At 43.8% G+C, this 121,167-nt stretch overlaps 2 protein-coding genes across 9 annotated transcripts; one reads left to right on the forward strand and one right to left on the reverse strand.

The window, feature by feature from the left end:
* Positions 1-2,166: 2,166 nt before the first annotated feature.
* mib1 (MIB E3 ubiquitin protein ligase 1) lies at positions 2,167-91,636 on the reverse strand. 8 transcript variants are annotated; one of them, XM_086130152.1, is made up of 23 exons: positions 91,468-91,630; positions 90,800-91,014; positions 87,406-87,577; positions 85,714-85,843; positions 82,325-82,429; positions 80,074-80,140; positions 79,466-79,670; positions 79,203-79,386; positions 74,634-74,778; positions 74,421-74,554; positions 71,413-71,520; positions 71,136-71,333; positions 70,296-70,447; positions 28,038-28,170; positions 17,175-17,261; positions 16,758-16,916; positions 14,336-14,517; positions 10,068-10,257; positions 6,948-7,026; positions 6,705-6,860; positions 5,821-5,892; positions 4,423-4,523; positions 2,167-3,622 (listed from the first exon to the last, which is right to left on the reverse strand). In XM_086130152.1, the coding sequence occupies exons 2-23, from the start codon at positions 90,999-91,001 to the stop codon at positions 3,482-3,484; spliced, it is 3,102 nt and encodes a 1,033-aa protein (XP_085986278.1). In that variant the 5' UTR covers positions 91,002-91,014; positions 91,468-91,630; the 3' UTR covers positions 2,167-3,481. The 8 variants fall into 8 exon arrangements, with proteins under 8 accessions (XP_085986278.1, XP_085986280.1, XP_085986279.1 ...); XM_086130154.1 differs by having other exon boundaries at positions 5,821-5,889; positions 6,774-6,860; positions 90,800-91,635; XM_086130153.1 differs by having other exon boundaries at positions 6,774-6,860; positions 90,800-91,635.
* Positions 91,637-94,265: 2,629 nt separating this feature from the next.
* abhd3 (abhydrolase domain containing 3, phospholipase) lies at positions 94,266-116,188 on the forward strand. Its single transcript, XM_086129944.1, has 9 exons — positions 94,266-94,521; positions 99,127-99,290; positions 101,870-102,052; positions 104,830-104,875; positions 108,191-108,303; positions 112,443-112,616; positions 113,652-113,700; positions 114,170-114,335; positions 115,390-116,188. Exons 1-9 carry the CDS (start codon positions 94,360-94,362, stop codon positions 115,569-115,571), a joined length of 1,239 nt encoding a protein of 412 aa, XP_085986070.1. The 5' UTR covers positions 94,266-94,359; the 3' UTR covers positions 115,572-116,188.
* The last annotated feature ends 4,979 nt before the right edge of the window (positions 116,189-121,167 follow it).

A 121,167-nucleotide genomic window follows, 5' to 3' on the forward strand; every position in this document is an offset into this window, starting at 1 on the left:
GTGCGGTTTCCAATTCGGTCCCTCGCATTTGAAAATTTAACGTTGGTTTTAAACACCAAAAGTAGTGAGAATTCACTGATACAACATATGCTACTCTTTCTGATTCAGCTTTGCAGGTTGATTAGACACAGGTGCTTTTATGAGTGTTTTAATGACGTTTCCTTTTATGTGCACTTTTTATTAACATCGGTGCTATGTGGCTATGGAGAACACATTTTTCATGCGGCTTAAATAATGATTATAATTATTGTATCGAGAATGCGTCATTAAAAAAATATATCTGATCACATTCCTAAAACAATCCGTTCCTTTTTGAGAAAAAACATACTTTTTGCCTTGTCTTTGAAGTCAAGATGGCGCCCGAGTAGGCAGCCGTCGGCAAGTGCTCTCATGAGCCTTGCTTTTTTTTGTTTGTTTTACAATACAATACAATATAATACATGCAGATTTATATAGCGCTTTCACAACAGCGACAGCTGTAACAAAGCGCTTCACAAAACAGTTAACATAAAGTAAAATAATAAACACAACACATAACATAAAACACGGACAGTCGTGCAGTCCTAACCACTTTTCCGTCACACGCTTTGTTGTTTGAAGCAGTTTCAGATGAAAGAGGAGAGAATCAAAGTGTCCTTTAACCAGTGGATCAGAGACGTCATGTTTTGTCACTTTGTGTTTGTTGTTACGTCGTGTGGACCTGATGTGGACTTTTTTCAGCATTTTTTGGCCACGACATTCATCAAGGAGGAGACTCTGTGCTCGGTGGTTGCGCCTTCTCGGCAGCATGGGTATACCAGCACTGTTTTTGACTGGGAGGAATGTCGGCACCATTTGACTGTCGTTGCTGGACAGCCAGGGTGCTTGTGTCTTGCGCCTGTAATGGGCAGCATTTTTCACAGCCCCGCTTTGTTCAGCGGAGAGATCGGTGCTGTTGAACAGTCTGCGGCTGGATGGATGTAAGGCTTGAGGAGCCGACGAGAAGAAAGGAGCGTTAGCGCGGAGCGCCGATGCGGATTTGGAACTGGGAGTCGCGGCTTGGAGTTTGAAGCGGATTACGTGGGACAGGAGAAGTGAACTCATCTCTTTTCGTCAATGGACGTTACAGCTTCGTGTTTACTTTCAAAACTTAGCTTGTAGCAGACGTGTGCACATTGTCAGCATGACGTCTCTGATCCACTGGTGAAAGGACACTTTGATCCTCTCCTCTTTCATCTATAACTGCTTCAGAGAACAAAGTGTATGCAGAAAAGTGGTGAAGATTGCACGACTGTCTGTGTCCTATGTGTTGTGTTATTTTGACTTCAAAATGGCGCCGCGTGAGTGGCTGCCTTTCCAGCAGCTCCTATATTTTGTTGTTCTACTTCTTCCTTTCGTAACTTTGCTGCTGTGAATCGGGAATTTCTCCATTGCGAGACTAATAAAGGTTTTCTTATCTTGATGCTGGAGATCGTCTCAATCCTCCATTGATCAGGTCATGCGATTCTACGCTTAAAATAATGGAGACATTTTTTTAAATATATATATACACACACACATAAAATTGAGGAAGGTGATGGTATTGTATATTCTGTGTTTTATTGTTTTTGTTCCTGATTGTAAAGTGTCCTTGGGTGTCTTGAAAGGCGCTTATAAATAAAATGTATTATTATTATTACCTAATATCGTACATGGAAAATTGAGGTGCCAATAATCGGGTCAGCTCAAATCAATGGGGAAACATGCAACGATAACTTTTCGGCCCATGTTGAGGTGCATATACAAAATTTGAATGTGGTTAAAAGGAAAATAACTATTTTAAGGTGAGCAGTGTATATGTAATGTTGTATATAGCTTGGCGCATGTAATTTTTTTTACAATTTATTTTTTACAAGATGCAAGGCTACTCTCATCTCTTTTATTATTAGCATTAGCATAGCTGACCCATAGCACTCTGGTGTGGAGTCATTATTGAGGTGTTAGCATTGTCAATTAGCACATACCTCCTCATCTATGACCTGCCGGCTCCTCTGTGAAGGAGACGCTGCACAGCGGGAGAAAAGCAACAACAGGGTAATTTGCCCCCACAATCCCTCTTTACACATCAGAGCTCGACTTGAAAAAACAAAAACAACAAAAATGTCGTTAACAATCCTGCAGAACAAGCTGGAAAAAAACAAATGGTAGTAGCCGTTAATTGGCAAACTTTTATTTGATCTATGTGGTTTGTTTTAAAAGCACTTGTTTGCGATACAGACCGAAGAGTTTTTTTTCACAATATACGTCGTACTGCATATGTCAAACATTCATTCCAAAAAGGAGATGCGACTGACATATTTCCGACATGGACCAACAAATCAAACAGAACATTGGCATTTTGAATAACAAACCAAGACAACACAGCCACAGTTTGGCATCATCGGTGAAAAAAACGTAACATAGTCATAAAAAGTTTCAGTCTTTAACAAACGGTGCTTGTTTGTGGCCTTCTCATTGCAGTAAGGCAAATTCCCTCCCAAAAATGATTAGTTTTTGACGATAACATAAAACACTGATGAGAAGATAACCCCCCCCACACACACACACTTGAAACAGAACACAAATAAAGTTGTTCTTATGCACGATGCAAAAAAAAAAAAAAGTGAAGATTAAAGCAGTTTCTTTACGCTACATATTAGGAAAGGCGGGGACACCTAGATATCCTATTTTTTTCTTTTTGGGCAGAAATAAAAAATAATTTATTTACAGTCCCACCTAGGAGTTCGAATAGATTGTACTGTATTTCAATTAACGCTGTCTTTTTGAGCAGAAATGCACTTAAATTAAAGAGCACCTTATCCCCCACGACCTCCAGGGAAAGGGATGAGTAGATGCTTGGAAGCAAATGGCAGCAAAGCTCATTGCAGAAAAGTGTAAATGATTGAATGTTTGGATGTTTAGTCAACAAGGTGGTATTCAACTTGTGTCCTCACAGAACTGAATGCAGACCCGCTCGTGTTGCTGTTTCAGAACCGCACGGCCTCTCTTCCTGTCTCCTTTAAAAAAAAATAAAAAAAAGCTCATAGAAACATGAAACCTGCCACGCGATTACGAAGCAAACAACTTCAATTTTGTTATTTCATGTCAACTGTTCTGTTAAGCGCTTTGCTACAGCTGCAGCTGTTGTGAAAGCACTATATAAATAAAGATGTAATGTAATGTAATTCCATACAGTACGCTTCCCCATACAAAAAGGGATCAAACTTGGCTTTTGGGGGGGAACAAAACAGGAGAGGGGTCCAACCTCGCGGACCTGTGTGTTGTCATACACAGTCATGCCCAGGGTGAGATTCAAGAGATGTGCCCTTCAAGTTGGCGAAAGGGTCCAGAGGCAGGATAAAGGGGTGTCCATTCAGTATGTTGTTCAGGTTATGCAACTGAGTAAGACGGGATGCGCTTTGGTGGCTGGTGGTGCATTTGTGTGTGTGTGTGTGTGTGGGGGCGGGGAGTCTGACATTAACGTCTAATAGAGGAGGATGCGGCGTTCAATGGCCTTGCGGCAGATGGGACACTCGCTCATGCGGTCGCCGCACAGCTGGCAGGTACCATGGCCGCACATGAAGATCATGTTCTTGAGCCGGTCCAGACACACGGGGCACATAGTCTGGGGACGGAACAGAGTGCACATCTTGGTGAAGGAAGCACGCCCACTTGTTACATCTCCGCAGTTTACAGGTTTACCAATAAACTTTGATGAAAAAATCAAGGTAAATAAAAGCGTTCATGTTACCATTTAAAATTTGAATTGACATGACAATGGGAAATGATGTAAATTGTGGCCACAATGTCGATATAATATGCACACCAAAGCCTAATTTGTGGCCACAAAATACTCAGTTACGGCCACAAAATACTAATTTGTAGCAATGAATGGAATGAGTGCACAAAATGCTGATTTGTGGGTAAAATATCATTCCCATGAGCAACTGGGACATTTGGGAATCAAATTGATCGCACCTTCTATATTGTGCCCCCCGCCCCCCCAAAAAAGTGTGGTTGCCATCCGCAAGGTTTTCTTGTTTACATTTAATATAGACAAAGAAGGTGGATTCATGGAGAAAACCGCAACCGATGGGAAAATTGGGAATTATCTCTGAAGTGCAAGTATTCTTGACCAGCCCCTGTGTAGCAAAGCTCAGTCCTGTAGGCTAAAGCAGGGACGGCAAACACCAGGTTGAAAAGCTTCAGTGGGCAAAGCTTGAATACAACCAGCTGGATTTCAGCAGTAAGAGAAGGCATCTAACTACCTTCCAACTATGCCAGACAAATCATGTGAGTGACATGATGTGGCAACCATTGACAGCACAAGCCGCAGGTTGCAGACGATTATACCAATAATAGTGTTAATTTCGGTCATGATGAAGGTGACATTGCGATTCATTTCTCGTCTGAACACTGGCTCACCTGCTCCTTGATGTCCTGCAGCTGCTGCTGGAGCTTCTGAACATCAGCGTTGACATTGGTGTTGTCCTTGTCCCGCTGCAGGGCGGGGATGTTGCCGCTAGCTGTTTGGACACATCCAAACGACACACACAGACACGTTGAGAGCAAACATCTGAGTCTGCATTTATGACTTGCTCTGCCAGCGCCATTGTACTTCAAGCATAAGGAGCGCACTTGCCTGAGCAGGCCTTTAGCCTTGTGTTGTTGTTTAAGAGATATCATTTAGCACGGGCAAATACATTAGGCATATTGAAGTCTGCAGCAACTGTAAAAACACGAGTGGAACACTGCCATAATGGCTCATCTGTGCTCTCAATGTGGAGATAATCAAGAATTCGATATTTAGCCTCACTGGGGAGGTCATGAGATCCAACACATGAGCTCCCTTCATGGTAATTAATAGCAATAAATCTAATAACTTTGGTCGTAGTTTGCAGTGGTGTACGGTACATGAAACGATAAACCAATAAAATGTGATGAAGGTTCTAGCGGTTAGTAACATTGTTGCATATTTTCATTAGCATTAATATCTTATTTAATGATGCCGCTGTTGGCAACCCAAAAGTGACCAGCAACAAAGTCTGCGACTTTTTCCGATGTTATTAGGAGTTCACCCCTCTGTGTCCAGAGTGCAAGTTCTAATGGTGTCAGTTGATTAACTGCTGCCTCATTGCAAGTGTGGGTGCGCAATGAATAGAAACAATAATAATAATACCAACAGGTAAAACTCAACCAGTCTCTGTCCACTCCCTTCAGTGGAGGGAAAACAGGGAATTAGCCCTGAAGTGCAGGTATCCCTGACTTCAAAAACTAGCCTCCCTGTTGTACAAGTAGATTTTGTTTAGCTTTTTGAATTCATACTCAAGCAGTGTCTAATTCCTTTAGTGCAGCGTATATGATTTTTTGTGTGTGTTCAGTTACTTTTAGGAATATTGTGGTATACCAAGAATCGTGATGTGACATTTTCATATCGTTTCATCTCTACGCCAAATACAATCAAAATGTGGTCTCCTCAAATAAGGAGAGTACATCGTCTACTCCCCCAAAAACAATAAAACTAAACGAACAAATAAATAAAACGGCGCCATACATAATACAAGACACCTTTTCTTCCTATGATGATAACTGCAGCCTACAGTATCAGTATGGTAATAGAAAAAAAATTCACAGTGCTCTTGTAATGGATTATTTTGATTAGATTGAGTCTTTGATTGTGCAAGTGTCTAGTCAGTGTGTCTAACAGCATAGTGTGTGTGTGTGTGTGTGTGTGTTGCTAAAAAGAAAAAAAGGGAGGGGGGGCATAGAGGGGCCAGGGCAGCAGTGTTGACATGGGAGAGGGGACTGTGGAGGCATACTTACACCAACTTAGTGCCAGATTGTTGGGCTGGAGAAGATCCTGCGATCCCCCTGCCATAGAGTTAGAGCTCCCTGCTGGGAATAACCAGTCACATAGTTACAGCAGCTAATCGCTAGAAGCTGGCCCAAAGGACCAGCAGAACTACTTACTACAAGCCTCTAACGTGAGGTTCAGAGAGCGATTTGAAGAAGAAGCCAGCAGGAAACAGGAGGGGGAAACAAAGCCTTTTTAAAGTAGTCATATGATTGACTTGCTAGCAGCTCATGCACCTGATTAAGAGCTGGTGTTGCTGGGATCAGAGAGGGGAATCTAATTTTATTGCTGCCCCTTGCATGGGTGTATGCCTGCTAACCCCCTAGCCAACCCCCCCATTCGGAGACATGACGAAACCATCACCAAACAATCAGTGAGCTTGCACTTGTTTCCCTTTTAACGCAACATAAAACAGAATGGGTGAGATGTACAACAGAACCAGATATGTGAACCATAAAACTAATAAAAGGCTTTGTAGCTCAGAGACAAGATTAGAATGTAACCCGATAAACATATTTACACTGTTTGTTAAACCAGAACTCATATTCAATGTCGGTGAGGCTTTATACATAAAAGTATTTCACCTGAGCTCGTATTATGGAAAATACTGGCCTATTTCTATAGAATCTACATTACTTTCTCCATGAGGTAAAATAACATTCATTAAGAGCAGTTTAACACACACAGCAAATCATAAAGATTGATTATTTAAAATTCATGGAAAAAGATGCAACATAAGCGATGCAAACATAAGAGAGGACATGCTTAAAATGAGGCGGCAGCAGAAGGAGGGAAAAAAAGAAGAAAGAAACGTTCAAGGAATTAAAAGGGAACGTGTGGACGATTCACTCACTAATGTCATCATCATCATCATCATCATCCACATCATCATCATCTGCGGCATCATCATCATCCTCCATACCTTTCCCCCCACAACAAAGCACAAAGGGGGTACGGCGCTCCACAACAGCCCGACACTGTACGCACTTCTTCATGAGGCTGGCACAGTCTGGACGGACAAAGAGCAAAACAGTCAACATCTCATTTCTATCATATGTCATGTGGTCGTGTCAACATTTTGACATGCCCAACTTACTCTCACAAGCGCACATGTGGCCGCAGGGCTGGAACAACACAGCCGCCTTTTTGTCGGAGCACACCACGCACTCCTCAATCTGTAAGTGACACACAGATAAATGCCTCTCTCTACATAGATGTCTCCCATAGGCCTCCCAATAAGAAAACAACATCGAGTGGTAATACGATGCAGGGCTCATGTCTGTATATTCCCACCTACGGACTTCTGTCAAATAGAAATTCCCTCACCTGGAATAAAAACCTATGCATGAAAATTTCGATTATGATATTAAATTAACGATCAATTCATAACAACGGAGGTTCCGTGGCTGGTTTCAAAAGTTCGTTGCACGACATCAACTGAGCAACGCTGTCTTGTGTGGTAATTGAGGGGAGGTCAAGTTAGAGACAGCGAGTGAATGGGAAGAAAAGCCACCAGGACTGTTACTATTAAATAGTTTTGTGACGCATCTTGTTATACTGTATTTTGTTCATATACCTGTACTGCAGTGGTTCTTAACCTTATTAGAGGTACCGAACCCAACCAGTTCATATGCACATTCATCAAATCCTTCGTTACTGAAAAATAAAAATCTGATTCAAGAAGTGTTCCTCAGTTTTGCCGGTATGAGACAAGAGTTGCTCAACTAGGCATGACAAATCATCCAGACAGGATGCTGAGTCCCACCACGTTCCGTGATGCATGTGCATCCATGTGGTACATATTCGTCCGACCACTTAGTTTTTTTTTTTTTGCTCAACATAGCATGTATTAAAACTTTAAAAAAAAACACATGATGTACTATCATGACAGTCACACGTTGACAACTGAGCGAACTAAATTTCCAGCAGCACTGATTGGACAAGCAATGTAACGTGATCATCTGCAGCCAGTGATGGCCAAGTGGGCGTGTCATAACTAATTGACATCTTGAGTCGGATGTGTCTTAACCTCCACGGCAGAGGCTGACTGATTCACCGAACCCCTGGGGTTCGATCGAACTCAGGTTAAGAAACACTGCTGAACTGTATGCTGAAATTTTTGTGTTATAGACAGTTTTTGGACCATATATATTTGCATTTCATTACTTGTGTTGTTACACATGTATTTTTTGTGTTTTAAACTCTTGTAAAGTGTCTTTGAGTACAATGAAAAGCGCCTTCAAATTAAATGTATTATTATTAACATACTTGCATGTTCATAAAGGACATGTACCAGAGTCGTTTCTTCCCACAAAATGTAATTCTGTTATAAGGAAATGTTGGACAACGGAAATATGATTCCTTACTAGAAAATACTTACCTGTATTAGTTGATCGCCTCCCAGATCCCACCCCATCAAGAAACTCAAAGACTGCCGACTGCTGTCAGGCTATTGCATAGACAGTCCTGAAAACCTGGACTCACCCATATTTAATACACTTATATTTACATTTTATATTTATATTTATTTATATACTTTTTGTTTTCTACTTTCTCCCTTTCATAATTTTGCTGCTGTAAATTGCTCCATTGTGAGACAAAGTTTTTCTTATCTTATAGGAATATGTCAAGATGTTTTGTATTGCTGGATTTCCAAATAGTGGCACCCACTTGAATAGATGCCATGCCTCAATAACAGGGGTGCCCAAACGTTTTGGACCAAAGATCTACTTTTCGATCAATTAACCTCCCGGGATCTACTTTTACTGCCGCGCGCACACAGGCACACACACGCACACGCACACGCACACACACACACACACACACACACACACACACACACACACACACACACACACACACACACACACACACACACACACACACACACACGCACGCCATGATGAGAACTTTTGCAGCCTGTTAACTATCGTAGCTCACACGTACCGTTTTAAAGTGCTTCCCTGGGCCCTCCTAGATTCCTGTTCTTTGGCCGTGACCTCGGTGAATTGTACACAAAGCAAACTCTGAATGAGAATAATGACGATAAAAGATAGAGCGCAACAGCTCTGATCACAAGCTGCAATTGCAGACTGCTGAGAACCTCCGGTGACGTAATCACGCGCCACCGTAAATTGAAGATTTACCTGCTTTATTTTATTTTTTAAATTTTTTTTTGTGAAAATGAGACTGATAGGATGATTAGGGTGCAGCATACATTAACACAAAAAAAATATTACTAACATGTACAAAGACACACAAATGGTTGGTTTTTTTTTTTCCTCCTCGGATCTACTTGGGACCTGTCTTAGATCTACCGGTAGATCAGGATCGACGTAATGGGCACCCCTGCTCTATAACACATATGCTGTGTGTGTGTGTGTGTGTGTGAGAGAGAGAGAGAGAGAAAGCGAGAGAGAGAGAGCGAGAGAGAGAGCGAGAGAGAGAGAGAGAGTGAGAGAGAGAGAGAGAGAGTGTGTGTGTGTGTGCGCTCTGTCTGCCAGTGGCTACCCACTACCCGCTGCCTCCCTCTTCACGCAAGATGATTGTCACGTTGGCTTTAGCAGTCGAACAACTTGAAAGGAGAAATGTGGTTGGACAGACTAGAGTTTTTCATGTAACATGAACACGGTACGTTCACGTAACTTATATTGTCTCAATTTCAATGTTAAAATCTTGAATGTTCATATCTTGATTTCGATACAACAATGCTATATTGCCAAGCCTTCATTCTTCCCATATTTCCTCAAATAAATACCTCTACCATACTTGGAGACTCCATGCTTCTATTAGTTGCCATTTGAACAAATAAATGTCTCCCCTTAAACAGTTGCATCTATTTTCTTCATCAGGAAAAAAAAATTAAAAACCCAACTCTATGAGGCAAAGATCAAACTGTTTTTACTGTGTGTCCTCAAGTAATAGCTTCTGTTTGAATAGGCATCCTATGCCAACAAACAGACACGTGTACATCGATGTATTACCTATATACATAGTGTGCATACGGGGCTGTTTATTTGGGGCTCGTAGGCATTTTGCCAAAGTTTAATATGTTTTCAGAAAGGCAAAGTTCAAATGCTCTTATTGGATGACATATGATGGTTCCCTACCAGTAATCTCCATGAGATGGGCATGAGTAAAGTGACACATGGTCTTTGTGTGGATTGGAAGTGAAAGAGATCAATAAAATATTGAGTTGTGTTTATGTTTGAGATACCTTGGTGCGTGATTGGACTTGATCTTTGCAGATGAGACACTTCTTGACACGTGGTGAACAGAGGGAACATGTGGCAATGTGTCCGCAAGGCCCGAAGAGAGTGTCTCTCTTCATGTCCGAGCACACCATGCACTCCTCCAAGGACTCCATGTTGCTGTTCAGAGACGGGCTGCGCGTGCCCACTTGGCCGCTGTGAAATCGCACAATGGGAGGAGGGGAGGAGGTGAGATCAGGAAACTAGAGACTACAATGAAAACATCCCAACGATAAAAAGTCTCAGTCTGCTTGTTGTTCACTTTTTCACTTTGCTCAACAAATTAGTTCTTAAAATATGAGGACACACGTTTTCCAAGCAATGTTTTCTGAATATCAATCAAAAGCTTATGTAAACAATTTTGAGTCCAAACATGGTTGACCCAAGGAACCATTTAAAGCAGCTTCAATTTTTATACTTGCAATACTACATTCAAATTTCAATTGTATCTTCATGATTGTCATTTTTAAAGTGATCAGTTATTAATAAATTACAAAAGTATCTTTGTAAAAGTGATTAGGTATTAATGTAGTTTGCGCAATATAAGATTTAAATTACAACATTTAATTACAGTATTTTCAAATTACTGCATTTTCAGGACTGAAAGCCACACTTCTTTCATAGGTTGGCTGGTCCTGCGACATATACTCAGCTGCAACTTGTGTGTGTGTGTGTGTGTGTGTGTGTGAGACTGTGTATATATATATATATTAGAGCTGTCAGTTTAGCGCTTTTTTATTGGCATTAATTTAAATGAATTTTAACGGGATTTAATTTTTTCTCGCGAGATTAACGCGGCACACGTCACAAGCGGATGTTACGTTGCTCTATAAATAAACCAGAAACAAAACAACAAGCGCGCTGCAGAAGTCCACGCCCATGTCTGTTTTGCCAGCCACGGCAGCGCGAGACACCGAAAACGGATACTTAAAGAGTTTATGAATGGAAAGTTTACTTTTAAAAAGTTGCCAGATTGCTCCACTGACAAGACCAAAGTTACCTGTATCATACAGGTATACGGTGTATGCCACTGACGCGATTGTTACTTGTTTTGGAACTATTTTGTGTGGAAGGTTACAGTCTTCCGTGTCCATATAAATAGAGTGGGTGGAGCTTCTCTGTGTTCGTCTGACAGTGACGTGTAGTTCAGCGGTGCAGTGGTAGCGACCTAGCAAAAATAAAACGTCTTCAGTGTTGTCATCGAACCAAGTGTAGTCATCCGAAATGATGTCTACACAAAACCGTAGAGAGACTTGCGCGCAAGAAGGACCAAAAGAATCAACATAGCCTGACTGCTGTGTTCATAGCAAACTTGAGAAAAACGAAGTATGCAACCATGGTTTAAATGCACTATAGGCTGAGTACTAGTTTCCCTTAGATATGCACTTTATCATGTTATATTGCTCTGTTTTGAGTCCATAAAAAGAGCTGTTCATGCAGCTGTTGTGTGACAAAATATTTTTTTCACTGTTGTTGATGGACAGTAATATTGTGTGAGAGATTATGTGTGAATAACTGCTCCAAGTGAAAAATGTTCATGTAAAATTGAAAATCGAAATTGTTTTCAGTACATATTTGCATTTTGCACATAGAAAACTTTAAAGAGCATTAAAATGGGGGAAAAATAGGACAAAAAATATAAAGGGAAATTCAGAAACGATAAAAAATGCGTGAGTAATCACGATTAATTCTTTAGTTCATTTGAGTTAATTATGACAGTTGCATTTTTAATTTGATTAAATATTTTAATCGTTTGACAACTCTAAAATATACATGTATATATACAGTATATATATTTTTTTGAGCTGTCAGTTTAGCGCGTTTTTATTGGCATTAATTTAAATAAATTTTAACGGGATTAAATTTTTTCCTCGCGAGATTAACGCGGCACACCTCGCAGCGAATGTTACCTTGCTCTATAAATAAACCAAAAACAAAACAACAAGCGCGCTGCATAGGTCCACGCACGTTTGTTTTGCCAGCCACGGCAGCGCGAGACACCGAAAACGGATACTTAAAGTGTTTATGAATGGAAAGTTTACTTTTAAAAAGTTGCCAGATTGCTCCACTGACAAGACCAAAATTACCTGTATGTTTTGCGGTCGTAAACTGAGCTATCATCATAGCACGTCGAGTCTGAAATACCACTTAATGGCCAAGCAAACAGCTGATGTGAGTACTCCGCCACCTCGTCTCAGACAAACAGCTATGGGTCATTTCAAAGTGAAGAAAATGGATAACACGACGAAGAACAAATTTGCTGAAGCCATAGCTAAATGTATGGCTACTGCAGGCAAGCCTGTCAACATTGTCCACAGCTCAACTCAAGCTGAAATTATTCGCATTGCATCTAACGACTCCACTACGGATTGCCAGCGAGAGCCTCCATTACAAGCTGTGTATAGAGATTGTACGTAGTGGAGAAGGCTAAGGTATACCAAGCGGGAGAAGACACTGTTTCGGGAGAGAAATAAGAGACGAGGTTGATGAGCCTCTGGTGAATAAAGAGCAGGCAGCATGTCGAATACGATGTATGCCACTGACGCGATTGTTACTTGTTTGGAACTATTTTGTGTGGAAGGTTACAGTGTTCCGTGTCCATATAAATAAAGCGGGTGGAGCTTCTCTGTGTTCGTCTGACAGTGACGGTGTGCTGAGGCGGTGACATGCCAATGAAAGTTCAGCGGTGCAGTGGTAGCAACCTAGCGAAAATAAAACGTCTCCAGTGTTGTCATCGAACCAAGTGTAGTCATCCGAAATGATGTCTACACAAAACCGTAGAGAGACTTGGGCGCAAGAAGGACTAAGATGTGCACTTTATAATGTTACATTGCTCTGTTTTGATTCCATAAAAAGAGCTGTTAAAGCAGCTGTTGTGTGACAAAATATTTTTTTCACTGTTGTTGATGGACAGTAATATTGTGTGAGAGTTTATGTGTGAATAACTGCTCCAAGTGAAAAATGTTCATGTAAAATTGAAAATCGAAATTGTTATTTCAGTAAATATTTGCATTTTGCACATAGAAAACTGATTCATGATTCCATGTTGATGAGAACATTAAAATGGGGAAAAATAGGACAAAAAATATAAAAGGAAATTCACAAACGATAAAAAATGCGTGAGTAATCATGATTAATTTTTAGTGAATTTGAGTTAATTATGACAGTTGCATTTTTAATTAGATTAAATATTTTAATCATTTAACAACTCTAATACACACACACGCGCACACACACACGCACGCACGCACGCACACGCACACACACACACGCGCACACACACACACACACACACACACACTGTATATATTTACTAAAATTAGGAGCTCCGACCAGTACCCAAAATCCCCCGTCCCAAGTGTGTGGACTTTCTGTGCATTATCGCCACCTTCTTTCCATCGGCGGCAATGCATCAAAAGTATAGGCGAACCGCCAAAGGGAACTCAAAGAAAAGATGACAAACAAATAGAACACAAAGAAGAGATCATCATCATCATGCCGACTAATGTGTGACGAGTGTAAGTGTCATCGCTAGCGTGTGGCCTCGACATTTCCAGCAGCAAAATGCGGTGTCGTGTAGTTGACTTCGGTGAGTGATCGATGAAAGATGGTCAATCTGCTACGCAAGCACACGCAGATCATGCAGGGGCCGCTGCGTGACCCGTTTCTTTGCGAATATCTCATAGGATATCGTGGAAACCCGCGGCTAATAATACGAAGCGGCCGGTATAAGTACACATTGTTTTTTATGGGGAAATTCAGTTGTGGGGGCCTTTTAATGAGATGCGGTCTATTGTCTGGAAATTACACTAATACATAGTAAATTGCGTTGACTGCAATTTTTTAACGATAACTAATCATTAAACGATTAGACTTTTTCCCCATTGTAAAACCTATTCACAGGCATTAATCTAACCATTTAAAAGATACTTTTCATCATTGCAGCCTTTAAAATTACTAACCAATTAATAAAACATTCATTTTAAAAGATGACACTGTTATCAATAGTATTTTAAACTATATTGATATTACACATTCCATCATATGTTGTTCCCAAAAGGGGGATTCCATTTCACTTCAATATTGCAGTCAAAATTATTGGGATTAATGTGACGACGCCAACCATTCTTCAATTTGCTTGAATCCTACGAGAACAAAGTCACAAAAGACTTGGCGAATGAGACCCACTGATACAGTGTTGGGTGGTGCGCTAGTTGGCTCATGGGTCAGTTACCTGCTCTTCTCTTTATGGCATTTGGCCAGCGCCTTGCAGAGGCTGGGATCAGGGCACAGGTCCAGAGGGGACTGGCCCTTCTTGTTACGAATGGTCAGGTCGGCTCCATTGGCGGCCAGGAAACAGGCAATGGATGCCGCGCTCTTCTTCTCCGCCCCCTGGGTGCCTAAGCCCATGATTAACTGCAGAGAGACAGACAGACAAACAAACGGGCGGTGAGCCATTGTAGACAGAACCAGATGATCCATGTCAGAGTGCTGTCAGATCAACAGCAATTATCCACTCAGAAACATGTTTTAAGAAGCCTTGCTGGCACAGGTCGCCACATCGAAAATCTCATGATCTCAACATCCCCTCTTCAGTCAGTGTGGCAGTCGTCAGCATGAAGCCAATGAAGCAAATTCAATTCTCATCTCGAGAAAGGGAGCACCACGTGACAGCGACCAGAGTGCAGGCACCTTGATTCGGCCCCCGTCGTCTTTGACCAAGGGTACTGAGAAGGAGCGTGAGGCGTCACAGAAGAGGAAAAGAAGTAAAACGGGATATACACTATGTGCATACCGAGACCGTTAAAATTGGAGACACTCCATGTGTGCTCTTATTGTGTGTGGCGTACTCAAGATGACCAACATGGCACGCGCTTCCATTTCCTCTTCCATGTTATTAACACACTTTCCCCATCCCTTCCGATCTTTTTCAGAGGCATTACAAACACCACAAAGATAGATGTAAAAAATTACTCACATTTTATTTTTGGAGCTGTCAAACGATTAAAATATTTAATCTAATTAAAAATTAACTCAAATTCACTAAAAATTAATCGTGATTACTCACGCATTTTTTATCGTTTCTGAATTTCCTTTTATATTTTTTGTCCTATTTTTTCCCATTTTAATGCTCTCATCAACATGGAATCATGAATCAGTTTTCTATGTGCAAAATGCAAATATTTACTGAAATAACAATTTCGATTTTCAATTTTACATGAACATTTTTCACTTGGAGCAGTTATTCACACATAATCTCTCACACAATATTACTGTCCATCAACAACAGTGAAAAAATATTTTGTCACATAACAGCTGCTTTAACAGCTCTTTTTATGGAATCAAAACAGAGCAATATAACATTATAAAGTGCACATTTAAGGTAAACTAGTACTCAGCCTATAGTGGATTTAAGCCATGGTTGCATACTTCGTTTTTCTCAAGTTTGCTATGAACACAGCAGTCAGGCTATGTTGATTCTTTTGGTCCTTCTTGCGCGCAAGTCTCTCTACGGTTTTGTGTAGACATCATTTCGGATGACTACACTTGGTTCGATGACAACACTGAAGACAGAGAAGCTCCACCCGCTCTATTTATATGGACACGGAAGACTGTAACCTTCCACACAAAATAGTTCCAAACAAGTAACAATCGCGTCAGTGGCATACACCGTATACCTGTATGATACAGGTAACTTTGGTCTTGTCAGTGGAGCAATCTGGCAACTTTTTAAAAGTAAACTTTCCATTCATAAACTCTTTAAGTATCCGTTTTCGGTGTCTCGCGCTGCCGTGGCTGGCAAAACAAACGTGCGTGGACCTATGCAGCGCGCTTGTTGTTTTGTTTTTGGTTTATTTATAGAGCAACTTAACATCCGCTGTGACGTGTGCTGCGTTAATCTCGCGAGAAAAAATTTAATCCCGTTAAAATTCATTTAAATTAATGCCAATAAAAACGCGCTAAACTGACAGCTCTACTTATTTTGTATAACACTGAATTTTAAATCATTTATTCATACAACATATAAAAGTGGCATTTCGTGTAAAATGGCAATAGGCCATTAATCAATAGATTTTAAGTTTACAAACTAGTATCCTGTCACCCTCCAATAATAATTTTTTTGTCTTTGTAAAGTTCTAGTTGTAAGTAGTCCTCACGACCTTTTTTAGGTGGAACTATACCTGTAACCGGGGCATATGACAGTTTATTCAAAATATATTGCTTTCAATTGGATCTTTGAAAGACCAAGAAATCATTGCCTGTATTTGAGCATGTTGACAAAAAGGATCGAGGAAAACCACTTTTAGGTTCATCTCAGCAAATTAGAATGTCAAAAAGTCTATTTATTTCAGTAGTTCAATTCAAAAAGTTATACTCATATAGTGAATCTATAAACATGGGAAAATAATTTTCAGGTCAATCCGTACCTACTTTACACATTAAAAATCATTTTGACTGTTTTATACAGGATTAAAATTTCTCAAGATGGTGAATCTGGAGTTTTATTGGCTATTAATGTGTATTAAGCAAATGATCCAAAATAAAATCACAAAAAAGTGTATTGAGCGAAAGACCAAATCGTTCCTAAGATTTGAATTTATCGAGGCGAACCTGTAATTAAAAAAAATTAAACAAAAAAACACATGACTCTATACCGTGTTCTTGGAGGGCTCCCAAGGCTCCACTTTGCTGACGTCCTGCATATCCTGGAGTTGCCGCAACTGGGACAGCGTGTGGTGTCGCAGTGCCTCGTGGAGCGGCGTGTCCCCGTCCTTGTCCTGCACATCGAGCTTGGCCTCGGCTCGCACCAGCAGCTTCCGCGCAAGCGTGTCGAAGAACAAACGATACATCGTAAATGCCATAAAGGGGGTTTACACATTGCGCCTGGCACAGTACTGCACATTACTTCTAAATGTCCCTTTTTTATTGAATCCACAAGATGGCAGTGTTGTAAATTGAATGCAAGAAGATATACTGTATACAGTATGTTCTGGCATAGCATTACTGTCGTGTGACTTACTGCATTCGCTATAACACATGAGGAATGAGGAAGAACAAGTGTGCAGTCTTACTCTGACAATCTGGGTGTGCTGACGCTCTACAGCCAGGTGTAAGGCTGTCTGCTGGTTTACGTTCTGGATGTCCAAGCTGGCGTTGCCCTGAGAACCACACAAGAAAAATAACAAGGAACGACACAAATGGATGAATAAATTCCCATGAATATGCAACATATAAATAACAGATATCCATAAATTAGAGATGAAAGTGGACTTTCCTGAAAATCCCGGGAAAAAAAATTGTTGGAGATTAATTTGATAAGAAACTTATATATAGATATATATATCTGGGATAGCAACACAGATTTTGTTTTTCAGCTGAAATGTTATAACGATTGACTTGGGGTGGGGCCAGGGGGGCGCAGCCCCCCTGAAGCTGAGAGGTTTGCAGTGAAATGAAAGTACAATTTAATGCAAAAAAGGACAGAAAAATGAAATTATGGAATAACAATGGCAAATTTAATATAACTAACTCACTTTTTTTCTCCAAAGTTTTCTCACTGTCTTCAGTCACTATTTACACACCAGAGTACACTATTTACACACTATTTACAAGTCAGTTTATCAGTTTTAATTCAACAACTTCCTTCTTTTGGCAGCCAGCTGTGTCAATCTTTGAACAGCTTTCCTCTTCAGTTCCTGTTGGTGAGATTTTCATGCTGCCATGTCCTTGTCTTTCAAGCAATCTCTGGCCTTGACACTTAAGACAGCTGCAGATGCAGCCAGTGAATGCTTCTCCACACGTTTCTTCTTGTCAGCTGCAGCTTTGGCCCAGTCTTCTTTCTGCATCTTGGCAGCCCCTCTCATATTCACACACAGATTTCTGTCAACTGGTGTGTGCAGAACATCCCTTTTCGTGAAGTGTTGCAGGGCAGTTGTACTTCTTGCCTTCAATCCATATTTAACTGACTGGATGGCATTGAAGGTTTTGGTGTCAATTCTTGTGCTCTTGCAATCCACAATATCCCCCATCAAATTGAATGAGCCTTCCACCATTGGACCATGGAAGCATGTCAGCACAGTCAGGACCATCTTGGAGAGAGCAGGATACTTGTTGGACCCCTTGACTGCAGTCCACCACTTGTCAATGGACATCAAGTTTGGACCAGGTAAGGAGCTGTCCACTTGATACCTGTGAACCTCCAAGGAGATCTGTGATGCTTCTTCCTCTGTCAGGAAACTCTTGCAAGCATTCCTCAGGGTTTTCAGGTACCTGGTAGTTCGATGGTGACCCCTGGCACATGGATCCACAGCCGAAACTGATCTCAGGAAGAGGTTATCCAGAGGAAGTCTTTTTTGTAGATGTTGCGCACACTTGATGTACGCATCAGATGCATTGTCCAGAAAGTTCTTGACAGTTGCAGAGTCTCTCTCCTTTTGCAGCATTTCTTCTGCTGCAAGGCCAAGAAACACGTCTTTGAGATCTAACAATGGCTCCTCGCCTTTATCAATCTTGATGGTCTCCACTTGTTCGGATGACAATTTTGCCAGAAATTCAGGCTTCATGAAGCACGCAAGAAAGCTTTTCATGAGTTCTTCTTGTTTGTCATGAAGGATGTGTATTTGGGGGGGCTTACTCTGGAATAGAAGAACATAGTCTTTCAGGAGTCTGAGTACGGCCAGGTAGAAGGAACTGATCAAATCAGTCATTTTGGACTTGACAATGATCTTTTCCACTATCCTCTTTCGTACTTCGACCATCTTGTGTCATATTCTTGTTTGACATTGTCTCCCAAATTTCCTTCACTCTTTCTTTGCCATCTGAAGAGACCCCACGTTCACTCAAAATCTGCATGATAGGACTCTTGTACAAGGCACCATCTTCAAGGCACATGAACCCATAGTACATGACCCTAAATGCATCCATCATGACCATGTTTGGGGCAGTCACATCATAACAGGAGAGCCATTTGTGAGAGAGAAACCTCAAGGGAGTGGTGAAGGGAATTGACATAATTTCACAAATCTCTATCAAGAGTAGTTTCAGATCGGCAGACCATTTGATGTCGTTGTGAAGATCTGTTGCTAAACTCTCAACCCAGCCATCGAATGGTTCACAAAACCTCTGACAAGGATTATGGACATGATGGCAGGAATCTCCATTGATGTCCAGAAGCTGAGGAGCCTTTTCCTTCCTAATCTTCACTTCCAATCCATTCTTGGCACCTCTCATCACAGAACAAGAACCCGAGAGCAAGGAAACAAAGTTTTCCCAAGGTATATTGTTGTCATCGAAGATCTTCTCAATGGCAGAAAACACACTGATCATGTCCACTTTATAGAGCTCAACTGACTGCAGGTGCTCAACCACAATACCACCCTGTTTCATGGATAGATAACTGACCAGAATGGCCAATATCCTCTTGTCAGCATTGCTGGTGCTTTCATCAACATTAAGAGAAAATGGCCCACTACGCATGTTCTGAATTGTCTCATCTGTAAAGGTTTTTCCCAGTCCATGTGTCATTTTGTAGGATGCTGTTTTCCTTACAAGTTTCACATTACTGAGCGCTCTTGGGTCTTTCGCTAGCTCCTTTGCAGTATGGATAATAACAGGCGGCAATGACAAGGGAAGGCTATGCTCAGCAAGAACTCCAAGAACCAGTGCCTGAAAAAATTTAACTCCATTAAAGAAATGTCTTTGCAACAGAATTCATTCACGCATATTATTGAACATTCAGAATTTAAATCAATCATTATATATTCATTGATATATTAGAAATTGGAAAATGAAACACAATATGCAGTAAGATTTTTAGAAAAGATTTAAAAAATTGCATTCGTTGAACTGATCCTCTTTCATATATGTGTATATTTATTTACATACTTCATTTATTGCTGGTAGTATTAAACATTTAATTTACACTGAACCGATTAAAATATTAAAGAGTGATATATAGACAGGGTTGATGACAAGAATTAATCACAATAAATGAAATAAATGTTGAGTAAGATATTAGTTTGTGACAAAAATACAGAGGGGGATTTGTTAATATTTTTACAGTGAGTTATGAAGCAAGACCATAACCATATGCAACTAGAAATCGCCAAGATTTTCTACACAAATTAGAAGTTAGTGCAGGCAGGCAACAAATTGGAAAGCATCTACACATGATACAGTCAACTTGAAAAACACAGTCAAAATACTACATTCAAATATTACAATCATACTCACTTTGTGTTCCTGAAACATGCAGTTAATCATTTTGATGATATCATGCATTCAAATGCAGGAAAAACATCAACATTTTAGCAACATTCCTTAGCTCTCAGATAATACAATTTATTATGCATTAACCGTGCTTTATTATCCAAGGCAAAACGTGAATTATCAATATGAATATAAAACGCAAATAAAAACAAAGAAATGTTATCATGCTGTTGCTACAAATGCATACCAAATAAAATTGCAAATATCATCCTCGTATATTTGAATAAAAAAGTACATACCTCGGAGTGTACCTGTCTATCGGCAAGGGGCGTCAGTGGAGAAAATTCATTGCTTGGTTCAGCCAAAGTACCCCAGTGCGTAACGTCTTTCGTTGTATCCGCTGACGAAGTTTGTTTGGAAAATGCCGATCCCAAATAATAATTGCTCCGTCGAATGGCGATTTTGTCGGCATGTTTTTTAACTTTTGTTGCATGATCTGTCAGTGCCATGCATCCACGGGAGCCATAGTTAATTAAGTCACTACAATACACACAAACTTTGCCCGCTACGTCTGGTTTCTTCAAAAATTGTCCAAGAGCTTCTGTAACTTAGTCGAACTTGGAACCAATTTTAACCTTTACAGTGACTTTTCTCTCAAGCCAGCCCCATCGGAATTTATTCTTGACATTTGAGTCAATTTCTAGGATTGAAGACTCCTGATCTTTCGTCAAAAATCTCATAATTCCGCTCAAAACGATCCCAGAACAATGAATTTGCGAGACGAACAGGTCCCCATGAATCAGGTAAAAAAAAATGTTACATGGAATTTGATTGGTCCAAGCGCTTGCAGTTAACTAATCGCTGGGCCGTATACAATCGAGCTAAGACCTCCGCAACAAATAATGCTTCCAGTGATCTGATTAGTTGAAGCTTTCATACACGTCCAATCGCAGGGCTGTTTACAATCGGAAGATGGAAAGACTGATCGGGAGAGCTCGTGAAGACTCGACGATAAGGTACCTGACCCCCCCTAAAATTTTCTCAACGGATTTAGACAATTCACAAAAATAATCAATTTAAGAAATAAAACGGTGGAAAATTGCCATCCCTGATATATACATATATATATGTATATATACATTTCTCGTCTCACCCCCCCTCGGGTGGTGTCCGTCCCTCATTCAGCTCGGGTCCTCTACCAGAGGCCAGGAAGCTTGAGGGTTCTGCGCAGTATCCTTCCTGTTCCCAGCACTGCACATTTCTGGACTGAGATGTCCGATGTTGTTCCCGGGATCTGTTGCAACCACTCATCTAGTTTGGGGGTCACTGCCCCGAGTGCTCCGACCACCACAAGCACGACTGTCACCTTTACATTCCAGGCTTTCTCCAGCTCATCTCTGAGCCCTTGGTATTTCTCGAGTTTCTCGTGTTCCTTCTTTCTGATGTTTCCATCACTTGGGACCGCTACATCCACTACAACGGCTTTCCTCTTCCCTTTATCTATGATCACGATATCTGGTTGGTTCGCCATTACCATCTTGTCAGTCTGGATCTGGAAGTCCCACAGGATCTTCGCTCTGTCATTCTCCACCACCTTCGGAGGTGTTTCCCATTTTGACCTTGGGGTTTCCAGTCCATACTCCGCACAGATGTTTCGGTAGACTATGCCAGCTACCTGGTTATGGCGTTCCATGTAGGCTTTCCCTGCCAGCATCTTACACCCTGCAGTTATGTGTTGGATCGTCTCAGGTGCCTCTTTGCACAACCTACACCTTGGGTCTTGTCTGGTGTGGTATATCTGGGCCTCAATGGCTCTGGTGCTCAGGGCCTGCTCCTGAGCAGCCAGGATGAGTGCCTCTGTGCTGTCCTTCAGGCCAGCCCTCTCTAGCCACTGATAGGACTTCTTGAGATCGGCCACTTCAGTTATGGTGCGGTGGTACATCCCGTGTAGGGGCTTGTCCTCCCATGATGGTCCCTCTTCCAGCGCCTCATCTTCTGTTCCCCATTGTCTGAGACATTCTCTGAGTACGTCATCCGTTGGAGCCTTCTCCTTGATGTATTCATGGAGCTTGGATGTTTCATCCTGGACAGTGGCTCTCACACTCACTAGTCCCCGGCCTCCTTCCTTTCGGCTTGCGTACAGTCTCAGGGTGCTGGATTTGGGATGGAACCCTCCATGCATGGTTAGGAGCTTTCGGGTCTTAACGTCCGTGGTCTGAATCTCTTCCTTTGGCCACCTTATTATTCCTGCAGGGTATCTGATCACTGGCAGGGCATAGCTGTTTATTGCCCGCCGGGTCTTATTCTTGCCATTGAGCTGGCTTCTTAGGACTTGCCTCACTCGCTGGAGGTATTTGGCCGTAGCCGCTTTCCTTGTTGCCAGTTCGAGGTTGCCATTGGCTTGTGGTATACCGAGGTACTTGTAGCTGTCCTCAATGTCTGCTATTGTTCCTTCAGGGAGTGAGACCCCTTCAGTGCGGACTACCTTTCCTCTCTTAGTCACCATCCGACTACATTTCTCAAGCCCGAATGACATCCCGATGTCGCTGCTGTAGATCCTGGTTGTGTGGATCAGGGAGTCTATGTCCCTTTCGCTCTTAGCATACAGCTTTATGTCATCCATGTAGAGGAGGTGACTGATTGTAGCTCCATTTCTGAGGCGGTATCCATAGCCTGTTTTGGTGATTATTTGGCTTAGGGGGTTCAGTCCTATGCAGAACAGCAGTGGGGAGAGTGCATCACCTTGGTATATGCCACATTTGATGGACACTTGAAGCCAATGGCAAGCCACTTACCCAAGTGTGGTTTTCCACATCCTCATCGAGTTATCAAACGAAGGTTCTTAGGGTCCTGTTCACCTTATACAACTCCAAGCATTCAGTGATCCATGTATGTGGCATCGAGCCATAGGCTTTCTTGTAATCAATCCAGGCTGTGCACAGGTTGGTATGTCGGGACCTGCAGTCTGGTGCGACTGTTCTGTCAACCAGGAGTTGATGTTTGGCTCCTCTGGTATCTGTTGTTGGCTCACCAAACATCAGCATAAGAAGAACACCCTTCTGTGCTTCGCTCATGTATTGATCCATGTGTCCACTTATCTTAGCCGCAGTGATGCCTGACATGAGCTTCCATGTTGTGGAGAGACAGGTTATTGGCCGATAGTTGGATGGGACTGCACCCTTTGAGGGATCCTTCATGATCAGGATCGTTCGCCCTTCGGTTAGCCATCCTGGGTGAGTCCCATCCCTCAGCAGCTGGTTCATTTGTGCTGCTAGGCGCTCATGTGAGTTTCTTTAGCCAGTAGGTGTGGACCATGTCCGGGCCTGGTGCTGTCCAGTTCTTCATATCTGAGACTCTTTCCTGTATGTCTGCCACTGTTATGGTAACTGGGTTCTGTCCCACAGGATCTTCGCTCTGTCATTCTCCACCACCTTCGGAGGTGTTTCCCATTTTGACCTTGGGGTTTCCAGTCCATACTCCGCACAGATGTTTCGGTAGACTATGCCAGCTACCTGGTTATGGCGTTCCATGTAGGCTTTCCCTGCCAGCATCTTACACCCTGCAGTTATGTGTTGGATCGTCTCAGGTGCCTCTTTGCACAACCTACACCTTGGGTCTTGTCTGGTGTGGTATATCTGGGCCTCAATGGCTCTGGTGCTCAGGGCCTGCTCCTGAGCAGCCAGGATGAGTGCCTCTGTGCTGTCCTTCAGGCCAGCCCTCTCTAGCCACTGATAGGACTTCTTGAGATCGGCCACTTCAGTTATGGTGCGGTGGTACATCCCGTGTAGGGGCTTGTCCTCCCATGATGGTCCCTCTTCCAGCGCCTCATCTTCTGTTCCCCATTGTCTGAGACATTCTCTGAGTACGTCATCCGTTGGAGCCTTCTCCTTGATGTATTCATGGAGCTTGGATGTTTCATCCTGGACAGTGGCTCTCACACTCACTAGTCCCCGGCCTCCTTCCTTTCGGCTTGCGTACAGTCTCAGGGTGCTGGATTTGGGATGGAACCCTCCATGCATGGTTAGGAGCTTTCGGGTCTTAACGTCCGTGGTCTGAATCTCTTCCTTTGGCCACCTTATTATTCCTGCAGGGTATCTGATCACTGGCAGGGCATAGCTGTTTATTGCCCGCCGGGTCTTATTCTTGCCATTGAGCTGGCTTCTTAGGACTTGCCTCACTCGCTGGAGGTATTTGGCCGTAGCCGCTTTCCTTGTTGCCAGTTCGAGGTTGCCATTGGCTTGTGGTATACCGAGGTACTTGTAGCTGTCCTCAATGTCTGCTATTGTTCCTTCAGGGAGTGAGACCCCTTCAGTGCGGACTACCTTTCCTCTCTTAGTCACCATCCGACTACATTTCTCAAGCCCGAATGACATCCCGATGTCGCTGCTGTAGATCCTGGTTGTGTGGATCAGGGAGTCTATGTCCCTTTCGCTCTTAGCATACAGCTTTATGTCATCCATGTAGAGGAGGTGACTGATTGTAGCTCCATTTCTGAGGCGGTATCCATAGCCTGTTTTGGTGATTATTTGGCTTAGGGGGTTCAGTCCTATGCAGAACAGCAGTGGGGAGAGTGCATCACCTTGGTATATGCCACATTTGATGGACACTTGAAGCCAATGGCAAGCCACTTACCCAAGTGTGGTTTTCCACATCCTCATCGAGTTATCAAACGAAGGTTCTTAGGGTCCTGTTCACCTTATACAACTCCAAGCATTCAGTGATCCATGTATGTGGCATCGAGCCATAGGCTTTCTTGTAATCAATCCAGGCTGTGCACAGGTTGGTATGTCGGGACCTGCAGTCTGGTGCGACTGTTCTGTCAACCAGGAGTTGATGTTTGGCTCCTCTGGTATCTGTTGATGGCTCACCAAACATCAGCATAAGAAGAACACCCTTCTGTGCTTCGCTCATGTATTGATCCATGTGTCCACTTATCTTAGCCGCAGTGATGCCTGACATGAGCTTCCATGTTGTGGAGAGACAGGTTATTGGCCGATAGTTGGATGGGACTGCACCCTTTGAGGGATCCTTCATGATCAGGATCGTTCGCCCTTCGGTTAGCCATCCTGGGTGAGTCCCATCCCTCAGCAGCTGGTTCATTTGTGCTGCTAGGCGCTCATGTGAGTTTCTTTAGCCAGTAGGTGTGGACCATGTCCGGGCCTGGTGCTGTCCAGTTCTTCATATCTGAGACTCTTTCCTGTATGTCTGCCACTGTTATGGTAACTGGGTTCTGTTCAGGGAGGTTGCTGTGCTCCTCTCTCAGGGTCACCAGCCATTGTGCACTGCTGTTATGTGCAACCTCCTTCTCCCATATGCCTTCCAGTACCTTTCAGTTTCCAGTCTTGGTGGGTCAGCTCTGTTGTTAGGACCCTGCCACTGAGCGTACACTTTCGCAGGTTGTGTTGCGAACAGCCTGTTTATTCGTCTGGCCTCATTCTCTTTCGTGTACCGCTTTAGGCGGCTGGACAAGGCTTGGAGCCTTTGTTTGGCAGTTTCGAGTGCTTCAGGTATGGTCATCTGGATGTACCTCTCGGGTCTCGGCCTTTTCATCACACCTCTCTGGGCCTCCGTCAATTGACTCACATCTTTCCGAGCCGCCTTGATCTTAGCCTCCAACCGTCTTTTCCATGGTGGGTAACGTATCTCATGGCTTCCATGGTTGCTCTTAAAGCCAAGCATCTCAAGGATCACTGATGCTGAAGCGTATATCAGCTCATTGGTTTCCGTGATCGTTACGGTCGGGATCGCCCTCAGTGCTGCATTCACACTTTCCATGAGACTTTCAGGTGGTACTTCACATAGCTGTTGTAATCGGTTTCTAGGTTGCCCAGCTTTCATTCTCGCCATGATCTTAGCTTTCAGGTCAGTTGCTGCCTCGCTCAGCATTTCATTCATTGGGGCTGGCCTCCCGATGTCATCATCTGCATTCATTGGGGCTTGCCTCCCAATCTCTGGTATGACCTCCTCCTCTGATCTGGCAGCCTGGGGCCCTTCACCATGGAACCTGCGTACCTCATCAATCTCAAGTTGTGACAGCAGTTGCCGTTTGTGGATGTTGGAACACTGAGTTACTAGTTGTTTCGTGGTCAACCGTGACTGTGGGTTTCGAAGTAACCATTTAGCCCACATTCTCTGCATGTAACCCCTCTGATTATGGTTGCTTGAGTAGTAGCATTCCAACAGAGCCATGTTATCGCATCTCGCCCATCTCCGCTTTGTTCCAGTCGCCCATTTTTCATCAAGGTGCTCTGGTTCCCCAGCACCTGACGCAGACCTTGTTTGGCCGGGCGACGTCTGAGCCGGCATGTCATTCATTTTATTGTCTCTCATCATTGTATGAGGTAGGCATTAGCGTGAAGGATCTTGCCCAAGGACCCACACTGGATGGTGTTATGTGCTCATTTTTTGCCCCAAGCGGGATTCGAACCACTGTCTCCCGTATGCCAAAACCGATACCTTACCAACTGAGCTATCCAGCTGCCTGGAGATTCAGTTATTTTTATATATATATATATATATATATATATAAATAACTGACTTACCAGGTGTGTCAATCTTTCTAATGTAGTTGGAAAAAACATCTCAGTTCAAGTCCTTTTCCTCAAGCTATGACCACTTGAACGTGTTCCTAACACTTGCGTCTATTGCACGTAATTCAGCTTGCCTGTCTAGATATTTGAACATTGCGGTGGGACCGTACCTGGCCGATCACACATGAATTAGTTTACACAAAACACTGGCTGAACCGGTTGCCAGCCAATCACAGGGCACACAGAGACGAACAACCATCCGCGCTCACACTCACACCTCGGGACAATTTAGTGTGTTCAATCGGCCTGCCATGCATGTTTTTGGAATGTGGGAGGAAACCAGAGTACCCGGAGAAAACCCAAGCAGGCACGGGGAGAACATGCAAACTCCACACAGGAAGGCCGGAGCCAGGATCGAACCCACGGCCTCTGCACTGTGAGGCCGATGCGCCAACCACTGGAACACCGAGCCGCCCAACTATAAACACGCAAAAAATAAATTTTTGATTGATGAAAAATAGCCAAAACACTCATGCTCCATGCACCATAACAGAACCTTCTGTTTCTTTAACCTTGTCTGTCACAAGAAGGGCAAACGGGCTAGGTGTAAAAATAAATAGAACTAAATAAAGAAATAACACAATGTGTGCTTGTTACTCCCAAAATTGCAAACTGCTCAGCTGAGAAGATGTGCTAATGATTGTGATCAGTTTGCTAATTAATTCTGCAAGAAATAAGACTGGCTGGCTGGGTAGCTGGGGGAATCTGCAGTGCGCGCCGCATGAGCGCTAAACAGGAGGCTGAAGCATCGCTGTGAAACAGCCCGTTGCGGAGAATTATGGGGAGGGGGGGGGGGGGTGGTGAAGTTTCCAAGCGCAGGTGGGGTACATTGCAGCTATATTCCTGCTGCACACCTTATCCTAAATAACCCAGTTGCTGCTTCGTCAGGTGACTTTTGCAGCAAACCCCTGTTTGTCTTAAACAAAGGGGGGAAGGAGGCGGTGAAGCTACGATTGCATGCAGAGGAGGGTACATGGCCTTAAAGAACACCCCTGGAGGCCCCACAAACCATATGGATTCAATTAAAAAAAAGAAAAGTGACCTAGTACACGGCGGCTGGCTGCCGAGAGCGCAGTTGCCGCATCTTTCGTCAAGCACTGAAATGAGCAAGAGGCCCAGTGGCTCGCTCATCATTACCTGATGAACTAACAGCTCTGCCACCTCCACATGGTTGTTGAGGGCCGCCAGGTGCAGTGCCGTGTAGCCGTCGTCCTTCTTCTCGTCCACGATCCAGGGCCGAGGCAGTTTGGATAGCAACACGCGCATTGCACTGCAAAGAGACGAGGAAAAAAAAAAAAGGAACGGTGAGCGGACGAGTTAAGGGAAAGCGCTCAAATCAATTGGGCAAAAGGTCTCAATTAATGATCGGAAAAGTCAAAATTAATCCAGCCGTGTCTAAATATTAAACGGCAGGGATCGATTGAGGTGATGTAAACAAAAAGTTTGCAAGTTTCGAACATCAGATACACAGCATGATCCATTTGCACTGCATTCCATTTTCATACATGGCTAAAAGCGCATTTAATCAACTTAAAGGACGTGTGGCTCTCCCAGCAGCGCCCTTATTTACAGCTCGCACGAAGCTTAATCAGGGCCGTCTGATGACAACTGTCACATTTCCATAATAAAAAACTGTTTTCCAGGCAAAGTATTCCATACAAATATGCAGCAAAATGACAGATTTAGTGCAGGAGACATAAATCTATGCTTTCACAGCTCTCACTGGATGCTGTACGCGTACGTTTAATATTTCAAAATGTTTCCACGGATCTGTGTTCCCCGCTTCTTATGACAAACACATTTATGAGCTGCTTATGTTGGAAACGACAACTCGCAATGCCATGAAGCAATGCATTGATATTTTACGCTGAAATCACCATAAGTCACAGTTTAACGGCTTGATTTTGATCCTGGTTCAGCACAAAAACGTACTTTTACTGTCCATAGGATTCAAGGTTGTCGGCGGTCAGTTTATTGTTGCAGGCGGTTTATTATCAAAACAAATAATGGCCATCAGCTCTCGTCTTTAAATTGAGTGAATGGGGAGGGGTGGCGGGGGTGGGGGGTCGGAGGTGAAAGACAGTCCTGGTAGCCAATGAAATCACCACCATATTATTATTGGTCTGATTCTTTAATATCTATTATCTACAAGTGTTTTTCATTCAAATATTGACTGTAACAATTACATTTCGAGTTTTGAAGTGCGGCAAAATTAACTAGTCTGCACAGCAGTGTGAGAATACCTTGTCAGGCCACATAAGACACGTTCAGTTCCGGCCAAACTTACGATTTTCCATTTGTTTTTTTCATACGGTCTTATATGATCTCGAAGTGTTTTCAGTATAAATATTTATAGCATGATGTGTTGAGGTTATGCACGGCGAGTGACAAATTACCTTTTTGTGAACTAACAGGCTATTTTGACAGCTCCATACGAGAGGTCGGCAATGTACAGCTGGTGGGCCACGGACCAGCGAATGTGATCCAGACCGCCATTCAATTGTTAAAATGAATAAAAGCTCAGAGGAGTCTTGTCATCAAAAAATTCAAAATATAGAGTACCAACATTTCGATGTTATGAGGTCATGAATGTTGCACAGTGAACTAGTTAGCACAGCAATACGGAGTCATGTGGGACAAGAAGGCAGACTTGGCTACTTTCATATACTGGATACTTTTCATTTGATTGTTTTATATTTAGGATCTTAAAGTGCTTTGCATGAGAATATTTACTCTAATTATGACTTCGCATCTGACTTAGCATAACTGATGGTGATAGACCAAAATGAATGGTACAAATGTATGCACAAATTCTGCTTAGGCTGACAAATGGATGGAATCTCATTGTAAACAGAAGACACCCCGTACCCGTAAAAAAATGACAACATAAAGCTTGCTTTTATTTATTTTTTTAACAATTAGGATTTTCTTTTTTTTCTTTAAACAAAATGGAGATCCGGAGAGCAGCCCTGTTTCACTCCAGAAAAAAGGGGAAAGCCGTTTGTTGCTTTTTTGTGACCCACCAAAGTATCTCTCATCGGGAGGCAAAATCAATATTGTTTACACGCTGCGCTTTAACTTAAGTGCCCTGATGTGGTATGAAGGGGAGGCGGTTGCTTCTGCTCAACTGAAGGTCATTTGCGTGCACACTGCAAAACTGAGTAAAATGAAGGAAGACGCGCTGTGTTATAAATAAAACCATAGATAGTAAACTTCGAATGACAACAATTTAGTTACAATGCATTGCAGCTTGAAGTCACTCTCTCTACATACCGCCAGACTTTATGTTTGAATCTGAAAACAAATGAACACGAAATAAAAAAGACTCATCCAATGTAGAGGGAAGGGTGTGATTGTGCAATTTGAAGGGCTGTGTATTTTGCCCAAAGAAGGTGTGAAATTGAATTGAAAATAACAAATCTAAGTAAAAGACTGGTAGGATCACACTGATCCCATTTGTGGGTAAGAACACGCTGTACCTTCAATAAGCATTAAAGCGGCCAGGACAGGAGTAACACTTGTGACCTTGATTAGTGCCCAAGAATCATGCAGAGCATATCTTTGAACTGCGGCATTCTTATTCTTTTACTCTTAAATATAGCCAAGTAGCCCATATGTGGGCTGTTTATGATGGAGGGTCCGTACGGAGGGGACACACACGGGTGATGGGGGGGGGGGGGGGCGCACACAGGATAGTCAATGAAAAATGAAAGAAATTCAAGGATGACATGTTTGCCGAGGTAATCAGGATGGTGGGCTTTTGCCTCATCAGCATGACCACTCGAGGGGCCGGCACGAGGAATCTCCGTGCAGACATGTAGCTGCTGTACTGCTGCAGTGATGAACAGTGCAGCATAGCTCTCTCTTTCTCTCTCTCTCCCTCACCCCTATTGCACCTGCATTGCTTGCAGCCATCTTCAACTACTTAATGCAGAGGTGCGCCGCTTAAACGCGATGGCAACCGCGCCCCTCCCGACTCATCATACATTCAACACACATCGCCTTTGTTACAGAGAACTATTTGCTCTCCTACAGTAGATTTAACCTCTCATGTGGAGGAGGGGGACACTTTTGACTAATTCAATCTGTCGAGCTTCCTCCGGAAAGGAGCTTCTTACTCCGGGACTTAGACAAGCAAATTATGCAAGAAAAGGCCTTGTCACGTTAGAGTGTCGCTTGAAGCTAGAACATGAAAGCCATTCTGAGTGCTTGTACGTTACACTTCTTTAGTCAGCTTAGACCGAAAAGACATGATTAAACTGTAAATCCGTACACTCAAATACCAATGGTGAAGGCGACGTTCCGTTTTGCCCAAATTCACCGGTGCCATTCCTTGTGACTTAGTAGTACTTAATGGGGGCTTTTTTGTGAAAGAAATTCATTTTGAAAGGCATGGTGTCTTAGGCCAGCCACACACCGAGTGACACAGCCGAACACAATTGAAGTGGACCATCGACATCCCAGTCAAATCCTCTCCACACAACAAGACATTAAGCTCTGCAAATCTACCATTGCAGGGAAAAAAAACCCCCAACAACATAAACGCAGACGCACAGTAGTCTAAGGATGGCCATTATAAATGCATTGGGAGCTATATTTATTTGAAACCCCCAAATTCCTGAAAAACTGCTCATCAACTGCCAGTCAGTGGTTTCCACATAAAATTAGGGTTTGCCCCACCCCAAAAAGCAAGCAATAAAATAAATCAACAAAGTTATAAAAAAAAAAAATCATAAAGATCAGCAAATAGGTGAAGCCACACACACGCGCGCGCGCGCGCACACACACACGCACACTCTGGACTGGTTGCCCGTCATTCAAAAATGTCACAGAAGAATCATAGTTCATCTGAAAGGACCTCATACAATGAAGAATTCACATCAAGGGGGTATTAAGCGGTTGATGGATTAATGACATGGATATATTTATCCGTGAGTTGTCCATGCAGACCACAAAACCAGGAAGGGTCTCCATGACAGCAGGAGGCCATGTTTGTTTCTAAGGGCAAATTGGAAGACGCTGTGAAAGTGGGTCACCCTGCGAGAGATCTTCACAAGTCCCTCAGGAGCGTGCCACTGAGGAGAACGCTTGTCTCGGGTCTGCAATTTGTCATTGACCGGGACGCCGCTGTTTGTCACCGCATGCCAGACGAGTGAAGCGGCTTTGTGTGCTGGTGTCCCATCCGCCGTCGTGACAACCATCTGTGTGCTCGTCAGTGGCCGATATTAGAAGAGGAAGTGAAGAGTGAAAAATGTGGTCAGGACTGGCACAATCAACATCCCGAGAATAAGGGCGGCATGAAACCATATGGTTACTCTGACATATGAGACGTGGTTGGCATATTTTAAGCCATCAACTATGTCCTCACGCGCAGGAACAATCTCAAAAAATTATTCACAGAGAACTGCCAATCCTGCTTTGAAAAACAAAAGGGTACAATGAGATTTAAATAAATGCAGTCTTGCCATTACGGGGGATTAAGTCTATCAAAACCTTAAACGGAAAAGCACAAGGCCAAGTTTATAGTTGACCTTGTGGGGAGTAAATAAACAATATCCAAGACAAATTGAGATCCTTCACTGAGCTGTGAAGTGGACTTTGGGAGATGGTTATGTCAAAATATTTACATTTGCTGAACTTAATCGGGCCTGCCTTAGCGTGCCAAGTTGGGCTGTCAATATATTTCTTCCAGAGTTCCTTTGAATGGAAATTTCTCCTTTTGATTGCTGTTCAATTAGGTGTCCAAGAGTATGTTTACACAACAACTTCAACTGCTTGGAGATTGAATGGTCGAGGACACAGAGCCAGAATTTACATCTTCCAGCAAAAAAGCATTTCCAATCACATGAGAATGTTTGTGCTGATATGGCCGATACGAATACTAAATGGCACTCTGACCATGACCTCCGATTCCCATGCAGTCTATTCGATCTAGCGCCTCACTTCATCAGGGCCATCCCACATAGCCATTGTCTGCACGGCGGTGGACGGAGTAAATCAAGGCGGGCCGCATTTGAATCACCGGTGCAGCACAGGCGCTGGGAGACAAGAACTTGGCGGGCTCCGCTCTGTAGACTTTTCATTACCAGGCTGTGAAGAGAATAATTTCCCAATACAATGTGACCTTCCCCTGCCGCCGATACCTCAGGCTCCCGGGTTGGTGCGCTTTTATTAGGCATTATTTGCATAAACTGAACGAGTGGTGGTAACGGGGGGCTGATGCGACGAGTGCGTTCCCGGGACATCTTGGTTATCAGTCCATTGTCCGTACCTTGAAGGTTGTTTGCAAGTGGCCAAATAAAACGGCCTGACATCCACGGTACAAGTAGGTGGGGGTATGGAAAGGCTAAGCTTTAATTAGCCTTAAATCACCTGGTGCGTTGGGACGTCCTGATTCATTTATGAAGACGGCAGTGGCAAGTCCGAAAGGGCCGATGGCGCGTTAATATCCCATTGGTTCAGGATGGCCCAATTACTCTCTCATGCTACTGTCTTAGCACACTTCACACTCCACAGCTTCAATTTCATTTCTGCACCAGCAATAATGTATAGTGTAGACTATATGGGTATATGTAATGTATGAAATCATATTTGTGATACGTGAACAATTCAGTTAAATGGGAAATTTAGCTGGAGATTCTAAACATGATGCTATGATCAAGTTTTACGTTTTCATTGGTTGATTGCTATATTTAACAACTGATGCTAGAGAGCACAATTTAGTTTAAGGTAGCCAAATTTACATCTATTTAAAAACTTGGTATCTTGTTTAGATCAAATTTACCAAGGCCCCGCTTCCACCAAATACGACCACCAAGACTAGACAATAAGGGTTCACAATTGCATCATTCAGTTAGCTTGCTAGCTTTGCGTACACCCTTATAAGGCATCTTATTTTTGGATGGGACATTGGAATGGCCACTTTAGAGCACCGTGTTGTTGGCTGTGATTGCATACACGTAAAACAGAGAAAAGGCGGAAGAACCAGGAGAGGGAGATGTTTTTTTAAATTTTTTTAAAGTCTGACTTGGTAGGCGGCGTCTGGACTGTGGCTTTGGAATTTGGACAGCATTTGAGAGTAGGAACAAAAGCTTGATTTTGAGGCTTTATGTATGTGATTTATTTATTTTTTTATCATTTAAATTTGCCAGGCTCGTTACCTATACTCTGGGATGTGTCAAATTTAGAAGTCATTTATTTTCACTTTACAGGCACTATAAAGATTGATTACAGAAGGATGTCATTGGATGGCGATGCTCAATTTAATCCTGAATGCTCCATTGTCCTGAAACTAACCAACTTTTATTCGTGTTTCATATTTTATTTCTTGACATGGGGATGGAGTTAACGAAATACACTTGGAAAAAAAGAAAAGATCAAAGGATACCCTCCCTTGACTTTTATACGAAGAGCTCTTCATAAGATACTGTACTACAACCCACAGCAAGCTAAAGCAAGCTGCTTTCAAGTACCTACTCTTGCTGCAATGAAGAATTTGCATTCATGAAACTGAGTCTCTCTGGTCAATATGCACACATTGTGCTCTCTGTTCCGAGTATCTCTGATGCCACTCAGATGGGCAGCGTGTCAACAGAATATTGTGCTATTGGTGCATATTCCGTGTTCCCAGTTCTGCTTAGAAACCTGAGCTCATTATTGTACGGGAATGAATTTGAAGAGTCGGATGTTACGGCCTGTGCGGATGTGAACATGACAACGAGAGCCCAAACATGCAAGAGTCTCGGGCCACGTGGCAAATGCTGTGCATTTGCATTCCTGTCTCTTAATCATTAAGAGGTGAAAATATGCTTTTGGTGAAAGCTGTACTTCCTTAGCCTCGGGATGACTGATGGAAAATACAGAAATTCCAACACTAAGCCCCATTTTGTCCAGCCAGCATCTCACAGGGGCGGTCGTCAGCATTCTTTGTGGTGTGCCAGCATGAAATTAGGTCTGAGCATATGGTGTGAAAGTCCGAAGTTTCTTTATTCTTATTATTCTTCGGGGGGCTTTTTCATTCTACAAAAAAACTGTGGAGAAAATTTACATAACTTAGAACAAAAGAAAAAATGTTTTTTTGGATGTCTCGGAAAGACTGTCCTGAGCGATCGTGTGGTGTGAGGACTGTTTAGGTGACATTTCCTTCCAACCCGCATTGAAAAGGGACAGGGCAGAGAATCCAGATAAGCTGCGTTAAAGTTGGATGAGGTTCTACATTTTCCTCATCTACTGTGTGGAGTATCTAACATTAAAAAAAAAAAAACAGATGTTGAAAATCAGTATGCGTGCCACGCTTTAGCTAAGTAGCTGTGATTGGCATTTTAGATTGAGTGACTAATTTTTTTGGGGAAAGTAAATAGATCTGCGGAGGAACTTTACATAGCAGTGGTTTATTTGGTCGCTGTCAAGGTCCTTCATTTGACAGCCTGTGACACTGTCACCATATGGCCGGTTATGATCCTAATCTCTGTACCTTGAAATTGATATCAATACTCAATGGTGCCAATTTTCCGAACTTCAGAATTTATAAATGTATTTTATATATATATATATATCCATCCATCCATCCATTTTCCGAACCGCTTGATCCTCACTAGGGTCGCGGGGGGTGCTGGAGCCTATCCCAGCCGTCTTCGGGCAATAGGCGGGGACACCCTGAATCAGTTGCCAGCCAATCGCAGGGCACACAGAGACGAACAACCATTCACGCCCACACTCACACCTAGGGACAATTTAGAGCGTCCAATCAGCCTGCAACACAACCCGCGAAGGTGTACGCTCAGTGGCAGGGTCCTAACAACAGAGCTGACCCACCAAGACTGGAAACTGAAAGGTACCGGAAAGGCATATGGGAGAAGGAGGTTGCATATAACAGCAGTGCACAATGGCTGGTGACCCTGAGAGAGGAGCACAGCAACCTCCCTGAACAGAACCCAGTTACCATAACAGTGGCAGACATACAGAAAAGAGTCTCAGATATGAAGAACTGGACAGCACCAGGTCCACACCTACTGGTTAAAGAAACTCACAGCACTCCATGGGCGCCTAGCAGCACAAATGAACCAGCTGCTGAGGGATGAGACTCACCCAGGATGGCTAACCGAAGGGCGAACTATCCTGATCATGAAGGATCCCTCAAAGGGTGCAGTCCCATCCAACTATCGGCCAATAACCTGTCTCTCCACAACATGGAAGCTCATGTCAGGCATCATTGCGGCTAAGATAAGTGGACACATGGATCAATACATGAGCGAAGCACAGAAGGGCATTGGTAGAGATACCAGAGGAGCCAAACATCAGCTCCTGGTTGACAGAACAGTGGCACAAGACTGCAGGTCCCGACGTACCAACCTGTGCACAGCCTGGATTGATTACAAGAAAGCCTATGACTCGATGCCACATACATGGATCACTGAATGCTTGGAGTTGTATAAGGTGAACAGGACCCTAAGAGCCTTTGTTGCGAACTCGATGAGGATGTGGAAAACCACATTGGAACCCAATGGCAAGCCACTTACCCAAGTGTCCATCAAATGTGGCATATACCAAGGTGATGCACTCTCCCCACTGCTGTTCTGCATAGGACTGAACCCCCTAAGCCAAATAATCACCAAAACAGGCTATGGATACCGCCTCAGAAATGGAGCTACAATCAGTCACCTCCTCTACATGGATGACATAAAGCTGTATGCTAAGAGCGAAAGGGACATAGACTCCCTGATCCACACAACCAGGATCTACAGCAGCGACATCGGGATGTCATTCGGGCTTGAGAAATGTAGTCAGATGGTGACTAAGAGAGGAAAGGTAGTCCGCACTAAAGGGGTCTCACTCCCTGAAGGAACAATAGCAGACATTGAGGACAGCTACAAGTACCTCGGTATACCACAAGCCAATGGCAACCTCGAACTGGCAACAAGGAAAGCGGCTACGGCCAAATACCTCCAGCGAGTGAGGCAAGTCCTAAGAAGCCAGCTCAATGGCAAGAATAAGACCCGGGCAATAAACAGCTATGCCCTGCCAGTGATCAGATACCTTGCAGGAATAATAAGGTGGCCAAAGGAAGAGATTCAGACCACGGACGTTAAGACCCGAAAGCTCCTAACCATGCATGGAGGGTTCCATCCCAAATCCAGCACCCTGAGACTGTACGCAAGCCGAAAGGAAGGAGGCCGGGGACTAGTGAGTGTGAGAGCCACTGTCCAGGATGAAACATCCAAGCTCCATGAATACATCAAGGAGAAGGCTCCAACGGATGACGTACTCAGAGAATGTCTCAGACAATGGGGAACAGAAGATGAGGCGCTGGAAGAGGGACCATCATGGGAGGTCAAGCCCCTACACGGGATGTACCACCGCACCATAACTGAAGTGGCCGATCTCAAGAAGTCCTATCAGTGGCTAGAGAGGGCTGGCCTGAAGGACAGCACAGAGGCACTCATCCTGGCTGCTCAGGAGCAGGCCCTGAGCACCAGAGCCATTGAGGCCCAGATATACCACACCAGACAAGACCCAAGGTGTAGGTTGTGCAAAGAGGCACCTGAGACGATCCAACACATAACTGCAGGGTGTAAGATGCTGGCAGGGAAAGCCTACATGGAACGCCATAACCAGGTGGCTTGCATTGTCTACCGAAACATCTGTGCGGAGTATGGACTGGAAACCCCAAGGTCAAAATGGGAAACACCTCCGAAGGTGGCAGAGAATGACAGAGCGAAGATCCTGTGGGACTTCCAGATCCAGACTGACAAGATGGTAATGGCGAACCAACCAGATATCGTGATCATAGATAAAGGGCAGAAGAAAGCCGTTGTAGTGGATGTAGCGGTCCCAAGTGATGGAAACATCAGAAAGAAGGAACACGACAAACTCGAGAAATACCAAGGGCTCAGAGAGGAGCTGAAGAGAGCCTGGAAGGTAAAAGTGACAGTCGTGCCTGTGGTGGTCGGAGCACTCGGGGCAGTGACTCCCAAACTAGATGAGTGGTTGCAACAGATCCCGGGAACAACATCGGACATCTCAGTCCAGAAATGTGCAGTGCTGGGAACAGCAAGGATACTGCGCAGAACCCTCAAGCTTCCTGGCCTCTGGTAGAGGACCCGAGCTGAATGAGCTGAATTTTTTATATATATATATATATACACATACACACACATATACCGTATAAAGACAAAACATTTTATTAATAAAAAACACGATTTGAGCCTGAAGATGGAGTAAAAATAAAAGGTAATAACATTTTACAAATAACAGAGTATAAATAATAGAAACAATAAATATTAAAAAAGATGAAGTGCGACGCAAATATCTTTCGAATGAACAACTCAAGGAATGAAGTTAAAGTAATACATGAAACACAGATAAATAATTATAATGGTGTTATCTTCAGTCCTTTTGCAGTTATTTATCAAGAATGCAAGGCCAGCCGCACACTGTGTAATGAGTTCAAATCTACCATGGTCTGAAATGGAGCCAAAAATGACAGTTGGAAGTGGACGTGAACAAGAACAGAGGGAATAATTGTTGGGATCTAATTCCTTTTTTTGAATGCCCGCTACATTTTGGCCACAAGCTTTCGTTATTTCACCGCGCTCACTACATTTTGGACACAAGCTTCTCTTATTCCACACATGTGAAATTATACAGGGTCAGGCAAAATGATCTGACACATTTGTAGGTTAAATAAAAGGCAAATAAAGTAAAGAAACAAAAAAGTGTTTTTATTTTCAAAAAGTACATATACTTCCATTTTTTCCCCACATGATTCCATTTTGCTTTGTTTCTTTATAATGCGTATTGTTTTTCATTTCTTTTTCAGTTGCGGCCATGAATTCGACTGGTGAGCATTGCACTTTCATTGTGGAAACGTTTCTCAAAACAAACGAATATGTAACTGCAACACAACAAGTTCCGTTTGCACTTCAATCTTGGTCGACATGATCCCGTACCAGCTTGAAACACGATCTTGTTATAGGTTACCAACTTCAGAGCTACTGAATCTGCATTGAAACGAAAATCAAACGGCCGACCTCGCACTGCCAGAACGCCACTTAATTTTTAAAACATAATGAAACAGAATGCAGCAAGAAGAAACAGCATTATATGTACTTTTTGAAAATAAAAACACTTGTTTGTTTCTTCACTTTATTGGACTTTTATTTCACCTACAAATGTGTGAGATCATTTTGCCTGACCCTGTATGTGAAATATGATCCTGACAAGTATTGTTCAAAAACATATTGTATATACTGTTTCTTGAAACAATGGTAAAGTCGCGCATGTCCAGGATGATGCGATTTGGTGGGACACAGAAGATTGAATGTGCAGTGTAGTCGCCGGGAAGAGGCGGGAGACGCGGCCGGGATTCACGGCAACCTGCTCCCTTTCAGCCCCGCACGCTATGCGGGGACATGGTCAGCACCGAGAGGTCCACCTAACATGCTCAACCAAGCATGCTAGGAAGTGCGAGACTTCCCTATCGCTATAAGAGACTTCATAAGGGTGACGTCATTACTCTGATGTGCGTGCAATGCTGTGCTCAGGTGCGCCATGGAAAATCGACTTTTCTACTCCCACTCAGTCATACGGGCTTCAGAACCGAAACATGTGAATTGGTGCTTGGGAATACCGACACAAATTGGTCCATAGCAAACTTAAATAGCAAACAGTGTTCTTTAGTACCCATCCCTCACATAGAAAGTTATGGCCCTCAAACAAATGAGACTCCCTCGAAAACGATGCAGTCACACATGATGCAACTTTCTCTTTGCGAGCAGAAAAGCAGCTCAAAATTGTAGAAGTGGGAGGTAGCGAACTGGAAGTAGATATCCAAAGTGACACGACAAGTTGCTCCAATTAAGTAAATGGGAAAAATAAGGCTCCTCCTGTTTAAGCAGACGAGGACGCTGTGGCGGAAGCAACTCGGTAATTAGAATCTATTGTTCACAGTGGGAAATAAGAGGGATCAAAGGGTCTTGTATCAGCAGCAACGCTTCCCGCCCCCTCCCAAAAAAAGAAAAACACTGAGGCAGCAGGTCTCATGCACAAAATGTCATGCAGCTAACATGTTAACTGAGAGAGGGAAATGGAAGCAGAATTAATGCATTGTGTAGATAAGGCCACAAAGAAATTTAATACGTACACCTACAGAGAGCGTGATGAAAATTTTTCTCTCGCAAATTCTACCTTAATACCTGCCTGACTGGGACAAATCATGCAAATATTCTCAGCCTGTCTGACCTGTCAGAGTGCATTTAGATGGGACCCGCTCTGACTTTGGCGTCCATACGCGTTACCGAGGTATCGTGGCCTGCATTATTCATCAGTTTAGCTTTTGTTTGGGAGCGCAACGTAGCCATCTCTCTGTGTACATTAGAATTACTAAAAGCCCACATAACTGACGAACATTGAAAATATCACCACACAGGATTTTGCACGTTAATCGAATCCATAAAAAATTAAGAATTGGTCCCTACACACCACACTAGAATACTGTTCAAGTGTTGTTAACAACTTGATGGAATTAGAATATCTAGAGGGAAGAGAAACTGAAATAGCAAACAGTGTTTTTGAAATGTAATCACACAAATACACATTTAAATGAAAACACAAGCGTCGCTCTTAAAGAGAAAATGTCGTCTAACCGAAAGTTGAGCTGAAAAATTTTCAGGTTTGAAAAAATAACAAAAAAACCCCCAAAACAATACCTCATTTTGATGATGTACATCAGTGGTGGCCAAACCGCGTCTCGCGAGCCGCATGCGGCTCTTTGGCTGGTTCAATGCGGCTCCCGGGCTCTCACACGACAAGCCTCGAAAACGCCTCGGCAGTGGCGATGCCATTCAAACAAGGCGCTAACTTCACAGAACGTACTCCGTCAGCCAATCATCAATCCCGTTACTTGACTGACATAGAGAGCAACCAATCAGATGACTGCATCACCGCTCATGCGCAAACAACGGTGCTGAGCGCTAAGCTAGTCAGCCTATCATCAATCCCGTTACTTGATTGACATAGAGGGCAACCAATCAGATGACTGCATCACCGCATGCGCAAACAACGGCGCTAAGCTAGTCAGCGAATTACCTCTGATTTTAAGGCAGGGGTGCGCAATACGTCGATCAGAATCGACCGGGAGCCTGTGAACTGGTCCCAAGTCGACCGCAAGGGGTGGGAGGAGGAAATGGGTGGGAAAAAAAGGATTTGTTTGTTTGTATCTTTAGCTTTCATTCATTTTCGGCCCGTTCCGACTGTTGCTCATCGTGGTGTGCGTGTATATGTGCGCGAGTGCACTGGTGGGCACCCGCGTGAGTGTGTGTGTGTGTGTGTGTGTGTGTGTGTACGTACATGCGCGATGAAGGGTATGATGTGGCTCTTTGCAGTAACTCAGTAAAAAAATTTGGCTCTTCGTCTCTGACTGGTTGGCCACGCCTGATGTACATCGAGGAGAATATAGTTTGTTTTTTTTTAACTGCACATACTGGGTTCGGTATCAATATTTAATACTGGTCCATGGATACTGTACACTTCAGAGAAAGCACGATTGACATTTTGTCCCATTGATATGTCATTACAAGAAATGGGAGTCAAAATGGATGTCAAACCAACATGAGGCAGAACCATGTGATTTCTCCCAGCCCGAAAGGTCACTGATAATAGATAAGTTAAATTCGAAGTATTTTAATATCAATACAGATGATATTCTTCTGTCAAAATTGTGAAATAACACAATGGTTAAAAGGCAAAGCATATGCGCAAATAAATCCAAATAATTATTCCAGTGCATAAAATGAATTCATGAAGAGTTTTTGTTTTTTAACTAGGCAAAAAAATATTAAAGATGTCAGACAGCTTTGCATTCAGGAGTATATCACTCTGCTCTACCGTATTTATGAGCTGCATTGGCTGAGGCCCTTTAAATGGCACAAATAAACACCCATACACAATGGCACCACCTTTCTACGTGTGTTAGTCATTTTCACAATGCCACACACAGTAGCTCCTTGGGTACCCTCTATAATGTAATACACGGACGACTCCCTCTGCCCACATATGCTTCAGCAACGTAGCTGTCAGTGACCTCATGCTTCAGTACGCCACAGGACAGACAGCGCTATGACACCGCTGAGCTCATCTACTGGCTCAGGGCCACTGTTTGCCCAGTCGTGGCCGTTCCGATTCTGTGTGGGTGTTCCGATTGGTCACACAGGCAACGGAGCATTTGTCGGCCTGTCCTGCGGCCCAATCTATCCGTCCGCTCTCATAAATGGATGGAAACCTAGGGTACCTCGAGCAATAGGGGTGGGTGGAGGTTTACAATTAAGTCACAATGCCTGCATGCGGAGGGGGCGAGAAGAGGCACCACACAGTACTTATTTTTTATTTTTTTATTAGTTAGATGCACATACCTGTATTAGGCAAGAAAAGAACGGGTTTCTGGAAGCCAAAGCGTCCTGTGGAAAAGTTTTTTTTTGTGCATGTCTATTGTAATAATGAGATTATTACGGTGGTCTTTACGCGTCGTGGTATCGCAAATCGTGAAATTGGGGAGGACAGTGCCTTGATGTCTTCAGCTGAATAAACTTCGGCGAGTGACAAGGGTTGCATTTTCATTCTAGTATTCCAATTTCAAGTAGATTTTTTTTTGACATTTTTTGCACTAGATAATATAAATCAATGCATTGTCAAAAGAAGCCACACCTGTTTCCCACGTTCTTATTAATTATGTATTCCATTTTTTTCTATTTATGGTCCAGAAGTGCTGGAGGTGGGGCTCGTTGGCGAGCGCCTGGGCCTACACCCATGGGGCCCGGCCGGGCTCAGCCCGAAGAGGCAACGTGGGTCCCCCTTCTCATGGTCTCACCACCCGTGGGAGGGGTCAAAGGGGTCGGGTGCAATGCGAGCTGGGCGGCAGCCAAAGACGGGGACCCTGGCGGTCCGATCCTCGGCTGCAGAAGCTAGCTCTTGGGACATGGAATGTCACCTCTCTGGCAGGGAAGGAGCCCGAGCTGGTGTGTGAGGCAGAGAAGTTCCGACTGGATATAGTCGGACTTGCCTCCACACACAGCCTGGGTTCTGGTACTAGTTCTCTGGAGAGGGGTTGGACTCTCTTCCACTCTGGAGTTGCTCATGGTGAGAGGCGCAGAGCAGGTGTGGGCATGCTCATTGCCCCCCGGCTCAGTGCCTGTACACTGGGGTTCACACCGGTAGACGAGAGGGTTGCTTCCCTCCGCCTTCGGGTGGGGGGACGGGTCCTGACTGTTGTTTGTGCATATGCACCAAACAGCAGCTCAGCATACCCACCCTTTTTGGAGTCCTTGGAGGGTGTGCTGGAGAGTACTCCTGCTGGGGACTCCCTTGTTCTACTGGGGGACTTCAATGCTCACGTGGGCAATGACAGTGAGACCTGGAGGGGCGTGATTGGGAGGAACGGGCCCCCCGATCAGAACTCGAGTGGTGTTTTGTTATTGGACTTCTGTGCTCGTCACGGACTGTCCATAATGAACACCTTGTTCAAACATAAGGGTGTCCATATGTGCACTTGGCACCAGGACACCCTGGACCGTAGTTCGATGATCGACCTTGTGGTTGTATCATCGGATTTGCGGCCGCATGTTTTGGACACTCGGGTGAAGAGAGGGGCGGAGCTGTCAACTGATCACCACCTGGTGGTGAGTAGGCTCCGATGGTGGGGGAAGATGCCGGTCCGTCCTGGCAGACCCAAACGTATTGTGAGGGTTTGTTGGGAGCGTCTGGCGGAATCCCCTGTCAGAAGGAGTTTCAACTCCCACCTCCGATAGAGCTTTTCCCATGTTCCGGGGGAGACGGGGGACATTAAGTCCGAGTGGACCATGTTCCGTGCCTCTATTGTTGAGGCGGCCAATCTGAGTTGTGGCCGTAAGGTGGTTAGTGCCTGTCGTGGCAGCAACCCTCGTACTCGCTGGTGGACACCAGCAGTAAGGGATGCCGTCAAGCTGAAGAAGGAGTCCTATCGAGCCTTTATGGCCTGTGGGACCCTAGAGGCAGCTGACGGGTATCGACTGGCCAAGCGGAACGCAGCTTCGGTGGTCGACGAGGCAAAAACCCGAGCGTGGGAAGAGTTCGGTGAGGCCATGGAAGCCGACTTCCGGACGGCTTCGAGGAAATTCTGGTCCACCATCCGACGTCTCAGGAGGGGGAAGCAGTGCACCACTAACACTGTGTACAGTGGGGATGGGGCACTGCTGACTTCGACTCGGGATGTTGTGAACCGGTGGGCAGAGTACTTCGAAGACCTCCTCAACTCCACCAACACGTCTTCCTTGGAGGAAGCAGAGTCTGAGGACCCTGAGGTGGGCTCTCCTATCTCTGTGGTTGAAGTCACTGATGTGGTTAAAAAGCTCCTCGGTGGCAAGGCCCCAGGGGTGGATGAGATCCGCCCGGAGTGCCTCAAGGCTCTGGATGTTGTGGGGCTGTCCTGGTTGACACGCCTCTGCAACATCGCGTGGTCAACGGGGAGAGTGCCTCTGGATTGGCAGACCGGGGTGGTAGTCCCTCTTTTTAAAAAGGGGGACCGGAGGGTGTGTTCCAACTACAGAGGGATCACACTCCTCAGCCTCCCTGGTAAGGTCTATTCAGGGGTGCTGGAGAGGAGGGTCCGTCAGGAAGTCGAGCCTCAGATTGAGGAGGAGCAGTGTGGTTTTCGTCCCGGCCGTGGAACAGTGGACCAGCTCTACACCCTTAGCAGGGTCCTCGAGGGTATGTGGGAATTCGCCCAACCAGTCTACATGTGTTTTGTGGACTTGGAGAAGGCGTTTGACCGTGTCCCTCGGGGAGTTCTGTGGGGGGTGCTTCGTGGGTATGGGGTACCGAACCCCCTGATACGGGCTATTCGGTCACTTTACCACCGATGTCAGAGTTTGGTTCGCATTGCCGGCAGTAAGTCGGAATCGTTTCCAGTGAGGGTAGGACTCCGCCAAGGCTGCCCTTTGTCGCCGATTCTGTTCATAATCTTTATGGACAGAATTTCTAGGCGCAGCCGAAGCGTTGAGGGGGTCCGTTTTGGTGGCTTCAGTATTGCATCCCTGCTTTTTGCAGATGATGTGGTGCTGTTGGCTCCTTCAAACAGGGCTCTCCAACTCTCACTGGAGCGTTTCGCAGCCGAGTGTGAAGCGGTTGGGATGAAAATCAGCACCTCCAAATCTGAAACCATGGTCCTTAGTCGGAAAAGGGTGGAGTGCCCCCTCCGGGTCGGGGGAGAGATCTTGCCCCAAGTGGAGGAGTTTAAGTATCTTGGGGTCTTGTTCATGAGTGAGGGCAGGAGGGAGCGAGAGATCGACAGGCGGATCGGTGCAGCGTCTGCTGTGATGCGGACGTTGTATCGGTCTGTCGTGGTGAAGAAGGAGCTGAGCCAAAGGGCGAAGCTCTCAATTTACCGGTCGATCTACGTTCCAACCCTCATCTATGGTCACGAGCTATGGGTCGTGACCGAAAGAACGAGATCCCGGATACAAGCGGCCGAAATGAGTTTTCTCCGCAGGGTGTCCGGGCTCTCCCTTAGAGATAGGGTGAGAAGCTCGGTCATCCGGGAGGGGCTCAGAGTCGAGCCGCTTCTCCTCCACATCGAGAGGAGCCAGATGAGGTGGCTTGGGCATCTGATTCGGATGCCTCCTGAACGCCTCCCTGGTGAGGTGTTCCGGGCATGTCCCACCAGGAGGAGACCCAGAGGAAGACCCAGGACACGCTGGAGTGACTATGTCACCCAGCTGGCCTGGGAACGCCTCGGGATCCCCCGGGGAGAGCTGGAAGAAGTAGCTAGGGAGAGGGAAGTCTGGGCTTCCCTGCTAAAGCTGTTGCCCCCGCGACCCGGCCCCGGATAAGCGGTAGAAGATGGATGGATGGATGGTCCAGAAGTGGTTTTCATTCAACTACTTCCCGAGAAAATGACTTTATTACTCCATTGGTGTAGGTTATTATATTACTCCCCCATTCACATCCATGTTTAAAGCTTCATGTCAACTAATCGCTAAATCTGTGGTTTTCAGCCACCTTGTTTTCTTTTTGGTCAATTTCCAGGGGACTTTTTGACTGACCCATCAGCTGCCGTCGCTGGAATAATATGCCCTGTGGCTCAACGACAGGTGCAGCCAACAAGACGACAAAGTCTCCATCAAGATGGCGCATTTTTGTTATTTTGACTTCAAAATGGCGCCGCGAGAGTGGCTGCCTTTCCAGCAGCTCATAACTTTGCTGCTGTGAATTGGGAATTTCTCCATTGCGAGACTAATAAAGGTTTTCTTATCTTTCTTATCTTATAATGCTGCACAGGTATGAGTCTACTAAAAAAATAAACTGGTTGTGGATAAGCATTGCCACAACCAGCAAGTGACCTCACGTCGCTAACTTTGGCTTGTCCGGTTGCCACAAGTCTTAAGAGATTCATGGCAGTGGCAGTGAATGTACGGGAATGGTGGCCAGAAATGAGAACGGCGCCACGGAATGGAGCTCCAACTTCGTTGGCAAAATGTTATGTCCAATAATGTGTGGACTGTTGGCGGGGGAGAACTGTAGACCTCATAGTAAGTATCAACATTATGATGCCTGTGTCACTTTAGGATACTATACTATGCAACCATCAAGTGGAAACATTTTAGCAGAGATAGGACTGGTAGCACGATCACTTGCAAAATATGCTAGCCCATCCTCAAATACAATAAAAGTGCAAGTGCAATAAAAACAATGACACATAAAAATGTTTTTTTTTTAACCTGGTTACGATGTTGCATAGGACACACAAATTAAGATCAACTTGTTGAATTATCCATCCATCCATTTTCCGAACCGCTCGATCGCGGGGGTTGCTGGAGCCTATCCCAGCTGTCTTCGGGCAGTAGGCAGGGGACACCCTGAATCGGTTGCCAGCCAATCGCAGGGCACACAGAGACGAACAACCATCCACGCTCACATTCACACCTAGGGACAATTTAGAGCGTTCAATCAGCCTGCCATGCATGGTTTTGGAATGTGGGAGGAAACCGGAGTACCCGGAGAAAACCCACGCAGGCCCGGGGAGAACATGCAAACTCCACACAGGGAGGCCGGAGCTGGAATTGAACCCGGTACCTCTGCACTGTGAAGTCGACGTGCTAACCACTGGAACATCTATATTCAGCATAAGTGATCTGTGTTGAAAAAATGGTGGGGGGGGGGGGGGGGGGGGGATTTGGGTCAATTTGAGGGAATAACAATACCAACTACACATTCCTTCCAGAAAACATAAAAAGCCACACTGTGACCAAGTGCATTTAAATGAACAGACAGACATCAGCAGCCCGGCACTACACATTGTAGGCATCCGTGCAGTCGGCCAGTCGCTTAACGGCAATAAAGCACGATAAAAAGATCGCAGGAGCGGAAGCAGAGTACCTTCTCTTGCAGTGTGACTGCAGGGGGAACAATGGAATGCTGGATGAGAGAGAGGGGGGTGGAGAGAGAGAGAGAGAGAGAGAGAGAGAGAGAGAGAGAGAGAGAGAGAGAGAGAGAGAGAGAGAGAGAGAGAGATGCGCCGCCACTGGGTTTCCCAGGTAAAGTGTGGCCCATTCATAAATCACTTTTATTCCTCCCCCGCGCTCAGCAGCCTTGCCACTTCAAATGATGCACGGCGGAAAGGGATGAGGAGGGACAGGCGACAGAGTGGAGAGGAGGGGCTTGTGTGAGCTCGGAAGAACGGGAAGGCCGACGGAGGGAGGATGAAGATGCACACATGAAGCACAAACTAGACCTCATAGAAGCACTTGCATGTGATGTTGACAGGTGGGCAGGGTAAAAACAGAAGAAAGCCTTCCACTGAGTTGGAGGTGGACTGCACCAATGAATTGCAATTAAAGTTCAATGATGGAGATGGGCGGGGATGGAATAAAAAAAATGTATAATACAAAGCAGGAACCTAAAATCCTGGGAATAGCTCCAATTTAATTAGCAACAGTTGTAAAAACTGAATGCCTTTTTAAACAATGTTGTGTTCTCACCTAATTTAAAATACTAATTACATCCATCCACGATGCTTTGTTGCATGGAGAAAATGAATCAGTTAATTAAACGTTCTGCGAAGAGACTATTGCTATTTGTTTTCGATTTCAATAAGGGAAAGAACAACCTTGACGGCCCTTTATTCTGCCAAACAAAAGCCCATATTAGATGACCCCTTATTCCGATTGATAGATTACCGTATTTTCACGACTATAAGGCGCCATTAAAAGTCTAAAATTTTCTCCAAAATGGACAGGACGCCTTATGATGCGGAGCGTCTTGTCTATGCGCTGAGTTCCAAAACCTGACTGACAGCCGACACGCTGTTTATATAGAGAAAAGGCGGAAGTGACTGTGGACAGGCATGCGGCAAAGAAGTCGGCCAATCAGTGAAGGGTGGGCGTTCAAAGTAAAGTTGCGAACGGCATGGGAACAATGAATGATCGATGGCAAACACAACTTTACAAAGAGTGAGAGGCAGCGCCAATTTGCGATTGGATTGTGGCTGCTTGGACGAACGTGTCTGCTTGCACTGTTGTTCGAGTTTTTGGCAAAGCCGGCATCATTTCTGTGGAGCCACATGGCAATGAGAGTGACTGACAACGAGAGGGAACACGGCGTTTTTGATGGATTACCGGTACTTGCACAATTGTTCAATTCTGATACAGAGGATGAGGACTTTGATGGATTTCTGGGTGATGATTGATCGAAAAACATGAGTACATTGTACGATGGCTAAATAAAATACAACGGAACTCAGTTTTCCGTTGCCTTTTTAAAAACGTGTTTTTAGCTTGTATCTGTATGTCTTGGCATGCTACCGTATGCTTCAAGCTAACGTGTTTTTAGCGTGCGCGCATGCATGCCGTATGTTTAAGCTGGCGTATGTTTTACCACTTTAAAATTGCGCCCAATAATACAGTGCGTTTTGTCTATGTGTAAAATACAGAAATAGCACCCATTAATGAGACTGCGCCCAACCATACGGTGCGTCGAATGGTCGTGAAAATACGGTAACTGCTCAGCGCAACGTTCGCGAACAGAGGGAATTGATTTTGGTGATGACGTCAGGCCTGCCAAGAGGGATGGACGTTACTACATAACTTCTCCACCGAATCTGTTGTCTGACGTAGTAGAGACTTGACATGTGAGAGGAAGGACAGTGAGAAAGGGCATCCAGATTGTGGGAAAATAGAAAGGGCTATAGAAGAAAAGATAGAAGCCAGGCTAACTGTTAGCTTGGTAACTACAGTGTTGAGGCAAACTTAATTTTTTGGTTGAAAATGAAAGCTGGGAGGGAGGGAGGGATGGGGGGAGGGAGGGGGAGAGGTTCTGGGACACTGTAACTTTAGCCACGTTCTGCATCGTTTTCTGAAGAGTATCTATCGGTGGGTTTTTGGTATCGATAATAATGTGGAGACCCACAGTTAATTAGTCCAACGCAGCTAGTATAAGTATAAATTAGTTTTATGGCTAAATTTAGCTATTGCGGCTTTTATTTAGACGCGGTTTGTCGTTCGGAAATTATGTAATGGTGCAAAGCCAAGGCTTTTCTGCTTGACTCTCGACGAAGGCGAAAGCTTTTTTTTGCTCTGCTCCTGCCCCCCCTTGCTCACCACTCAGTCTATGTGCTGTCCTTGTGCTGTCTTTTCCTAGCCTCCGCCGTATTTTTCATCCTAAAAACAAACCATGGAATTGGTTGGCTGGTCTCTTGATGCAATCGACAAAATTTTCATGACGAGAAGAGCAGGCAGTGGGGAGCCTGCTTGCCCCTCGGGACATTTGCTGCCGGGTACACCCTAGATCCATGGAGGAAGCGGAGAATGGTGTGCCTGTCAATACTGTCCGTTGAGGAGGAGGAAGACATCAACATTAACGGCCTTCTGATAGCAGGTATGCTGCAGTTTGGTGTTAGCAGTTTCCTGTTCTATCGCAAAATCCAACCGACGGGAGCAGCTTTATTGGAAGTGAAGAAGCTGCCGCTCATTCTCGATGGTCTAGTGCGAATGTCCAACACTCAGACTCAAGCGGTGACTGAGCTCAACTGCAATTGCGGTTCTGGAGCGTCTCCGTACGATCGACAATAACATGGAGAAGTTGGAATTCTCGCTTCGAAAATGAATTGAGGATTTGGCTGATCGGCGCCAGTGAAGGGATACAGCCACAGACTCAAGGCCACCTGAAATTGTTGGTGGCCGTCCCTCCAAAACAAACAACGCTATTTGGACCCCTTTCCCCTGGATGGAAGGTATGCACGGAAGCTAGTGCCCCCACCATCACCCCCTCCTTCTCGGCCATGGACTGATAAGCCAGGACTGACTTCATGAGCAGACCATGACGAAGCAGCTGCGGCCTGTTCACGCATACACAACCAGACAATCACACGCGCATACACATCCTTATCATCACCGTCTTCATCGTTCCTATTCTTTTCCCCCGCGACGTGGAATGATCTGCGGAGCGCTCGGTGGACCGTGCAGCTCGTCGGACGGGCCGTGTCGCGGTCGCCCCTCCCCCCCTTCCCCTCCCCCTTCCCATTCATCCGCCCCCTCATTACATGTTATGTCTTGTGACTTGTTGTAACTGTCATATGCTTATTTATGTGCTAGGGTCTTTTTTTTATCCTGGACTTAAATTATCCTCAGGATAGTTCGAGCGTGGGTTTTTTCCCCCTCTACCTACCTAGTGGTTTCCTTTCTGAACTCTGACTGTAAATTTCCCCATTGCGGGACAAATAAAGGATATCTTAAAAGGTACAAAAAACTTTGTTTTACAGCCGAAATTATTGCTTCAAGAGGCAGTGATTACAAACCATCTAGGAGCCATCAAATTCCACGTGATCAACTAAATTCCTGACAATTTAAAAAAGAAAAAAAACTGTTTTATTATACCCATAAATCACCAACAGATGGAACCTGGTGGAAAGTCAAGATAATGACTGACAAACAGGCATGCAGCTAAGCTTTCTCTAGCCACATGATTTTAGCTTGATCTCATATCTTAAGCATTGTCTAAAATTAGCTGACAAAATGGATGCAACTGTGGGGTGCAAACAGGTGCAACATTCAGTCACGCTTGCCACTTGGGCTTGAATGCTCCGCTCTGCTTGGCTGAGTAAGGTCGTGTTTTAAGAAGACACATAAGCTGGGAATCAATTTCCCCTCTTTGAATTTTCCATTATGCACACTGTTGAAGCCTTGATGCTAATCTGCTGCGCAAACCCACCACCTGTTGATTTCAGCGAGGCACCCATGTTGATGATGCCAATACACGCGATTGATGTTTAAACGTCATTTTTGGAGTGGTAATGTCGACGTTGACTTGTCAACTCAATCCCTGCCAACCGTACACTGCACAACTGTTGCCACCGTCGAGACCCAATTCAAAACTGCAGAAAATAAAAACGCATCACTTGTTTCCAGAGCTGCCCTGCAATGCTCAGTGCTGGCCTGCATTGAACCTCACTCTCAGGTCCGTTATGCCAACACGTCTTTATTCTAAATATAGGCGTAAGCGCAAGACAACCATAAGAAGAGTGTCCTGGTGGAGACTGTGCGGGGGGAGGTCAAGAGGACACAGAGAGCGAGGGGCGCTTATATCAGCGGAGGTGGTGGTGAAGGATGTAAAACAGGGGAGGGGGTAAAAATTCAAGAACACACAAGTGGAAGTATGAACGACCACTTTATTTGGCGGCCTCTATAAATAGAGCAGCAAATAGTAGCAAAGGCTAAACCGGTCCGACGTCGCTCTCTGCTTCCAGGCCGCTGGAATCGATAGTGAGGCAGCCGGAGCGACGCTTCCCAGAGTCTGTAGCCAACACTTGCAGAAGAGCAAGAGGAATGGATATGGAAAAGAGAGGGATAGGGGGGAGAAGGTGTGCGAGTGGAGCAAAGCGGCAACTATATTTTGCACGCCGTTACTAAATATGGTCAGGGAGGGTGGTGAGACAAGACACAGGAGCAGCCCAGCAACAAGCACTGAGGCATGCTTCCAATGCTTGGCTGCACACAATGTGCTAAACGTTCAAGCTGCTATTGCCATGTTGCCCCCCTGGCCCTTATTAACTACCACTTTCTTCTACATGCCCTTTCTATTGAACTAGAAAAGCTTTCGCAAAATTTCAGCTCAGGACCCCAAATGGGTCTGGTCAATTGTCAGAGTAAAGCGCTGAAAGTTATTTTATTGATCATCAAGCAGGCAAACATTTTCTTGGCAGATTTATGTTTGTTGTACTTTGCTAAATAGGAAGTCAGCCCCAAATTTTCTTTCAGTAATATGTTCTATGCATCTCCACTGGTCTAAACACAGCAAGTGTTTGTGGAATATGATTTTAGCAGCAAAACCCAGCCATTTTTAGCCATCTGAGGCGGCGGCCATTTTGACACTTTCTGTTAACTGACCAATCACGGCTCAGCTGTTTTCTGGAGTGAAGCCATGATTCGTTGTTGCCTGATCCCTGGAGCAACTGTGATGTCATTTTCCGTCGACAGCAAGTGGCAAAATGGGTGCCAGCTGATAGGGCCAAAAAACTTGTATATTCATTCATTCATTTTCCGAACCGCTTAATCCTCACTAGGGTCGCGGGGGGTGCTGGAGCCTATCCCTGCCGTCTTCGGGCAGTAGGCGGGGGACACCCTAAACCGGTTGCCAGCCAATCGCAGGGCACACAGAGACGAACAACCATGCGCACTCACACTCGCACCTAGGGACAATTTAGCGTGTTCAATCAGCCTGCCATGCATGTTTTTGGAACGTGGGAGGAAACCAGAGTACCCGGAGAAAACCCACGCAGGCCCGGGGAGAACATGCAAACTCCACACAGGGAGGCCGGAGCTGGAATTGAACCCGGTACCTCTGCACTGTGAAGTCGACGTGCTAACCACTGGACTACCGGGCCGCCAACTTGTATATTTTACTTCTTAATTCATATTCCACAAACGCAATATTCATCACAATGCAATGCATCGACAAGTCGGGCCGCATAGAACATATTGTTAAGAAAATGTTGGGGCTGACTTCCCCTTGAATTTATTGGTCTTGAAGGGATGCAATGGTTTCAGGCTCAACTGTGATAAACATTGCCTATCATTTCAAATCTTAATTACAGGTTTCGACATTAACGGTGGCCCCTGGCCACTACCCAGCTTCAGAAAGACTGGAGACAGAGAGCATCAGAGAGGACAGACAGCAAGCTTTACAAGCGAAATGGCGGGGGATTTGACAACAAAACGTTCATAAATTCAAAGAAAGGGAGCCTGCTCTGCCTCTCGGAATACTCACACTCTCAAAGTAGAGTTTGGGCATCGTATTAAAACGGGGCATGCATCAGGGTTAGCCTCATGTCGCTAGCCTTAATAGATTCCTACAAGTGGCAGCGGGACAATGCAATGGAACAAGGGCAACAATGCAAAGTGACACTTCATCTCCAGATGATGTTCAACACAACAACTGTGTGCTAAAGAGAACGTATTCATCATACAAACAACAAACGTCATGCCACTTTACAGTCCTGTGTCATTACTTTCGTAACAAGGGCCACAGCTTGTTGAGATGTAGCTAAAGGTGCGTGACATTTTAAATCATTTGTTTCTATGCCCGACCATCAAACTACAGTGGGGCAAATAAGTATTTAGTCAACCACCAATTGTGCAAGTTCTCCTACTTGAAAAGATTAGAGAGGCCTGTAATTGTCAACATGGGTAAAGCTTAACCATGAGAGACAGGATGTGGGAAAAAAAACCTCAGAAAATTACATTGTTTGATTTTTAAAGAATTTATTTGCAAATCATGGTGGAAAATAAGTCTTTGGTCAATACCAAAAGTTCATGTACCCTTTGTTGGCAATAACGGAGGCCAAACGTTTTCTGTAACTCTTCACAAGCTTTTCACACACTGTTGCTGGTATTTTGGCCCATTCCTCCATGGAGATCTCCTCTAGTTTTGGGGTTGTCGTTGGGCAACAGGGACTTTCAACTCCCTCCACAGATTTTCTATGGGGTTGAGATCTGGAGACTGGCTAGGCCACTCCAGGACCTTGAAATGCTTCTTACGAAGCCACTCCTTTGTTGCCCTGGCTGTGTGTTTGGGATCATTGTCATGCTGAAAGCGTCTCATCTTCAATGCCCTTGCTGATGGAAGGAGATATTCACTCAAAATCTCTCGATACATGGCCCCATTCCTTCTTTCCTTTACACAAATCAGTCGTCCTGGTCCCTTTGCAGAAAAACAGCCCCAAAGCAAGAGGTTTCTACCCCCATGCTTCACAGTGGGTATGGTGTTTTTTGGATGCAATCCAGTATTCTTTCTCCTCCAAACATGAGAACCTGTGTTTCGACCAAAAAGTTCTATTTTGGTTTCATCTGACCATAACACTTTCTCCCAGTCCTCTTCTGGAGCATCCAAATGCTCTCTAGCGAACCGCAGACGGGCCTGGATGTGTACTGGCTTCAGCAGGGGGACACATCTGGCAGTGCAGGTTTTGAGTCCCTGGCGGCGCATTGTGTTACTGATTGTAGCATTTGTTACTGTGGTCCCAGCTCTCTGTAGATCATTCACTAGGTCCCCCCCGTGTGGTTCTGGGATTTGTGCTCACCGTTCTTGTTATCATTTTGACGCCACGGGGTGAGATCTTGCATGGAGCCCCAGATCGAGGGAGATTATCAGTGGTCTTGTATGTCTTCCATTTTCTAATAATTGCTCCCACAGTTGATTTATTTACACCAAGCGTTTTACCTATTGCAGATTCAGTCTTCCCAGCCTTATGCAGGTCAACAATTTTGTCTCTGGTGTCCATCGACAGCTCTTTGGTCTTGGCCATAGTGGTGTTTGGAGTGTGACTGACTGAGGTTATAGACAGGTGTATTTTATACCAGTAATGAGTTAAAACAGGCGCCATTAATACAGGTAACGAGTGGAGCCTCGTTAGACCTCATTAGAAGAAGTTAGACCTCTTTGAGAGCCAGAAATCTTGCTTCTTTGTAGCTGACCAAATACTTATTTTCCACCATGATTTGCAAATAAATTATTTAAAAATCAAACAATGTAATTTTCTGAGTTTTTCCCCACATTCTGTCTCTCATGGTTGAGCTTTACCCATGTTGACAATTACAGGCCTCTCTAATCTTTTCAAGTAGGAGAACTTGCACAATTGGTGGTTGACTAAATACCTGTACTTATTTGCCCCACTGTATGTCTTCACATTAAAATGCTGAGTGACACTAGAAAATTTGGGATCCATACCTCCATTTAAAATAAATAAATACTGTTATGGTGTATATCATTGGAATGCAAGTGCTAAATAAACATTTACATTCACAATTATGGAATTGATTTAGTTTTCGGAGCATTATCAATTTGTGCTTTTAATGAGGATGGCACACAGTCAGTCATAAGATAAGATAAGAAAACCGTTATTAGTCTCGCAATGGAGAAATTCCCAATTCACAGCAGCAAAGTTACGAAAGGAAGAAGTAGAACAACAAAATATAGGAGCTGCTGGAAAGGCAGCCACTCTCGCGGCGCCATTTTGAAGTCAAAATAACAAAAATAACACAACACAACACATAGGACACAGACAGTCGTGCAATCTTCACCACTTTTCTGCATACACTTTGTTGTCTGAAGCAGTTCTAGATGAAAGAGGAGAGGATCAAAGTGTCCTTTCACCAGTGGATCAGAGACGTCATGCTGAAAATGTGCACACCTCTGCTACAAGCTAAGTTTTGAAAGCAAACACGAAGCTGTAACGTCCATTGACGAAAAGAGATGAGTTCACTTCTCCTGTCCCACATAATCCGCTTCAAACTCCAAGCCGCGACTCCCAGTTCCAAATCCGCATCGGCGCTCCACGCTAACGCTCCTTTCTTCTAATCGTCGGCTCCTCAAGCCTTACATCCATCCAGCCGCAGACCGTTCAACAGCACCGATCTCTCCGCTGAACAAAGCGGGGCTGTGAAAAATGCTGCCCATTACAGGCGCAAGACACAAGCACCCTGGCTGTCCAGCAACGACAGTCAAATGGTGCCGACATTCCTCCCAGTCAAAAACAGTGCTGGTATACCCATGCTGCCGAGAAGGCGCAACCACCGAGCACAGAGTCTCCTCCTTGATGAATGTCGTGGCCAAAAAATGCTGAAAAAAGTCCACATCAGGTCCACACGACGTAACAACAAACACAAAGTGACAAAACAAACACAAAAACAACAAAAAAAAGCAAGGCTCATGAGAGCACTTGCTGACGGCTGCCTACTCGGGCGCCATCTTGACTTCAAAGATTATTGAGTCATGAGTGCAATTGTACAGTTGACTAAGGAGGCACTAAATAACCAAGAAAATAACCACTAAAACTTAACATGTTGGATCGTGAATATACGGGGGCCAGTACCGCTTCTGACAGGGTTACCCCAACGAGGCTCATGGTGGCCCGATATACTGTAATATCAGATGCTAAATGATTGTTTCTGCTGTATTTTGGCATCTTTGAGAGTAGTTGGATATCGTTTCATCCCGAGCCAAGTGACAAACGCCATGAGAGGATATTTTCACAATAAGAACTAACCACTTACTCCTCAGTGCCTCCAGTTGTACATTTTTAACATTTCTAAAATCATTCATAATATTTGTGCAATTTTCATGAAATACTGTACATCTTAAATACTTTGTATTACTTTCCAATACATTTTCTGGGCATTTTCCCTTAGTATGCTTATTGGAAATGTATGCTTCATTTATCTATTTTTCGACATGTTCTGCATAGTAGTCACTAGAATCGTGATCATGTGATGTTTTCATTGGCCAATGTTATGGTGGATAGGTTAATTTGTCCGGTGGAGGAACGAAATTTCTGATTTGGATCTTGAGTTTAAAAACTTTTGGAAAGGCTAAGAGGGAAATGTACAGGTAATATAATATGAAATTTGACATTTTGTGGGTTTGTAGTCCAGTATTTTGGTCCCTGGAGTGGATGCCCAACCATCAAGAGAGAAATTAAATAACGGTTCTAAATTTGACTGATTTATGACAAAGGTTGGCAGTACTGGTGTTTACTGATGTGCCCTCTGCATGCGCCACATACAGGGATCAGCAGAGTAATTTCACAGCTGAGTGATTAAGTGATGCCTCCACGAAAGATGTCATCAGCTCTCTTCGAGTTGCATAGTATTAAAATCCATATTGCGTATTGGTCCTCAATAATTGTCTGGGGTGAGAAGTGACTCATTTGCATGAGAGAGGACTGGCTTCTCAAAACAGGCTAACATTCTTGGTTCCTATTTAGACACCTGGTAATTGTTTTAAAAGTTGAAAATATTAAAAGTGTGTTCTGTGTGTGTTTGCATGTGTGTGTGTGTGTGTGTGTGTGTGTGTGTGTGTGTGTGTGTGTGTGGAGGGGGTGCAGAATGCTATTTTTAAGACCTCCGCCATGGCTGAACACCCCTGTTTTTGGACCAGCACTAAAGGACAAGAGTTACAAATCTATTTGTGGCTCCGCACTGAATTACAGGTAGTAATCCACACCAGGTCCATATCCTCCACGTTTACAAGAAAATGAGAATGGTAATTCCAAGTAATTTTGTATACGATTAACAATGAGCAATAAAAAGGTAACCTAAAACCAAGCCACATGTTTTGATCATCTCTTTTTTCGCCTAGTTTATAATACTTTGTAATACGATTTGCGAAAACAACCTCCTGTGGCATCACAAGTATCGCTTTAAAAATTTGCTTGTCATATACTCCGCAAACTCACTCGCTCGAGTTGACACAAGTGCATTTTGCGAACCAGATAAAGCTGTAGTGCCGCGCGTGCATGCGTGCGTGTGTGTGGAATATGAAAAAGATGGAGTGGGAGGACGCGCTGCACACTTTTAAGCCCGTTCAATCATCGAGGGCATCCCCCCACTTCTCTTTTTTTTAAAGCATGCGCGTGATGGAGAGGAGAGTGCCGCAGATTTCCCCCCCGCCAAACCACCCCCTCTGTGAGTCTCACAAAAAAAGTGTACCACTTTTTTCGTGGCCATGTGTGTGTGTGGAGGGGGGGGGGGGGGGGTGACGGCCACCCCTCCCTTCACCGACTCTGGCACTCATCAGCGCCCCCAATGCCCAATCATAGAAGCTGATTCAGCGAGTCGAATATGCACTCACACACACAACCGTGGCTGCAGCAGCTGGAGAGCTCTCGAGGTCATTACGGCTCTACTCACTCGTGGGGAGGAGTAGGGCGCAAAAGGGATGAGAAACTGATCTGACAGTTCAGATTTAGGTGGACTTTAACCCTGACTGTTATATGATGCACAGTCGAAAAGAAGGTGCGTGCTGGAGTGGTGGTGGTGGTGATCAGGGAAACGGGGGTGGTATTTACTGTTCTGCAGCAACTTAACCACACTCGCTTTCCACCTTTTTTTCCTCCCTTTCTTTGAAGCCATAAAGAGCAGTACAGAGCATGCAGGATGCGATGGAACAGGGAGTTGCTGGGGTCCACATGGATTTAAGCCCTTTTCTGCACTGTCCACACTATCTCTCATCTTTCTCCTTCACTCCCTCCCTCCCTCTCCAGCCTTGCTCACTCTCCCTCCCTCACTCTGTCTGTTTCTGGCACTGACCGGACATGCTGCTGCTGCTGCTGCTGCTCCTGCTGCTGCTACTGCTGTCGCTGCAGCACAGCTCCTCTGGCTCATCAAGTATTGTTCTCGCCCGCTATCTTAATGATGGACTTGTTAACTTCCACCCGCACCTGCTTCGATTCGTCTTGGGCAGCATCCACGGACATGTAAATAACCAGGACTTTGAATCTGCTTTTTCAAATTTTTTGCCTTTATAATTATTTGTTTTTCAAGCGAGAGACGACGGAGGTCACGGTAAGTCGGAGGACACGGAACGAGTGTGACATGATGAGGCGTCGGAATGATGACGAGCACGCAGGTCAGGAGTTATGACCAGGGTGGGGGTAGGGAGAGAGGATTGACAGCACACACAGCTGTGATAAGTGTATTAGCACAAATGTGGCAGGATGAGGAAGGAATGGATGGGGGTCACCGGCTGAACCCGCCTCATCACTAAAGACTGCTAACCCAGTTTATTCACCATCTAAGTGAACAGGACTGCCATTACGGGGGCAAGGGCAGGGCAAGGCATAGTGCTGCAGTGTAACGGCCCAAACCAGAACAGACACTGGAGGTGAATTCAGCGCTCCCTGCAAACCTCCGTCTAAGGACACGTCACACCTTGAGGACTCATGCACGTGCCTCTGTCACCTCTGCCTCATTGTTATTCTACTTGCTAATCACATTGCACCACTTCTGAATGCTTATTTTGGTGGGGAAATATTTTCATTTTTTTCCCCACTGGGCGTTCAAGCCTGCCGGCAAGATTAGTGTCAACTTGTGGAATGTGTTAGGTCCAGGGCAAATATTCATTAGAGGCCTACTGAACATTTCTCACTGTAGTGCAAATTGTTATTGATCTGCGCCACCCCCTACCACGGAACTGATGCTTTGCCCATAAATACACAAGCCCCTTTAACGCTGTCTTTCAAAAGACAATTTTTTGCCCCCAACCCAGTTATTTTCTGATTGTTTTGGAGCTGGGACGACACCTTTGTCCTAGTGTTTCACAATGCCAGGACCGGGGTGTAAAGTATAACACCTGACACTCACCTCTTCCGCATTGTTGTACTGAAAGCAACTTTCGACAACAGTTTTATACAACACATTGGAAGCTGGCTGGCGCTGATGTCATTTTAGAACCTAGGTCCTTTTCACACAGAATCTCTGCAAAATTGGAAGACAAGTCAGTCAAACCTTGGCCATACGCTTGTGAATGATTGAAAATCACTTTCGGCACAACAGGGCAGGAAAATGTAGTCTTGAATGTTAAACGTAATACTACATTCACAGCTTTCCACTACCTCCTTTCACATAGCCATCAATTCTACTGCTCTATTTCAATCTTCAACTTTCACACAGAACAAAAACACAGGGGAAAAAGTATGCAGTTACAGCCTCTAAAGGGAATTTCTGCAAGGGAATTGACACAAATCATCACACACAATCTATTTGTTGGCATCTCCGTATGCAAGGGGCTAAACAGGTGGAGGAAAGGGGGGCAACACGCATGGCAAGAGAACAGCAGTGAAAAGGGCAGAGGGGGCCGCCGATCCACAAGTGCTGAGTGGGCATTAGCGCCTTCATGTGACCTATGGCCTGCCCCGATACGCCTAAAGCCCAAATCCGTCTCACAATAGCTTCCTGTTCCACTTGGATCACCCATGTTTCCAAACATCAGCAAACGCGGCAAGCCACTGGGGGTTCGCTGACACAAGAGAAGCAGGGGTGCCCGTATAGAGGGGTGGGGGTGCCAGGAAAGTGGGAGGGCAGAAGTGAAACCGTTAAGTATGGTCATTGAAACCCAGCACCGTGGACACAGCGGAGGCCGTCATATAAGACTAGGTGGACACAGAGGAACCTTCCAGCAGAACGGGAGGAAACCAATTTGAACCAATTCATCAAGAGGACTTTACTGCCCACCCCCCCTTTTTTTTTTTAAATCTCCATTACAAATGGGAGGTACTCATCTGGAGGACAGTGAAGGAGTCACTGGGATAGTCAACTATCATATGGACTGAGAGTTACATTCAAGGGCGATGGAGCAGAGCGGAGGGAGGGGGCTTCCCATTCAGCCTTACATGGCAAGCAGAGAAAGCCTCGAGCGTTGAAGTGAATTTACACTCAAAGTCACCTTACACTGCAGACTACCATACTTGGGAGGGAAAGCGGCGAAGGAAATTGTTCCGCTCGTAACTTCTCCGTCTTGGCCGAAAGGTGAGAGAAGGAGAGTAAGAATTTCATATTTCAACATGACCTACTCAGTGCACATACTTCTTTATGTACCCATATGAACATATGACAGCTATGGAATGTAAAGAAGTATGTATTCTGGGTGAGGTGCAAGTCGTCAGTCTAGGAAGAAATGTGTTCTGTGTTCATGTGCTTGCGATAATTGTGTCAGAGGAGCATACAGAAAGAGACAGAATGAGAGAGAGAGAGAGAAAACGGAAGAGTGGGATGTAAGGCTCATGCATTAGCTATACTGTATCTGGGCAGTCTCAATGCAGCACTCAGCGCTGTGGGGGAGCTCGCAGCTTGAGCAAACTGGCTGACTTGGCCAATAAAACTCTCTCATCCAAGATATGACGACAGTTCATTGGGCAATTACGGAGAATACTGTTAAAATATAGTGACAATGTTTCTTTCACCCTCCGGCACTTTGCCGAGGGGCCCAGCGTGGCCATGCGACGGTGCCCAGAGCCGCCGTCGCTGCAGTTGCACGGCTGTAGTGTAGCGGCGTCTTAAACCCATAATCTTTGCACCACATGAGGAAGAAGATGATCAAGTGAACCAAAACGCCACCATTGTGCAATAATAGTTGCTGAGGAGGCAAAAAGCAAAACTTGTATCGTACCGCTTCTGTGTTCTTGTGTGTTTAACCACGGCCGACCTCCCTTTATCCGTAGGCCCCCCAAACACACGCCGACCTGGCTAACCCCCTTAACTCCCTTCCACCCTCATTGTTCATGTTTGCAACGCTTGCCAAATGCATTCGCCAGGCCGCGTGGCAGTCAGATTAGAGTGTCGAAAAAAAAAAGTGACAATGCAGGATCAACTATGGCCTGTCAGCCGTTTCCCAACAGTGGACGGACTCGGACAAAACAATGCAGGAAGCTTTTCGCTAACACTCACCAATTTCAAAACTTTGAAGGTGAATTCTAAAGTGGTCTGATGATCATTTCAACACAATTTAATTGAGTCACTCACGTCAGGACATTTAAGAGAAAATGCGATGTTATTTGATTTTCTTTTTTAAAGACAATTGTGTTTGAATAAGAACGAAATAGACCAAGTCATTAACTTTTACAAGCATATGTAATATTTTCAGAAGGTCATTTCAGAACCTAATGTCAAATTTCAGAGTCTTCAAAAGTGAATGCAATATAAAAAGTGTGTTTTTTTCCCTGAAAGTAAGGCATCATTTGAAAACAAAAAAAAAAATCAAAACGAATGTGAAACTAAGGGTGGGCCAAGCCTGTGATACAATTCTACAAAAAGCTACAATAAAACCCCAAAATATTCCCCTCCAAAGTGTTCACAATATGTAATAACTTGTTCAATATTTCTTTAATTTAGTATACGCACTGGAGTAACTAAAAAATAGCCCAAAAGGATAAACTTCCACTTTGGTATGTAAAGATAAATTCAATTTTAACACACGACAACTGTGCCAGGCGAGCTCATTTCTGAGTGCTATGCCTTTGTCCGACCGAGGCCTCAACACTAACGACCTGCTGTCTGAGTGACACACACAGCAGATGCTGACATCAACACATGCCCAATACGCCCGTCGGCCCCCACACTGCTTTTTTGCCCCGTTATGGGCCCTTTACTTAGGTGGGCGGCCCGGCCAGCGGACTCTTTGCCGTCTACAGCCCCTGTACAGGTGGATGTTGCAAATAGAACTGCATGTCCAAATAGCCGGCCTGTCGCTGAACCCCAACTTGTCTCAGCGTGGCGCACTGCATACTCCTCAGCTGTTGGGCGCCCACTTTTGAGACGCTGGCTCGTGCTTTGGCAGAAGGAGCAAACGTCAATAATTATAAAATGGCCAACTGTGTCCCTGACATTTCGAGCCCACAAAATAATGTCAGGGAAATATTTATTATGTTGAACACGCAGGATGAAGACCTTAAAAATGACTACTAAAGAGTACCTGCCAATATAAGAATGCATGACTTTGCAACAACCTTTTAGAGGTTGCAAAAATTGTTGATTATTTTTGTCTGCACAAATTAAGAAAAAAAACCCCGCCCCTCCCCTCACCCCGGAAAAAAAAATGTCAGGGGAAATAAACTATTAAAAGAACTTGACAATATACAAATGGATGATTCAGACTCTGAAAGGATGTGTTAAAAGGAGCCTGAAGATGTTCTGGAGAACAAAATAAAATGTACTGAGGTGTAATTAAATAATGCATTGAAAGATGTATAATTTTTAAAGCAAAGTTTGCACCACGTATGTAACTCGAGAATATTTACAAAAGAAAAAGAAAATACAAATAGCCCCGATGGAATAATGTCAAGACAATGTGACTAAAGACAAAACAAAAATAATATGTTGAAGACACCTTAAATCGAAGCCAGGCTTTTCCGCTTATAAAACTAATGAAATGAGTGGGGTTTTTTAAATTCAAATAACGCCTACCAAATGTCGCATCTTATTTTTCAAGGGGTAACAAACATCAGGGCTCTTTCATGTGGCTCACTTGCGAGTCCTTTAAACTGTAGGGGGGCAATTAACTGGCAGGGTACACAGAAAAATCTACAAAATACTTTTGTGGGAGGCGTAATGTGATTGTAATTCAGTGCCGGTGTAAAGCTTGGGAAACTGCACTGCCTCCATTCAAACCATATATTCCGCAGTACAAATCAGTCTGCGGGACATAGACGACCGAGCAACTTAAATGAATGCAGTACTGTGGCTTGATACCCAGAGGGTTGCTTGAGGAGTGTATAGAAGAGTGTGAATTTCGGGGTGTGTGCATGTGCATGGATGTGGACGTGTCCGTCTGAGTGACCCGAGCGGCGACACACTTGCAGCAGGGCCCATCTGTCACGGATTGTAATTGCTTCATGACTGCAGGACATTTGACTCGAGTGCTACAGATTATTATGATAATCATCACCCCCCCCCCCCCCCCCCTTGCCAGAAAGCAGTTACAATGAGTGTGTCAGGACAAGTATAGAAAGACAGAGGCTGAATTACAAGTTAGTGGCTGCGCTGATGAACTTGTGTGTGTTAGGTGTGTTTTGGGGGAAGAGCCTGGTTGAATAGGAAATCACTATGAAGATCTGAAGAGAGAGAGAGATCCCACAATGCTTTGCTAAAGCTGGTAAAATGGAACCAAATCACCACTTGAATGGATTTGGTCCCCTTCAACCAGCTGTAGCTATGCTTTGATGACTGCAGGTACGACTGTGGTGTTGCTCGTCAAACAAAGCCTTGTGATTACCATGTCCAATGCCAAAAGTCTCATTTTTAAAGAACAATAAAGTTATTGCATCCAGGTTTTTGCCCTTGTCCACCTGTTTAGTATTCTGAGCATGCCATTGGTGGTCAGTTTCCAAAAATAGCTGGGCCAGACGTGCAGCCTGGGCTATTTCAGGGGCCCGCCGCTCTAACTGGCAGTGCGCAGATGGACAGCTGAGACGCCTCTTTAAATGACTGTCGCTGGATGCTAACGGCCGATTACGCGCTGGGCGGGGAACTGGCGCTTAATACGACTCAGCAGGGGTGTGACGGTAATGTAAAACAAGCTAAACGGCCCTGCAAATGTGTCTGAAATGTAGAGATGAGAGCACCTGTGCTGAGTCAGAGAGCAAATTGACGCAGCATGCAAAGGTGTTTCTATGGTAAGTTAACCACCAAAGATAGACACAAAAATTGGCCCAATTTCGAATTTGACCAAAATGGCTGAAACTTGATACCATTTTCACGTTTGACTCTCCTGAGCGTTCATCTCAGCGAGAATCTAAAGCACATGGATCAAAATCAAGAATTGTAATTTTGGGTAGCCCACAAATGTATATTCAGTCGAACCTCATTACACCGTACCTCGAGGGACATAATGAATCTGTACATTATAAAGGTAGTTCACTGTAACCATTCCCAATAAATAGTCCACCACTTACAATGTATAATACAGTATGGACATTTATAGATGTAAAAACATGAATGTGTAACATAGTATCAAAATATCAATTACGTGTACAACGTAGAAAGAAAAAGAATATTTTATAAGACATGAAACAAACGACCGTCATGTTCTTCGTTCATTTCTGAAAACATTCAGTCACCAAATGAAAAATGCCTTCTCCAGTTGAGGATGTGCCGCGCCCCGAAGCCGTTTACGATCATCTTTCAATCTGTTGCCCTCGAACTCTGCCATGATTTTGTTGCCATTATGGATGATTGTGGAAATCATTGACTTTGCCAATTTGTAGTGTCGGCTGAGTTTCGTTTGGAGCCCCCACTTTCCCTTTCAAAAGTGCCTTCACAGACAGCGAGATTTGCTTCCGTTTACCAGACATGTTTTCAAACGATGAATTGAAGACCGCGCTGCGCTACCGGAAGTACACAAATGTACGAGCAGATCAGTAGCGTTGCTAAGCAATGGAGGGAAATCCCACACTGCACATTTTGGTCGAGTAGTTAGCTTCCCATGGTTCGTTGTGCCTTCTCAAAATTTTGTTGTCCGGTTGTTATAACGAAGTTTATGTTGTAAAGGCGTGCGTTGGAAGCAAAATCGGCAAATGGAAAATAAATTACGTGAAACTGGGTCTTCGAAATGTGAACGTGATAAGGGTGAAAACGTAAATGGGGTACGTTGTCACGGGGTTCGACTGTATATCCATTTTTTTTTAACTTCGATTCAAATCCTGCCATTAAAAAAAATAAAAAAATGCAAATGCAGGGGCAATTATGTAATATTGCTGGGGGTATGATTAGGAGTCCCCCACAGAACATACGGGGCAAGAAACAAAAAGTGTACAGTACCTGCTTCACACTCTAGCTACAAGCACAACACGTGAGCACAGTCCAGCTAAACAAGCACAATTCAAACAATTCCCTGTGGCATTTAAAAACTCACCCACAATAACAAACGTCATTACTGTCATTTCCAAAAGAGACAAAGTATTGATGTTACACGTTCTTAAAAAGAAATTGATTGATACTTTTGATGTTTCATTTCAAATGTCATATTTGTTTGTGTTTAATCAAAAGCGAAGTGGTTTGTTGTGTATTTTTGTTCCGTTACAGTACCAAAGGTGAACTAAAGCATGAGCTTCACACCGAGGTATTTAGCGAACTGTGACTTTAGTTTTTTTTTTTTTTTAATACATGAGGTTTCAACTTCAAATGTGGATCTTTGGGGGCAAAGAGAACTAGTGTCACGACAACAATGGATGCAGAAATGGAAAATATTGCAGCATTGGACTGATAAATCTACCAGTAGGTGACAGCATTCACTTACATGTTCACTCCCCATTACGTGTCCCATCCAAAGGTGAGCTTTTTTTTGGGGGGGGGGGGGGGGGGGTAATTCTGTGCCGTGTTTTATGATAGCAGTAATTTGAGCCCGAACAAACTGATGCACTTTACATTATTTCCGATGATTCTTTTCCCTCCTGAATTTAGTCAATTAGCATCGCAGTTATGTTTTCCATTATCAGACTGGCCTATTGTCAAATGTACAAAAGGGAAGCTGACAAATCCAAACACAATCACACAACACCTGTTTCAGTTTGTCATCCTTGTTATTACACAGCCATCACGGCGCTAACTTGACAGCCATTCGCTCCCATAGAGGGAGCAGAGGAATTACCATATGTGGTCGAGCCTACTGTATGTGCATCGCCATATTAAAAGAAATGGTGAACGTTACAGTGCGAGCACAAACATTACAGGGAGGTGACGCCTTCAAATGGTACAGAGCGACCCTCCCCCCCGCCTCCCCAAGCATCCCAACGTTTATGAGTCGTGGGCTATTAATCTGTAAACTGTTTACAGTTTTCGAGCAGGTACTAGCTACCAGCAGCCCAGGGGGGAAAAGACACAGAGATGAGCCAGGCTGAGATGGCTCTAAAAACACTAGGTGGAGTGAGGTCTGCTGTCCAAAAACACATAGCTGCGACATATCCAGTCTACTTTTATACAGTATTTTCCTTATGATTACTGGCAATTGTAAAACATGACAGCAACACGCTGTGTCAGGACGGACGAGGAAGAAACTACAGTTCATGGTCGCAGCGTATTTGTCAAATCAAATAAAAGCCTGTGACCTACAGTACGTAGCTAAGACAGGCAAATAATTTGGTCCAACTATTTGTAATTGAACCACAAAAGCCCGACAACGTCACGCGATAAAGGTCAAGGTCCAACAAACAATCGATGAATCGCCAAATAATTGATTTTTGATCATTTTATAAAACATTTGGATCTCTTTTTATTTAAAATTGTTCAAATGCTAGGAATTTCCGCTTCTCAACTCTAAACATGGCCCGATTTGTAGTCCTTTATGAGATCGGACTGATTATCTTTGTGAAGAATCCAAATACAACTATTTCTTTTATTTTACATAACAATGACCAGCATTTTTACCTATTTTTTTTCATATCACGGCCCAAACCAGAAACTGAATTATTTTTCATGTACGCACCCATTCACACACACAATCATACACCAATGGGAGGCTGCAAGGCACTGCTAGGTCCACTGGGAGCAAATTACGGTTCAGTATCTTGCTCAAGGACACATCAACATGGTAACGAGCTGCAGAATGTTTGTTTTCATGTACAAGAAGAAGGAGAAAAACACCTTGAGCAGCGCAAAGGACTCAAAGACCCTCCTGAACGACAGCGGGAAGAGGCGGGCGCAAGTGACAGCCATCTTGAAAAAGAGGCCTCGAAGGTTGGTGAGGGGGGCTCTGGGTGACATTGGGGTAACGGGTCCTATATGAGTGTACTCCATTTGCCGTTTGCCATTTGTCAATTTGAAATAATGTCCTGTTTTTAAAGAAAGAGATGGAAATGTAAAGATGTCTTTGAAATGCAATTAATCAATTAATCAACAAAATGATAGATTGAACGATTATTGAAATAATAATTAGTTGCATCGCTACAAAAATCATCTCTCACTTGACAGTTCAGTAAGAAATCATTGACAATGTGCTTGCATTTGGCTTTTGGATTTTTTTCAGATTTATTGATTTTTAGAGTTCCTCTGTGTCTTCAACTGGATTTACACTGTGGGTCCATGTGCCTGATGCATATTAAACACATATTGTACCAGATTGATTTATTTACTTAAACTGTTGAGTATTTTTCATTTACAATTGAACAAAGTGACACAGACCCTGGGCTATGACAAGAAGGTAATAAATTCATTCATTTTTGGTTAAAGAGATATTAATAAACCTTGAGTGTAGATTAATTGGCATGTGCTGACCCGTTTCGCCGTTGATTTAAATGAAGGCGAACTCCCACATGACTGCACTTGTTGCAGTCTGCAATTATTTTGCAAAATCTGATTTAAGATGCTGTCTTTACAGTTAATAAACGTTTACAGTTGGACTCTGGAGCGAATTATTTATTTACAGTACATTAAGAAAAATTGGACGGTAAGGCAAATTCACTGATCGCTGTTCCATATAGACGAACGATATTGATGACACTGGGGGGATGAAATCGACATCAATTTTCCATCAGCTAATAAATGTAGGATACTACATTTTGTCTGTTGTTTCACTGGGTATTGTATAAAAGACTCTGTTGCAGCTATTTTTAAGTATTTCTGTGGAGGGGATAGATTACAATTGTTTAATCTGCGCACAGCAGAGCTCTCTTACATATCCATCATCTAAAGGGCCTCATATCACGGAGCAATCTCCAAGCACTTTTTGCACCAAAAAAACATCAAGGGAACCTTTTATAAAAATAAGCATTCAACTGAAACAACCGCCTTCACCAGGAAAAAGCGCACCAGGTGGGTAGTTTAACCTGAGCCAGGAGGGAGAGATTTTAGAGGTCTTTCGGACTTGTGGCCAGCCAGACCCACTGATATTGGAGGAGCTGAAGCGTGAAATAAAAGTAAATGGGCAAACGATATAAGGGGACGTGTATCGTCTTGTCTGTGATGTGAGCGGGGTACAGCAAATGTATTAAAGCAAGTGGACAACAAACAAACACACAGGTGTGCGTGCGCGCGCACACACATACGCATACACACACACGCACACAAAAGGGCCATGACACAGTCATGCTGCACTCCAGCATTTTTCATTTCCAAGTGCAGAGAGTGCTCCAGTGGAACCCCCACCCCTCACCAAACTCCTTCCTTAACAATCAGAATCCTGCTGTACAAACATAAACCACAACAAACTGTTTACACTTTATGCAAGCAAGCAATTTCAAGTGCACCTCTGCCAGCATTAGACTTTCTTTAAATAAACACACTTTTTAAGGCTGGAAGGGAAGTGCATCGAATTGCTTTCCAGTGAGGAAAGAGACAGAGTGAGTGATTTATCAGCACCTCATCACAACACATCTGGACAGGCTAGTTGAAAAGTACACAAAATTAAAAGTTGGAGGAATACGGACGCGACCAAAGCAATTGCAAATAAATGCAGCATGAGGGCACCCTAGTAGCACCCCTTCACAATTCATCTACTTCCTTTTTTATTGGAGTATTTTTTTTGAAGGACAGAAAAACAAAGCCACTATCTTTAAGCAGCTATTTTGCAATCAGGATTAAACTCTCCATACTTTTAACTTTAATGGGCAATGTTTTTTTAGATTTTTTATTTTTTTAGCTGCGGAGTTGATGAATTCGACACTAAGGGGAAAGCGAGTGGTGGCAATCTATTCTGTTGGCTTGAGGCAGATGCTCTGCAGTTACGTCAATTAAAATTATGCCAAGAAAGGAAGAAGGGAATTCTATTTAGTGTGGGACTGCAAACACACTCATCCATGCAGCAAGAACTTCAATTGTGGACCAATAGTGGCCATCAAGAACTCCAGATTATAAACCTGATAACGACGGGGGTCTACTGAATGCACTTGTGAGTTTAAGAACAGAACAAAACAAACAAACAAAAAAAGCCAAAGTGCAGGACACAGAAATAGCTATGGCCAAGGACAACTGCTCATGCCTGGGAGAGATGCTTTAGGCCTCAAGCACAACATTAGAACACACGGTCTGTTAAGAAGATGGAACAAAAGCATACCCCCATTGGGGAATGACAGTGACGTCAGATGGAAGCCCAAAAAACAGATGCGACGCGGCACAAGAAGAACGGTGGAACCTCCAACATCTAAGTGCTCTTTCTTCTGCCTTTGGTACTTAAAACACTCCCTCTAGAGTTAATAAGGTGTCATTGGTGACAACACGTTATCCCCTATGGTGGTTTGAAATGAGGGCAACTTGGAAGAAACCGGCGTTCAATTATGTAAGTTCCAATGTTAGACTGTCCTCTGAAATCAAACTCGTTGCGATGAGAAATGCACACTGAGCACTCGGTGTTCAATTCCAATTAAAGGCTTTGTCAGCAATACTGAATTAAATCAAAAAGGATCCCAGAGGTAATTACTTTTCCGACCTCTGTTATTTATCTCAGCATTTCATTTGTGAACACAAGAAACGTACGAGGCTTCCCGCTTTGTGTAATTGGAGCCTTAAAAAATAATAATAAAAAAAGAATCAAATCAAAGTAAGAATGTGACATGGGATGATTTGCTTGCTTGCCCCTTCCGCGCGGCAAGTGAACATTGGTAGCGGAGTCTCGTACCTGGGGTTTCCTCGCAGAGCGGCGTGGTGCAAGGCATTGAAGCCGTTGTTGTTGGTGATGGTGACGTCGGCGCCCGCCTCCAGCAACACAGAAAGCATGTCGTCCCGCTTCTTGCTGATGGCATCATGCAAGGGTGTGTCGCCCTCAGAGTCCTGGATGAGAAAGGTTACATTATAGAGGACATAGCTTACAATACAAACAGGTCTCTGAAGTAACAGGCCAAGTTCTGCGAGGCTGAGACAATGGGGTGTAGAATGTACAACAAGCCACTGCCCATGTGGTTCTGTCTGTAATGCCATATATGTCGCCATAAGATGGCACCAAAGCCTGGGCTCAATGTGAAAGCAGTTATTGGTGTCAGAGAAGAATGTTGAAGTGATACATGTTCTGAAAGTAAGATTTTTGTATGTTAGCTAAGTTTTGCCTGGGCTGTGACAGAAAACCAAGCTTAGTCTTTGCTAGATGAGTACTTTATTTGCTCCATTAATGTGGAATCAGTCTGATCACTCATCTGTAAGAGTTTTATTTTAAGGCTAATATTTTCAGATGAATTTGAAGTCGTGTTAAAGTTTTGGAATCATTTTGGTATATTTAAGGTTTAAAACGACAGAGGCAATTACACACATTTGTGGGATGTCACACACATTTGTGGGATGTCAACAACTTAAGGGTTTCTACTATTCGTGGCAGGGCTCCATCCCTCTCCCCGGTAAATAGTGGGTGTTTATTGAGTCACAACACCTGGGAACTTTTAAATAGGGAAACTGTTCCTAACATGTGCCCTTTAAGATGAAGATGTAATGAGAATTATGAAAGCTATTAAACGGCGTTGACGGATACCTGGAGGCTGGGGTGGCAACCAAAGTCCAGCAACGTTTTGACCACCTGCAGGTGTCCCTTGTTGACAGCTATGTGCAATGGTGTCTGCCTGCGCTTGTTCCTGGCGTTCAAATCGGCCCCGCCCCGCTGCAACACCTCAATGACTGAGCCCTCATCACCGAAGGCTGCATGGTGCACCGCCCGATCCCCATCTTTGTCCTGAGTGCAATAAAACACCAGCAGTAAGACGCCGTGTAGCTTGAGGAGAGCAAGAAAACAAATCCTTAGTGATCCCAACCTCTGCCTCGAGGTCAACGTTGTGTTTCAGCAGAAGCTTGAGAACGTCCACGTGACCGTTCTGACTGGCTGCCTGCATCGCAGTGTGTCCGGCACACTGCCCGTTCACCTGAAACAAACAAAGACATCACCGCAACGAGTCCTCAAGTAATTTAAGGACTTCACTGTTAACCAGGGGTGGGCAATTATTTTCCCAGGGGGGCCAAATGAGAAGCAGAAAATATTGTGGAGGGCCGGGCCAAAAGTTAGAAATAGAAATAGAAAATAAAGAAGATAGCACAATGTCTTTGTATGCCAGTAATAATGTAACATTCTCCTCCACCATCACACTCAGCACCGGTTCTCCTCAAGGATGTGTACTGAGCCCCCTGTTGTTCACGCTCTACACATTTGACTGCTCTCCGACTCTTATTAGCGGTCCAGTTTGCGGAAAGTTTTTAACATGATAACAATCAAACCATTCTAGGAAATGTTCATTTACTCGAGCCACAAGCAATTCACTCTGAGCATGGAAATTGCCAGAATCGGACTGAGTAAGAATCGTTTCCTTGTTTTTCAAAGTCTCGTAGGTTTGAGTCTTTCCGACTCCAGGCGTCTCCTGAATGTTTCGTACTTTGTTACCCGCTTCGTTTAATCAGATACATATCACTTTCCCTTCCATGGTCATTACTCTCTCCCTCTTTCTTCGTCTTCCCCTCCCTCCCTGTGCTCTGCAACTTGAAGTAACTGCGCCACCTGGTGTTGAAATACCTGTCATTACAAGTCCAAACGAAATGAATGCAATCAAACCTTAATTGTGCACCAATCTTCGACGGGCCGGATTAAAAAGACCAACGGGCCGGATCCGGCCCGCGGGCCGTAGTTTGCCCACCACTGCTGTTAACTGAGCAGCCAGTAGCTGAAGAAGATACTATCTGCCAGAACAAGGAAGCGTGTTTCACTCTTGGAAGCCTAAGTGGTTAACCAAGAATCCTCTCTATCAGTTATTAAATTTCACACCAGTCTCCAGAATTGCCTTACACAAGTATCATTCCACCCACCAAATAAGGGCTTGCTTGACTTCAACTCTTATTCCATGTTAGCGACGTTTATACAGAATAACATGCAAAAATGCCATGTTTTACAACCTGGCTAGAGTTTGCACTTGTAGCCATGCTTCATGAGCACACAGCTAAAAACTGAACGAGTGTAAATAAATATTCATGTGGACTCATTGTAGAGTCTTGAGGCACCACCCCTTGCTTGCCCTGGCAGGCAGATCACGGTCATGCTTTGTGTGCTCAGCTTTGAACAAATAATTCCAATGAAAGGCAGTAGGGCAAAGGACCAGCTTTTAACACACACACACACACACACACACACACACACACACACACACACACGCGCGCGCGCGCGCGCGCACACACACACACACACACACACGCGCGCGCACACACACACACACACACACACACACAGCCGCGCGCACACACACAGTTATGTCTCTCTGAGTTAAGTCAACAGTGCAAACAAAATGTAACCAGCAAAAGTCTACGTAGGCTGCTTCTGTGAGTCAAGCAGGAGGTTCCTTTGGCTTGCGGGCTGAGTCGGGCTTCGCACATACGCACGCATGCGCCTACCAATCTGGCTTGTGCTGCAGTGCACACCAGTGCGCTTCATGTTTCTCAGATTGAGAAGGACACAGAAGTGGAAGGATCTCAGCCTTTCCTTGGAGATGTTCAACGCCAATACACTGCGATAACAGCGTGACGTAGTCAAGATAGTTTGGGAGACAATCACAAGCAGCTTTTCGAACAGCGTCGGAGCATTTCAACGCCTATGACTTTTACACAACACCAACAAAGCAGGATATTGGAACAACGGTGTGTGCTTTCACACAGGGGCACAGAATCATCACATCATCAAATAATTAGATGGTTGTTTCATAATGGTACTAACATCCATGCATTCGTCCGTCCTTCCATTCACCCTTGAGTTGAATTCATCCCCAAGTTGTCTGTCTGCCTGTCTGTCTGAGTCTGCGATGCTGTGCCACTGTGTGCATTTTCTGACAGTCGCAGTAACATCCCTCTTTGCTTGATTTTGTCTAACCGAAAAATGCTGGCTTTTATAAGCAGTGTAAAGGGGGCTGTGGTTAACAGTTGGATGCTGTATAGAGGTGCTTCGCTTGATTCAGAGCAAAGGGCAATGATGAATAAATAAATAAATAACTAAAATAACAATTTACCAGAAATAAAAAGTAAAGATCATTCAATTCAAGATTTTGTTTTGTTATGGCTCTTTACTTTAGACCCAACAGAGTGGGAGTAGTGAGCATCAGGTTTCAAAACATGCCACCTCTGATACTACAACCGGATGTGAAAAACAGGTCTAAAGTTCAAAGCGTGGCAGTAATTCCAGCTAATACACAGACATGAGCAGATTCATTTTCCATATGAGAAGAAAGAGAGGAAAGAAATCATGAAGTCACTGGCATTTAACATTTCATCCTGGTTATAAGACAACTTCAGGAGGCGAAATATTGCTGACGTGCATTAGACATTCTATCCGTGGTGTCCTCAATGTGAAAAGTGAAAATAAAGAAAACAGCCTCCAAAATCCAGCTGGGTCCTTGTCTTATTCATTCTCTGCACCTCCGAGTGGAAAAAAAAAAGTTCAGCCTCAAATTCAGATACCATAAACTTTTGCCCTTCAGCAGCCAGCTGTGCCTCCCCCAACGCATTGCCGACCTCAGTCCAAAGGCTAACGATCGGGATGACTGATATTTTTTAAACACTAAAAGAATAGTATTTTTCCACAATGAAATTGGTATTTCAAGAAGACATGATATCTAAGCCTGAGGCTGCAAGTTAAACCTTGACACATTAAAATTCACAACCCAGCTGTAGCAAAATGAAATGCCTTGTGGTTATTATTGAGAGATATAATGAGCATTGGGTTGGGGGCTCCCAAAGTGCCACATTCAGTTTCTGCAGAAGCCCTTTGGACCAAGACAATATGTGCACTTACGTCAACATCGGGTCTCTTCAAAATGTCTTCGACCTTGGCTAGATCTCCATTGGCGGCTGCCTTGACCAGCTCCTCGTTGATGTCGCCTGACTCCTGTGTCTCGAACAGTTTCTTCAACAGCTGGGAGAGTCGCTCTGGACAAACAAAGTGGTGGGGAACATCATAAAGATTCATGGTGTCAAAGCGTTGGCGCAAGGCGATGCTGGCACGAACCTCCAGAGGCATTGCTAACGGCGGAGCCCGAGGGAGCGATCTTCGTGACGGCGGCAGGATTGTAGGTCCACGACGTCCCGCACACCTCCACCTTCAGGTCGCTGTCAGAGTAGATCTGCTGCACCCGGCCCACCTTCCCTAGAGTCTGTTGATGTGCAATGAAACTCATTAAAATAGTTGTCTAATGCCTATGAGATTGGATTGGATTGGATTGCATAAACTTTGTCAAATGTACTGTATGTGTAACATACAGCACAGATGAAATTTCTTCCCTCTCAGCATAAAACAAGATATGTACATACTGTATATACATACATACCGTATTTTCTGCACTATATGGCAGACCGAAAAGTCTTCCATTTTCTTAGAAGCTCACAACGCGCCTTAAAATCCGGTGCGCCTTGTGTATGGTCATTACGGTAATATATCGACCCCCAAGATGGCCCCTTGCTGGAGACATGCTTACAACGTTATAACTTGCTGTTGGTTCAGTGAACTGTGTCGCTGCTTTATTAAATAAGTTTTTATTGCAGCTCCGAAAAAAGGAGAGCTGTGGTGATTTTTTTTTAAACGCACACTTTATTAATGGTTTTCACAGTCTAAACAAATACAGGTACGTCTTTGTCCGTCCGTCTCCGTGCCTTCTCTTCTTCCGTTCGACTCGAGAGGCGTTCATGACCGACTCTGAAAAACGTAAATGAACGAGTCGTTCAATGAAACTACGAAAATTGAAAATAATGCATCAAAACAGAAAATCAAGCGAGGAAACCACAAAATAAATTCTATAGCCCCCCCCCCCACAGAACTTATTTTTCCTTGTTTGTGAATACAGTACACAACAATGGAATAAATAAACACTTCTGAGACAGTCCAGTCTCCTACATTTTATTGACATCTGATCGATCTGTTGGAGCTACGCTCAAGAAATGCCTAAATAAATTCTGTAAAGGGGCTATAGAATTTATTTTGTGATTTCCTTGCTTGATTTTCTGTTTTGATGCATTATTTTCAATTTTTGTAGTTTCATTGACGTAATCGTTAATTTACGTTTTTCGGAGGTGGTCATGAACGCCTCTCGAGTAGAACAGTGGATGCATTATAGACTGCATCTTATAATACAGTGCAGTGCGTCCAATATATGAAAAAAAATTACAAAATAGGCCATTCATTGAAGGTGCGGCTCATAATCCAGTGCGCCTCTTAGTGCAGAAAATACGATATGTACATACATGAAAGAAGGACTGGTAAGATCATGTAAAAATAAGGGTGGGAGGCATGAAAATGAAAGAAAGCTTGCGCGCAAAAATAAAACTTGACAAATAACAGAATAAAGCATCACTATAAAAATAAGACGGGGGTTATAAAGAAAAGGACACATGACAACTTTGCAAGGTACTCATTTGTGAATGTCTCAATCCAAGATTAGAGGAGACATTTTGAGTTTGTCAAGTTTTTTGTGCTAGTCATCAATAACAATGACTGCTCAAGCTCAGAGAGAGACAGGTAGCATCTTGAAGTTGTAGCATGGGGCAAACTGTAAATTTCCTCGAAAACTGCGATTTCCAATGTGGCCAAACCAAAATGCATGAAAAAAATATATATATTAAAATGGATTCAGCTGGTTAAGTGCATTGCACAATGATGAGCGATTTCAACAACCAAGTCCAAGGGAAAAACGGACCACCTCAATGGCAGTTATGGAGTTTGTGGAAGCAATAGCCACTAATATAGACAACAAAGAATTTACTGTTGGGGTTTTCCTAGATCTAAAAAAAGCTTTTGACACAATAGATCACAGTATATTATTGAAAAAACTAGAAAGATATGGCATTAGAGGTGTATCTTATAAATGGATAAAAAGTTATTTAGAAAACAGATATCAGTACGTGCAACTCAACAATAAAAAAACGAATCAACTGAAAATCACTCACGGAGTTCCTCAGGGGTCAGTGCTTGGTCCAAAACTATTCATCTTATATATAAATGATATCTGCAAGGTCTCAAAACAATTTAAATGTGTCCTATTTGCTGATGATACAACTTTCTACTGTTCTGGAATAAATCTGAAACAGCTCCTGACAACCGTAGAAAACGAATTAAACAAATTAAAAAACTGGTTCGACAGAAATAAATTGTCACTTAACCTGAAAAAATCGAAGTTAATTGTTTTTGGCACAAGACCAATCAAACACCAAGCTAAAATGATGGTCAACTCAATTGAGATAGAAAGAGCGTATGAAACCAAGTTTCTCGGATTAGTAATAGACTCAAAACTATGTTGGAAGCCACATATCGATAACGTAAAAAGAAAAATAGCCAAAACCGTAGGGATCCTCTACAAAACCAAGGAAGTGCTAAATAAGAGATCTTTGTACACATTATACACTTCATTATTATTACCATATATGACCTACTGTGTGGAAATATGGGGAAATGCCTGCAAAACAAACACACTCCCTATTCTCAACCTACAAAAAAAAAGCAATTCGAATTATTAATAGATCAAAATATACGGAACCCACAAATCCACTATTTATCAAATTAAATACGATGACATTTTATGACCTGGTTGACTTTAAAATCGCCCAATTAATGTACAAAGCACACAATAACCTGCTCTGCCAAAACATTCAGAGGTTTTTCGAAATTCGAGAAAGCAGCTATGATTTAAGAGGTACCAACTTATTCAAAAAACTCAAAACAAGAACAAACATCAAGCAAAGAAGTGTATCTATCAAAGGTGTTAATCTGTGGAATAATCTCGAAACGGACCTGAAAATGAGTAAATCGCTTGCTGAGTTCAAAAACAAATTCAAAAAAATAGTACAAACAACCTACATCAATCAGAGTTAAAATGATAAATTCAAAACATTAAATATAATGATAAATCAGAACTAAGTTGATAAATAGAGAAAGGTATATAAATGTCCATTATGAATACAAGAGAAAATTGACACAAGAGTGTCAGGGTGTGGAAGTATATAATCCCGATACAAACCAAAAGTTGTAAAAATATCACGGTTAAGGGTAAAGTATGAGCCTTAATGGAGACTTCTTTCTTCTTACTTTTTTCTTTTCTGATTGATATAAAAATGATTTATTAGATACAATCACATAACGGGGTAGGACTAGATAAGTTTTTTACTTCTTCCTACTCCCTTGAACATAATAACTGTGTTGAATGAAGATTGATTTCTTTCTTTTTACTTTTTTTATCTACCTTATTTTCTGTCAAATTATTACTGTATATATGTTTTATGTTCAATAAACAAACAAAAAAAAAAGTCACAAGGTTGCTATAAATCTCTATCCTTTGTGTATTCTGATGAAGAATGTCAGGCAATTTACTAAAACACCAGGAAACTGTTTTAAAATGTGTGTGTGTGGGGGGGGGGGGGTTCTTGAAATGCTGAGCTGGTCTTTTCTGACCTTCAAAATGTAATAATTCAAAACTGACAACATCCAAATTTTCCTTTGTCGTTGTTTAAGGAAATTGTGTTTCTTGATTTCGAACAGGCATCCACACTGCTATGTACAAAAGTACCAATAATCAGGCCTACGTTCAGCATTTTGCCCCTTTCCGATCAAAGTGACCGATGGCCCGATTGTATCTCAAAGATTATCTTGCGTGATTATCCTGTGGTGTGCGGTCGGTTAAGATTCTCCCTCCCCAATCCGTTTGCAGAACAGTAGGGGGTAATCGTAAAATTTCAAATTGCTCAATATTTCTGACTGCAAAACCTTGTGTGTAACTGGGCCAAGCCACAGACCAAGATTGTGACGTTAAACAGATAACTAATTTGGAAGCTTGTGCTGTTGCTGGAAACAAAGATAATTACTGTAACTGGTTGAGTGTTTGTATTATGTCAAGTCAGTCAAGAAAAGACTGATATTATATATATATATACAGTATATTATAAGACTGTATATTAGTCCCACAATGGGAAATTTGCTCTCGGAGGAAAAACAAAGACATGAGTTTGTCACCATAATGCAATTCCCAGAAAAGCTAACAGTAAGCCTAGTTTCTTGTTCATCTACTACTCTCTTTCTCACAGTCATTACGCATGTGGTGTGTTATGTTGATTACCTCGAGGAGACCGCACAGTTATTTTTTGGGGGGCTTCTCTTACATTTTAAGACAGGGATGGGCAACTGGCAGCCCTCGGGACCACAAAACTTTTTACACTATTGTTTTTACAACCACCACAAATTCTTCAAATGACGCTGTTAATAATTCAAGTTAGGTTTCCCACAAAAGAATGAGGTTAATGGCAATAAAAAGAAATCCAGATAAAAGGGGGGAAAAAGAAACAAAGCAAAATATTTAAAAATCTTGAAAAAAATAAAAATTTGAGAATCGAGTGAGTGTGCAGGAGTCAACTGTAGTTTGAAGTTGTAATTTCACCACAGACAAAATACATCAAGAAAAAAATGCACTGAATGTTGGTTTGCTGCCCACTGGCATTGATGAAAAATTGTGGCCCCCTCCAGCCTTTAAGTTACCCGTCCCTGGGTTAAGAAGTTAAAAATCAGCACGCATTTCCCCGCATCAGCCAAAAGACTTACAGGCAACATGGCCTCGGCCCACTCCCCGTGACCTTTCTGGAGCTGCTTGATGCGGTCGATGTCGTAGCAAATCTGAACCAGGTCGCCCACCAGGAACTGGGAAGTGCCCCCTTCCGCTCCAGCGGCCACTTCACCGCTGCGCACCACGTTGGCTTTTGTGAGCACAGCGGGGTTGAACGTCCACCTGTGGACAGGAAAATATACTTGATTCACTGACCCATTCCGTTTGATTTCACTTTGAGTAACAGCACCTGAGCACTCACCTGTTCCCGCTGGGATACTGCACCACGATGTCGTGATCTTCGTCGATGCCGCACACTGTACCGGTGGTGGTGAGTGTCTCAAACATGCCATCGGTCCAGCCACCGTGTCCATGCTGCAGCGACTGGACAATCTCCAGGTCTAAATCGATGTTGACCAAGTCCCCGATCTGAAGACCGCCAGGGTTCCTGTTGCCATTTTGCTCACCTAAGAGACACACAAAAGAAAATCCAACCTATTTCTCAAAAAAAAAATATTTTCAATCACTATAATCACATCAGAATAACAATTTATCTACAACTTGGGGTGACATAGCTATAAACCATAAATTACATGCCGCCAAAAACAATACATGCAATATTTACTACATGAACAGAAATATTACACACATGAATGGCACCATTAACTTGAAGGTCATATAATTTAGGCCAGCATGGCATTAGAGAGAAAAAAACCCTGGGAAACTCTGCTGAAACCAGACAACAAGGTGGTGCTACCACCTAGTGGTCATATGTGCCTAACTACATCAGAACGTCTCTTTGCCCTTGGATAGCAACAGGTGAGAAATGGCCTAATCATGTCAAAAAACAAGGCCAGCTGGCTTACTTACCCAACACAGGACAGTGGTCTCTGTAAAAGGAACCTCCTTTGGCATCCTGAACACATTTCAGGTCCGACTGAGAGAGAAAAAAAGTAAAGGCTCCATAAGTCACTGGCCCGTGGTGGAGGCACAAGCATGAATAATAAAAACACAGAATACAGCCACTTAAGGTGCTGCTGTGCAAGAGTGCGTTTGCAAAGAGCAACTATTTCAGCAAAATGGCGAGGAGATGAGAGATAGAGCAAAGCAAGACGCTGTGGGACAATGTGGATGTGGGCCAGAGATCAAGGGAAGACACATTCCTACCATGAGAACATCCCTATCTATCAAGCCAATTGGACACATTTTATCTTATGATTGTGTTAAGAGAGCCTTTATTTTAGATACTGTGTATTGAAACAAAATATGCCTCGAAAGTTGCAAATGTTTCAAGTTTAGAACATCAGTTCAGCAAGACTGAAGGACTGTGTTTTACTTTTTCTTCGGCTTGTGTGTGCCTTCCTTGCGATTCCAAAAGAAGTAAGTGAAGTTAGGGAATACTGTTCGAAATTGCTTGAAAAAGCGGCAGTCAAAAGCTATACAGTAAAGCTCCAGCAGTATCCAATTACTTTTTTTGAACACCCGTTAACTTGTTTTTACACCTAACTTTAAGAAAAGCAAGGCACAAACTGCGACATGAAGCACCGTCATGACATGTCATAAAATTGAGCATTTTATATCTTCCTGCCAATACAGACAACACTTAACTTTTTTGAAACAGTCCTAAAATGGTTTTGACCCTACTCAGAGGCAAGGAGTTAATTTGTGAACATTGGAACTTTTGAATCTGAATGACTGGCCATGACGTGGAGTCCCTCACGGGTCAGTCCTTAGACCCCTTTTGTTCAGCCTGCATATACTACCCTTGGGTTAAAATCTTTAGAAGGCAAATGCCTGTTATCAGGGCTATGCAGATGATATGCAGCTATATCTAGCAATGTCCCCAAATCAGATCAATTCAATTAAGGTGTTGTGTCACAAAATGTTGTTCAACTAAACCAAAACAAAACTGAGGTGACTATTTTTGACAACAGAGAAAAGAGGATTGCTGTTAGTAAACACTTGCAGTCGCTGTCTTTAAAAGCCAAAAAACAAGGGCAAACCTTTGGGGTGCTGATTGATTCAGATCTGACTTTCAGCCATAATATCACATCAAATACTAAAACTGGCTTTTACTAGCTGAAAAAACATATCCTTGATGGGGGTTGCTTGGTCCAAGCAGAGCAAGGGAAACAATCGGTTTTTGTCTTCAGTAGACTTTATTATTGTGATGGTCTTTGGGCTTGAGTCCCTTAAAAGATTCTCAAACAGTTGCAACTCATTCAGAACACTGAGCATTGTCTACACTGCTAAAAACTGCGCTGGAGAACACATTTGAAAATTCTGCTGATGGTATACAGTATATGGGTTGGGTCCTGCTTACATTAAAAAAATGTGCATAGCATTTAAACCCAATCGGCCTCTGAGGTTTGCAGACTCGGTTCAATTAGTGGAACCCAGAGTTCAAAGCAAACATGGTGGAGCTACATTTAGCAGTTATGCTGCACACAAAGGAAAAAAGCTGTCAATGGAAGTTAAATTAGCCCTAAGTGAAAATACTTTAACAATTATGTTCAACTTCCCATCCTTAAGTCCCATTAAGATTGTTGTATTGTTTCATCTTCATTTTCAGTTAACTCAGTTCTACACAGTTAAGAAGTTTAAGGTGAACTAATGATGGAGATAGTTTTGCCCTGGAAAGAATTAGTCCGTACTTGTAACTGGAACAGATTGTGTTCAACTTTAGAGGTTCGTTTACATTAGAATAAGAAAAGGACAAATCGGTTATGCAACTGCAAAACCCGATTGGCTTCTTTCACGAAACAAAGCCAAATTCAAACAATGTGCAGAAGCGTGCTTTTTATCAGAGACGCGTGTGTCGATGCATTCACATTCCACTTCTTTTAAGTTGACCTCCATGTTCACGATCACCCCCTCTTAAAAAGCAGATTGCCTTTATCATGCAGATGGTTCCACCTCCAGCTGCTTGTGCAAACAATGGGGGGTGGGGGAGGGGGGGGTGGCAGAGCCCACTGTGGCTCTCACAAAGCCCTCGGAGGGGGAAATAAGAGCCTCCACCCTATGGTCAGACACAAAAGCCACCTGACAGCTGATGTATTGAAGGACACCGTGCGTGTGCGCGGGCGGGCGGGCGTGCGTGTGTGTGCGCGCGCACACTCACCATTCCCTCAAAACCGACACGGTACAGGTTCTTGGCCCCATTGTCCCATAGCACGTAGGCAGCACTATGAGGACTGGCGGCGCTCCAGTCTTGAATCTCGGTCACCTGTTGAGGAAAAAGGGAAGTGTAACTATTGGATGTACTCATTGCTGTACTGTTGTAATGTTCACCGCAATAGACTTCAGAGTTCAGTAAACATCAGAGGATTAATTATGTGTGAGTATGTGATGCTTAGAGAAGAAGAATGTGAATGAATTACAAAAAAAAAAACGCGAAAAACTAACTTTACCCTTTTGTTATGATGTGGGTCTAACTTACTAATTATAATGTTTAAAAACATTTTTCACATTGGGCTGAAAGCCCTTATGCCACAATTTGTAATTTTTTCACAAATCTATAATATTGGTCACTCAACACCAAAATGCTATTTTGACAAATTATTGACCAAACTAAAATGTTGAAAATGGCTTGCTTTCTTTGAAGAGGTACTATATTGTTAATGGTTGAACAAACATGCCTTCATTTTCCTGAAAAGAGATGTTCTTGGAGGTACAAGGAGTCGCCCTGACAAACAGCAAAATGCAAAAAGGAATACGATAAAAAGTTTGCCCATACTTTTGTACTTTTCTTATTAATGATTGTGAGTGTGAACGGTTGTGCGTCTATGTGTAACTTGCGACTGCTTGACAACCAGTTGCTAAAGGCAACTGGGATAGGCTGCAACATTCCTGGGACTCTCTGATAATGGACAGATGCATACATTTTCTTAACGACTTAAAATATATGAAGATTTTTGGGGGGAAAAATAAACATAACAGGGGGACGATATGCTTGTGGCTTGTCATTCATAGAGTATTACAAACCCAATTCCAATGAAGTTGGGATGTTGTGTTAAACATAAAAAAAAAAACTGAATACAGTGCTACCTCTACTTAAGAAGTTAATTGGTTCTGGAAGAAATTTTTGAACTAGAAAAATTTTGTCAGTCGAGATGCGTTCTCCATGTAAATGCCCTAATCCGTTCCAAGCCCCACTCCCCAAAATTCAGACATGTTTCCAAAAGCATGAAAATTCATCATTCAAAATATGTAACAAATACATGTTACAATTCGATTATTGCACAATAAATGAGAGTTGTTCATAATGTAAAAATCAAAAAATAGAGTGAAGAATCCAAATAACGGTCATTTAACTTTTAACTGAATCCTCATCGTTTTTTGCCCTTTTTAGTTTATGTTCTCTCTCAGAAGTGGTTTTTGCCTGGCATTTGTAAAGAACTGATCCAAGGATGTTTGCTTTTGTCGACTTTTAACAATCCTTCGAAAATGTCCAAGGCAAACATCAGCATCAGCAAAGGGAGCGATCGCCGGATTGGTGAACACTTTCTCTGGGTGATTCACATTTACATAAAACTATTGGAACACCTCATGGCCCAAGGGGCGAATGACAAGGACGCCGTACAGACACATATTTATCTATTTAAACACATAGACAGATGCGGTAGAGGTACCACTACAAAGATGTGCAAATCAAGTTCAACCTCAATTTAAATGAATATACAGCTACTAACACTAGCTACAACTAACAAAGATATTTAATGTTTAAACTGATAAACTTGACTGATTTTCGCAAAACAAAAAACAACAATTTTTTAATTGGCTGCAACACCTTCCAAAAAGCTGAGATGGGGTCATGTTTACCACTGTGTTACATCAGGCTTTTCTTTTAACAATATTCAATAAATGTTTGGGAATTGAGGCCACTAATCTTTGAAGCTTTGAAGGTGGAATTCTTCCCCATTCCCATATTGTGGTTTTGCATTGTCTTGCCGAATTAAACAGGGCCGTCCAATGGTGTCCATGTAAAAGACGTTGCTTGGATGGCAGCAAAACCTGTATGTACATTTAAGCATGAATTGTGCTTTTACAGATGTCTAGGTTTGCCACATCATTGGCACTAACCCAGTCCCATACCATCACAGATGCTGGCTTTTGAACTTTGCTTCCATAATAGTCCGGATGGATCTTTTCCTCTTTGGCCCGGAGGACAAAACATCCACAATTTCCAAACACACACATCTCTCTCTCTCTACTAAATTAGGATAAACTTCTGCCGGTGTTTGGTCGTTTTATCATTTATATTGTATTTATTTCTGAGACGATTATTTTAAATACCTTTGTCATTTTTTGGCCAATGAAGATTTTGGGGTGTAGCAAAAACAAACAAACAAGTAGGTTAAAACATTGCCTCCAGAGCTCGAACAAGTTTGAAAAGCTGACAGGTGTTATTCCAAACCTTAATGATGTCAATGGTAAATTTTGGCGATTGAGAGCTGACCAAATCCGAGGTCATGGATGGATGCAGATGGATTGTGGGACTTGACTTACAATAAGGTAGAGAAAGTGTCATGAGATGAAGGGCACCAGAGTAAATTCATTCATTCATGAAAACATGTATCCGAAGTAAATTCAGTAACCTGTTTATTTTCAGTTCCTCACAGAGGAAATTGAGTAATGGGTCGAGTTAATATTTAGGCCACACTAGAAGTACATCTATGCATGAGGAGATGCCATAATGGTTTTCGGAGGGAGCGCAATTGCCGCTGCCGGCATCATGAAATAGTGATGAGATATACCATTAAATAAGGCAGAAAAATGACGTATTAAATTGCTGAGAGGGCCTCTTAAAATATGCTTGGGACTAGAGCCGAGTCAATGACAGTATGTAGTACAGATACTGGACAACAAGTGCAACCCCATCTGTCATCGGAATGACTCCAGAATGACGTTTATGCGTAGCATTAGTCAGGATTAACATCAATCAGCAAGATGAAAGGCATCATTATTTAAGACCAATGCATAATATAAAAAGGATGGCTTCCTCAACAGGCGGCCTGGTCCAGTGGTTAGCACGTTGACCTCACAGTTCAGAGGTCGTAGGTTCGACTCCGGCCTTCCTGTGTGGAGTTTGCATGTTCTCCCCATGGTTTTCTCCGGGTTCTCCGGTTCCCTCCCATATTCGAAAAAAAAAAACCATGCATGGCTGGCTGATTGAACACTAAATTGTAAATCTAGGTGTGAGTGTGAGCGTGGATGGTTATTCATCTCTGTGTGCTCTGCCATTGGCTGGCAACCGGTTCAAGATGGCTGGGATCGGCTCAGCACCCCCTGCGACCCTTGTGAGGATAAAGCGGATCGGAAAATGGATGGATGGATGGTTGGCTTCCTCAACACCTTTTCATAGTCTTCCGCATATGAAAACTACGAACAAAGTGGTACTTTCGGCATATGCACACTTTAAAAAGATACAACGGTTATGTGTTTCACTGTGTAGACAAGGACACTGACGTAGAGTCATGTGTGTTTTGGAGGCCTGTTATTGGCCATTACCTTTCCTCGCCTTCCGTTGCCTCCATCCTGGTCTTCCCACTGCCAGTCCACTCCTCGCACTACCCGGCCACCCGTAAAAATGCCTCTGGCTGTGATTTTCTTTGATTTGCGCCTCGACTCCAGAAGCACTCTGTCCACACCAAGAAAGACAGCCCATTCAGTTGTTCGGGTCTCTGATCAAGTTTTCCCAGAGTAGGACCAATTTTAAAATGCATGGCATACTATGCTGATATGTGGCTCATGTCAGTGTGTCAAACTTTACTTGGACTTCATGTGAAAAATCTTCAGGCGACAGTCATAAAGGGGAGACTTGAGTATGATGGTACACTTTTCACTCTGGATGTCCTAATCACATTGTTTTGCACCTGAGTCCAAGTTGAGTCAATCGATTCTGAGTATCAGTTGATACCAAGTCCAAGCCGATAGCTGAGCAAGGCATTCAGCAGATGCATAGTTGGCCGATTCTTCTACAAACAACAATACTGGTTAATTGCCTAATCTAATGCAACCAGTGGTACACAAGTTTGTCGCCAAATAATTCACACTTGTTAAGACTTCTCTTTCAAGGTAAGTCCTTTAAAAGCATCACATTTGCAAGCTTGTCAACTCTGACAATAATGCTCAGCAACACGTTTAGCCAGAATGTTGACTCCTGTGGTCCATGCGGCTTTGCAGACTTGATTGTTGTATCTTTGTGCTTGCGCTGACTGTCGGCCGTGTTGGCAAAATGTTTCTACGACTCACTTGCCTCTTTTTCCTTGACACGTGCAGACAAAGCTTGTGGCCATTTCAAAAAGTAAATAAATACAACTGCTAACATCCTATGGCAGCTGGACAGTGGTGGTACAACACCGTGAACGACTCCCTGCTCAGAATTGACTGAAAGAATATAATACAGCACCCCCACCCCACTATCATGTTGGCAGACGAGTGTGATCTCTGGGGGGGGACTGCCTCAGCCATTGTGCATTGTGTGCACCGTCTGTCTCAGGGGGCGGGGGTGGGGGATGAAGTTGTAACCGGTTGAAAAGACAGCCGTCTGTTGGGCCATGTGTTCGTCTGTGTTGGGATGCGGGATTGATATAAAAGAAGCATTGGTGTGTTTAGAACTGAATTTGAGGCAACTAAAATAAATAAATACCACTCGCCAATTGGGCGATAGGCCTTTAAAAGAAACAAAGAAAGAAAAGTACTATTTACAGTATATCGTATTTCCACAAATAAACATGCAACATGTCAGCATGTTTTGTGAGACTTTGGCTCAGTTTCAGCATTATTTGTGTTTTATGTGATTTCACCTCAGATGAGTGCCAATGATAATGGCAAAGAGTAAAGTGTGATGCAGACATTGAGTTATTTCAGAGGGTACACACTGCTCTGAAATCAGAATGACTTGGAAGTCGACCAGCGCCGCTGTTTCCACTACGGCGACTGAAGCATATATGTGAATCCCCGCCTTTATATAACATGCAAAAAGATTTAAGCAAGGTGAGTTTGTTGCCTGGCAACTGGGGGCTGGGAGCATTCAGATAGATTATGTCTGCCTGTGAGCAAGGGCGCACTTAAAAGATTCTCAAATATCACAAACACAGAGACCCAAATAAAAGAGTGAAACACATTGTATTGTAACCTAAACTTAATGTCTGTTTTTTTTTGTTTGTTTGTTTTATCTAAGCAGTCATCTTAACTAACCTCTCACTGCCCGGGGTGGTGATCCTGTAGAAGCGGTGTCTCAAGTGATGTTTGTCACCATGGTAACAGGTTGTACAGAGATCATAATTGGTGCATTCAGCACATTTCCAGCGAATGCCAATGATGGGCTGCTGACGGCAAGTGTCACACATCGTTCCGTCATGCTTGATGCCTGCGGGACAAGGAGGAGTGTTGATGAGTTAAGTGGGTGCGAGTCGCTGCGCGTGAATACCACGGCTAATAGTTTGCACACACACACAAAAAAAGATGACAAATGTCATAAAAATCTCGGGAGGAGCCAACCGTCGATCTCAGTGTAGCCCAAATTAGAAGATGAAAATATTTGGCTTTTGGTTTGATCACAACTGTCATGCTCTAATACTTATGCTTTTATTTATTGATTTATTTTTACAGCTGCTATCGCATATGAGTGTTGTCGGAGCCAGTTTTACCAGCTTCATGTGTACAAAAGATTTTGACTTGGATCTTAGGTGACCGGTGTCATGCCTTTGGGTGATGTTTGATAAATACCAGAGTGATGATTTAAACCTCTCTTAACAGTTAACACGTTTAATCATGATGGCAACAGTTTGGACTAATAAATCCAAATTAAATGAACCTCAAGGGGAAATGTTGAAAGATGACAACATTTGGGCTGGTATGGACTTTCCTTTTGGACATTCTGTGATGGATGTCATGCGTTTAGGTCCATCTCTTTGTGGTTTTGGACAAGGAGGAGCAGCTGCTGCATTAGCCTGTGGAGCAAGTCACCAACCGGCTAACTGGTGCATTCAAAGGCTAGAGTTGTATGTGCATGTTTCGACTGAATGTGTTCAATACGTTTTAAACGGCATGGTTAACACATTTTACGATATTTGTTAATCAGAGATGCAAGTAAATTTTTCTCGATTCACCCGTCCTTATTTTTTCTGTTCCATATCAGGTATTCTTAAGAGCAATAACACAGGATAATAACAACAAGACAAAATGTTATATACAGTCAAACCTCATTACAACATACCTCGAGGGACATAACGAATCTCTACGGTATAACGGTAGTTCATTTTAACCATTTCCAATAAAATGGCTGCCACTTGCAATGTATAATATACAGTATGAATATTTATAGATGTAAAAATATGAACATGTAATCCAGTATAAACATGTCAATTACAAATACGTGTACACAGTATAAAGAAAAAATTATTTTAGAAGACATGAAACAAACAATTGTAACGTTCCTACTTCATCTCTGAAAACATTCACTCAGCAAATGTTACTCGCCATAGGCAACTGCGCGTGCCGCTGACAAAGCCAACTGTCATCAGTTTATGATGTGTCGCACCCCAAAGCCGTTTACGATCATCTTTCAATCCGTTGGCCTCGAACTCTGCCATTTTGTTGCCACTATGGTCGATTGTCAAAATCATTGACTCGGCTAAGCTTCGTAATCTCGATTCAGCTTCATCTGGAAAACTCCCTTTCGAAAGTGAGAGACAATTTCAGTCTTCACAGACGAGATGATTTGGTTCCGTTTACCACGTATGTTTTCAGACCATGTGCTCAAGACCGCGCCGTGCCTCCGGAGGTACAACAATGTATGAGTCGATCTGTAGCGTTGCTAAGCAACAGAGGGGAATCCCGCGCTGCACATTTTGTTCATAACCAAGGTCGCGACGGCAGTTAGCTTCTGTTGTCACGAAGAACTTTTTACTGTTTTGTGGGAAAAATCTGGTCGTTAGAAATGAAGTTTACATTGTAAAAGGTGTTCGTTGTCAGCAAAATTGGCAAATTGAAAATGATTTACGTGAAATCGGGACTTTGAAATGTGAACGTTGCAGGTGTGAAAACGTAAACAGGGTACATTGAAATTAGTTTCGACTGTCGTAACATGTTTAGTCATATTTATGAATTCCGGGTTCGGTTCGGCAACAGGTATATTTTCTTTTCTGAACACAAAGATGTAAATTACAACACATTCGATAAATTCGATATTGCACATGCTTTTCTTGGAGTTCAAACTTAAAAACAAAATACCTCAAATCTGTTGTGCTAAAAAAATAATAAAAAAGGAAAGACATCCATGACTCGACCAATAAATTTCCTGGATTAATTAGAACTGGTAGTCAAGATTGCTGCCTGCCAAAATGGGAGTCGTGGATCACACCTAGCCATCCCGTAAAAAAGCAGTCTGGGAAGCGGACCATCCACTCAAAATCTCCCCCTGATGTGGTGGCCTTGGGTGAGACAGCAATACCATGAACTGTTCCCCAGGAGATAAAGACGCCCCCTTTTTCAGTGTGTGCCTCAAACTGTGTGTCTTTGTTGTGGTGTTTAAAAAAAAAACTGGTCAAATTTTGTGAATATGCATGATTATAGATAGTCTTATGTCATAATAAAGGATGCTTCTTGTATTCCTCTTTATCATGCTGTTCACATCATGAGACCAAGACGCCACCTAACAATTGATCAACGGTAAACGCGCCACCGCAAGGCTTCAGAGAGGATGGTCTAAGAGGGAAGTGGTGTCTGAGCTTGGAGTGTCATCAGCGGATTGCAACAGAGAGGGCCTAAGAAAGTGACAGGAAGGCATAAGAGTGGATGGAAATTCTTGGAAATTAATTGGTGGATTAATGGCGAAAACACCTGTTGGGCAGGGAAGTATGGTCAGGGTAGACAAGTTTAGCCCCCTGCTGTACCTTCCCCTGCATGCTAAGAGTGAAAAAGAAGAAAATATAACTTATCATTATTTTAGTTCTATGGTCCCTGCCTTACATCGATGTTCTTTTTCAACCCAATAATTATCAATAATTTCATCATTAAAATGGGCCAATGCACATACAGTATTTCCAGTTCAAATATGGGTGAGAATGGAACGGAGTCATTGCACTTGATGTGCCCGAAAACAACCACTTTCTTGAATTTGTTCCACCGGTGATTGTGCTTTTGGAAGTGTTCATCCGTGTGTTATAGCGAAAAGGAGAGAACATTCATTCATTCATTTTCCGAACGTTTTATCCTCAATAGGGTCGCGGGGGGGGGGGGGGGGGGGGGGGGGTTGCTGGAGCTTATCCCAGCTGTCTCCGGGCAGTAGGCGGGGGACACCCTGAACCGGTTGCCAGCCAATTGCAGGGTACCTAGGGACAATTTGGAGTGTAAGGAGAGAATACTTATCCGAAATCACCTGAGTTTCATTTCTGACCGTGTGTTGAATACACAAAGAAAACTGTCCCACTACAAAACAATACTGTACACATTCCATTGAGTTTATCATGCAAAAGTCTTGCGAGCGTCTGCCTTCATCTAGGCTAGGTAAACAAAACCACTCGCTCTATTATTATTTACAATTTCACTAAGATTGTGGATGCGTTCCGCACTTTAAAGAATAACGTACCTGTAGGAGCACTGTCTAATATCCTCACGTCGTATGCTCCAGAGCAACGGTAGTTCGCAGCGGTGCCGTTATCCCAGACAACCACCACCTCCTCGGGACTTTCAAAACTCCTGACGGTGCCGACATGTCCCTCCCCGCCGTCCTGCTTGCCCCACTTCCAATCGGGTCCCCGAACCACTCTCGCTCCGACTCCTTCCATCATGGCTCGGTTGTTCCTACCGGTGGTCATTTAACAAACGAAGAAGGGGGGAAATAGCCCCAGCGAATCTTTTTGAGTTAGCGAGCTAGCTGTGCGAGCTGGCAACAAGGGAGCGGGCAGTTTTTGAATGCAATTCCGTAACAGAAGCCACACAGCCCAACGAAGCTCGCCGCGCTAGCTGCTTAAGGAGATCGCCTCTTCTTTTGCAAACAAACGCTGCATTCGCCGAGCCCTTGAAAATTGGGAGAGGAATTAGGCGGAAAGCTGGCGAAGCGGCGACATTGTTTGCTTAGCTGACCCTCCTCGCCTCAGGAATGCTAACCTCTTCAACTTAGCAAGCTAAAAGGGAGCCTTGATGCTAAAGCTAAGCTAGCAGAATAAACCCCGTCCTTGCCCAAGCCAAGTCTTTGCGCTGATACTGGCTCCTTTCGGGGATATCAATTGCTCCGCACGGGCGCATAACATTCACCTAGAGGGGTTCGCTTTGCTGGCCCGGCCAGATACGGTTCTCCGTCTTCTCTTCTCCTCTCCTCTCCCAACCCCCCCTGCTGGAGTCAAGTCAGAATAAACCCGCCGCCATTATTGTCAATCATCATCGCTCCCTCGGTGTGGCCACACCAGCAACAACAACTAGCTCGACGGAGATGCACGGAAAAGCACGAAGGAGACACGAGCGTTTGGTGGACGACCACACGCACGCGCGTCCCGGCGGCGTGCTCGCGCAGCTGCATTGGACGACCGATTGTGACGTCACAACGTCAAAGCATTGTGCGCACCTGAATATTCTTCTTCTTCTTCTTTTTTAATTTTAGAAATAATGGTGATTGACACACCTTATTTTGTAACAAAGTAAACACACATGTATTTAATTAATCAAACCTTGACTTCAAATTTCACATGATCGTCACCGATCACTTATTTGGGGATTTAGATTTTTTTCATTGACAAAAAAAAAGGCAGTGTTGTTCAAAAAGAAAAGAAAAGTTAATTTATTATATAAATATAATACTGTAAATATAAGGTAACCCATCGCCTAAAAAATATGCTCATAAAACCCTCCAAGGTCAAACACCCCAAAAGTGGGAATTGAACCTTAACTTTTGGGGGAAAATGTGCCCTTGCAAATCGATCAAAACTTGGATTTCAAGTAACATTATCATCCGCTTACTAATTCAACAAATGTTAATTTCTTTGTCTTGAGCATTTTTGCTATGCCACAACAGGGTGCCATTGGAAAAAATATATAACTAGAATTAAAAATGGAGCTGACTGCCACATTTAGGATAAGGTATAAACTGCTCAAAATGAGATAATACAAACAGCAAATAGTGTTTGTAGTTTTCATTATGCAATGGGGGCGGCCCGGTAGTCCAGTGGTTAGCACGTCGGCTTCACAGTGCAGAGGTACCGGGTTCGATTCCAGCTCCGGCCTCCCTGTGTGGAGTTTGCATGTTCTCCCCGGGCCTGCGTGGGTTTTCTCCGGGTACTCCGGTTTCCTCCCACATTCCAAAAAACATGCATGGCAGGCTGATTGGACGCTCTAAAATTGTCCCTAGGTGTGAGTGTGGGCGTGGATGGTTGTTCGTCTCTGTGTTCCCTGCGATTGGCTGGCAACTGATTCAGGGTGTCCCCCGCCTACTGCCCGAAGACGGCTGGGATAGGCTCCAGCACCCCCCGCGACCCTAGTGAGGATCAAGCGGTTCGGAAAATGGATGGATGGATTATGCAATGGTTGACTTGTTTTACATGGATATGTCAAAAACTATACTATTATAGTTTTTTATAAAAACTATACTATTTTGTGCATGATAGGTTTTATGATGATGTCATTGACTTACACTATTTTCGATATAGTAAAATGGTACCCGTTTTGATATGTGGAAATCATAGATCTGACAAGAATCTTAATGAGTAGATGTAGCCGAAACTGTTTTTTCCCCCAGTTTCCACGACAGTGTAAATAGATCACACGGATTTGTTCAGAAGCACATCTTGTAGATTCTACCATAGCCCAATAATAACACTCGATATATTTAAAAAAACAAACAAACGAACTAACTAACTAATCCAAAACGAATCATTTTTAACAGATGAAAACAAATACTGTACAAACGAACAAACCGGCAAAAAACAAATAAAAACTGAGTGAATAGAAAAAAAACACAAAAGTCAAAAGGAAATAAAAACTAAATATAATGACAAATGAAAAAGTATTCTCGGCTAGCCCTGGCTCCCACTGAAGACAAGTGCAAAAGAAAATAACTCTAGGGCTGCCAAGCAGTGGCGGTTCTGGGGGGGGGGGGGCCAACGGGGGCCAGTGCCCCTGTAGCACCGATTCTGGCCCCCCCCTGTGGCCCCCCCTCCGAGCGCAGATTACGCAGTCGTGCCGAGTCGCCGACGCGAAAGGTGGAACAAAAGTGCGTGATTTAACATTCTAGACGGACCCTTTATTGCGCTGCGCCATTTAAAAATGAGCGGGAAAATGAGAAGCAGTCCGCAGAGAAGGAAATTACCACGACACGAGTGCTATTTGCGTGTGTGTGCGCGTGTTAATGTGCGTGTGTGTGTGCGTGCGTGTGTGTGTGTGTGTGTGTGTGTGTGTAACTTTTTTAGTCTCCCTTTTTATTTTAATTTTTATTTAACAGGATCAATATATAAGACATTGCCTTTTAAAATTTGGATAATTATATGCATGTAAAACATCTAGCTTCAGTGTATTTGCAATTTTTGTCCCCGGCAGGCTGGTACCATATCATCCCCTGGCTTGAATATTCTCAACAGATGGCCACGGCGTATTGTTACGCTTGTAGACATTTTAGCCCTCCTAATACTGTTTTTTTTCTCATCACTGTAATGTTATGACTACAATTTCAAAGTCTGAAGAAATAAAAAGTCAAATAAGATTTTGAATCTGTCTTTTTAGCCCTGGGTTGAATGTGCCCCCCCCCCCCCATCAAAACCCCTGGCCCCAGCCCGGCCCCCTCAGTGAAATTGATCCAGAACCGCCCCTGCTGCCAAGGATATATTCAGCTTTGCAAGGGTATCAAGGGGTCAACGTTATCTGGACAAATAGCGCCATCGCTCGGTCCGCTTTACACATACACCCAGCACTCCATGCCCTCCCCTCCAACCTCATCAGGTCCCCTTGGCTGTCTCCTGCAATGCAGGAAGCACACACACACACACACACACACACACACACACACACACACACACACACACACACACACGCTCACACAAGGGCGAGCGCTTACGCGCAATCACGCGCACGCGTACGCGCACCCACTCATAGACCGGGTCTGACTGTCGAGCCGGCCGCTGTTCTCGCAGCCCAGCGTCCCCAGAATCGAGGCGCCTTGCAATGATCTCGCCGCAGCTGAATTTGGATGTTTTGACGCGGGACCTGTCTCATTATCTGGAAAACCATGTGAAAGTTGGTCTGTTGGGCTCGGGAGTGGGGCTGTCTCTAGTGCTCGGTTTCAGCGCGGCGTACACCTGCTACTACCTCATCTCGGTGGCCAAGGTAAAGCCGTGCTGTGTGCTTATTTCTATGAAGGATTATGAAAGGATTCACACGTTTCGTTGCACGGGCGTGCAGCAGCAGCAGCAGCGGCGGCGGCAGCACCACCACCTCTGTGTGGTCGGAATGACGCTCGACGAACTGTCTGCCGCTAAAAACAGTTTTTGTTTTCGTCCTTATTGCACACTTTAATTTGATGATCCCATTCCTGAAGTACATGACATATGCATCCACATGGCTAACGCGGGCGCGCGCACACACACATGCAATCAATGTCAAGGCAATTACAGTTCACCGGATGTCTCAATACGTTAAAGCTAGCTCGAGTCCGCTCTCTAGTGTTCATCATTATTAGTATTATTGTATTACTCATAAATAGTCGTGGTACTGTACTAAGATTTAAGATATCCTTTATTTGTCCCACACTGGGGAAATTTACAGCCTACAGCAGCAAGAATGTGGGTAGAAAGAAGAAAGAAGAAAAAAACAAACACACACCGTTCAATTAGGTGCAATATAAATACAAAATGGATAAATCGCAGTGCTATTTACGATTGTTTTTCACATCATTTAATTATACTAGGAGTACAGTACAGTATATCTCCCTATTATACTGTGTTCCCCAATCCAAACCATTATTAAAGGCCATTACAGCAGTGATTATCTGACTTTGTCCACAAATACTGAGCTCTTCAAGTACCACCATCATGACCAACATTATATATTAGAATTATATATCTGTATGCATATCATATGTATCAGAATCAGAATCAGAATAATCTTTATTGGCCAAGTATGATATGTATGTACCTGTATGTTTAGCTATTTATGCAAATGCGTATGAAAAATACTGTACACACTATATATAAATATGTACATAAATACACACACATATATAGATACAGTACATGTAGTATTTATTAGACTTTTCATAGATGTGACTAGATTGGATCCGCAGATGTTTAGCATTTTCTGCAAGATTGTTTTTTATGGTCTCAATTTGTCAATCGATTCGCAAAGTAAAAAAATACATCAAATACAATCCTGTTCACCAAGGTGTCATAGCAAATCAGTCAGATTTTTTTTCTTTCCGATATTTTTACATAAATTGTTTTCAAATTGTATTTTACTGTAGTTTTATATCATGTATTATGTATGGATTATATTTATATTGCATTTTTTAATTGAATGCGGATTAGCTTTTTGAGTAGAATTTTTATTGTACATTGTAATTATTTTTCCCCCAATTCATTTCAGTGAATGTCAGTTATGAGCAAATTTTGACTATTGGTGGGCTGGGCCGATCACAATCCTCCACATAGATTAGATTGGCTAGATTAGTCCATCTTCTGAACGGATCGGTAATTTTATTTATATTGTGTTATAAATTTGTAAAAATACAATATTAATCAAATCAGAGATGTGATTCTGTAAAATATAATAAATGAATAAATAAAACCACATGATGTTTTGTTTCACAAGATTCCAGGTGTCAGCTTTTGTTTCGGATTTTGCACTACTTAATGGATTGTTTTTATCAATTTAGACTACCGGTACTTGGATTACAGCAATAGTTAGTGATGAATATGGGAATGGTACCTTTCGCCAAAATGCTGTGGACTCCACAAAATTTAACATGCACTGTTTGCTTGTGTCCCCTCCGTGAGTCGTCACCTTACCGTGATGGAGGGGTTTGTGTGTCCCAATGATCCTCGGAGCTAAGTTGTCTGGGGCTTTTTGCCCCTGGTAGGGTCACCCATGGCAAACAGGTCCTAGGTGAGGGACCAGACAAAGCACGGCTCAAAAGACCCCTTATGGTGAACAAAACAAATGGACTTCACTTTCCCTTGTCCGCACGTGGGTCACCGGGGCCTCCCTCTGGAGCCAGGCCTGGAGGTGGGGCTCGATGGCGACCGCCTGGTGGCCGGGCCTGCACCCATGGGGCCCGGCCGGGCTCAGCCCAAAGAGGCAACGTGGGTACCCCTTCTCATGGGCTCACCACCCATGGGAGGGGCCAAAGGGGTCGGGTGCAGTGTGAGCTGGGCAGCAGCCAAAGGCAGGGACCCTAGCGGTCCGATCCTCGGCTGCAGAAGATAGCTCTAGGGACGTGGAATGTCACCTCTCTTGCAGGGAAGGAGCCCGAGCAGGTAGAGAAGTTCCGATTGGATATAGTCGGACTTGCCTCCACACATAGCCTGAGTTCTGGTACCAGTTCTCTCGAGAGGGGTTGGACTCTCTTCCACTCTGGAGTTGCTCACGGTGAGAGGCGCAGAGCAGGTGTGGGCATACTCATTGCCCCCCGGCTCAGTGCCTGGACATTGGGGTTCACACCAGTAGACGAGAGGGTTGCCTCCCTGCGCCTTCGGGTGGCGGGACGGGTCCTGACCATTGTTTCTGCATATGCACCAAACAGCAGCTCAGCATACCCACCCTTTTTGGAGTCCTTGGAGGGTGTGCTGGAGAGTATTCCGGCTGGGGACTCCCTTGTTCTGCTGGGGGACTTCAATGCTCACGTGGGCAATGACAGTGAGACCTGGAAGGGCGTGATGGGGAGGAACGGCCCCCCCAATCAGAACTCGAGTGGTGTTGTGTTATTGGACTTCTGTGCTCGTCACGGATTGTCCATAACGAACACCTTGTTCAAGCATAAGGGTGTCCATATGTCCACTTGGCACCAGGGCACCCTCGGCCACAGTAAGGGATGCCGTCAAGCTGAAGAAGGAGTCCTATCGGGCCTTTATGGCCTGTGGGACCCCAGAGGCAGCTGACAGGTATCGACTGGCTAAGCGGAACGCAGCTTCGGTGGTCGCCGAGAGTTCGGTGAGGCCTGGAAGCCGACTTCCGGATGGCTTCGAGGAAATTCTGGTCCACCATCCGACGTCTCAGGAGGGGGAAGCAGTGCACCACTAACACTGTGTGCAGTGGGGATGGGGCGCTGCTGACTTCGACTCGGGACGTTGTGAACCGGTGGGCAGAGTACTTCGAAGACCTCCTCAACTCCACCAACACGCCTTCCTCGGAGGAAGCAGAGTCTGAGGACCCTGAGGTGGGCTCTCCTATCTCTGTGGTTGAAGTCACCGAGGTGGTTAAAAAGCTCCTCGGTGGCAGGGCCCCAGGGGTGGATGAGATCCGGCCGGAGTTCCTCAAGGCTCTGGATGCTGTGGGGCTGTCCTGGTTGACACGCCTCTGCAGCATCGCGTGGTCATCGGGGAGAGTGCCTCTGGATTGGCAGACCGGGGTGGTGGTCCCTCTTTTTAAAAAGGGGGACCGGAGGGTGCGTTCCAACTACAGAGGAATCACACTCCTCAGCCTCCCTGGTAAGGTCTATTCAGGGGTGCTGGAGAGGAGGGTCCGTCAGGAAGTCGAGCCTCAGATTGAGGAGGAGCAGTGTGGTTTTCGTCACGGCCGTGGAACTGTGGACCATCTCGTCCTCGAGGGTACGTGGGAACTTGCCCAACCAGTCTACATGTGTTTTGTGGACTTGGAGAAGGCGTTTGACCGTGTCCCTCGGGGAGTTCTGTGAGGGGTGCTTCGGGAGTATGGTGTACCGAGCCCCCTAATTCGGGCTGTTCGGTCCCTATACTGCCGATGTCAGAGTTTGGTTCGCATTGCCGGCAATAAGTCGGAATCGTTTCCAGTGAGGGTTGGACTCCGCCAAGGCTGCCCTTTGTCGCCGATTCTGTTCATAATCTTTATGGACAGAATTTCTAGGCGCAGCCGAAGCGTTGAGGGGGTCCGTTTTGGTGGCCTCAGTATTGCATCTCTGCTTTTTGCAGATGATGTGGTACTGTTGGCTCCTTCAAGCAGGGCTCTCCAACTCTCACTGTAGCGTTTCGCAGCCGAGTGTGAAGCGGTTGGGATGAAGATCAGCACCTCCAAATCTGAAACCATGGTCCTCAGTCAGAAAAGGGTGGAGTGCCCTCTCCGGGTCGGGGAGGAGATCTTGTCCCAAGTGGAGGAGTTTAAGTATCTTGGGGTCTTGTTCACAAGTGAGGGCAGAAGGGAGCGAGAGATCGACAGGCGGATCTGTGCAGCGTCTGCTGTGATGCAGACGTTGTATCGGTCTGTCGTGGTAAAGAAGGAGCTGAGCCAAAGGGCGAAGCTCTCAATTTACCGGTCGATCTACGTCCCAACCCTCATCTATGGTCACGAGCTATGGGTCGTGACCGAAAGAACGAGATCCCGGATACAAGCGGCCGAAATGAGTTTTCTCCGCAGGGTGTCCGGGCTCTCCCTTAGAGATAAGGTGAGAAGCTCGGTCATCCGGGAGGGGTTCAGAGTCGAGCCGCTTCTCCTCCACATCGAGAGGAGCCAGATGAGGTGGCTCGGACATCTGATTCGGATGCTTCCTGGACGCCTCCCTTGTGAGGTGTTCCGGGCATGTCCCGCTGGCAGGAGACCCCGCGGACGACCCAGGACACGCTGAAGAGACTATGTCACCCAGCTGGCCTGGGAACGCCTCGGGATCCGCCAGGAAGAGCTCGAAGAAGTGGCTGGGGAGAGGGAAGTCTGGGCTTCCCTCCTAAAGCTGCTGCCCCTGCGACCCGATCCCGGATAAGCGGTGGAAAATGGATGGATGGATGGATGTTTGCTTGTGTGTTTTTGTAGAAGCCGCAGCTCATTTCAGGAGGCAAGAAGTTCTACCAGTTCCTGCACGAGCAATGCCCCATCGTGTCGGAGACCTACTACCCCACCTTTTGGTGCTGGGAGAGCCGCATCCAAACGCTGCTCAGACCCTTTGTCACGGCCAAGCCTGGAGTGGCCTACAGGAAGTGAGTCCTACACTGGCGTTAACTCTTACACAAGAAACAGATCTGATATTTCTGTTAAGACTGAACTGAGTGGAGCTGTGTTACACTGTGAGGCATTCTGCCTTTATTCTCTATTTCACAACTAATCGGAGTCTTATCCTTCAGCAAAGCTCAGAGGACAAAAGAGGCCGTTTGTGCCTTTACAAATTGCGTCCCTCCCTCAAATCGTACTTTAGGGTAAAAAAAAATGGTGGTAATTATAATTTGGAGATTTACCCAAATGTGCCATCATAAATTCCTAATTCCATAAAGTTTCAGATTACTGAAAGGTGTCAAAAGACATCATAGGGAGCATTGACTACTCATTGTCATGCTTCATCTAAAGTCTTTTTTTAATGATTTATGTTGTCCTCCTAGTGTTATCATTGGTGATATTACAAGGACATTTGCGGTGGTAATCCACATTGTTCCCATCCTAATGCTGTTATCAAAAGTGACAGTCACATTTGCTGGAGTTATGTCTCAGAATAGTACAGGGCACCCCCCCCCCCCCCCACCACCACCACCTTAACACCCCTCCCACCTCCCATAATGAAGTCATTAAGACTCGAGGTCAAAGAGGGTGACCAAAGTGATTTGTCTCTGGTGGTGCAGGTGAAGCAATGCGGCGGATGCGTAGCCTCCCTCCCTTCCCCCTGCTCCCTTTCTTTGGCCTCCAGGTGCATATTTCACGGAGCTTCTGTAATTTCATGCTCCCTGTGCTAAAGGTGTAATGTACTCAGGCCAAGGTGGACCGGAATGGGAATTGATGGAGCATATAAGGATCCGCAAGCCCAGTGCTATTGGTCCCTCTTTTATATTTTACAAAGCACACGAGTGACTTTATGATCGCTGGGGAAATGAGCCAGCTGTCAGCAAAGGTTCTGTGCCGTCATCCATGTCAGGTTCATCTGTTGACATTAGTAAAATAAAACACCACTCAATGAAGGAAGCAAAGACACCAAGTTCATTTTGCTAGCAAGCGAAGGAAAGAAGACTGGAGGACAATCTCACCCAACCTTATCCGCAGTCCTCTCGCCCCTCTCGATTTTTTTATTGAGTACAGGAGATCCCTATCATACTTGTTCTGTGAAAGCTCATGTGTCGTATGCCATGCAAGGCAAAGCATTTTTGCTTAGTCATTTATTTTGCCCTCTTATCAACCCTCAGCAGTGTCATCATGCGTCAGTCGTGGATCTGAAAAAGGTCTCCTGGGCCTCAATGTGTGTCCAAAGTTGTCTCCACCCAAACTTCTTCACTACAAACAGCCTTTAATATGTTCAACAAATGTATCACTTCTCACTGTAAACAGCTCCAACAGAAAAACAAGCAAATGTATGAGAATAGAATTGCTTTTCGAGATGAAACTGAATTTAAAGGAAACGTATTATGCTTTTCTTTCACAATCTAAAACACTTATCAGGTTTATTACTAACATGTCCATGGCATGGCTTGACAGCCAGCATGTGGAACAGGGCTTCGGTTTGGCATGACTGATTTAGAGTGCCTCGGCGTTGACCGTGAGTGTGCACTACAGGACGGTGTGCACACAGACAATGGTGGATGTGCGTGCAGGGGGAGAGTTGTTTTTTTTTTTTTATTTTAAATGTCCAACTTGACAGCCAGCATGTGGAAAGGGGCCTTGTGTGGGCATGGCCGCTTTAGTTGTGGCATTGTGGAAAGCCACACAATGACCTGGTGGGATATAATACAGTCAGTCATGCCTTCTGTCTGATTGGTTGTTTTCTTCAGGTGCAGTGTTTTCTTCAACATCAAAACAGAGGTACATTAGTGGGCTCTCATCATTTTCCTCGTGCACAGCTGTCAGGTCATGATCACAGTATGACCAAAAATTACTGAAAGTGATTACATTTTTTTAAAACTGCACACTCCCACTTTAATTGCTCCTTCTCCATTTGCAGTGAAAGTGAACGGCGGCATATTTGTAGCAAGGTACCACTGTACTTTCTTGACACTAATTACAGTCGAGACCAAGCCTACCCACAAAAAGCGAAAATTAGCATTTAAGTGACACCAACAAAATACATCTGGGGATTCGTTTTTTTTTAAACCGGCAAAAAAATCTTCAAAAAAATGTTCATATACATTTAACATACAGTACATGTTTAGTATGAAAAACGGGGAGAAAATGGGAGATGAAAAAAAAAACAATCCACAAAAACTTTGACAAAAAATTGGTGGGAAAAAAAATCCACAAATATGCAAATCCGCCAGTGCTAAACCATGTGTAGGCGGGGTTGGACCGAACTACTTTTCTATTCGTCAGTGCTTTGGCAACATTTTGTGCCATCTTAGGGCTTGACAAAAAGAGCAGAATAATAGTCCTTGCCATGCGGATATGTGTGCTTTCCGCAGCAAAGATTCCACAGAAGAGAATGCAAATTTGTGCATCGCAAACTGCAAATTGGCGAGCAGTGACTGTGTTTCGATGCGTGTCTTACAATGAATGGGCTGGGTATCGGAAGCGCAAGACGATCAAGGTATAGGGCAGTGGCCATAAAGATGTGCGATGCTGACTGTTGTGCCTCCTCTCGTCGCAGTGAGCTTATTAAGGCGGCAGATGGAGGACAGATCTCCTTGGACTGGTTCGACAACGATGACAGCCTTGCTCATCCCCACCCTGCCTCCAGACCCACCGTCCTCCTCCTCCCGGGGCTGACCGGCACCAGCCGAGAGTCCTACATCCTGCACATGGTCGAGCAGAGCCAGGATCTGGGCTATAGGTGGGTGGTCTTGGCCTAATTTGCAACAGGGAGGTACACCAAATGGAAAGAAGACAGCACACCAGGCCTCATTTTATTTATTCAAGATGCAGATGTTCTGTCCAGAGTACACACAAATGAATCTTTCAGTAGCCCCGATCACATAGAGACTTGGCTAAATTACCACATCAGAGCCATAACAGATTTTGCCACATGTCATAGAGTGACACAAAAAAGAGCCAGTCATTGAAATAAAAAAGTCTGTCTTTTAAACAGTGATCGAGCAAAATTGACGTATTGGAAATGTAAAATCGGATTAAGGTAGCATTGATCTGCCTTTGTCTTTCACACACAACTTAGGGAAGAGATCCCACAAAATCGCCATAACAGAAGAGATGCCTTTAGCCATTTGTCATTTTACACCAAAACCAGCAGGAAGTTGGTGTGCTTCTACAACTAGTAGCCTCTTTCACACAGATAGACTGCAAAACTGCCACATTGAATGCATAACAGAAGATATTGCTGCAAATCAGTGAGATTTCACCTGGAAACACAGAAAAGATGCAGTCATCGACATAACCTTTCCTCCCTAGTCTGTTTCCCACAAAGAGTATGTGAAATTACCGCATTGAAGTCTTAGCAGAAGATATCGCTCAAAGTCGGTGAGATCCAACACTGTGACACACAAAAGTTAGAAACATGACCCGCTCATGTAAATGGCCCCAAAATAAGCCCACAATCTTTTTCACACAGACAAATAAAAAATGTATTATTATTATTATTATTAAATCACAGCATTTCTTTGACAGAAGACCTGCCATTTATCTACCTTTGCCTTTTACACAGAGCCCAGCAAATTAGAATGTTGATCAGATAATTGGATGCGATCAGCTCCAGTGTATAAAATGCTTCTGCATTACTGTGCAAAAGCACACACTGTCCTGCCTTCCTGGGTTCTGTATAAAAGGCAAAGCAGCTAATTACAGGACCCTCTGTAGTTGCAGGTTCTCTCTGTGTGTGAGAGACTCATTCAGGGCTTAGGGTTATTTCCACTTGCCTTGTGTGCTTCTGTGAAAAAGGCAAAGGCAGCTTTTTGTAGGATCCTCTGTTACAGTTGTTTTGCAGGGTCTCTGTATGAAACGACCTTGGGTTATTGTTGGTGACAGGTACAACTCACGCATTGCTGATTTTGCCACATTTGGGAAGCTTGGTGAACTCAGCATCTCCCACCCCTCATTCCTGAGTGTGTGTGTGTGTGTGCGTGGCTTAATGACTTGCAGCTTATCCTGCCACAAGCTGTGCAGCTAAGCCCACAGCAGCTTTTGAGTGCTTGCTGCAGTATGTTTTTTTTTTTTTAAATCAAAACCGCCCCCACCTCTTTGCTCGTGTCTTCAAGCCCCACCCCTGCAACTGAGTTACTCATACGCAGGCCCTTCACATAGATGACCAGCCAGGGACGATGCTGATGCATGTCCACCACACAAGCAAAGAAGGAACATTTCTATTAGAAAGCGTAAAATATGCTCGTGTTTTTTGTTTGTGGATCATTTGAAAATTCGATGCAATAAATTTTATCCAAGGCTAGAGCTGCTTATGAAATAAAATGGGATTCACAAACCTAACCTGATTGGTCTCCACTGTCATGAACGTGGTGGTGGAGGACGACCCAAAAATCAGGCAGGATTGGACAATGAAACAACAAAGTTAATCTTTTGTGAGTTACCGACTTTTCAGAAGTGTGTCTGAGAGTGAGCACTTCTGCAATCTGGGCTGACTGTTTCCTCACAGTAAGGCTGAATGCAGAATTTCCTTGCCAGTGACTTGGATGCTAGGCTGGGTGAAGATCTGGAACCACTGTCAAACGGCGGCCGGACTACACTGTTACAAAATTTGTTCCTGCCATTGGCCCAGCAGTATGTGCCTCGAAACTATACTATAATTTGCAAATTTAAAAAAACCCACTTTTTTGGGGGGTGAAATTTTTGTCAGATTGAAACAGTCATTATGACTTGACTGTGACATGATTAAAGTTGGCTGTAACTACTCCCACAGTGGCAGAGTCCTCCCTCTTGCAGAACCGCCAGTCTAAACCCATCTGCGAAATTACCAACATCAAGGCTAACCCACCGCCGTGCAGGATTTGCAGCTGCCACGAAAATAAAACTCTACATGTTCTACGCAGCTCCTCTTGTTGTCTGTTGTCTGTTTAAGAGGGAGGAAATTTCATCTGTGCTGTATACAGCACATTTGACAATAAAGTTGGACTTGATACTTGATGTTATGAAAGACATTTTGACAAAAATGTTTTTTTCTTTTTCCACCTAACTGTTCTGGTAAAAGTTGTCTTCTTTAACAGAACTGAAAAAAAATTAAGATAAAAAATTAGAGGAACAAAAATGCAAACCACTACTTACTATACATTTAAAATGAAAAAATGAATGTCTGATGGTGTCGTTTATACATGCTAGACTTCTGTGCGTGTAGCTTGAGTTCAGTTTTGACCCTGCGAAAGTGAGCGTGAATGATTGTCCGCATGTGCTTCATGATTGACTGGTGGCCAGTCCATGCAGTAGTCTGCCTCTTGCTGAATATCAGCTGGAATAGATTGCATCGTACTCTCAACCAGGTAAGGTAATTATAGAAAAGGGGTGGATGGCTGTATTACCCAATATATACATACACCATATAGACATTATGATCATAGCAAATTGTTTCTGTGCTTGTTGGAGTTGTCATTCAAGAGTTAAAAATGATTGGTGCATTAACATTTGTACATGTCTCCGTTTTGTGGTTTTCAGAGCCGTGGTTTTCAACAACAGAGGTGTGTCGGGGGAAACTCTTCTGGTAAGAATCCAAAACTGGGTCACCGTTTACATGCAACATTCAAAACCAAATAGATTCAACCAAACATTTTCTGTTTTATAAAGAAGTCAGACAAATCTCCAAATTCATCAGTTCTCCATTATCGTGTTAGTACATCCCCAGAGACTTTAGTTTGATGATCGTTTTAAGGATTACCTTATTAAGAGCAATAATAAAACCACAGATAAAATAATAAACAAAGAAAGAAAGATTTAAGGTGGATACGCAAGTCTGAATAGGTGGGTTTTGAGCTGGGTTTTGAATATGGAAAGAGAGTCAATATTACGAATGTTCTGTCCTTTGTTCTGCAAGGGGGGCTACTTTTCAACCATGTTCACTCCTCTCCTCCACTCTTCTGTTCTCGCACAGTTGCATGATCATTTGTGGTAGCTAAAGTACAGTTTTGATCACGAAGGTCAGATGACCGTCACTACGAAAAGTGACACACAATTCGAAAAGGCTTCGTTCAAATATAAGCTTCTGTTTTTTTTTAAAAAAAGGAACTTAAAATAATGATAATTACATTCATTATATTAAGTTTGGTAGTGCTGTCAGGTATCATGCGGACATTGTATCGGTCTGAAGTGGTAAAGAAGGAGCTGAGCCAAAGGGCGAAGCTCTCAATTTACTGGTCGATCTACAGTACGTTCCAACCCTCATCTATGGTCACGAGCTATGGGTCGTGACCGAAAGAACGAGATCCCGGATACAAGCGGCCGAAATGAGTTTTCTCCACAGGGTGTCCGGGCTCTCCCTTAGAGATAAGGTGAGAAGCTCGGTCATCCGGGAGAGGCTCAGAGTCGAGCCGCTTCTCCTCCACATCGAGAGGAGCCAGATGAGGTGGCTCGGACATCTGATTCGGATGCCTTCTGGACGCCTCCCTGGTGAGGTGTTCCGGGCCTGTCCCACCGGGAGGAGACCCCGAGGAAGACCCAGGACACGCTAGAGAGACTATGTCACCCAGCTGGCCTGGGAACGCCTCGGGATCACCTGGGGAGAGCTGGAAGAAGTAGCTGGGGAGAGGGAAGTCTGGGCTTCCCTGCTAAAGCTGTTGCCCCCATGACCCGGCCCCGGATAAGCGGTAGAAGATGGATGAATGGATGGATGTCAGGTATCATGGCTGTATCTGGATTTGAGGTTATAATTGTTTCAGTAAATGTTCTTAATCTTTGTCGGTCAAGAGACAGTGTCGCTGCTACTGGCAAGGATTATGTCAGACTTAATCGCGTATTTACTTATTTATGTATTTTAAGAACCAGGGACACAGCTTCATAGGGCCCAGCCCCTAGTGTCACATTGAGTCACCCTGGCCACCCAACTCACAAATATCTGACTAGGCCCCTGTTAAGCACCCACCCTCCAAGAAATGGGAGCCGGCCAAGCTTTGGCGATCCAGACACCTGGCTTAATCCTCTCCTCCTGTATATTTAGCCAACATAAGGGGCTGAGGTGGGATATTGCTGCATCAGAACACTGTTCTTCTTGGCTACATGAGCAACGACCAGACAGTACTGCCTGTAAAGTCACACTGAAACCAGGGTTCATGAAGTTTAGTCCATTTTATTGTGTGCAACCTTGGCACTGTCCATCGGCCACAGTGGGGGGTCTTTGTCCCTCGTTTCAATTGGTAATTGTGCCCCTTTCTGCGCACATGATTTAGCATTGATACGCTCTTGTGCGCATTTTCTGTATGAGTGTGAGCGCCATTGTGCATTGTTTAAACGAGCCAGGCTTTTAGAATGGCCCCGCTGTGTACCACCGGGTCCAATTTCAAGGCCTTGTGAGCCGTTGCGTTACAATTAAATAGAGAAACAATTAACCGGTGTCACTTTGCAACACAAAATTTGGTAAGTATGTCTACCTTGACAGGTTGCTAAAAAAGTCCCAAGGACCCATACCCGAAATTTGTCTCAAAGCCGCTATTGGAGGCGAATTCCAGGACTCGTACTTTGATAAATTCACCCAAATGAGCCTCAGGACCGGCTTTTCTTGACAAATGAGAAACCCTAAATCGCAAAGCCTTTTCACCAGTGCCATCTCCTGTGGGTGGAGCATGAGGTCAAGTTTGAATCCCTCTTTAAATGTTCTGATCTCCCGTTTTCACCTCAGAACCACATCCAGAGAAGTTAGCATAGCTCAGCTTCCCATGGCTGATGTTGTCATGTTGTTCAAACAGGCTGAGCAGTTGAATTTTTAATGTGGACAAGAGCGTTTATGGACTGAAGTAATTGCGGTATTGACCCATTTTTTTCCCTGAGGGGAAATGGGAGACTTCTACAGTATTTCAAGAGAGTGTGTACGAAGGCAAGAGCACACAAGGGAAGAAGTAAACAAGAATTTAGTGGTTAGCCAGAGTTTCTACTTGAATTTTAATGACGGGCCCTGAGAACTTCCGCAACATCAGGAGAAACGGGACAAACGGGCGTCCTGCCCATGGAAGGCATTGAATGAATGTGGTACATTGCAACGTAACAAGTCTGACAAAGCGAAACACAAAGAAACGAACCCTTGCATTGACTGTGCTGGCATTATAATTGAGCTCCCTTTGTATTGTGGGGAGAAGTGGTGAGCACTACGCGTGTTACTTTTTACCCTCCTCAGTGAGGGTGGTAAAAAAAAAAAAAAAAAAACTAAATAAATGTAACAATGCTTCTATTTATTTTTGCTGGCCACGTCGTTCATTAGGGCCGCTACTGGTTGCCGGGCAACATTGACAAAATATTGGCACATTCTCGGCATGCCCACAAGTTTGTTTGAATGACAACGTAGGGACTGATAGCGTTATAACCCACGTGAGAAACAGCTCAGTCACGTTTTGCCTTTTCATGTGTGAGCAAGTCCAACAAGTGGATGTTGACAGTGTTGCCTACCACGTCCTCACTATGCCACCCATTAACAAAAACATTTTTTTGAGATCACCTCGATTTAACCAGGTGATCTCATTGAGATCAGAGCTCTCTTGTGTAGGTATGAATGAAAATGCAGCAAAGACCACATGTCTTTTTGGCTTCAAAAGAGAAGTAATACTTCTGAAATAACATTCCATTTCCATTTTTTTTTTTTACATAATTGACATGAGGTTTAAAAGAGAGAATCGTCAAGCTATACACTGAGATACATTTACTTTAATGCCCACAAATGTGGGAAAGGAGAGCTAGAGTCACGATGCACTTTTCAGTCATTTATTTAAGAGAAAATACATACTCTACTTAGTGTCTGGGATGACCATAAAAATCATTGTTTCTGTCCAAAAGATGGTCAAATTGACAATGTTGTCGCAACTCCCTGTCCCTGCAGACACCTCGGACCTACTGCGCCGCCAACACGGAGGACCTGGAGACCGTCATCGAGTATATCCACACGACCTACCACATGGCACCTATCATGGCGGCGGGAGTGTCCATGGGCGGGTAATGAAGCCACTCGCTCCATTTGCTGACAAATGTTGACAAAGGCGACTGAAAGCCGCCATCGGATGGATTAGAAAGAGATTAACATTACTACCTTGACAAAAGGGAAATCCAGTGCGCACGGATCACTCACGTTTATTAATTTTGTCCAGCTCATTGTCCGCTTGGCGAAGTCCGAGACATGAGGTACAAATGCATATTTCCTCAAACTGTAGCCTCTACTTCAGTGATAATCCCAACCACTGTTCTGTGAGCAATTATCCAATTTTAATGAAAAGTAGGATTTATTTACTACAAATAATACAGTATATACTGTATGTTCATCTGTCTATCAGTAATAGTGATAAGATAAGAAGAAGATAAGAAAACCTTTATTTGTCTCACAATGGGGAAATTCCCAAGTTACACCAGCAAGAATTATCAAAGGGAGAAGTAGAAGAACAAAAAGTACATAAGTAAACATAAATAATAAAATATAAATGTAAGCATATTCAGAATGGGTGAGTGGGGGTGAGTCCAGGTTTTCAGGTCAGGTCTGTCTATTCAATAGCCTGACAACAGTCGGCAGGAATGAGCGGCGGTATCTCTCCTTCTTGCAGCGCGGGTGTATTAGTCTCTGGCTGAAGGAGCTGCCCAGTGGTGTCAGGGTGGCCTGGAGGGGGTGGTAGGGTCTGTCAATCATAGCTTTTAGCTTGGCTAGCATCCTCCTGTGGCCCACCTCCTCCAGAGTGTCCAGGGAGCATCCCAGGAAAGAGCTGGCCCTCCTGACCAGTCGGTCCAGTCTCTCTCTGTCCCAGGCTGAGATGCTGCCTGACCAGCAGACTATGCCATAATGAATGGCTGGGCCACCACAGAGTCATTCATAGAAGGTCTTAAGGAGTGACCCCTGAACTCAACTCAACTCTCAACTCAACTCAACTGTATTTATAGAGCACTTTCAAACAGCCATTGCTGCATACAAAGTGTTGTACATGGAGCGACTAACATATATACAACAAGAAAGCAATAATCAGTAACAAAGATGGTAGTAGGCACCAAACAGCAAAACTAAGATCAAATCTGAGTCATGCTGAGTCAAATGCCAAAGAATACAAGTGAGTTTTGAGGCGGGTTTTAAAGATGGGCAACGAGGCGGCTTGCCGAATGTTCAGCGGGACGTCATTCCAGAGAGAGGGACCAGTAACGGAAAAGGCTCGATCCCCTCTGAGCCTCAGTTTAGATCTTGGTACTTCTAATAACGTCTGGTCCACAGACCCGAGGCGCCGGGCAGGTGTGTAGGGGCGGATGAGCTCAGAGAGGTAAGGTGGCGCGAGGTCATTTAAAGATTTGAAAACAAATAATCGGATCTTGAAAAGAACTCTAAAATGTATAGGGAGCCAGTGAAAGGATGCCAGAGTAGGAGTTATGTGCTCCCTCTTACGAGTACCAGTCAAGAGGCGAGCAGCAGCATTCAGGACCAGCTGGAGCCGCTTAATGGAGGATTGTCTGACTCCAAAGTAAAGTGCAGTGCAGTAATCGAGCCGGGATGTGACGAAGGCGTGAATTACTGTCTCAAGGTGCTCATGAGAAAGGAGAAGTTTTACTTTAACCAGCTGTCTCTCAACTCTCTGAACTCCCCAAACCTCCGTTTTCTGATCAGGAAGAGCTTGCCCATTCCTGATCACAGCGTCCGTGTTGGTAGACCAGTCTAGTTTATTGTTGAGCAGAACGCCTAGGTACTTGTAGGACGTCACCCTCTCTATGTCCGTACCCTGGATGTTCATCGGTGCAGGTGAAGTGTTTCCTGCAGAAATCCACAAACCAACTCCTTCGTTTTCCTGGGGTTGATCTGGAGGTGGTTCTGCAGGCAGCAGTCCACGAAGTCCTCCGTCAGTCCCCTTTACTCCCGATCATCTCCGTCCATAACGAGGCCGACGATCGCGGAGTCATCAGAGAACTTTTGAAGGTGGCAATTTGGAGTGACGTAGCTGGAGTCGGAGGTGTAGAGACTAAACAGGAACAGAGCCAGGACAGTCCTCTGCGGGTGCTGCAGAGAAGCCTGTCCGACTCACAGCTCTGTGCCCTCACGTACTGTGGCCGTGAGGATGTACAGTAAAAGAAAAAATAACTTTCACTACATTGCACGAGGTAAAATTAACCAGTGTATATAATACACACAGAATCATATCTTTGTGTTCACACTGAACAAATTGAGACAGATCATTATTTCAAAATACAGGATATTTTTTTGTGAAAATCTTTGTTCTGTGGGGTCAGGCAGGGTAATATGTTTTCGGATTTTTCATGGCAGTGAGATTTCATGCTGATTTGACTTATTTTCATGAATGACATTAGTTTCAATTAGTTTTTAGAGCAAGTTTTATTTTTTCCCCAAAAAATATTTTGTTTTAATTTAGTTTTTATGAGTTTTAGTTTTTTTCTTTTTTAAAGGTGTTTTTTTTTTTAAGGTAATGAAGTAAACTGCTCTTCTCTAACAACTGAACTTCCTTCTTCTCTTCTGTAGCTACAGATGTCCAGCACTACCAAAATAAATGGATTTAAAAATGCAGGACATTTTTACTCTGATTAGTTTTATTGTTAGCTTTAGTTAGGAGTATAAACGTGAAATGTAGTTTTAGTCAGTCATCATTTTTTAGAAGCATTTTTGTTTTTATTTTATTTCGTGAACAAGAAAGTTTTTTCAATTTTAGTTTTAGTCATTTTGTTGATTTTCATGAACTACAATTACCTTGTGTGGTGCACATGAGATTTTTATTGGTAACTCCACAATGTTGTGTGCGTCCGTGTTTGGGACCTAGTAGTCTCCATTAATAGCGCCACTTTTGTTTGACATTAATTGTAATGTACTGCTAACATTGTTTATTTGTCCATTGATGCATACACATGAATCCCTTCCTGTCCAGAGACCTTCTGTGTCTTGAGTTGAGCAAATCAATGCCCATGCTCACTTTTTACCAAAATGACCCTTTGTCACGTTTGACTTTGCTCGCTATGAGATCATATACTGTACATAATACAATATAACACATCCTGGTTTATAAAGCGCTTTCACAACAGCTGCAGCTGTAACAAAGTGCTTAACAAAACAGTTAACATAAAGTAAAACAATAAACACAACACATAACATAAAACACGGACAGTTGTGCAGTCCTAACCACTTTTCCATCACATGCTTTGTTGTTTGAAGCAGTTTGAGATGAAAGAGGAGAGAATCAAAGAGTCCTTTAACCAGTGGATCAGAGACGTCATGCTCAAAATGTGCACACGTCGGCTACAAGCTAAGTTTCAAAGTCAACAAGAAGCTGTAGCATCCATTGACGAAAAAAGAGATTGATTCACTTCTCCTGTCCCATGTAAATCCATTTCAATTCCAAGCGGTGACTCTCAGTTCCAAATATGCATTTGCGCTCTGCGCTGACGCTCCTCTCTCTTCATCCTCAACTTCAGCAGCCATCCATCCAGCCGCACCAATGCAGACTGTCTGTGTGTATGTATGTAGTACTGTATATGTATATAGCAGACTATGGTTTTGCTATGGAGTACTCTCTCAGCTTGGTTGCAAGTAGATGATGTTTGGGGTGGGCACATTCAGAGCAGAAAGGTTGAAACAGTTTTATCATCGCATAGCAGATTGTCCATTTTTTTCTGCTAGGATAACTGCAAAAATTCCAGCAAGTCAATGAAGGCAAGCCTTTGGTAAGGCTAATAATGGTGAGAAGTTATGTTAAAGGTTCCCGGAAATTACAGTGGAACCTCCTGAGTTTACTGCATGTTTAATTGGTTCCACAAATTCTATTTACCAAGCAGATGTGTACATAAACAGCATGTTGGTAATGGCTAGGGTAAAAAGACAACAAGTGTGCCAACAAATCTTGCCCACTGTTATCTATGTGGTTGTGGTTCTTCGAAGGCTGCATCATTTTATATTATTTTATTTTGGCTTGTGTTCCCGTGCAACATTACGGTTTACTTACTGCAGGCCCACAAATCAGATTTTTTTTTTTAAGTGTTTGTATGTGGAATGGCTCTGTCGGAAATGTAGCCTCTGATAAACAGAGGTTCATTGTATATGGTTAATATGGATTGACTCTCATTTTTATATTTGATTTAATTTCAAGTTTTCTTCTTTGTCCCTTCAGGATGATGCTGGCTAACTACTTGGGGCGCAAGGGCCAGGAGACGTGTCTGAGAGGGGTGGTGGTGTTCTCAGCCGGCTGGGACGTGTTTCAGTGCACGGCATCGCTGGAAAAGCCGCTGGACCGCTTCCTCTTCAACTCCTACCTCACCAGCTGCCTGCAAGCCTCGGTGCACAGGTCAGCCGCTGGGCCAAAGTGGGATTAGCGCGGCCGCTAGCCCACTGCTAATGCTATAAGGCAGCCTTGCGGGGCTTTAGCAGTCTGGAGATGAAATCAGAAATGGCCATCACATTTTTTGCTTTTTAAATTTCTTCGAATTTGTGACTGCATGTTCACAAAAGGTGTGTGCGTAGGTGTGTGTGTGTGTGTGGTTAGAGTTGTTTTTTTTTCAAATGTTAAGAGGATAATAGATCTTTAGTATTACTAATACTAATTTAGTATTTAGTATAGAAGTTTATTATATTAATAGTCCATTCATCCATCCATTTTCGATCCGCTTTGTCATCACAAGGGTCGCAAGGGGTGCCGGAGCCTATCCCAGCTGTGTTTGGGCAGTAGGCGGGGGACACCCTGACCCGGTTGGCAGCCAATCGCAGGGCACACATGAACGAACAACCATCCACGCTCACAATCACACCTAGTGACAATTTCGAGCATAGGTGTCAAACTCAGGTCCTGGAGGGCCGCTGTCCTGCATGTTTTCCAAGTCTCCCTGTTGCAACACACCTGATTCAAATGAACAGGTTCAATGTCAGGCTTCCGCAGAGCTTGCTGATGATCTGATCATTCGAATCAGGTGTGTTGCAACTTGGAGACTTGGAAAACATGCAGGACAGCGGCCCTCCAGGATCTGAGTTTGACACCTATGATTTAGAGTGTTCCATTAACCTGCCGTGCATGTTTTTGGAATGTGGGAGGAAACCGGAGCACCCGGAGAAAACCCACCCAGGCACGGGGAGAACATGCAAACTCCACACAGGGAGGCCAGAGCCGGAATTGAACCCTGCACCTCTGCACTGTGAGGTGGAGGGAGAGAGAGGAGAGCTATGTAGCTATACATATGAATATTATGTGTGTGATTATATAGTGTTATCTTATTAATGTCATGTATGAATAACTGTACTGTATTCATAATGTTACATAATAATTCATTTATTTTAGTAAGAATGTCATACGTGAAACATTACGCATGTCTGTTCATCTGCCCACCAGACACAGACCAGTGCTTGAAAAGTGTTACGACATCGACCACGTTATGAAGGTAGGGGATTTTTCTCACTCATCTTTAGCCCCTTTCACGTTGCCTGTTTAAAAAAAAATGTTTGGTCCACCTTATTGTCCAGGCTCAATGAGATTTGTATTTATTAATTAATTAATTTAGAACTTTTCCATGCTGTTATATGGAAGCGCACACAAAGTCAGTGACATGCTAGGAAGGGTCACCGACCATTTTGAGAGTGAGAGCTCCTTCATGTGTCCTGATTGTGTGAAGGGCAACCAAATTGACACACGTCTGAAATAACGGATTTGTCCAAATTACCTTGAATAATATTAGCATGTTATTTTTAATACTTTCAACAACATTCCGAGCAAATCACATTGTCCTAGCACTGGCGGACTACTCAGGTGGTGCTGCCGGGCTACCTGGTGCACCACGCTGATGACCCCTGTGCTAGATTATGGTTGTTTTTTCCGATGAAAGAGGCTTACTGACCCCATTCCCGTCTCAGGCTAGGACCATCCGAGAGTTTGACGAGAGATTCACATCCATCATGTTTGGCTACGCCACCAACGACGACTACTACCACGATGCCAGTCCGGTCCACAGGCTGCAGTCTGTGCAGGTGCCCATGCTGTGTCTCAACGCTGCTGATGACGTCTTTTCCCCGTCTCACGGTAAGAGCCTTTAAAGCTTATAGATCAATTTCAATGTCTTTTAATTTAAAGTTACTGTCCGCTGCTCACAAAAATGCACGATAACCTGAACAGGTGAACTTAATTCGAGGTTTATCCTGAAATTTCACTCAAATGCCAAAGTTCCTTACTCTGTGTGAGTAGCTCATATTATTTCTGTAATATGAAAGGATTTAAAAAATGAATTGAACTGTTAATATTTTTTTTACTGACTTGTTATGAATGATTCTGTGTGGGAGGAGTCACATAACTAAAAATGTTAAACTCAGAATTCTTCTCAAATACTTTCCCAAATTTATAAACATTTCTTGAACTACATTTTCATAAATAAATTGTTTTGCCATTAAAAAAACCCTGCTATTTCACCTTTTATGCACATACTGTATCATACTGCACGTGCATCTTGTTATAATTGTGATGCACGCACGCACGCACGTACGCACGCAGGCACATTCTAACAGCAGTGGAAGTCGACACAACATCGTTCAAATGTCAGGTTTTTGTCTTAAAAAAAAAAAAATCATTTCAGAACTTTTTTTATTCACCATTAACATGACCCATAACCTGTACAAATCAAATAAACGACTGACAAAAACAGGTTATTTTGCATAAAATGTGGTTGGTTAATTCAGCCAATTCCCAATTGCAGTGGGTGTGCACACTTCTGCAACACATTTTTTCAGTTCTTTAATTTTACTGCTTTTCTTGCAAAAACCTCCGTTTTTTTTTACATTTTTACATGATTTTGTTCACAATAATGGTGACAAAGATTTTTAAATGATTATTATTTGTTTTTGTTTTTTTACATCACAAAGAAATGATTTTTGAAAAAGGGTGTGTAGGCCTTTTATACCTTTGTAGAAACATGTATATTTTATCTTCATTGAATGATTGAGTAATTTAATAAGCATATTCACATTTGAATTCATTCACTCATTTCAATGATTTATTGAACTGAATTAATAGCACCCAAAATGTAGAAAAAAAATCAGCATGCAAATGAGTCTTTTGTTTTTGTTGTGGTCGTGTTTGTCAGCCATCCCTGTGGAGGCAGTGAAGCAGAACCCCAACCTGGCCATGCTCATTACCTGCCACGGCGGCCATATTGGCTTCCTGGAGGGCCTGTGGCCAAGGCGGAGCACCTACATGGACCGCGTCTTCCGCCAGTTCGCCCGCGCCGTCATCGAGCAAGGCGGCCGACTCAAAGACCTCTCGTGAGAGCGGAATCAACCCCCGCCCAGTCATTTCTCGCCAAGCTGCATTCCATCCGTCCTTCCATTCCCTCTCCATCCCTCGATTGACCTTCTTCCTCATTCCTTCCATCTCTTTCTCCCGCCACACTCAACAAAAAAACATTGTTCTGATCTGAAGGGCACGTCCGATTAGCTGCAGTCATTTGATTTATGTATTCCTCCATATCATTGATTGTGACATTGGAAAAAAAGGCTAAGTGTTTCGAACATTGCTAAACATGACAATACATCCTTTTCACATTCAACAGTAGGATGTTAGCCCTCAGGGACTTTGGATTATTTTAAGGTGTCCGCTTTCATTTGAAAGGACTTTTTGGGGGGATTTATTATTTTTTTTCCCCCAAAGCTAAAGCTAAAAACACAAGATTGCTTTCTGGATTGCACAAGGCTTAACTCCATTTCAATGCATGTCAGCAACTTTGCACAAATTCATCGACCGTGTACTTTGAAATACTTAGGCAGATTTTTATGCATTTTAATTATTGTGACACTGTCAAAAAAAACTATGGTCACTTTAAAAGAAATGAAGTAAAATGAATTCATGTATTCATTTCCACACACACACACACACACACACACACACATACATATACACACTGTGTATATATTTATTAAAAAGATTCAATTCGGTTGCATTCAGTGGGCTTATTATTCGATTAAATATGGTATGGCTGTAGCTTTTGTCATGTTTCTTAATATGCAACACCAAGTAAAAGCTCTCCAAAGCTCAAATTAAGCAACAAATCATCAGCGATGTCAAATTGATTTCAATCTCTTGTGCATCTCCCATAAAAGACAATTCGATATCTGGCCCGTTAAATGTGGTGCGATGTAAAGATTTGAAAATGAGTTGGTTCATCAAATCATAACTTAATTTTCCGATTGGAATCGGGTTTTGTTATCCCCCTAATCTATAGTACATATGATACGTTTTTGCTGATGTGATCCTTTTTATTTGATCCCACTGCTAAATAAATGTGAAGTCAATTAAAAAGGGTTTAAAGTGTGAATTAATTGATTGATTTTATTTATTTTTTTTGGTGAATAAAACTGTGATTCTCCAACTTCACCACACGGCAGACCACATACATGGCACTGCAGCCATGTGTCTTTAGTTTTTTTTTTGTTTTGTTTTGTTTTGTTTTGTTTTCAGTGAAACTGTAATTCGCCAACACCAGCTTTAGGGAAGCTACATAAGGCAGCAAGGCGTGGCAAAACGTCTTAAGATGCCAGACTTGAGATGTGGATATCATCTACAGGCATTCATCTTTATTCATCTATTTAGTTAGTTGTCAGTGAAACTGTGATTCACTGACGACATCTGTGCTTTCATCCACAACCATCAAGGAATGTGTGGCAAAAGTCTATAAGATGGCAGGTGCTTTTGACATTTTAACGTGCGGCAATAAGATTTGAAAGCAAAAGTTTCTGACTTGTACATGCATATAATTGACAATGAGCGTAAGATGTGCAATTGAATAAATGGTTCAAGAGTCTCCATTCGTCTGCCTTTCCCTATACACTCCAAAGATGGCATTCACTTGTGTTGATGGGACAGTGTTCTCTCACTTATTGTGGTTAATGGGGAACAGAACCCCCCGCGAAAGAGGAAAATCCGCAAAGTAGGTACCAGTCCAGGTATATACCTAGGGACACGTGTGTGAGTATATATAATATTTATTTATTATATATATTATATAATATTTATAAGGCCAAATGTAATGGTATACATGCATGTAGAAGTAAATGTTTGTAGTAATTAACATTACTTAATTCTATATACTTATAAATATATACTGTATATATCCATCCATCCATTTTCCGAACCGCTTGATCCTCACTAGGGTCGCGGGGGGTGCTGGAGCCTATCCCAGCCGTCTCCGGGCAGTAGGCGGGGGACACCCTGAATCAGTTGCCAGCCAATCGCAGGGCACACAGAGACGAACAACCATCCACGCCCACACTCACACCTAGGGACAATTTAGAGCGTCCAATCAGCCTGCCATGCATGTTTTAGGAATGTGGGAGGAAACCGGAGTACCCGGAGAAAACCCACGCAGGCCCGGGGAGAACATGCAAACTCCACACAGGGAGGCCGGAGCTGGAATCGAACCCGGTACCTCTGCACTGTGAAGCTGACGTGCTAACCACTGGACTACCGGGCCGCCCTACTGTGTATATATATATATATATAAATATACAGTAAAAAAAAATTCCTCGTCTCACCCCCCCTCAGGTGGTGTCCGTCCCTCATTCAGCTCGGGTCCTCTACCAGAGGCCAGGAAGCTTGAGGGTTCTGCGCAGTATCCTTGCTGTTCCCAGCACTGCACATTTCTGGACTGAGATGTCCGATGTTGTTGCAACCACTCATCTAGTTTGGGGGTCACTGCCCCGAGTGCTCCGACCACCACAGGCACCTTTACCTTCCAGGCTCTCTCCAGCTCCTCTCTGAGCCCTTGGTATTTCTCGAGTTTCTCGTGTTCCTTCTTTCTGATGTTTCCATCACTTGGGACCGCTACATCCACTACAACGGCTTTCCTCTTCCCTTTATCTATGATCACGATATCTGGTTGGTTCGCCATTACCATCTTGTCAGTCTGGATCTGGAAGTCCCACAGGATCTTCGCTCTGTCATTCTCCACCACCTTCGGAGGTGTTTCCCATTTTGACCTTGGGGTTTCCAGTCCATACTCCGCACAGATGTTTCGGTAGACTATGCCAGCTACCTGGTTATGGCGTTCCATGTAGGCTTTCCCTGCCAGCATCTTACACCCTGCAGTTATGTGTTGGATCGTCTCAGGTGCCTCTTTGCACAACCTACACCTTGGGTCTTGTCTGGTGTGGTATATCTGGGCCTCAATGGCTCTGGTGCTCAGGGCCTGCTCCTGAGCAGCCAGGATGAGTGCCTCTGTGCTGTCCTTCAGGCCAGCCCTCTCTAGCCACTGATAGGACTTCTTGAGATCGGCCACTTCAGTTATGGTGCGGTGGTACATCCCGTGTAGGGGCTTGTCCTCCCATGATGGTCCCTCTTCCAGCGCCTCATCTTCTGTTCCCCATTGTCTGAGACATTCTCTGAGTACGTCATCCGTTGGAGCCTTCTCCTTGATGTATTCATGGAGCTTGGATGTTTCATCCTGGACAGTGGCTCTCACACTCACTAGTCCCCGGCCTCCTTCCTTTCGGCTTGCGTACAGTCTCAGGGTGCTGGATTTGGGATGGAACCCTCCATGCATGGTTAGGAGCTTTCGGGTCTTAACGTCCGTGGTCTGAATCTCTTCCTTTGGCCACCTTATTATTCCTGCAGGGTATCTGATCACTGGCAGGGCATAGCTGTTTATTGCCCGGGTCTTATTCTTGCCATTGAGCTGGCTTCTTAGGACTTGCCTCACTCGCTGGAGGTATTTGGCCGTAGCTGCTTTCCTTGTTGTCAGTTCGAGGTTGCCATTGGCTTGTGGTATACCGAGGTACTTGTAGCTGTCCTCAATGTCTGCTATTGTTCCTTCAGGGAGTGAGACCCCTTCAGTGCGGACTACCTTTCCTCTCTTAGTCACCATCCGACTACATTTCTCAAGCCCGAATGACATCCCGATGTCGCTGCTGTAGATCCTGGTTGTGTGGATCAGGGAGTCTATGTCCCTTTCGCTCTTAGCATACAGCTTTATGTCATCCATGTAGAGGAGGTGACTGATTGTAGCTCCATTTCTGAGGCGGTATCCATAGCCTGTCTTGGTGATTACTTGGCTGAGGGGGTTCAGTCCTATGCAGAACAGCAGTGGGGAGAGTGCATCACCTTGGTATATGCCACATTTGATGGACACTTGGGTAAGTGGCTTGCCATTGGATTCAAGTGTGGTTTTCCACATCCTCATCGAGTTCGCAACGAAGGCTCTTAGGGTCCTGTTCACCTTATACAACTCCAAACATTCAGTGACCAGTATATATATATACAGTATATATATATATATATATATATATATATATATATGTATACAGTATATAACAGTTTATATACTGTACACATGTATAAGTTTGGTTAGGTTAATGTATAAATAACAAAATACAGTAAACATAAACATGTAGTACTGTATATGTAACTCGCTGTTGTTTTGCTGACTTTCGCTGCAGACCTTTTGCGGCATGTTCGCTATTTATTTATTTATTTATTTTTTGGATGAATATTTTTGATGAATCCGCGATGCACTGAATCCGCAATAAGTGAACCGCGAAGCAGTGAGGGATCACTGTAGTTCCTCACAATTGACAATGAAGCAGGTGCGTGACGGGAAAATTCCCTGTCGCCTTCCCCTTTATCTCAAGTGGAAACGTGTTTTCTTCAATAGTTTTAATGTTTCTGTATAATAGTGATAATTACGGCTGTATAAATTAGACTAACATTGCCTGAGGACTGAAAGAAATAAAGCCCCCATGTCCCCTTGGTTTATTAAAGACTTTACTGCAGGGGTGCCCAACCTTTTTTGACCCAAGATCTACTTTTCGATAAACCAAACTCCCGCCATCGACCCGTTACAGCACGCCCTGACACAAGCACGCATGCAGTGATGACCAACAGCCATAACGACGAGGGATGAAACAGGACAACTAAAGTAGACACCAGAGTTTGTGAAAAGGAAATCGCTGCAAGACCTGACGCGGAGGCATGGGATGCACTTTTGTGGCGTTTTAACTCTTGTAGCTCATGTGTCCCGTTTTAAAAATGTTTCTCCAAACACTCCAGATTGCCATTCTTTGCCAGTGCCCTTTGTGAATTATACATGAAAGAAACTCTGAATGAGAACAATCATAACAATCAAAGATATTGCACAACAGCTCTGATCGCAAGCTGCAATTGCAGACTGCTGACCGCTAGCAACTTTCGGTGATGCAGATCACAGGCCAACGTAGGTTAAAGGTGACATGTGACCTGCTTTTTTATTTTATTTTATTTTTTAAATACTGTTCGTTAAAGTGAGACTGATACTATGCACTAACACAAAATACATCATATTAATAACACGCACACAGACACACAAATGTTTTGGGTTGTCCCCACACACACACCCCTCGCGATCGACTTAGAATCAGTCCGTGAGCTCTCGGGCGATTGCGATCGACGTAATGGGCAACCCTGCTTTATCGCTTGCTTTTTCTCAGTCTTTACCACTCATTTATATCATTTATATACACTTATCTTCGCCTAACACTAAACTGAATTGTAGGCTGAAATCATAAAGTATTACAAATTCAAAAAATTGAATCTATTGGCATCATCATTAAAGATATAGAAATATAATATAATAATCTTTCTAGAAACTTAACTCGAAATGATTGATATTAACCGTGATCCTATAGTAAATATGTAACATCCATTTGAAGGCACGTTTACATAAAATATAATTCCTTTCCACATAAAGTTCTGAAGACTTTATTACAACAGGAGGACAAGTGCCAACCAAACGGAAAGAACGCAAACATGACTGAAGCTTCAGACTTGTCCAGTTAGTCATTAAAAGCAAGATCCAAAGGTTTGCCAGAGAGCTGGGGGTTTATTTTCCCAAAGAGCA

Source organism: Hippocampus guttulatus, chromosome 14 (assembly GCF_054856545.1).
Source record: "Hippocampus guttulatus isolate MCC_2025c chromosome 14, RoL_Hgut_1.0, whole genome shotgun sequence".
NCBI lineage: Eukaryota > Metazoa > Chordata > Actinopteri > Syngnathiformes > Syngnathidae > Hippocampus > Hippocampus guttulatus.

Excerpts from the sequence above, each read along its gene's own strand:
- mib1 (XM_086130150.1), bottom strand. The coding sequence starts at position 91,028 with ATGACCACCGGTAGGAACAACCGAGCCATGATGGAAGGAGTCGGAGCG. Across the intron at positions 7,027-10,067 it reads AAGTCCAATCACGCACCAAG|ATTGAGGAGTGCGTGGTGTG; the intron begins GTATCTCAAACA and ends TGTCACTTACAG. Across the intron at positions 3,623-4,422 it reads TGCAGGACATCAAGGAGCAG|ACTATGTGCCCCGTGTGTCT; the intron begins GTGAGCCAGTGT and ends TTCCGTCCCCAG.
- abhd3 (XM_086129944.1), top strand. The coding sequence starts at position 94,360 with ATGATCTCGCCGCAGCTGAATTTGGATGTTTTGACGCGGGACCTGTCT. Across the intron at positions 102,053-104,829 it reads AGCCAGGATCTGGGCTATAG|AGCCGTGGTTTTCAACAACA; the intron begins GTGGGTGGTCTT and ends TGTGGTTTTCAG. Across the intron at positions 113,701-114,169 it reads ACATCGACCACGTTATGAAG|GCTAGGACCATCCGAGAGTT; the intron begins GTAGGGGATTTT and ends TTCCCGTCTCAG.